Raw genomic sequence first — 144,179 nt, forward strand, 5'->3', positions numbered from 1 at the left:
AGAGAGTGGGCTGCAGTAAGATTCTGGTCTACATTTTGGTGCACGGAGTGCCAAAGCTCCTTACTTAGCTACTTGGAAAATCTTTCTCAGTATTTTATTAACCCATTTTAGCATGTATTTCCTCCATGCAGAGAGCTTCAACCCAAGAGGCAATTAGCCATATGCATTTTTGCCCAGTTTATCAAAAGAGCCATGACTGCCCTTTGGTACAAATGCCAAAAGCCACATGTAGACATGACTGCAGTTTCACCCCTCTCACCTTCCTAGACTACAGCAGTATAAAAATCTGGGGACAGCTTTCCATTTAGCATTACAGGGTTGCACCAGGAATTTTTGCAGATACTGCAGATGCAAACTATCTATTGCAGATGCCAGCTTCAAACTTCTGTTTGCAGTTTTAAGGTTGCCCAGGAGCCTGGCCACAAGTCTATGGTCGACAGCCCACGGCACATGTTATCCTTGGACACATTCTGCTGATGCTATGTCTTTCATGCTAAGTTATTGCTATTTAAAATCCAGCAGTTTGCCTTGCTCTTGTCCTTTTTTTCAGGAGGCACCAGTGAGGATTCATTTCACCTGGCTTTAACTATGTCATCAGCCAGAGTGACCTCAAGGTGAGACATTTCAGCTCCCCACGTGCTGGGCTGTTTTAGACATCCAGTTTGGGACAGAATGGGTCACTTTTTGGAGCTGCCTAGAGGAGGGACTCTTGGTGACTAAGTCTGACCAAATGCCTGTTTCCTGGTTAGCACAAGTCAACTGAGGTGAATCACAGAACAAAGAGCCTCCCGACACAAGAGGCAGAGCGCTCCTACACAGAGCTGCTTTTGTCTCTTCAGCTAAAGCATTTCGAAGGATTTGGGATGCTATTGTTAATTTTGCATAAGACCCAGGTCCATTCTGAGTTTGAGATTGCACAAGGTCTTTGGGAAGCCCATTCCAATGCTTGACTGCTCTAATTTTGAAGAATTCCTTCCTATTAACTAATTGGGATTTCTCCTGCTGCATCGTGGGACCAATGCCTCTCATTTGCTTTATTGCACCCTGGAGAAGAATCTGGTGGTAACTTCTCAATTACCTTCCGCCAGTTCTAGACAACAGCTAAGTCCCGCCTTAGCTCCTACTTCTCCAGGCTGAATGAACAAATGAGAGCCCTCAAAAAGCGATGACAGCGGAATTTCCAACATTTTTATGACTTTTAGGAAGAGATTTCCCCAAAGGCTCATTCCCTATTTTTTTTTAAATTTCAAGTTTTGACCAAATTGATGACTGATTCTCAAGCCCACAAAGGTACTCTCTAAGGCGACAAATTCTCACTGGATCATTGTAGGCGTATTGGAAGAGACAATGTTGTCCTCAAAGCTAGCTGCAGTGGCAAAGAAGGATCTCACAGGAGGAATGGCTATGGGGGATATATTCCTAAGTGAATATGGGATCAGGTTTTGCCCTGGCATTTGTCACTTTGCAGGAGTTTTGCAGAGGAACATGTTCATCTATAGATATGGAACTGATGTAGAATCAGAAAGAGCACCCAGGTTGCTTTGGTCCCCATCCAGCAACCAGGCATGGACTCACTTTGGTTTCACACAAACATAAAACTTTATTTAAAACCTCCTGGAGTTTCCCTTCTAGGGGAAGGGAAACTGGGGGTTTCACCAGCTTTGTTTACCTTATAAAAACATACATGTGGAAAGACTGTAAAAAGGTTAACTCCATCAACAGAGCGGTGGCAAAGGCGGTGCAATAAAAACTGAAAATACGGCCCGTTTCGGGGAAAGTTAAGACAAACCATCTCCTCACAGCAGTGGAAAACACGCCACGGTCGTTTTCCACTACTCTCCCATCGCACAGGCTATTTTATGACGAATTCCGGAGCTAAGCAGGAGTACGGTTTTCCCCTCGGTGCAGCGCTGTGGGGCGGACGAGCCGCTGTCCCTTTTGGGCTCGTGCCCCACAGACCCCGAGCCCCGTCCGCGCGGTCCCTTTAAGGGGGCCCTGCCGCGAGCGCTGCCATGGCAACGGCGTGACCGCCGTGACCGGAAGTGAGCGGGGTCAGAGGCCGCGGGAACATGGCGGCGGCCCTGGCGCCCGTGGGCGGTGGCGGCGGCGCGGCGGCTCCGTGAGCTCCTCCCGCCGCGGCGGCTCCCTGGGCTCCTCCCGCCGCGGCGGCTCCCTGGGCTCCTCCCGCCGCGGCGCTGCCCTGTCCCAGGTGAGGGAGGGGCGGACGGAGGGGAGGCCGGGCCGCGGTGCTGGCGGTGGCAGCGGCGCCGAGGCTCCGCAGCTCCCCAGCTCCCCTGGCCTCGCCGGGTGGTTCTCGCCCGCCGGGCTCTCTCTCAGCCGCCTCCCGTTTGTCCCCAGGCATGGTCGCCGCGCTGTAGGACGGCCGGGCGCCGCGGCGATGGAAGAGAGCGCTTGAGCTTGTCTGCGGAGGCGTTCCATGTGTGTGAGACGTGTACGGTACCCGAAACCTCGGTTTCAGTGCTGCTGCTTTTGTTGCACCTGGAGGAATAAATAACCGGAGGCCTGTTGTTATAATCTCATCTTTAGCGTCTTTCCTTTTAGCTTGTACATACACAGAAGCCAGTTAGGGTTTTTTCCAGCTGTAACTGAGTGGTTTTCCTTGGTTATTGGTGCCTGTTGTCACTTTTCCCGTTAGTATTGGCGTGTGTGCTGCCGCCTGGGTTGGATGTGCCCTCTGGCAAAGCTAAACTTTGACCTGAATGGTCTCTTGTGCAGTGAATGCAGGGTGAGTGCTGCAACAAGGCTCGTGGCTTTGCACAACCGGGCTGTTCAGCACATAGCTGTGGCTGCAAGAAGCTGCACGCTAAAAATAAACGCTGGAGTTTTAAACTGGGCGTCCAGCTTTACACTGGTGCTTGTGTGTATTCATTGCAATGCAGTTCTTGGTCACTGGGCTTCTTTAATCTCTACTTCTGTTAGTGTGTGGAGTGGGCTACACTAACGGGTAGTGTATTTTACTTACTGATTGAAAACATCACCATATCTCACTTACTTCATAGCAGCTGGGTGTTCTGTCCAACAGCCCAGCTACTGCTTTTGGACATTTCAGTTGTAGATAGTATTGTAACCTTCTAATGTTTCTCAAGCATGAGCTTATTCTAACACTGTAAACCAGAGATTAATAGATGGGTCCCCCTCCATCCTGCTTCTTACTTAACAAATGGGGAAACTAGGATTAAAAAAAAAGCCAAAATATGTCTTAAATTGAACACAGAAATCTAAAATGAGTTGGTTGACTTTGCAATCATGTTTTACAGTATTAGCTCATAGTCTGAATGCAGAGCTGTACCTCAGCACATCAAGGTAGCCTTTACCAGTGTGAATTCATAGTTTGGTCAGTGTGTGGGCTGCAGCTGAAGAGTGTGGTCTCACTCCTTTCCATGGCTGGCCATGGGTTCTTGTTACTCTCTTTGTAGTGGATTTAGTGGTTGGATGATTTCAGGGACAGCTGATCTAAGAGTTTTATGGGGATGGAAGTTATTCCAGTGAGTGCTTGCTCTGATATGAATGAAAGCTGTTTCTCCTTCTGCGCTAATGTAACCCAGCTGTGGGTCAACCATAATGTGAAACTGTACCTCGAGAAACCAAATCTCAAAGTGGTCATTCAGAAAATCAGAACTACACCTCAAACTTCTGAAAAGTTTCAGTTTTAAAAAAAGAAAAGTCAGTCATGCGTAGGGAATATATGGTAAAACTGAACAGAGTATAAGCCTGTGAAGGAACTTTCTCATCTTCCAAGGGTTTTTTCTCCATTCACTGCTTGCCAAAGTGTTTCTGTGCTGAAAGAGGGAAGTCACTTACAAACCTTTATTTAGACCTCACATGGTCCACCATGTGTACTCAGTGAGGCAGAATCTTGAAGGAAAGATAATTTTGTACCCTACTGTGAAAACCAGACTGAGATTGTGCAGGGAAACCTTGATTCTGGTATGGTCCAGCTCCTCAGTCTCAAGGAGTTTCGCCTTCTTGGCGTTGTCTACCTCTGCCCTCCCCACAAACGCAATCTGGAAGGAAGATTGGAAGTGGAATAAGGTGTCATCTTCACACCCACCTGGGGTTTTAGCAGTGTTAGGATTTGCTGGATCACATAACCCTTTCTCCTGTTGCTCATGTGGGAAACTCTCACGTGTTTCATCTGTTCCTGCAGACTATCTACTCCTTTAGCAGCTATTTTTAGTAAAGCCACATTTTTAATCCCTAGGTTCTTAATGTGAACTGCCATAGGTGCAAATCCTCTTGTCCTTCTGCTGGCTTTCTACCTGATTCTGTCTAAGAGTTTTCCCCATAGAGTTTATTTATCTTAATTTTTGTTTGGACAGTCTCATGTATGTCTTTTCTTTCTTGTCACTTGTCCCATCCTTCAGTGTGCTGCTACCCCTTACTCCTCCCAACTTTGTCTCAATTTATGCTTTCTTCCTACCTCATGATTATTTACAAATAATTGTGTTTTCCTCTGTCCTTCTTTCCTTATTTCATTCTCCTCTTCTCCACTTACAGTCTTGTTGAAGGCTGTCCCTTCCTTGTTCCCTTGTTTCTTCAGGTCCTGGTGCTGGGAGCACACAGACACGAGGCACTGAGCTCCACAGTCTGGTTCAATGTTTTCTTGGCACTGGCCTGAGGAGAGCTGGATTGTTTGTGTCGTGTGTATGGTGCTTGGTCAGCACTTAGGGCTAAGAGAGGGGGAGATGGAACCTTTGGACAGTTGAATTTTTGGAACGGGTCCCTGCTGACTGTGGGCAAAAGCTCACAGTTTGATTTTACTGTTTGTTGCCTTGGCCTAACAAGTAAATTGCTCCTGAAAGACAATTCTGCATTGTGAATTGTCCAATTTTTTGCTATAGCAGGGCACAGTGACATATGATAGAGCTATGATAGCAGAATTCTTCAAACATACCCAAAATGTCTCTTCATTTTCCTAATTTTTTTTTTCTCTTAGCTGAGCTAGTTTACTTGTGAACTTGCCCTTATTTTGATACAATAAATTTAATTTACCTAATTACATTTGTTTGTATTAGAGTTCTTGAATGCTTAGGGATTAAAAACTGGGAGAGTCTTTACTTGCCAATGCAAAATTAGTAGCTTTGCACGCTATCTTTTCATGAGTTTGAGGACATTAATTTGCCTTTAATCTGATAATAGGCTTAAGGTGGTTTTCCCTTAGGAACAGAACTGCTTTTTTTCACCCTGCTTTTCCAAGATTTTGCATGTGTGATCCTAAAACTCCCCTGACTCTTGAGGAGCTTGTTTCAGGCATCCTTTGGTGTAAAACCTGCTATTGATGTTATTTTAGGTATCAAGGGAGCAGGTATTGCTTTCATTCCAGTGTTTCTGAAAGATATTTCTTAATTTCGGGTGCTTTTTCATTGAGCTTACGATGGTTTCATTGTTTTTAAGGCATCCAGCATCTCTTACTGTTGAGAGAAATTGATCTCTATTTGCTCTTCTCCTTTGATGGCAGCTCCAGAGGTGCCATGAAGGCTAAATGAAGAGTTCCTCATGAGTCTGTATGAAGCAGTTATGTGGATCAACTCACACTGCTGGTAGAAAGAGAATTAATTTTTACTGAAAAGTTTCTCTGGTCCTTTATAAAATTACTCTTTGAATGATGGTGGTCCTGTGAACTGCTGTGTCCCCAGACATGCTCCTCACAGTTCCTGTGTGTTTTTACCTATAAATGACAGATTGTTTTGTACTCCTTTCACCAAATCAGTGAAACAACAGACTGGGCTGAAGTCAGAAGAGTCAAAAGATAACTGAACACTCAGGCTTTCAAAGGAGACCCAGAAATAGAAAACAACCAAGTCATTAATTTTTCTTCTTAAATCAAAGCCAGACTATAAAAGGCAGTGCAGGTACTGACAAGTACATGCCATCATGATTTTTAAACAAGAATGGGGTTACTTTGAATTTCTTACAATCCTGCTAATTGCATCAAACTGTTCATGATTGTTGCAGATCAAGATTTAACTTACTTTTCAAAGTAACTGGAATTTACAATGGTTATACATGAAATGGACAAATAGCTCTGGGGTGAGCATGTGGTTATGTTTAATTTTTATCTCCTTTTAACTTTTGCATGGTCAGGTATGATAATGATCCCATGAAGATATGAATGTTAATTTTTTGAAGTAACAGAACATATGTTCTATGACCCTTTGCATCTATTTGAAGACCCTCTCTGGTGTTTGAAGGTAAAAATGTTCCTGTCTTGCTACACATGAGAGCTTGGGTGAAATGCTTCCTGATGCAGTTTTAATGGGGATAAAATGGCTGAGGACCCTCTGTTCAGCTTGAGCAGCTCTTGGAGAGACAGAGGCAACAGAGAGAGATTCCTTTTTTTTTCTTTTCCTCAGAGAAAATTCTTGAAGTAATTAATTCCACATCATTTGGTAATTCTGCTCTAAGATTTCATTATGGTTACTCCTATCTAGTGTTGGTATTGATGTTTAACATTGATTTCCTCAGTCTTCACACAAACAGTCTGCATTTGTTCAGATGGAGTATTAGCATTGTGTTTGAATTCAGAAGATAATTGTATATCTTGCAAATTACCCGATGGCTGTTTCATATTGAAACATTTAGAAATCCATTTCAGTTTCTCATAATTATAATGTTTTAGTCAGACAGCCATCTAAACTTAGGACTGCACTTTGGCAGTGATATGCTTGTTTTTCTAAAATGAGCACAGTTTTTGTGGTTAAATTTTCCTTTCATTTAAGTATAGATTTTAATCAGTGTAGGCCAAACTTTTCCAACCATCTTTAAAATTAGCTCAAGCCATATTTTAAAAAGTATGTTCTCCTAATGGGATTTGACTTACATCAAAAAATATATGCAGAAATTAATGTTTTTAAGCTGATTAATGTTTTTGAACTGTTTTAAAACAGCCTCAAATAGGATACTAGTAGTCACTCTGTAATAAATACCACTGAGAGCACTTCACGCTGTATTTCTGAAATTTGAAAGGTAGCTGTTCAGAAAGAAACTGTAAATTCCATTCATCAAGCAGCTAAATTACAACATCAAAACACAGTAAAATGCCTCTGTTTTTCCAGACTTCTCTGCAAGCAGTGTGTGAAGTTTTGGAGATTACTGAAGTTTTCATTGGTTGTCTTGTGTGTCCTTGGGCAGGTTATAGTTAGCATTTTCAGTTGGTGAGTTAAAGCTGTAAACAGATGTCCAGCAAATGTACAGCTCTGGCTAGATGATATTCAGCATTTTATGTATTCCCACGCAGAAGTGGGAAGGAATTTGAATTGCATCTATCAGGTGACTATTACAACCTTCTGAGTTGCTGCTAAAGCTTTGCTTGTTTCAGTTTCTAGAAAAGTGCTAGAAAAACCCTCAAATAAAAAGACCCCAAGAACTGTTACCAATCTTGTATCACTGTTTTATACCCAAATGCAGAAAAAAAGGTCTTGGCTATACTGAGAGTTTTCCAGTTGGCAGAGTGTTCAGAGATCAAGGGAGTCAATCTGTCAGCAGACTTCTCTTCAGATAGACCATTTCTTCTGATCTACACAGGTAGAGTAAATTCCTTTCCCTAAGTGTGAGGAGAAATGTAAGAGAATGATGAGTCCTCTGGATTTCCATTTTGTGTTTTTATATGAGATGTGCTGGTTAACTTTGATAAACTCTCCAGTGAAAATAATGTCAAAAAATTCTGTCCTAGTTTGGACATGAAATTGTGACAAAGCTCATTTGGTTTTTTTAGACGCTTTATTTTATTATTCAGATGCTAGAAGGACTAGATCCTTCTGGTTTTTAATACCTGCAGTAATCAGACATTTGTTCAGCTGAACAATTCCCTTTGTTTTCAAGATCATGTTTGTGATCTGCTTGAGTGTAAAGAGCATTGGTTTTGAAAAAGCAGATAGTACTTTAGCAAGAATAAAACATAATAAATTTAATAATGACTGGTAAAGCTTGTTTTTTTTCTTCTAATATTTGCAGCTTGTGCTATTACCTTTAAGAAATTTCTATGATGAAGCACTTTTAATTTCAGTGAATGATTTTTTCTCATAAACTTGACTAACTCTTCACCAGAATTCTTGTGGTACAGTGGGAATTTCTTAAGCATTCTGTTCACTGAAAAGCAGTTACATGTTTTGTCCTCATTGAGAAACAACTTTTAACTCTTCTGGTATGATACGCCAGGAGACAGTGATGACTGCATGCTGATCCATGGAAGATATAACTGTTCAAAGTGAGCCAAGCTGCAGATGAGCTTTCAGGCTAGTCAGAACTTGGAGCTTGTTTCTGGTTCTGCTGGGTAAGTTTTTGAGATTGTGTATCAAGATGGGGGCCATGTGCTCCAGGAAGTCATTGCTTGGTTCTTTAACAAAGCCAAGGAGAACTGCAAAAGATTTCTCAAAGAGCAAAACAAGTAAAAGAAATTCTTACCTGTTAAGTCTCTGTTGGGAACCAGCTCATTTTTTTTTTTTTTAACACTTCACTCATGGAAATCCTCTTTGCTTGAAGAGCCCAACATTTTAGAAAGTGTGAGGTAATACACTCATGCCAAGGTTATGTAGACAACCTGTAGTCTGGTAAGGTAAGGCAAATAATTTCCTTTCAACCTCCTAAACAGACAGTAGCTTTCTTCTGGTCCTCCCTCTTCAGTGTGAAAACACCACTAATCTGTCAATTTACCTAGTGAATTCCTTTAAAAAGAAAACAGTTTTAGCAATTTCTTTTAGGATCTCTTGCCCAGGTCAATAGATTTGTCCTTGGGACAAGCAAAAAGGATGGGTTGCCAGTCAGCCATTTATGTGTAATTCATCATCAGATAGTGGAGTTCCCAGTTAATGCCCTGGGAATTGGCATGTACTTCACATTTGGAAAGGGGGTGTTTGGTTTGTTTGAATCTCTCTTAAATAATTACAGACTGTCTAGGAAGATGGAATGTAGTGTTCTGGTTATGTTTGATCTTTCTAAACTTCAGTGATAGACTGTTTGAGGGAAGGATTGGTTTTGCTGCATTTTGTGCTGCCTCCACGAGATGGATTTTGCACTAGAGTTTCCTTAAAAAAATACTCGTGTCTCAATATGATTTACAGTAAATGTTTTGCAGACTCATCTATTTCTAACCATTGGAAGTGACAAAGGGTGTGTCTCTCCCAAAATTATGGCTTTGCTCAGAGAAGTGTGTTCTTTTATTAGGAACATCAGGTTTAAATTTTCTCTTGAATACCAAGTTTGAAATGAAATCCTTATAGTTATCTGCTATTTTGAGCGCCTGCATGGGTCTACCATTCATTACAGAATGAATACTTCATTAATTTGTCATAAATTATTCTATCTTGAGATGCCAATTTCCACAATTTACTTACATTTTAATAGAAAATTTTAGAAATTATTATTTTATCTCATAGAGTATTTTTACTTATGTTGCAATAAAGGTAGGCATTGTATGTATTGTATCTCAGTCCTGCTATGAAGAAAGAATCTTGGTCATTTTGGTAAATATTGAGAAGCATTTAGTTTTGCACCTCTCCTGGATGCTGTGTTAGATGTTGAACAGTGTCAACTCCACTCAGCAATAAAAAACCCCACGCTTTCAAACAATACTTGAATTGAACAGCACATCTCATTTATACTATGACAGTGGGTAAAAAAGCTGCATGTTTATCTTGTCTGCCACCTTAATAGTTTTTGAAAGACAAATGCCTGCTAAGTTGTCCGAGGTCAAACAGCTATTTTTTTGTGTGTGTTCTAATTACAGCAGCCATCAAAGGACCTTGAGAGATGACTGACCTGCAAAATTGAGACAATGGCTCTGTAGTTATGGAAGTATGGAAATTAAGTTTAGGCAGAAGCAAATGTGCCTGAAGTGGTCACAACAGGGATATTGCTAAAATGATTCTTGATATCACAGGAATACATATTCTGTCTAAAGGGAAAAATAGCTGAAATGACGTGGGTTTTGTTGAGGTAATTGTGGTAGGCTGGTCTACTGAAGAACAAATATGATGTGTTACATAGCACTCCTGTACTTCTCTTTGAAAACATACTAATAGCAACTATTTTTAATTGGAATGAACCTTATGAAAAGCTTAGAGGATTTAGTAAAGTTTTCCTTTCAGTCACATGTTAGCTGGATTTTCTGATAGTCTGCCTTCTCTGTGTCTTTGCAGCTTGGCAGACTTTCACCTTCCTGCAACAGCACGGGGCCCCTGGAATGGCTGTAGGAAATCCTTCCCCTTTTTAAAGGGAAGCTGTCAGTTATTCCCATGTTCCTTCAGGTCCTTGTCCATTTTACATGTCGTCAGTGGCAAATAGAGGTGCCAAATACAGTTGTTCTTTCTTTTTTAACCCTATGGAAGGCATCCATAAAACTCTTTCAGGCAAACTGGCACTGCACGTATGTCCCAAGCTTTGTTATCATGGGCTCTGGGCATTCAGCTTGCCTTCAGAACTGAAGGTAGCATTGCTGTGAGCAGAAAGCTAAAATGAGTTTGCATACTAGAAAGAAAGATTATATTCCCAGTCTCCATGATCTCTCACTGTGTATTGAAGTACAAAAGTCGCTGGAAAAGGTATATTTAGGACAGGGTTTTGTAAAGTTTAGAAATACATAATATCTTCATAAATATAAAATAGGCAAGCCTTCAAATTTTGGGAAACTAACTGGTAGCTTTGGATTTCAGTGCAAGATATTTTCTATGAACACAGTATTAACACAGATGATAATGTTTACTAGAAGTCTCACAAAATGGCATGTTGGCTAAGAGATGCCCAAAAATGGAAAGTAGCAAAATATTACTGTAAATATAGTTCCACAGGCGGCAGAATATTTTAGAATAAAAATTTTTGGCTGTACAGAAAATTATTTGATCTGTTAGAAAAGTAATATTTTAATGAATGCTTATAGTGTAACAAGAGGAAAAAGAAATTATCAACAGGTATTTCTTTATCACCTAAAGACTGCTCTTACTGCTATTGCACTCCAGCCATTTAGCCAAAAGTTTACAACCTTTATAGGGAGTGTATATTACAAGCTGCAAACCCAATACATTTGGCCTGAGTATCCTGCAAAGATATTTCCTGCAAATTCCATTTCCCCACGATTTTTACTTGTGGAACCTTAGTTCTTCTGCATCCAGCTGATACAAGTCTCCCTCTTAAGAACTTGTGTTTTGTTGTTAATATGGAGGAGTGGCTCATCCTTAGGAGCCGCATCTACTTGTGTGAGACCTCAGTGTCTGTCCTCCGTCTGAGAAAGATTATGGTGTGCTTTTCTGCTGATTTCAGGGTTTTGATTGATTTTGGAGGGAAGTTATAAGAACTTTCCTCTCTGGTTTGGGAGGTATTTGTTACAGAATTACCAGTCGGTTGTTCTTGAAAACAGTCACCCAGTTAACATCTCTCTCCTAAGCTGAACCTTACTGAGATCTGTCAGATTTCACCAGACGTGGGACTGAGGAGTAGAACATAAAAGAGAAGTTAATGTTGGAGTGGGATCTGGGGAGAAGCAGTGTTATGGGCAAGTATTTTTTTTCCATTTTCCAACTGTTAAGCTTCAACCACGTTAATAATATTTCTACAAAAATATTACTCGGCTAATTTAAAGCAAAACTCTAGAACGCTTATATCCCACATGGCATGAAACATTCCTGTTTTTTTTTTCTTGGTGTATGAACTTCTTACACAGAAAGGAAATGAATTTTAGAAAGAATGTTATACATAAACCATTTGAGACATTCTCTGTTAAGGAAATACCATCTGTCAAGAAAGATGCAGCCAATGTTGAGTTATATTAAAAACATTGTAAAGGAAACATTTCTCAAGGAAAAGTGGTTTAATTAAAACATTTTAACTGGTTTTGTTCTGGAAAAAGCTTAGGAAATGTCTATATAAGCATTCTAAATGCAATCATAATAAAAGCTCAATTAATTTTTTCAGAAGGAAGTTAGCTTGGATAAGTTGTTCCTTAATGTAGAATAAAGAAATTTTCTGACTACAATGTAACTAGTAGGAAAAAAGAAAAAGAAAATACTTAGAATCATTACTTTATTACCTTCAAATTCTATAGTTTGATTGATGTAATTGATTTTTGTTGATGGGCAGAATTTATTTCAAGGGGAAAATAGGTTACATTTTAGGATTTTCATATTAATGTTTTTATTTGAAAATCAGTTCTTTTATGAGCATTTAATAGCACTAGAAGACATTGTTTTGCCTCTGTGGAGGAAAATAGTGAAGTACTCATAAAAAGCTACCTAGATTAGGCATAAGAAACATTAAATACGATAGGATTTGCTCTTTCTTTAACTCAGTTGAGTCTGCTGGTTTAAGCAATTGTACACTGACTATACAGATTTAAACTAATGGCTTGAAATAAAAGCTTTTGCTTTAATTAGCACTTTGCTCTTTCATCCATTAACTTGTTAGTAATACCAGACCTACCCTGAAACATAACAAATACAGAAACAGTTATGTCTGATCCTTTTCTAGCTTCAGTTGGTTTTTTTGGGGGTTTTTTTGGTTTTTTTTTGGTTTTTTTTTTTTTTAATTTAGTGAAAGAATTTGAAGGGAATGCTTGGAAGTTATGGGTTTTGGCCACCTTAAATGCTGAGGTTTTGATTTTTAGGAAAGCGTGCATATCGTACATGGGAATGTTGGGTCTTCCTCTGTTTAAGACATCCTACCTTGTCATTGGAGTATTTTCCTTTCCTTTGTTCCTTGGAAATAATAAAATGACATTTCTTAAGTTACACGATTGTTATTAGAGATGAGCAGCTGTTACTCTCCCAGATTCTCTTCACAGTAGGCTCATGATCTTAGACTTCATTAAAATACCAACAGAAACATAAGTGACAAGTGATATATGGGCTAAGTTTTTTAATATCACCCACATCTCCTTATTTGAATTGACAGGATGTACTTTCATTAACACGTTTTTTCCTCATTAAAAACTTGCTGTTTACCATGGCTTTTAGGAATGCCTTAGATTTAAAGAATGTGGTCTGTAGAACACATTTTACTTGTTGCATGTGCCTGATGTTGTATCCTGAACTGAATAAAGGATTGGAGATGATCATCTGAAGGTTTCTGTAGTTAAATGTCACTGAAGACCTGGATTTTACTTTTTGCTTAAGAAGCAACATATGTAACATTATTAACAGTAACCACTTGAGATCCTTGTATTTGAATAGTAAGGTTCCAAATTGGACATCTATAAAATAAAGAATGCAAAGCTTTCACAGCTGCAACTGAAGCTGATAACAACTGTGAATTGTGCTTGTGATGTACTGCACAGTGACAAATATTCTGAAAAAAAATTAGTCTGGAAACATTCCAGATTAAGCAGACACAATTCATATGCTGTGTGCTGAGTTATAATATAGGCCTTGAGTTATAAAAATAAAAATAGGATCTTTTTTGAAAATAAGTTGGTGAAATACAACACTTTCAGATAGCAGTATATTAAACTTAAGATGGAAGAAAAAGGAGAAAAAAGAGGGTTTTGCCCTAGAATTTTAATATCTAAGCACTCTACTATGGGAAGGGGAAAAAGAAATACAAAGTAATTTCTCCTTCTTCACCCTGCTGTCATGGCCTGTGCATTAGATAAGGTGGGGTTCCTGTGTGAAAAAGCAAACCAGCCAGGGAGCAACAGCTTTAAATCTGGTGCTTTATAATTTCTCTATGTTTCATTGTGCAGCTTCAGTATCCCAAATGTTTTTTTTGAGTGGTGCTGAATCCCCTGATCTCCACTGTGGATGTAGCAAACTGTACTTACACTGAGGATGACCCCTTGATTAATGTCATCTTCTCCCTCTTGTAAATTCCGATGTTGCTGTATCTGACCAAAACACTTTCTGGGCCAAAACTAATCATTATGTGTTAGATTTCCACAGCATCACTTCATCTGTAGTCTGAGACTATGATTTCCTGGCAGTCTGTTTTATTGTAAGCAAATGATAGATACCTGAGATCAATGCTGACTCCACAGAGATGTCACTGGAATGAGTTCCTGAATATAGGATCAAGAGCACCAGAAAAACAAAACTGTCAGTATTCCAAGTTATTTCTACAAAGCTATTTACAATCACAAATGGTCCTGTAGTTTGACTGAATTCTGCTTTATGCCTCTCAAATTCTGCTTTATGCCTTAAATCTTGCTTTGGTCCAGAGTGAAGCAGTTCCTTGTCTATTTACATATGCATCATTGAACACATAGGTTGTTGTTCCAAGAAGTAGGAGGAAAATAGCCTGGTCTAATTTCTCAACTCACATTCTGAAATTTTCCTCCCAGTAACTTGTGAAAATTGTATTGGCCATCCAGGACCACTTCTTCTAGTTTCAATCTGATAGCTCAGCAGACAAGGTGAAGGATGTTGATTGGGATGCCTTTCTCCCAAGGAGTTAATACTGAACCTCTGTGCTTTGACTTTTACTGTCTAATTGGTGATAGACAGCTTTCCCTAATCTTTGTTGGCTTTCACAGTGAATTTCAGCCTCCTAAAAATGTACTTGAAGTTACTTGATGTAAATATACCTTAGTTTTTATGATATTTAGAATGAGACAAAGCTGACTTGATGAACTGGCAGACATCTTTGCAGTTGATAACTTGGAGAGATTTGAATGAGGTGTGAAGCTTGGAGTTTTAGATTTATCATACTTTACCTTATTTGGTAATCAGTTCAGTCTTTTTCAGCTTTTGATGGAGGGAACAGTGGTTGCCTTTATTGGCACATCTGATAACAAATTACAATTAATGCCTTACCCTGCTAGTGGTAAAAAAAAATATATTCCTCTATGTACCAAGTAAACTTTGATGGCAAAAAGTGTTACCATTTCTGTTATGTGGTCTGCATAATAGGAAGTGACTAAATTATGCTATCAAAATGTGTAACAGCTTTACAGAAATTGCAGGTTTTAGATATTATTTTATAGGGTATCTTGCAGTTGACTTGGGGTGGTTTGTAATGTATAAACAAACCTACTTTCAGCTTAAAAGAGTCAGTTATGATATCTCTTAATGTAGTTTCCCATTTATATGCTTGATATCTCTATCTGACAGTATGGAAGCTAGAGGTAGAAAGTTATAAAGAGAAATTATTTGACTAGATAAAGTGTTATGGGAGAGTTCATATTGAGTCCCATTAGCTATGTTGTGTTGAACTGCAGCCAGACATTTTGAAATACTTTAAATCCCTAACGTTCCTGAACAGCTGGAGGAGAATCCTGTTCTAATATTCCTTCTAAAAGGGATTATTATTTATTTTTGTTGTAGTTTGGTCTAAGAATTTCAGTGAAGTATCAGGAAATTATTATATTTTTCCTTACTGACTCATGCAGTCAAACCTGATTTGAAGCTTGGAATCTGTTACCAGTAAAAAAGACTTATAAGTATGCTGTTAGAGGCTTTAGATCACTTTCAATTTTGTATTTTCCATAATATACATAAAATCCTATTTCTTGCTTGCTCTGTTGCCATTAATCTCTTTCTTCTTTACTGCAGTGTAAGTTATTAAAAATTCTGACATCCTAAGAAATGCTCATCACATAAACGTCTCATTTTCTTTGTCTGTTACATCCCTTTTTCATAGTGCAGATTACTGCAAACTGCTCTGGAAGCACTGTGAAAGAATAATGGCTTAATATAAATAAGTGTAAAGGAACTTGAAGTTTTTGCTCATGTCTTCTAGTCTGCCTAGGTATTTGGTCCTCTTACCAAAATGTGGAGGGAGAAAAGTTGGAAGATGGGTAAACTTTTTTTTTTTAATATATTTATGGTTTCCTAAAGTAATTTGAACTATTTTAATAGGTCATGCTGTGACACAGAGTTGCTATTTTTTTCTCTCAGCCTTGCAATATTTCACAACAACATTATCTGCTTTATTATTTGCTTCATGACGGTTAAACTGTTTGAAAGAAAGCTGAGGTCTGGTGAATTTTTAAGTGACTTTATAGTCTTCCTAATTTTGCAGCTAGGGAGATATTTTCAGACAGAATTTAGTTTCCTGAAAGCTGGCCTTAATTGTTCTGCTCTGAGTTAGGACCAGGACTGAAGCAATTATTGTAGTGGCTAAAGTAGAAACCCCCTCATGGTGAATTTGGAGGGCTCTGTGCCTTCTTGTAAAAACCTGTGCAGCAGCTTAGGTGAAACTTTTAACCCTTCAGGCTTAATTTCCCAGCTTATCAGAATACTCTATTACTTTCAGAAATGTTTAGGATTGATCCCCTGCACAGACACATACTGGATGTACAGGAGAGAGTTCAGCGAAGTGCCACAAAGATGGGGAGGGGACTTGGAGCATCTCTGACATGTGAGGAGGGGGCTGGGAGCTGGGCTGCTCAGCCTGGAGGAGAAAAGGTTTGGGGAGGGACGTGTTATCAGTGTGTGCAAGTGCCTGAAGGGAAGGTGCAGAGAGGATGGAACAAGGCCCTTCTCTGTGGTGCCCAGTGACAGGACCAGAGGCAATGGACACAAACACAGACATTGTCGTATTTATGAGGTGCCCCGTGGCAGGAAGGAATGATGAATGTGACTCCATGTTCTTAGAAGGCTAATTTATTATTTTAAGATACTATATTATATTAAAGAATACTAAACTATACTATAGAGTACAGAAAGAATACTTACAGAAGGCTAAAAGATACTAATGAAAACTCGTGACTCCTTCCAGAGTCCCAACACAGCCCGACCATGATTGGTCATTAAGTCAAAAACAATTCACAGCAGAAACCAATGAAACAACCACCTGTTGGTAAACAATCTCCAAACACATTCCAAAGCAACAAAACACAGGAGAAGCAAATCAGATAATTATTGTTTTCATTTTTCTCTGAGGCTTCTCAGCTTCCCAGGAGAAGAATCCTGGGCAAAGAGATTTGTCAGAAAGCATGAGAGTGACAAGACACATCAGAAAACACCTTTTTTGACTGGGAGGGTTAGTGAGCACCAGCACAGGTTGCCCAAGGTGGTTATGGAGTCTCCCTCAGATATTCATAAGCTCACTGGCTGCAGTTGGTCCTGCTTGAGCAGGATAGGACCAGAAGACCTCCAGAGATCCCTCCCAATCTCAGCCATTCTCTGTGGATCTGTTGTCTGTAGGGTACTGTGTCTGTATGGGTTTGAGATGACTCAGGGATGATTCTCTTTAAAAGAAAAAGATGTCTTATTAACTCCTGTAAAATTCTCACAGGAAATAACTACTTAACTTTAAGTAAGCTGCAGAATAAGGGGTGTTATTTGGAAAACAAATTTCCTTTCCACTTTTAAGTCCTGGGAATCATGGGAATTGAAAACAGAAGCTGTAGTTTTAGCTGCTGTTGGAGCAACTTAAATGTACGTTTTAACTAAGCCACCCTAGGAAAATAATTCTCTTTCCTGAGGAGGGGAAGGACAGAGACACTTGCTATGTAGTCTTGCTATAGGCTGTTTCTCCTCTTGTGTTAATGGTCTTGCCCTGTAAGAAAGGAAAGAAGCACTTTAAAACACAGGAAAATGTGGTTGTTGAGCCACAAAAAAATAAGTTTCAAGAGTGGTTTTGATGCTATTCACAATCTCTCTCATTCTTGATTTTTGCTTTGATTTTGATAGTGACAGTTTAAAGAAAATTATTTGAAAACCATGGTTTTCCTTAAGGTAATGGAAATCTGCTTGTCGTTTTTGTCATGCTTCCATTTTGAAAATGCTGGTTTATTTTCATAACTCTAAATTCAGTGACTTCAAAACGTGCCTGTACATTTTAATTGGCCTTCTTAACACATGCTTTGTTGTTAAATGAAACATTTTTATTGGCACAAAGATATTTGCCCCACCTATTTTCATTTGCTAGTGGTGGGAATGGTAACATTAAAGGCTGTTTAAAATATATGAAGGGAGTTCTGGGGTCATTCCCCACCTGTTGTTTATTTTGGTTTATGCAAGTACAGTCAAAAGTATTGGTGAAGCTCTTTCATTTAAGTAGTGCTTTTGGAGACTTGTAATTTACACATCAACAGGTTTGGCTTCTTCAAGCAAAACTTGGGACTTTTATGTTAGTGAACAGTGAATACTGGCAAGAAAGGTCATAGCTTTAAAGTAACCTGGAGTACATTGTACTGTTATGGAACAAAAGACAGTAAATACAGAAAGTCTTTGATTAACTTCTCCTGTTCAAAGTGTCTTGACCTTTATTGAGTTCCTCTAGCTGACATTTTTAGAAGATTTTTAGTATTCCTTTCATTATAAAGGGTTTATTTGTGTATTTGATCCCACATATTTCATTGTCATCTTCTCTGCCATTTGACTTTCTTTAGTTACAGTGGCATCTACATTTCATATCGGGATGGTTTCTGTAGTAGTGGAATGATGTAGTCCTTTTTTGTACAAAATTCTAGAAATGCATTTCTGTGACTAGATGGTATCTTGGTACACAAAAGAAATAGAAAGCAAAATTGAGTGAAAAACAAAAAAATTACCAAAGCTGAAAGCACCTCGGAAAACTTTTGAAAGACAGCATAATATATTCATGTTAGGAGTAAGTCCTATAGGATTCACATCACATATCTTTCTATTTTTAGTTTTAAAATTATTAGTTGCCATTTCTATTTAAAGATAATGACATATTTAGTCAGACTTAATGCAAGTGAATCATAGTATTGCATTATTATTGTATTAAACAGTGATTGTTGGTTGTGTTTCTTATACTCCTTATATTTTGGAGGGCAAAAATAACTTCTCAGTGCTCTGGAAGTTGCTCAGACATTTCAGTCTGGGGTGAATAAATTATACTCTAAATAAGGCAGGCAACAGGAATTCATATTTTTGTTTTCTTCAACCAGCCTTCTCCAGCTGGCCCCTTTCCTTCTCTTTACCCCCTGTGGTCTTAGCCATGTAGGCTGGATAAGATTACAGATACTTGTTTTACAAGGAGTCACTGCAGACTTGGTCTTTTTACATGACTGTTTGTGCTGGTTCTGCTGTCTGAGCTGGTGGCTCCCAGCTGTTCTTTAAAGGGTGTGCCAGGGCCGCTTTTTAGTATGGTTGTGTCCTTCCTTTGCCCAGTTCCACTCCTGGGCTTGCTGCAGGAGAATAAGAACTTCCTCCAACAGTTAAAGGTTGAATAATCTTAGTAGTTGGTGCCTTGGACAGCTGGCCTGCCCAACCAGACCTCCTGGCTTGGAGAGGCAGCTTCTCAAGAGCATCCCTTGCTCTGTAATAACTGAACAAATCCCAGATGTAAGATTTAATCTTCTCCTTACTACTTTCTTCCTCTGTAATACTGTGCTCCCTGAAGCCTTGAAGCTGTTTTACACACTCTGAACCAGCATTCACAGCTATCAATGCCTCCTAGTAAGATAGTCCATAAAATGGGAACTTTTCCTTAGAACAAGATACAGCATTTAGACTTTAAAATAAAGTCACAGGACTTTAGGTGTGGGGCTTCTGACTGATTATCTACTGCTAGTAGCTGAGGGAACCCGAGGGTGTGATTTGTACCTTTGTTGTTTGAATGGGCAGGTTGTCTGGCTGCTGTCAGTCCTTTTCCTTCATGAATTTGGATACTCAGCAAGAGTGAAGAAGGCTTAAAAATTGCTTGTAGAACAAAAGGATTAGGTCTTTTTATATAGAAGACAAGAACAGTCTGCTAATGAATGAGTAGTAGTGAGAAGAATGTAAGCCTGAGTATTTTATGGCATAAGATAAATGTTACCAGAGGCTAAGAATAAACTCACCATCTCTGTCTCTTGCAGGCTTTCTTCCTGCACTTTCTTATTGAGGTGTCTGACAAGACACTGTCAGACAGGACAACTAGCCAGCACTACTGCTGATTGTTTGGCAGTTTCTGTGTTTTTTCCACTGGTCATTTCTTTGAACTTCATACAAGATAACAAAGTTTCCTAGGTCAAGACACTGGAAATATTAATTCTCCATGAATGTTGTTCTGTTCAGCACAAGTCAGATCTGAGTTTATAGAATACTTTCTTTCTTCAGCCTCGGCAATTTTCCAGTTTTCTGAGGGCAAGCAGCCCAGCAAACACTCCTTCAGACAATTCCTCATCTTTCTCCTTTTTCCAGAATGAAAATCCAAAAATCTTGGCAATGGGGGCCAAAATAACAAAAGAAAAGTGGGTGTTGCCACTTCTTGCCAAGTTTTTTGTAAATGTTTCTCTCCTTCCCTGTCCCAGCATAACAGCAAAACTTCCCAAAAAATCCACAAAATAAACCAGACTCTTTTTCAACCTCTGCTCTAATTCAGAATAAATGCCATAAGGAAAATGCTAGAGAACAAGTACTGTAAAGGGTATATGGTTTATCTGACTGTTAATGTTTTATTCCTCATCAGTTAGGTTGCAGGAAACTCTAGGGCCACTGGTAGGTCCTTGATGATGCTCAGGTTTTATTCTTGTTTCTAGGATATCAGTTGGGTTGGTTCCAGTTGCTTTTCTTTTACTTGGTTGCAAGGAATCTTAACTGGGGCATGAGTGGATAGATCTGTAGCTTTGGGCAGGCAGGAGTGAAATACTGTTTTAAAGAAGTGGAAAACAAGGGGGTACAAGCTTCAGAGAGTGATTGTAGGCTAGGTGTTCTCTCTTGCTTGCTTGTTCCTCCTCCAGTGCCAGTGAAATGATTAGGAATAGTAGGGAGGGGGAGGGGGGCATGGCAGGCAGTGAGATCCAGGAATTAGTGTTAAGCAGACCAGAGGTGAGATTAGAAACCAAGGCTGTGCTGGCAGAATGAGTTCATACAACGGAGGGGGCAAAGAGCACTGCTGGATCAGAACCTAAGACCAAAGGGCAGCAAGAGGGACAGTAAGCAGGTTCTTAGAGCAATAATCAAGATGTTATCTGTAGCTACAGAATAAACCCTGTTTGGGTTTTTTCTGTACCAGGAGTGTGTGGCAGCCTCCGTTGGTGGAGTTCACAAGGTCAGCTCTTTGGCTCGTGTTATGCTGGTGGCTGGCTGCAGGTTTTGTCTTGAGTCACATGTGCTGCTTTTTCTACAGGTTGTTCTTATTTTAATTGAAATTCTTGCAGCTACAATGAATTCATTAGTAGGAGAATTTTAAGAAGTTTTTTCCCCCCAGAGATGTTTTTTATCAACTAACCATTGAACTTAAACGTGTTCATAAGTGCGATAAGAAAGAATAATTTTTTCACCAGTGGCTTTACTAGAAGAAATTCTGTTTGAATTTACACATTCAAACTGTTGAGATTGCTGCTTTTTTATGTGTCAGGTCTGCAAAATTGATTTGTATAATGAAATGGCTGTGTGTGAACTGTGCCATGACACATTCAAACAGCTAATAATTGATTCCTTGAAACTATCTATATGTGTGTGAGTCATGGTTGGACTTGTGACCTCCCTAAAATGTTGGGGTTTTTTTCAGGATCCTAATTGTGACCTTTCCCCAGGAGTTAAGTGTCTATAAAGTATTTCCAGGTCAATGACTGTCAAAGTAGAATTCCAAATCAAAGGGAACAGCCATCCAAATTGAGACATAGTCTGGAATCTGAGTACCATGTCTGTGTAGGAAAAGAGCTTCTCAATTCCTGTGCTTTTGCTTCTATTTTGATTGCTAATATAGTTTCTTTTATTTATTTTGGAAAGTGCTAAAGCTAGAAAATCTGATTCACTGAATCCAGGCAATGTCTCATTGGAAGACTCCTGGAAAACCACACTTGTTCAAGACAAACATGATGTCATTTCAGTAGCAGAATCCTTTTGTGAGCCTCCTGGAAACAAATGTTTTGCATGAGGGCTCAATTTTTCTTGTTCTGGATTAATTCAAACAAATTACCCTGCAGACTGTATTTGTGGTAAACTTTTTTTGAGAAAGCCTTTTCTTGGGCCACATTCAGAGACAAGACTGACTCTGAGTGATGTTTAGAAGCTGCAGAGGTTGTTAGCTTGTGAACAAGTAAATGTATCAAGCAGAGCAGTGTGCTTCAGTCTTCTGAGCAGCTGGGAAGATCAGTGTTCTTTAGAGCTTCCAGCAGGTGTTTCCATCTGCTCTACAAACTATTGTGCTCTCCATAAGCAAAGTATGTTGGCCTGGAACAGCAAGGCAGCTTGCTTTTCTTTCTTTAATTAGGTGATGGCTTAAGATATTTACAGAGGAAAGAAGATAATTTGCTTAAGTAAAGCCAATTTATAATAGGGATGTTGAGGACTCAGCTTTATCTCTTGGAATCTTTTTTCCCCTTCTATATCTGAACATTCCCAAGTTTCTGGTTTCTCTAGTGCAGGAGCAAAGACAGAAGGCTGCCTCTGAATGTCAGGGAGGGACTTAAGATATAAATCCAAATGACCTTATTGGGACTTTGACACATTTGCTTTCCAGCTGATTGAGAACATAGCCATGAGAAGAACGTGCTTGGGAATTTTCCACCTGCCCATTTGACGTAGGAGAAGAAAGAAACCATTCATTTCCTGACAGCATGTCTGAAAACTGGAGATGGAATGGTTATTTAATGTGTTTGGGTTTTGGCAATCTGATTCATAGTTTTTGAATGCTTGTAGTTGCCAGTTCTTGATGCAATGCATTTTTTTATTCCATGAATAAAAAGATGCAGCAGACAAATCTTCAGAGTGTCAGAGCACACTGTGGCCCGTTCTCTGTTTTGTTCTCCCTCTAATAGCAGGATAAATAAAAGTATTTTGAGGCCTGTCCTCTTCCATCAAGCTTCTGGGAAAGAAAAAAGAAAGGACGGGGGGGGAGAGGGGGAGGACAACAGCATGGAAAACTTTATGAAATTGCTTATGGGTTTCCTTTTCATGAGAAATTTCCCTGAAATTTTCCCCATGACTCATTTCCTCCTTATTCCTTTTTAAGTCTGTAGTTTGGGCTTTTTAATTTTTTTTCCTTTTCAAAGACAAGTTGGTAGCTTTTTCCGGCCCAGTGTGATGTTGATTTTGCAATGGTGTATATTTCACTTATGGGCATTGCAGTCTATTCTCCACGTGGGCAGTTTTCCTCTTGTCTCTAATTTCTCTGCACAGAGCAAAGACAGGAAGCAAGGAATACACTTCCACAGAAAACAGATGTAAATCATGTGTATTGTGTGAGGGAAAAAGTGGTGGGAAGTAGATTTTTTATTTTAGCAGATGTGTATTGATGCTTGCAAAGGTCCTGTGCTGAAAGAAGGTCAGTGAGAGAGTTTGTAATGATTTCATAGCTTCTGGCTTGCAGTTTTCCATTCATGCTGATGTACACTCCCTGCTGGGTATAGAATTTTCTAGAACTCATTCCCTGAAATGTGACCCACCATCTTCTGAGTAATAAAGGCAGCTCTTTTCTGGATTGAAAACTTATATAATTAACTCATTTTCCTTGTCCAGTGTGGGAGATGCAAAAGCTTGACAGAACGCCAGTCTTTAACCAAGACATAGTCATTGCTACTCAAAAATGGAACCCAAAAATACTTATATTTACTGTGAATCCATCTAGTCTGACCCAATTCTTGCATATGCTTGCAACACTACAAACTGACTTCTCTTGCAAGGGAAAAAAAATCAATACTCTCAGGGTTCTTGTTGTACTGCTAAGATAAGGCTTACTTCTTTTACGGAAATATACACAAAAATGTGTTCCTCTTGTGCAGCTAGTGTTTAGTAGAGCAATTCAATGCATCTGAAGAATTATAAACTCTTCAGGACCTTGGCAGTGTTTCTTGGAATATCTGATTCCATAGGAGCTTGTGTGATCAGATCACCAAACTATCTGAGTGCTCCTCACAGTGCATTAAGGCTACTCCTCTCCTTACCCTCATCCAGGGCTCAGATAGATCAGTGTGAGTATTTAAGAAAATCGTGTGATCCCTCTAGCGAAGCAAAAGTATTTAAATTCCCAGTCAATAATTTACTGGGAAATAAAGCATAAATACTATAAGTAAAACTCTCTGCAGAGATAAATTAGATTTTGATCTCTACATTGGTAGAGGTCAAAATGATGACATAATGATTTACATAAACACATACTACTTCTATCACTAACTGTTCCCTTTTTAAAACATAAGCAACCAAATGGAAAACCTTGAAAGAAAAATGTCACTTGCTCTTTAATTAGAAATACCTGCTCTCCTATTAAGCAGTACAGTCCTCCTAAATGTTGAAGATTTCATGGTTTAGCATCCTCATCCTTTATGAAAAAAAGAGCTTTTCTTTTAGAGAAATTGACTTCTTATCTAGGCCCTTTCTACATCATTAATAACATAATTTCTTCTAGTTGGACAAATTGCTACATCTGAAACAAGTTCAGGATACTCAAAAAGAGGTCTCAAGAACAAACTGGAAACTGAAATCCAAAATAAGATTAAAGTAAGTTTATGAAAGATATTAAACTACCCATGCATGCCTTCCTATCCCAATATAACTAGAAAAATACCCCCTGCATTAACTTACAGCTGTTACCTGGTAGGATCCTGCAAATACTAAGAGAAAGGGGCATTTTCCTGAGCTGTGGCAATGATGTCTTAGTTCCTCATTCTAAAATCAAGTGAATTTTCCATCCAGGAAAATTGCAACTCACTTTCAATTCTGTATTTCCATGTGTAAAGGGTGAATTCTTAGCTTGTTCTAGGATATCAACGCATCTAAACATTGATAGATGCTCTCTAATTGTTTGTTCAGCCAGATAGGAGCCCTGAGCAAAAGGTTTGCAATCCAGTTTTTATGTTCTTGTCTCTGAACGTACAAATAAATGTGAGGAGTACTTGTTGAAAGGCCAAGTTCTTCAAAATTGTTCAGAAAATCTCCTGTTCAGCTAGGAAAACTAAATTTTTGAGCTTGATCACTGTTTATTCTTTTGGATTATGAATAACTTGACTGGAGACTGGCTGAGCATGGTATATTATTACTTTTATCCAGTTTCTCTAAGTGAAGACTGAAGTTTTGTGGTTAGCTTGCAATTCACTTTATATATCAAAATTACTGAATGAAAATATGGGGAAACCTTTTTGCAGACCAACTGTTGTTGAATATTGTGGAATAGCATTCTATAAACATTTGATTAAGCAAACTAATGACATCTTCCAACCTTCAGCTTTGAGGAGGGCAAGTCCATGATAATTAAAATACCACCTCAATCTAACACAGTTTTTCCAAACTGGTGGCCTTGATTGAAGGATCTTCTGTATGTTCAAATCAAACTGAAGGAAAACCGAAGAGGGAGCTATTTTGTAGAAGCAATTAATTTTGCAAACAGGGATTTTTTTTTGTTACTGAAGTTTGTTATGATTCTGCACATTTAGTAATTTTTTATATGTGAAGAGGAGAATGGCAATTTTATTGTCACTTTTTATCCTTTACATATCTCAGTGAGTCTGATGATCTGGGTCTGGAACTGATCTCCAAACCAGCTTGAAAGGGCTAAATTTCATTACATTCTGAAATTCAGTTTAGAAATCCAAGATGTGTGGGTCTACAGAGATAAGCATGTTCTTGTAAAGAAACCTTTTATTCCTAACAGGAAGCTCTTCCATGGCAGCTTGTACCTTTTTCCTTCACCCTCTTTTCTCAGAGGAAAAACTTGAAAAATCTTTGCTCTCACAGTAATTTGCATTTGGAGGGTCCTAATGGCATTCCTGAGGTTGTGTCTCTTTAGCTTTTCCTACTGTGATTGCAAATTTTACCTAGGAGTTCTAAAATATTAACCCCCTGTAGATCAAGCCTTCATGAAAATAAGCTGTATGTATATTTGCTGCTTCACAGGGAGAGAAAGTGCAGTTTTCTTTTGTGAAATTAGATTATAGGATGAGCCTTCTGAATAGAGTGAGATGGGATGGGGAATGAGGGAGAGTAATTCCAGTGACCCAACTTAAGGTACTTATGTAAATGCCCAAAATGAAATGAAGGAAATCCTTCTTTGATGGATTGGTACTGGGCTTGGCAAATTCAAAATTGCATAAGGTAGTTTTGATCCAGGATTTTAAAAAGTCTGTACTACTTTGCTGGTAGGAAGCAGAAGGCAGCTAATTTCTTTTCAATTTAATCTTTTCTCAAAGATTTTTGAAAAATAAAAACAACCAAACCCTTACTCCAAAAACACAGTAATGTATGTATTATACATACAAAAGAGGTGAAAGCTGAGTTAGAAGACCATTCTTAAAAGTACATTAATATCTATTTAAACTAAAACACTTGAAGAAATGTGCTCCTTTACATAAGCAGGTCTGGCTGTGGAAGCTGCTTGTGGTTTAATGTTTCATCACAATAATGGCAGCTTATATGTGCTTGCCAAGAGACCATTACTGTTTCTTCTGCTGCTTAGGCTCTTCCAGTGAAATATCTTTAAGGTGAGAAAATGCATATTTAACAGAACCTGTCATCACTGCCTGTGCAGTGAGAGAGCTTTGTGTGAACTTCTTACCCCATTCCACCAAGCATAATTGCTGGTGTTTCTGTGGAGCAATGTTTAATTAAAAAAAATTAAAGGAAAAAAATGATAAAATAAAACCAAATAATAGAATTAAATGTTACTTACAAGGAGAGGTTTTAAAAGTGACTTATGTAAATATAAAACTTTTTGATTGTAAATACTGTAGTATTCTACAATAAGTGTTTTCCTTTCTGTAAGGAAATAATGGGTAATGTTCATCTGATGTTGTCAGAAAATGGATTGTTCTGTAATAAAATCTTGATGCTTTGAGTTTTTTATTTTTATCCCTTAATGATATTCCTTTCAAAGAACCAGCTGTACCTTTACCTCTACATCCTTTGCCTGATGGAAACAAATCAAAGAGCAGCACACACTGGGACTAATGAGGGCTGCCCATGTGCTGTTTGATCAGTCAGCCTCTTCCAAACAGAGTTCATATGGCTGTGTTACTTCACTGGGTTTGTATACTTTGGTTATGTATTTCTCTTTGAAAAGGGTGTTAAATTGTCATATCATTAAACTAGTAAAGGTGGGGGAAGGATCTAAAAATTCTGGGTTTGATTACTATTGCTAGCTTACCTTCTATAGCAGAAATCCTCAAAGGTGTCACTTTTTTTTATCTGTTCCCATTTCTCTATGGCAAAAACACCCAAACAAAATAAAACTTTGATTGCTTATTAAGTATGCTAACAATATCATTATTTAAAGCTGAATTTACTGTATGCATTGACCATAAAACTTTTTAAAATATTGATGAAGAGGATTGTTTGCATTTCTTAATATTCAGATCCAGGGCAGAGGGAAAGTAAAGACTCAAAGAATAGTTTCATGAGTTTCATTTGCCTTCAATTTATTTTCCTCAATACTCTGTTCTGAAGTTCTCATCAGTACATTGAAATTAATAATGGGATTTAAGTGCCCAGCGATCCTTGCCATCACTTAGTCTGATGATTGATTCCTCTTATGGGCATTGCTTTAATAATATATCTGTTTGATCCCAAAAGAGGAGAGCTTCATAAAGTTGTTGTGAAAGCTTCTTTTCTTACTGTAATGGTTCAATGAAATGTTCAGCTGTGGCTGAATTGGAAAGGAAACACATGCTGTTGTAGCTTGTATGTAGCTTGGAAAAAAATTTCAATACAATAAATCTTAGCTGTTGTTGAAAACTCTATGCTCAGCAGGAATCCATGTTTCCTCAAGTTGTTTTCAAATTTTCTCCTTATTGCATGTTCTAAATTCTAAGCATCTCTACCCCTCCTTCCATGAGTTAGACAAGGACTCTTGGGAAACACGGGCGGTGGAAAACTCAGGCTCATCTATGCCTGAGTCAGTACATTAATCTTCTGGCTTGTAATTGGTTTCAAATTGTCTTTGTTAGAAGGCATGTTGTATTGCCTTGCTTAACTGGAGTACAGGGCTTTCCAATGACTTTAGGCTTCCCCTTTGACACAGTGTGTTCCTTCATTCCCAACGCTGCATTGTTTTACTGCTTTCTGTCCTCTCTCCCTGTTTGTTCATCTGCAACAGCAGCAGGAGCAGGTGAAAATTATTTCAGCAGGCGTGAGCAGGTGTGAGAAGGAAGTTTTGAATGTTAAGCAACTTAATGTAAAATTAATATTTATATGTATTAGCCTTGAGAAATTATGGCCTTCTTTCTTTTAAGTTATTTGAGTTCGTCCAAGTATCTAACTATACTTTAACTGCCAGGGATTTTTCTCACAACATATTTGTAGAGACCAGTAGAAGTTGCAATTTATCTTCTATTTAAACTATGAAAAATGCATTATTTATCTTTAAATAAAACAATACAATGCTGTTTGCATTTCTAAAGAGAGCTTTTAAGGCCATCTACATATTAAGAGCTATCCTCATGGAAGCCTGTGCTCCTGTATAAATTCAGATCAAAGTATATTCAAGAGCTCATATTTAGTGTTAGGAGTGGAAGCTCTTAGAAGTGTCCACATATGTTCTCCCGTGGAAGTTGGAGAAATTAACAATCAAAGCTAACTTTTTCAGAGATGCTACTTCCTCAACCACTGTTCAAGGGGGGTCTGCTGAGGGGAGAAGTCAGAACTATGAAGAGCAAGGCCTTGCTTGTCACTGGGGCTCTTATTTCACTGCCATTCTGGAGAATTAGGTGTAAAACCCTACTTAGTAGGAATTAAGACACAGGAGTGAGTTATCTTCATTTGGAGCCTCCAGTAGAGCAGAAATTCCCATACTATTCATTCTTCCCATGAGAGTGGAAAGTGTTGTCTCTGTGTTGTCTTGGGTTTATGCCTTTGGGAAAGACAGCAAGTTGACCCAGCTGCCAGTTAATTAATTCATAACATTTTAGTAAAGTGTTGGAACAATTTTCCTGTACCTTGTTTGATGAAGATTATGTAACTACAGTTTCTCTAAATAGTTACCATGTACTTACTTATGTTACCATAAATTAATGGCTTTAAGAGACTCCAAATGATCTTGTGTAATTTTAGGTCTTTGATCTCTGTGTTGCGTCTTTTGCTATCACTACTCTTGCTCTTGTTTATCAAACTCTGATGGTCTTTCTGGCAACAAAAATATTTCAGAGGTGAACATCTCAGTGTAGGAGAATATAGTTGTTTCTTTGTTGCTCAGATGAAAAATGTCACTTAACTCTAGAACATAAGAATGTTTCATAGTCAATGCTCTTACTTTTAGTGCTGGCTTTTCTGTGTTTAACTTTGTACCTGTGTTTGTGATGTTTTTTCTTAACTTGAGCATGTCTTGCAGTCATACTTAAGGTGGAGTAATTTTCTTGAGGCTGTTGTGTTTGAATACAAAGTATCCCAGTAACTAAAAGCATACTGTCCTTTGATTATTTGAAACTACTCTGGGAGTTTCAGCATCGTGTTTACTTTCAGACAACACAGGGAGAGAAGCCTCAACCTGATGAGGAAGAGAGGGAAGTGGAATGTCATAAGCAACTATTTTTGAGAAGTCCATAATTTATAATTTCCCCAATAAAAACATCACTTTCTCAGTGCCCATTGCAGTGAACTCATTAAAAGCATTTCAAGAGCTGTGGTTACATTTGAGAATCCTTCTACAAATGCAACTAGAAATATGTGCTTGCTTTCTCACATATATCCTTAGTTAGTTGCCCAGTTACTAATGAAAATGTTTTATACCTTGAAGCTAAGTGCTAATCAGAAAGAGCAAATTCTTTCCAGGAATTCTGTGGTTTTGTATAATCTTTTTCCTGCAAGATCAGGGCCCTTGCTAAAAGGGAAAGTGCACACCAGGGTGTGTTCCCACTTGGAAATAACTGAGACAATACTAGGTCTTCTTGGAGGAGATTCTTGTAATAAAACAAAAAAGGGAAAAATCCTTTTAATGAATTGGTAGATCATTAAATCTTTCTGGCCCTAACGAATAGTGTGGATATGGCTGATGTTAAATGTGTTTCATGACTATAAGAACTGCTGTGAGAAGATTCTTGATTTAGGTATTTCTGGTAGCATGACCTGCACAGCCAGATTTGAACAGTATCTTCCTTTTCTGGATAAGATTTATCTAATGCAAAGATTGACTCACTGCGTTTCCTCTTAGATTCCTTTTTCATTGTCATTTATTTTAAGGGGGAGAGGGGATACCAATAAATAACCTTTCCTAGACTATTTTTACCTTGTCACCTGTTTCCTTTATCTTCCACATGATAGTTTTGGTGTAGGTCAGGGTATTATTTATCTTTTGGCCTCTCATTCTCTAGGTATGTGCTGTGGAGTTTTTCTGAATGATCCAAATGAATGTGTTTTTTTGCTTCAGTGGTCTTTTAAAAGTTGTTCTTTTTGTTTCTTTCCGCTATCACTTTTCAGCTTTTAAGGCACTTTTGTAGCAACATCAGTGGTACTGAGTCAGAGACTGGAAGGGGTTTTACTTGGTCTATAACAATGCCCCAGATGTTGTTGGGAGGCTCTTTATCTGTAGCTCTTGCAGGCTTTCCTTCTCCCCCGCTTTTTTCCTAATAGCTCTTGTTAAGCCAAAGCATTGCTCACGTGTGTAAAATCTAGTAGTCCCTGAGTAGCTGTAATAGGTTATTTCCCTGACTGGGTCACTTGCTGTTCCGTAATTATTTCATGGATACTTTGTTCTTGGATTGACTAGCATCTATGTGTCTGCCCCAGCATGTCTGTCTAAAGCATCTGCAACTGCCAAATGTGTTTGCAGCTGACTTGAAGCTCATTCTTACTGTACATTGGCTTGATCTTTGTGATGGGGAATGCAGCACCTATTAAACCACTTCTAATTATTTTTATAAGCTTCTTTCAGTTCTGGCAAACTTTATTAGAAACTGAGTTTCTGTTTCAAATGAGCTACTATTTTACATAATAAAAGGCTAAAAATCATGGTCTTAGATGTTGCTTTTTTTCCCCCTGTTTGTCTTCTGGCAGCTTAGTAAAGTATTGCATAAGCACTGGCAGATAAACTTCCCCTGTTGTCTCAGCATTGAATTGCTTTATTTAGATTCTTATGCTGGTAATTTTTTTTAGGCTAAAATGACCTTGATAAATTTTCATGGAAAACATTTTGTTACTCGTTTGTCAATAGTCCTGGATCCTTTGCATCTAAATGCCAAAAAATTTACAAGTAAGAATCAAATGGTCACTTATGTCTTTGTAGGTGTTTGAGGGACCAAAGCCATTCAGCTTTAACAAGGAACAACATGAGTTGCTTTATGGTACTGTACTGATGAGACATTTTCTGGCTTTGAGAGCATTTAAATCTGAAGAAGAATGTTTCATAGAATCAGATTCAGTATCCCTGGAAGCAGAGGCAGCATGTCGGCATCAGGCTGCTGCCATGAGTACCCCTGCTGAGCCATGGAGCTTTACTAGCAGAAGCACAGATGGACCAACTTAGTTGTGCTTCTTCCCAGGCACAGCCTGCATCCATGCACAGCACAATACCCATGGTTTACACCCTGAAATGCTCTCCTAGAAATGGCTTTGAAGACCTCAATCCACCTGAAGCCCTGGGGACATCCTTTTGGAGTCTTGTCAGGAGAGAAAAGCTTCCCGTTGTAGCTGATGGAAAGAGGAAATTCCAGAGCTGAAGATGGGGTTAAAGGTACCCTGCTTAGCAGTGGTTTGTAATGTAATCTTAGAAATAGCCAGGTATGATTGATCTTACTGGTGAGCTGCGCAAATGAGATGTGAGGGCTGTTCTCTAGAAGACTGAAAAGCACAGCAGATCTTCATCTCTGACTGTAAGGTCCTGAAGCAGAAATATTGTTAGTTAATAGTGGGATGGTAATTCGGCAACATGTGAGTTTTGACTATGCTTTGGATATTGATCTACATCAAAATATAGTAGATTGAAAACAGCATTTCATGTCCAGAAATGGAGAAAATGCAAATAAACTCTTTTCTGCTGCTTCTGATGGGAATGAAACATTTATAAATTTTCTGCAGAACTGCTGCATTTTTCTTCTTTTGCTTTGGAGCCTGCCAGGTAACCCATCTATTGTTTGTTCTATGCTTACCTTGGAAAGCAGCCAGCTTGTAAGCACAGCTCACTAGAAAACTACAATTTATGTGACTTTTAAAGTTGTTATAAAGTTGTGATACTTGCTGATGTGTAAGTATGCTTCAGAGTGCTGTGTACTCCTGACACAAAGGCAGCCCTGCAAAATTTCAAGTTCTCAAATGGAATTTCCAATTAAACAGCTAGGACATTTTTAACATTATTTGCAAATGGTTTTTTTCTTTGATATTTGTCTTGGAAATACATTTTTAAAAGCCTGAGGCGGTTGCAGAGACTCAGAGGCTTGGCAGAGTTATATTCCATTGATAATAACAATTTATCTTTATTATTATTGGAAAAAATAGTGGCATAACTTTGTCTGTAGGTGCTCTTCTCCATCTCTCATCTAAGTACTGTTGAGCCAGAATCACTTAATTGGTGGGCAAATGAAGATAAGTGTCTAGTCTTTCTCTTCAGTCATTTAATAATTTTGAGAGTAGATAAAATCCATAATCTGATCTTGCATCTGATTTTAGGTGGAAACTCACTGGCTTCAGTAAGTTTGCTGTTAGATTTTTAGCATAGGGCCTGCTGAACTTTTGCAGCATGTAATGTGCTATTGAAAACAAGAATAAAGTAGTTTAGCAATTGTTGCTGTACTGGTGATGACTGTCACAGGATAAAAGATGCTAAAAACCAACAAAGCTGCAGTGGATAAGAAAAACAAACCAGACTGCAGTATTACCCATCCAGAATCAAATTCATTTGCAGCATATATTATAGCTGGAAAAGGAGGAATTGTTTGGGTCAATATATTCTGTTATGAAACTGAGAGAGGTTTTTATAGAGGATGGTCACAAATACAGAGCTCTCAATGAAACTTTTTCCAAGCTGGGTACCTTGCTTAAGGCCTCTGGAAGTCTGCTTTTACATCCCCCCTCATTCTTTTCATAATTGCACTCTCTGAGTAATATGATTTAGCATAAGCTGTCATGCTGTTACTGTCCTGGTGATAGCCACTGGTTTTCCCAGGCTACATGAGTTTTCTTCATATGCCTTTCCTGTATTTCTTTAGTTGTTAACCTTAAGAGAAAATTCTGTCTAAATGAGGCCAAAAAAAGCCATTTGAAATTTCTTGGATGTCTCCTTCTCTGAGAGTGATTTTTAATTCAGTGCCAGTGGTAGAGATTTAAAGATACTCCTGTGAAAATTACTGGTTTTCCATTTGAGTAACTCTTCTTCAGCATGAAGTCCTTTATTTCTGTTTCCCCACTGAGGATTTTATTGTGAAATAGATACTTCTGAATTTATAAATGTCACCCCTTCCCACCAAGAATAGCTCTGAACTAAAGTGTTGGGGTGCTCTTTTGCAGGGGAAAAGAAATTGATTTATTGGTTTGTTTGTAACATCTCCAGTTACAAAGTGGAATATTTTATCTGTTTTTCATAATTTCCACGTGGATTTGTTATCCATCAATGTTGGTCAGCTTTTTGGTCTGTGGACTTTGAAAACCAAAGGACACAGATTTGCCAGCTGTTGACCACAAGTAACTTTTTTGAAAAACAGAGTGGGCCTCAAGCTGACTTGCAGGTTTTATATAAAGTACTTAATAAACCTGTAAAATTGACACTGCTCCATGTTTATTGCAAGGTTATGTTGGTTTTTTTGTTTGTTTCTTTTATTTAAAGAGGGGCTGGGAGGAATACAGCAGCTGTTTTTCATCTGCCAAACCTATTCTTGATGACTTGTCAGCCAGGGCACTCTATTTATATTGGTTGTTGTTTAATACAGGCTTGTGGGGCCCCAGCAGCTTGATGGATGGTGCAGAGCACAGCTCCATGCATAGAAAGCCATGAAAAAGGAATTCAGAATTATTAGTGTCTGTGCAATATGCATAACAAAAAAAAAAAAAAAAAGATGCAGCTTTTGGGAGTAAAAGCTCTTGTGCAGTTCTTCCTACAGCAAATTTGTCAATTCATCTAGATTTTCTGATTATAGTAAGGAATAAAAGCAAGCTACTTTTCCATAAATCATTCTTTCTTTTTTTTTTTTTTTTTTCAGGAAGCAGCTGTAGCTGTTGCATGATACCCTCTTACAAATGATTTCAAATACCTTTGCTCATGCTTTCATTCAAGCTTTATTGGTCTAATGGTTGTCTGGAGCAACAGTGGAAAGAGAACAGGTAAACGAGGGTGAAAAAGCATCAGACTGATTTGATGTCTATACCCTGACTGAATTACCTGCTCACAGTGTCTAAAGGCTGTACTGCAAAGAATCTCAGCCAGCATTTTTGCATTTGGGAAGACACAATTACTTGGAAGAGCAAATTCAATATTCTGTTAAATTTTTATTGAATTATAATAGTCAGATTAAGTCTTGGCAAATAAAAGAGATAATAAATTGTAGGATGCAGTAATAATCATATTTTATTTGTAATATTCACGGAAATTGCTCATTAAGTTTTGTATTTTTTGTATTTTATGTGTAAGCTAATTTCTGCTATACTGTCAGGGGTAGGGCTTGTGGTGATATTACCTTGTATTACCCTATCCTATATTGTTTTATGATGAATGTATCTCTTAAGTTTTTTAAATGCAAGAATTGTATAAAAAGGAAGTAATTTCAGTGGTCAAGTGCCTTTTTCTTTCTTTTTTTTTTTTTGTGATAGTGATCTGTGCCATATTTGTATGTTCCTTAAAATACTGAAGTGCTTAAGAGAAGGATCAGAAACAAAATACAGTTCATGAAGAGTTCTGTAGAGAATGATGGAGCTTCCTGCCTGTGTTGCGTGGACTTCTGATTAGCGTGGCTATTTCTGCAATTAATAATTCAGCTTCCTCCTGCCATTGCTTCCCCTAGAACATCTTCTATTTCTGCAGTTCTTTTAACTGAGGCACAAGTGAGAAGTTACATGATCAAAGAGACGGGGTGAGTTGTAGATCTGGAAATACAACTGAGTCAGTCTGCACAAACTTGCTGCAAGCAAGTTTCTTTTTAAATACGGTGCTACACAGAAAGTAGTTTCTTGCTCTGGGTGCAAGAATTGATAAAAATTTCCTTTGAAATGCAGTTAAGGAAAAAAACCGTAAAATGCTCAAATAGAAAAGCGTGGTGATTTTGTTGGGCTTGAAACCTTCTGCTAGGATGTGTTATTTCCACTGAACTTTTGTTTGCTTGGCTGATGTTCAGCACCTGCTCAGACCTCTCATTTGCATCACTAAAACTGGGAAGGGTTGTCAATCTGCCTGCTCTCTTGTCTCGATAATTTTGTTTAGTAACCTGAAAAAACAATAAACAAGTGAAAGTTTGGGTCATTCATTTGCTGGTTCATTTAATGGACACCTAAGTAGTTGGCAAACTTTGTTCCTCTCTTGCCCACCTCCTGGAACTTCAATTCAGTGCACCCAGATCAAAGGTTTTTAAAATTGTTGTGAAAATGGTATCTTCTGATTTGGAAATTATGTTTCCAAATGCAAAATTGAACATGGGATCTGGAATTTACAGGTCACCTGTTTAACTGCCCTGCTTGGAGGAAATGCAGAAGTTAAGTCAGTTTGGAGTTAAGTGCTGGCTTTCTTTGCAGAGCTGTTAGAGAAGAGGTGTCACTGGCTGTTTCTGCTTGATTTTAATTGAAGATGTTTACCTTTTCTACTGGTAATTGACTGGAAGAAGCATTAAATCCAGTGCCTAGTATTTCCCATTCAGGTTTGAAGGCTAATGAGCAGTTTTATTGCCCATGCTGATTGAATGGAAATGTGATGACCAGTAATCCGCCGTTGTTTTATTGGCACTGAAGAGCGTTTACTTTTTCAGTGGTGTAATAAAACCTGATTTGCTCACTTGGTAGAGCTAAGTGCTTGAAGATTTCTCTCGTTATCACGCAGCTGGCTCTGTTTGTCAGGTAGTACTGCTCAGTGCTATGCTGAGGCTAAAATCTTGTTTTACATGGAGCCTGGAAGATGAATTAACCTGTTTGTACAAGCACTTTGAATTTGCTGGGAGCTGTTAAGGAAGTTTGAATCATGGGGTGAGTTGACTATGCTGAGACTTTCATACGTTAAAGTTTTGAACTTTTCTGTTTCTTATCAGATAAACTTATTTTGCATCCTTTGTCCACTTACGAGCCACAAAAGCAGTTGTGAAGAAAAGTTTTGTTGTAGAGAACAGTCTGTTTAAAACCTTTTGAAATCACCATCACAACAAGCTGTGGTTTGTCTGTCATTTCAGTTGTACCTTCAATAAAAGTATTTAGATGTCAAACGAAACAAGCCAAAATCCAATCACAGGAAAATATCTTTGCTTTATGTTACTATGCAAACATTTTGTTTGCATAGTTTATCAAAATAATTTCATGTAAATATTCTAATAAAAATGAAGTTTACAAAAACTGTTTGGGAAAGTATTTTCTCCCCTTGTAGCCAAGAATTTTTCAAATTAACTGAAATAGAAAGCAAAAATTTTATTTAAAGAATTATTGTTTCCAGTTACCTGGAGACAGAGCATGTTTCCCTTCTGCTATGGCAACAAGAACATGTGAAGTACAGTACCCCAATAACTTGGAGTTCTGCCACGAAATAGATGAAGAACTACAAGCCCAGTATGAGGGTGCTGTCTTTATCAGCTTTCAGTCTGAATTGTAAAATAATTTTGACTGACTTCCCACAGCTCTGACCCCTAATGGAAAGTGGCTTTAAGATACATAAAGATCATCCTACACATTAAATTCAGTGTTGAGGGAGATTGCTACATTAGAAAGAGAATTGTCAGCAGCAGTAAGAGAATACTTCTGTACTTTGAAAATGCTTGCATCCTGTTCAGGCTTCCTGTTGAATCCTGTAATTCATTCCTTGGGTGTCTAATCTCTGACATGAGTCAGCTCCAATTTTCTTTGTTTTGAGATTTTTCACATTTGTTTTAGATCATTTTCCAAGTCCTCATTAAGAACTCCTTTCTTTGGCTGGTTTTTATCATGTTTTGAGGTTGCAGGCATGTATTTTGCATTGATTTGTAGCTGTTGCTTGTTGAATGCAGGTGTTAGATTTGGGATGGCTGACATATCTTAGAGAGAGTTTGTTTCTGAGGTAGGCATTTAAGGGCTGGGGAGTGCAAAAGGATGAAAATAGTCAGTTCCTTCCTGTCCTTGGTGGTGGGTGTGTGGAATGGTAAACTGGGTACAACAGCCTGGGTTTGCAGAGCCTGGCCTGGCCCAGCTGTGTGCCAGCCCTACATCCTTACCCTTACAAAATTGTGCACTGCACTCCCAGTTGGATCTGCTGAAACTTTCTCCCTTTCTCTCCTTCATTGTGGTGGAGGTAATTCAGAGACAAAGTCCAAGTCTATCTGTTACTCTAGATAAATGCATGTGTAAATATATATAATGTGTTAAATAGAAGCAATAAGCAAAATGGGGTATTTATCACACTAAAAATGTGGCTTTTAGAGTGATAAATAGCATTGATTGAAAACACACGTGGTATCTTTTGTGTCTTAGAAATAAACAGCGCAGCATTTAACCCACTGGAATGCACTGTAACTTATAATGTATAAAATGGAATGTAAAAGAAAGTTATGCTTGGTGCTGGTTGAAGAAGGGGAAATTCAGGACTTCCTCAGGTCTTTTCCATAGCTCAGATACTTTCATCTAAAAGAAACAAACAAAAAAGTGTTTATGTGGCAGTCTTTCACAGAAAAGACAAGATTTTTTTTTCCTTAAATCTTTGGTTGTGTTTAATAATTTGAGGGAAGGACCAGTATAAACTGTGAAAAAGACAGCCCCTAAATAAGTGACCCACATTGCTTTTCTAAGAGTCTAGAAGGATGACAGAGCAGTGTCTCCTCTCTTTAGCTCTGGGGGTACCTGTGTGCAGCAGTCAGGTATTTGGAACTGGAGCATGTCCTCAGTCCCTGTTGTCTGGCAGCCTTTTGGAGCCACAGTGTCTACCTGGCAAATGTCACTGCGTCTGACTGATGGCTCTGAGAGCCTCACAGAGGACCAGAGCAGCTGGCTAAAGCCTAACAAACTCCTGTTCTGTGTCTGGTAGCAGGTTTTACCTGTCTTAAAGCTGTTTCCAGTTGTTTAGATACATTTGTTCCTCAAAAAATGCCTGTTCAGATCAAGCACATTGAATTTTAATTCTGTCTGTTGCCTTTTGCAGTAGGTCTCAAATCTTGATGTCAAGAGAAGCTTTTTCTTCTGGTCCTGCTGCAACTAATAATTCCCCCCCCAGCCCCCCTTTCTGTTGGTTCCTGCTTTTTTCTGGGTTTTTTGTTTTGGTTTTTTTTGTCCTCTTCTGTCTTTATTGTGAACTTCCCCCACAGAGGTTTGCAATAACAAATAGAAAAAGTCCTAACAAAAAGAAAATTTCCTCCAGGGCCTTACTCTTCAAGGATCCCTTAATGTGTCAGAATTGATCCTACTTAGTGCATGCATATGTGCAGACGTGGTTATTTAGTTCCTGGTTTTGTACTCCAGATATAAATATTATGTATTTGTTTGAATTCAAATTTCATTTCCAATGCAGCAATCAGCAAACATTTGTATTTAGTGTTGCTTGTTTTACTATGCTGCAGAAGCAGAGTTAAATACAGCTTCCTATACCCTTCTTGCATTAAAAATTTGCATGGCCTCTTGTCTCAGCCTTTCTCCAAATACTATACAGTTTAGGCAATTGTTTAAACCTAAAAGTATCTCAAGAGTAGACCTTCTTTCTTGTTATTTGTCAAGATGAAGTAGCAGAAGCAAATTTCATCTGCTAGCAACCCTAGTGTTGCCATTTCTTGACTGTCAAATACTTTGCTGTGCAAACATCATTGCTATGGACATTGTACAAAACATGCTTGAGATAAATCATGTATGTTACAATACACAAGGCTTAATGGATTGCTTTTCCATTGCTCATTTTAAAATTAAACCCACCAGCTTCCTGTTTTTCTTGTCCTGAAGTCCTGTCTATCTGAGCTCTTAAAATTTCTAAAATAGCCTGTCAAAAAAAGGAATTCAGTAAAGTGACTAAAAAGTGACTTCTGCTTAACCTTTGGTTTTATAAACAATTGGCTGAGTCCTAAATAGATGAAAACAGTCTATTTTTAGGCCCTAATTTAGAGAATTGATATTTCCACATTTGCTTTGTCATAGCTGGTAGTAGTTGCTAAATTGTGAAAGCTTGTAGCTATTACAAATGCTTGGAGGATTGCTGAGTGTTCTGCCATAATGCACTAAGAAGCTCAGTGTACTGTACATTTCAATTTATAATAAGACAGTGTAGCTGATAGCGCAGACACTGAAATATTTCAAGTCTAGACTATGCCTTAAAAAACACAGGCTATTGGCTTTTTGGTGCAGCAAGTTGGAAAATAACTGATAAGGGCAGTTGAAGTACAGCAGACTTCAAAGAGTGATGAGTTCTCTAAGCCAGGATGGGTTGGGAGGGTTCAGCCACTGCTTGCCTGCCTTGTTGGGATGAAAAGGGAACTGGTGTTTGAAAGGGCTGGTCAGCCTTGCCAGGTTTCAGTGGTTTGTGAGGGAGGTCACACATAGATGGGGAAGAGAAGTTTCTGCAACGCTGTGTTTAGTAAGAAGAAATGGGATGGAGAACTAGAAGAGCAAAGTTTCCTCTCTTTAGAAAATGGTAATATTAGTATTTCACCACAGGCAAAGGAAATGGCCAAAAAGTTTAATGTCACTGGTGTTCTCTTAATAGCCCTTTTGTACCTTTGGATAATAAAAATAGCTTGCTGAAGGTTTTGAGTGGAGCTACATATTGTAGTAATGGGTGGAAATTATGATGTAGCTGATACTTTTATGGCCCCTTTAATATCCCAATTCACCTTACAAATCACTGTGTTTATAAAGTCCTTCTCTTACTGCTGCTGGGGAAGAAGAACATTTTAGTTGTGTTTACTGTTGTCCTGTGTTGTTAGCTTGTGGTGTTTCCTTGTGGAAAAAAGGAAGAATATTACCTCAGACCAAGCTTGTGGACTTGAAGAATTACATAATATCTTTCAGTTTGTCTGTGTCTAACGTAATGCCAACCGTGTTTTTCAGAGCCATGGTGTCATGGAAGGGGATGTACTTTGCACTTGCACTATTCTTGGGAAGTTTTTTTGGAAGTATATTCATGCTGGGCCCTTTTCTGCCTTTGATGTTCATCTCTCCAGCCTGGTACCGCTGGATCACCGACTGCATTGTGGCCACTTGGCTCACACTCCCTGTGGTAAGTGGCACATCATCCAGGTCTGGGCAACTCTCCATAATCCCACAATTTAGCTTGCTCACTAAGACTTTAGATTTTATTTTAGTGTTTTTAAAGCAATTTATGCGTCTATCTAAACAGGCCCTTACATACTTACTATCTGTGGAGACTTTGGTTTACAGTGTTGTAAACCGTGTGTCTATTTACTGTCCCCCTCTTCTTTCACAGTTTAATTTATAGATCAGCTAATGTTGTGTGTTCATTTTATGCTTGAAAAGGTATTTTTTTGACATCTTCATCCAGTGTCAGTCAGATGCAGAGAAGAGTAGGTGAAACTTTAATAAACAGAAGAAAGGTTTTTTTAAGTGTTAACTTCCTTAATGAGTTGTCTTGTTAACTCTTTCTTTGAACTGTGCTCCAAGTGTTGTATTAGGAAAATTATCCACTGTCTGGTATATTGCTGTCAACCTTCACCATTCTGTTCCTTAATCCTTGTAGAATTCAGCCCTTGTAATTGAATTAGAGATAAATGTTTTCAGGTGAACAAGAAGAGCTCCCCCTAGAAAGGATGTATTCCTCACGTATCATCAGCTTTACAGCTATATGAATCTGGAAATCAATAACAAAGCTCTTCCCTGAATTGTTCCAAAGGAAAGGCAATGTGAATGGGATCTGTCTCTTCTTCCGTTCTCTAAAAGCCAGGGAACGTTGTTCCTCTAGGCCATTAGAGATTTGTTTAACTTTTTCTGAAGTGAAATGCCATATTGGTATGCAGAAGTATGTGTCTTGTGGCATAAAGGAAGTTCTATCCTTATTGCAGATCAAACAGTCTCTGCTTTTGCTGTTTCTCCTTGTGTGTTTTAAAGGGGTCTCAGCTGTTTCTTATTCTAAAACTTTTGTAGATTTTATCATTACTAAATGCAGTGAAATTAGGAGGGCTGATGTAATCAACAGTAAAGGAAATAGATTGTTATTTCTTGTCATGATGAAATTTAACTGGGTACTGATACTGTCACAAAATAACCCTTTCTCTGTTTGTCTTCAAATTTTTTTATAATTTCAAAATCTCCAAAATCTAATACCAGTCTTTTCTATGATTAGTTGCCTGGGCTTTATAATTCTGGGTTATTAAAACAAGTTTGTGATAACTTCTTCAGTCTAGAAGTTTGATTTTTAGCCCACACTAGAGCTAGACAAAAATAATTTTAATGTCTTTGTGAAAAGGATTCTATCTTCTGAGAATTGTGGGAATTTAGATTCAGGAAAGGAGTCTCACAAAGATTTTGCATCCAACCATTTTGAGGCTCAGACCTTGTCTGCCTTAGGTTTCTATCCTTACACCCACTGCATTCTTAGTCAGGAGAAACAGGTTCTTGGTTTGTGTCTCCAAACAATAAAGTGTTCTTGTGCCAGTTGGACTCCAGCAGGGAAATTCTGACCCTGACCTCTGTGATGTAAGAAATTTTCACCTTCCTCACTCTGCTATCACATTTTACTTCCTTTCTAGGAGTCAGCAGGATGGGACAGTGAGGTGGGTCTGAACTGTTTCAGTTTAGTTTGGCTTCTATTAGGCACACACAGAGCTGGCAGAAATATGAACAGAAGTTGTTTTACTTTCTAGAGCTCTGTTTAAATCCCCAGTGTTTGCTCTTTTGTGGTTTTTTGGTTTTTGGTGGGTTTTTTGGTGTTTTTTTGTTTTCTTTTGGTTTTGATTTTTTTTTTTTTTTTGGAGAGAGAATGGGGAAGAGAGGGTAAGGAGGTAATTTGAAGGCCTTTTTCTTATGGTATTTTACTGGTTTCTTTTTCTGTGCTGTGTTAGACAGTGTGCTGCCAGTAACCCTGACCTTAGGGGCAATAGATGTTTGTGTGGCCAATCTCTATTTAGGTTACCTACCAAGTTATAATCCATACTGAGTCACTTATGTTCCTACAGGATAGTATTCCTGGAAAACCAGGGAAAGGTAAGTTTAATGTAGTGATGGGAATAGAGTGCTTTTTAAAAAGTGCTGCTTAATTGTTGCTTCCTTTTCCATTGAACAGCTATTACTGGAGAAAAGCTGTCTGTTTTATTAGAAAACAGAAATTTGTTTACAAGTTGTAATGTGAGCGAATAAGTGAAATTATGTAATTCAAATTAATTTTTATTGCTAATGGGGTGATGCTTTTCTTCTGGGAGTAAAGCCATAACACTGAGATTCTATTTCTAGGCCTTGCTGGAAATGGTGTGTGGTGCCAAGGTGGTTGTCACTGGAGATGGATTTGTTCCTGGAGAAAGGAGTGTCATTATCATGAACCATCGCACACGAATGGACTGGATGTTCCTGTGGAACTGCCTGCTGCGATACAGCTACCTCAGACTTGAGAAAATCTGTCTCAAATCCAGTCTCAAAAGCATTCCAGGATTTGGTATGTCACTAAACCCTTTAATTTGAAAGGAAAGTATGTTTAAATTATGTCCAGCACAGTTCATAACCTGCTAAATCACATAGGTTTAAATTCTGTTTCAGTAATTCAAGAAAAATCTGTGTAAAATATGTGGCATGTGGAGTGATTAAACCATAAATCTCCAGAGGACACCTGGACTACATGCCTAAGCATTTCTTTTTTAAGATACTACATGTGCTGCTGTTGCTTGTAGGTAAATATATTTCTGCTTTACATACCAAAAGTATTTCTCAGGATGATGAAAAATGATTTTCAGTTTTTTCAAAGTCTCTTTCAGCATTGTGGTTTGGGTGCTATTTCACCCCACATTGCAAATGCTCTCATCAAGCTTCTTTCTTCATTATCCAATGTAAACTATTGAGAAGATTAAAAAAAAAGCTCTGTAGGCATTGTAAAGTTAATGGTTCATTTTAATAACTAATTTTAAATTGAACTTGGCTATGCAAAATATTCTGTGCAGGATATGAAATCATCAGGATTTATAGTGATGTAGGCTGGAAAGAGATCTGAGTTGCACATATTCAGAGAAATTGTTTCAGATAGTCCAAAAATTGTTGCACAAATGGTTTCTGAATAAATAGGCAGACTTATCTGAAATAAAAGTATCTCTGCATTTTATTTATCTCTTAGATTTATTTGCTGTTTTATACAAAACTAGCTTGGGCAGGATATGCGTCAACTTTATGATGTCGAAAGAGTAACCTTATTTATGGTTGCCTTTTGTCAGGCCATTTATCTGAACAGATAATTTTGGCAGGATTCCATCCTGAGGAGCCCTCCTACTGTTGCACTGGATTGCATTCACTGTTGCATTGTGTTGCATTCAGTGCTCTTTAAGTAACAGCAGCAACAGGGTAATGTGCTTTTATTTCTCTAACAGTCACATATTAAGGTCAATTTTACTTGACAAAAGAAAAATCTCTTTTAATATGACAGGAAATGAGAAAATGCTTATTAGGTATCTTCATTATACAGCAGAAATGTTTTGAAATCTTGGAATCAGCTGTGTATGCAACTTTTTATAGCAGTGATGGAAGATGAAGTCAGGAGTGTCCTGGGGAAGATTGATAGATTTCTGTCTTCAAAAATAACATATGTCTTGTTATTAAAAAGACCATTTGTATTTGTGCTTATTAATGTGCTTGGTAAAATGTAGTTCCTGAAAGGATGATAGGAGTCATTTAGAGATTTTTTTTTTCTTTTTTAATTTTTAAAAAATTCAATTCTCAATTTTCTGCATAAACTCAGCGCATCTAATAGATTTGATCAGTGGACTCAGGCAGATGGATCTGTGTCAGGTCAATATTAGCAGACCATGATGCCATCTTTGTTCTGATATAACAGCTTAAGCCACTAACAAAATTCTGGGCTCGTCCTCCACTTTGTGATGTAGAGGTGACACATGCAGACATTTGGTCCTGTTGTTTCCATTACAGAATGACAATTTCTGGTGGTAGAGCTGACACTTGGGTCTGTAGTGTTATAAATAACTATTTTTATGCATGATCTCCAAGAATTCTCCACAATACACGGGCTTTGAGGACTTTGGTTGCAATTTTGTGAATTATAGCTTATTTTTCAGTAAACTGTTAATGTTGGGTTATTAGTCACAGAAGGAGTGTTCAACTAAACTGCATCCTTCACTGAAGCCATGATTTGATGTCCCAAAAGTCTGAAAGATAAACTTCTGTTTTATCTTAGTGTATCTAAAAAAGAGGCCTTAAAATGCATGTCTCTGTGTTCAGTCAGGCTGTGTTTTGGGTGGCATTTTCTTGCAAAAATAAAGTATTCTGTGTATCTATGTAATTAGGAGATTGTTAGAATGTGAGACTCTTGGATTAAATGAAGACTGATGGAAACAGATGAAGCTGTATGAAGTTTGTTGGGGCAGGATCACTGCAGAGAATGGTGTCTAAAGAGGAGAACCCTAAATCTCATCAGTGACAGCAGAATTTCTCCCACTTATTGCTCTCAGCCGTGCTGTGTTATGTGATAGACCTTAGTAAGTGTTTATTCAGGTTTTTGGCTTGTTTTTAAGTTGTGTCCTGTGGTTTTTAACTAAATGTTTTATTTTATGAGCTTGTAAAAGCCAGAAGATCACTTGGAAATCAACCAGACAATTTCAGTACACTGCATCTATAATTGATACTTTAGATGTTGGTCATTTAAGATATAATATTTGTGATAATTCAATGAGCTATTTTTATCATGTCTTTCAGATTTATCTTTTCATGTATTTATATGGATTAGTTGTACATAGTCAGATGTATAGGGTTAGGGAAGTTTGATACACTGGCTAAATGCATCTTCTAATAAATCTTAACCTAGTGGTAATCATGCTCTGAGTTTCAGAAATATTTAAGTGACTATACCATATTTCTTTCTGTGCAATTTTTTGTGATCTTTCAAAGGCTTTTTTTTTTTTAGCAAGCATTAAATTTAAAATTATGTTTAAGATAAGGTTTGTAATGCAAAACTTCCATATCCATGTTTCTGAAATCCTTGCTGTATTCAGCATAGCACTTCTGTTGTCATAAGTAATTTCCCATTTGGGTGTAAAAATAGGTCTGTAAGAGATTATGCTCTTTCCAGTGGCATATATGATAGGTGAAAGGCAAGGCTGGGAATGGAAATAGATCCAGAGTTCTTGTGGCCCCCTTTGTAGGTTAAAAGTGTAAAGGTATCAGATTTAATGAGTCTGTATTACAAGTAGGCTGTTATTTTCTAGTTGATTATAATTAAAATTAGAGGATTCACTATTTCAAGGAGACACATTGAGTCATTTATCTAGTTCTTAAGTTATTAATTCTTTGCATTCCAGTGTATGAAAAAAACTTTAAAATTGATTAAAGGTGAGCTTTAAAAAAAGAAGTCCAAAGAAAAACAGATGGTCCTTTCTTCCTGGAACTGTAGCTTTGGCTTGATGAATTGTGTGCAGTATTCAAAAAAGAGATATTACGTTTCAGTAATCTCAATTTCAGAAACATTCTTGCAGCATTTCAGTACATCTTGCCAAAGCTGGCGTCTCCAGGGAGCACTACTCTGCTCTTGGCTGTTGCTGCAGTTTCTCATCTGACATCATCAGAAGCTACTGACACATTCTGCAGTATCAATTTTCAAGGAGAATTTCTAATGGCATTGACAGTTTCCTGCATGGTCTGACATGATAGGACTTCTTTACAGTACTTGTAATAGATAGGAGCAATTAATATTCTCAACTATTCTCATTTAATTAGGACTAGTTTGGGAAGTGATACAGATTATGGTGCAGTCACGTTCAGAATGTCCTATGGAACACATACTGTTCCAGTAGGTACCAAGGAACATACAGGGTAGTGTGGGATGACCAGATAACGTCTAGGAGATGGTTTTAATTTTTTTCTGAGCATTTGTGGAATTTCCACATTCATTTGTGGAAGTCTTCTTGTGATAACCAGTAAGACTTCACTGGAAATAGGTATGTGTTTTAATGATGGACAATTTGATTGTGTTGGATGAGCTTACAGTAATATTTGAATTTTAATGGTTAAATGTGCCTCAATATGTATGTGAAAAATAAATTGAAATTTGGGGTTAATTTGAGTGCTGTCAGATAAATTTATGGAAAAGTGAGAGAGGGTAACCAGAAGGACTAATGTCAGAGCATGGCTGCCACATGAGATAATATTAATTCTAGTTTTGCTTAGTGCAGATGGAAAAGATAAATACCATCATAATTCAGGGTACAAATGTAAAGTATGCAGGTGTTGCAGGTACCATTAATGGACATATCTTCAAGACATCTCTGTTTTGAAAAGGCTCACTAAGGCTGCTAATGGAGGGAATTATAGTTGAAGCAGACTGGACAGGAACAGGTAAGGAAAGGACAAGATGACAAAGAAGAAAGAGGAGAATAAGCAAAGCTGACAAGCCTGGAGTAGTTAAGAACAGAGATAACTGAGTGACTCTGTCCAGATCTTCATCTCTGGATTCAAGTTATTCTGTGGCTAACATTAACATATAATTTAGAAGATTGCAAGATGTTGGAGCTTTTTAGTCATTTTTCACTCATCTGTTCACTCACATGTTGTAGCTCACAAAGGCTCAAGTTAAATGCCAGGGGGGGAAAAAAAAGGACGTTTGCTCTATTTCAGCACTGGGCTCAGCCCCACCAATCTTCTACTACACGTCAGTTGATCCATTATAGCTGTCCAAGTGTGCGAGCCTCGCCTGAAGCAAGCTCAAAGTAATTTGAGTCATCTTGTTTTTCAATGAAGCAGGGCAAAACAACTCAAATTATCCTGCCTTTGCCACAGGCTAAGAGCATACACACCGACAGCTATGATGGATCAGCTACCAAGAAGTAAAATATTGTTGTCACTAAGCCTAGAAAATTTTAACACTTAACTCAATTGGAGTATGGCTAAAGCAGTGCACTGTGGAGGATCTGTACACATTTGTATTGGCATGGAAATGTTTGTGCTGCCACAGCTGCTTCCATAGGTAGGGATGGAAATACTTCAGCATAAAGCTCCTTTGCTCTGGCAAAAGCAAATCTATAGCTGGATTTACGTTAAAATTCTTACCAATAGAGCATATTATTAAAAAAAATTAAAACTGTAACCTACTGAACTTCCTAGTATAGTTCCTGTGTCAAGTATCTTACATTAAAATAGGCTGAGAGTTTTGAGGAGCTGCAATGTTTTGTCTTCTAGCAATTCAATTATGAGCTGCCAGACTTAGTTACCATAGAGTTGTTAACCTATGTGATTTTGAGAGTAGAAGTAGAAAAGCATGCTCTCTGATGACAAGCACAATTGTTATTCTACCAGCTATTCCTGCTGAAGACTCTCTTGAAGAAGTTTTAAGTGTGAATGAAGGATTATTACTGTGCAGCAGAAATGCAGCTTAAGTTGGCTGTAACCTTATATGCTTTTTTCTTTTTCCTTTTGTAGGGAAGAAAAGCTTAGGGGCCTGTTTCCCAGCTTGTCTCATCCAGGAAAGGCATAATAGGTTTCTCCCACCCCTGTCAGGGAAAAAAAAAATCCCACAACCAAAGCCAACAAGCCTGTGTTCCATTAAACTTTCCTTATCCTTTCTATATAATAAGGACACCATTTGTTCTCTGCCCCTTTTCCTCTCCAAAATGCACATCAGAAGTGTGAGATCAGATGCTAACTTCTTTCACTCTCCCCATTTTACAAACAATAAGTGATGGAGGGAGGGGTTATTTTGTCCAAGCTCACAGAGCAAATCAGAGCAGAATTAGGTTGGCATGTTTTCCTGACTTGCATTCCTTTGCTGTTACCAGTGGGTTATGCAGCATCTGTACAGCTCAGCTCTTCAGGCTGCATTCCTTTCATGGTCCCCCATGGAGGAGATGAAGCATCTGAAGAGGATGCAGGCCTTTGGAAGATGTTTTTTGTTGTAGAATCTCCCAGCTCCTGACTGGCAGTTCAGATGACACATCTGTGGGAGAGTCTCACACTGTTTTGTAGAGCCTGCTTGTTCTTCCTCACAGTCTCACAAGTGGAGGTTGTTTTCTGCATGTCTTTGGAGATTTTGGAGTGACGTAGGGCTTTTATTCAGATTCATATTGGGCAAGACTCATCTTTTTTAACACTTAGGTTTTCATGTGTTGTTTCACTGTATTGATGTATTTTTAAAATGCAACAGAAAAAGCTACTTTCAAGCCATCCCAGAGCCTTTGCTTTAGTTTCCTTTGCTTTTGAGTATGTTATGTTCTGTTATTCTGATTTTCAACAGTGCACCAAATCAAATAAAATTCAAAATAAAATTTAAGATGCGTACTATAACCAAAGAGGTTTAATAGTCCGTAATGCCATTTATGGCATTTTGTAAGTAGCACTAATATAATGGTAGAGTTAATCATCTAATTGTCCATATTCTACAAAAATAGCATAATTTAGGAAATGAAATGAATTTTTGTATATGATGCATCCAATAATACCCTTCTGAACCACAATCAAGGCACTGAATATTGAAAGAAGATGGTATATCTCTGGGTGCTTTATATGCACACATATCTTGTTGCTCCTGTAATGAGTCTTTCCCACCTGCTTTCACATGCTCTGTGTGTGTTCCTTGGCTGAGAGATACCAATTCTTCAATGGAATATTCTTTCTAGAAGGTTTCACAGTTATATTTTCACAGGCCACTGTATCTATCTGACTAGCTTGTTGACAACATTGTTCTTGCCCTGACAAGGAAATCTTGTGCTGCAAACCTTGTTTGAAGAAGTTTTTATTCTTCCTCAAGAGAATGAAGCAGAGCAAAGGAAATTAAGAAAGCATTAAGACTTGAATATGATATAAATGAACATAAAATTTGGAATAATTTGTTACTGAAATAAATGCATGAGAACTATGGGGAAGTCAAAGATAAAACTAGCTAATCAGAGCAAGACCAGAATATTTTTGCTTTCTTTCAGTTACCTTGAAAATCTGTGTTTTTAACATTGCTGTTTGTTAATTGTTTTAGTAGGGAAAAAAAAAAATTGGTTAGGCTTCACATACGTTGAAGGACATGATATGAAATAGATAATCTGAACATAAACTGGACATGACCATAAAAATAATTTTTAAAGAGATGTAGATTAATGTTCAGAGTCTGTTAGTGCAAGGCAATAGCAAAAGCATGGTGGTTTTTAAATGAACACCTCACATATTGAATCAAATTAACAAATAGACTGAATCTGATGATTCACTATAAAACCAAGAGCACTACTGTGAATTTGTATTTGTGAATTTTATCTTAGTTTATCTTGTAATTTGCTTAAAGAATTCACCCAATAAGATAGTAATCATTCAATTCATTATACTCCTATTAACTAAATTATTGGAAATGAGCATGGTTAAAGAAAACTTGCCAGGAGCAGAGATTGTACTTCACAAGATTGTTTCAAGAAACATTTTTTTCTGTATTTTTCTAGTTTCTGCTCTCAAACCATTACATTAAATATAAAAAAAAAATTATTTGCTTTGGACTTTTAGACATAAAACTACCTAGGAACAGCAAAATGCCCAATTCTAATTGAATTTGCAGAAATGTGCTTATGAGTTTATACTGATTAAAACTCAATGCACAGTAACTTTACACCCTGGCTTCCTGTGTGATTTTCTGTGAGCCAGCATCTTTTCAGTACCACAGATCTCTGAAACAGGGGACATTCACAACTGCATACTTGTTGCCTTGTGGTAATTTTATGCAGCAAAACACTTGGAGTAACAAACTGTTAATGGGCCCAGTTATTTGTGTACAGTGGGATCATGAGCTCCCGAGTGATTTCCCTTATTAAGCCTGGATGTCTGGTTCCCTGATGCCTCAAAAGCCCTGATCAGGACCAGACTCCTGTTGAATACAGACACACTGAATAAGGCTTTTATTTTTGACCAAGATAGTGCTATGAAGAAACAGTGAGTAATCCAGTTGTAGAAAAGAGAGAGGATGAATGAATATAATAGCAAACCCCATACTTGGGCCTTTTACCTTCCTACTTTTTTCTGTAATTTTGAATCATTTATTGAATTTGTTTGCAGGGGTTTTAGTATTATTAGTTGTTCTGTTACATTGCTACAGGTAACATACTGAAGATACATTTTCTTGAGGGGGGTGTGTGTGTGTATGCTTGCTTTCAATATCAGCCATAATATCTGTTTTTGAGATGTGACATTTTGGGGGATATCTAATTTCTGAGGTTGTGTAGATAAAATTGTGATACAAAACCAAACAAGGGCTTTTTTTTGGCACAGCTCAGCTCTTTCTCGCTTTTGTTCATTGTCATGTCCATGTTTGGTATCTGCTTACTTCCAAATTACCTTTGCAATGAAAACACATAAAGGAAATTTCAGCTTTGAGTGTTGTTTTCTTCTAAAGGATTTTGGGGTTAGGAAAATAGAAGTGCAGGGTCTTGGAATTTAAAAAGCTTTAGACTTGGAGCTAGCATTTTTAATACAATGCTGCAAATTCTTGACCTGCATAAGCTGTAGTTTGCTTTATCCCCAAGGCACTAAGAAAATTCTGATGTACAGCACATCTCTCTATTTCAATAGCAGGCTTTTCTTTCTGTGCAAGCACTTTTTTTTTTCCTGCTCAGAATTGCATCCTAATAGGATACATATCATTACTGTGTCTGTGTTCCTAGAGATTTTAAGCTGCTTGTTTATTTTTTCAGCTCTGAAATGTTGATTTAAAGGTCATTGTGGCTAGCTATTCTCTCTGGTAGGTTTTTGCACTGTTGTTTGGCAATTTGGAACAAGAGCTGTGCAGTGTGATGCTTTTTGTGTGCCTTTGCAAGCAATGTTAGTCATCCAAAATGTCGGATCCGATAAGAAGATTATTTTAGCAAAGAAATGGATGTGCATTGTTATGGTTTCTTTAGCTTTACTGTTTCTCTGCTGTGTTTTTGTCATCAATGATTTCTTAAGAATCTGCAAATCCAAAGACAACCATTTTTCCCCAGTCAAGTAAATGCTGCCTTTGCTAGGAAAATTCCTGTTCTCCAGGAGCTTTTAGACAACCAGAAATGCTGTGCAAAGAAAGCAAAATATATTTAATTCAGTTGAACAATATCTTGACCCAAACTGAATAGCAAGTCTTACTGCAGGCTGCACATGAGAAGGGACTGCTGCTTTTTCATAAATATTACTGATTAGCAAAACCTTTCATTCTGCCCATTGATTTACTGAATTCCTCCTGTTTCCCCACACATTCCTGTTTGCCTACCACATCATGTCTTGGATTTGTAACATGGTGTTTCTGCTGCAGCACAATGCAGACACACTGGAATAGAAATCAAAGCAAAAGTTGCTTTTGCTTTGCACAAAGACAAGGAAAAGTGGGGTTTCCTTACCCACTTGACACTGGTGGGGTGGTGAGACACGAGAACAGCAGGCCCTGTCCCCACTGGTGCATGAACTAGGGTTTTATAGAAATCAAGAATTCACAGTTTTGTTGCCTGGAGGCCTTGAAGCATGAGAAAATGTGGAAATTTCTCCATGGTCATAGATGGTAAAATAGCTCGGCCCAGTGTGCCGTGCTGGGGAAAGTCAGGAGGAAACCTGGGTCCTTTACTCTTAGTCATCTATCTGTTAGATAATCTTTTCTTTTTTGAACAGTCAGGACTGTTTTATCTAATTAGATATACACTTAAAGACAGACACATTCTTCCAGAACACTGGATGTTATTTATTGGAAAGGTTAGAAAATCAAACCTGTTGTTTATCTTAAAAACTGGATGCCTCCCAACTCCTTTCCCACTCCTTCTCCCTGACATTGTACTGTCACTACATTACAGCTTCTGTTTAATTATTCATAGCCCATATATAACACCACCACTTAGAGCAGGAATGGGAAACTACTGCACTCTATCCTCTGTTTTATGCAGTTTAGTCAGGTAAAGTACAAGTCACCCAAGCAGCATCTTTTGTTGGTAGCTAAAGGTGTTTATAATTGGATGGTCACAGTGCTGTTGAAGAATGATAGCTAGAGTGAGTTTATGTGCAAGTTTTGATATAATTTAAAGCCTTGTGCTGCATGAAGAAGGGTAGGAGAGAGGATGGGATCTGGCAGCTTTCTCCATATTCCCTTTCTTATGGACCCAAATCACTCCTAAGGAGCTGCTGACCTGGGAAAGTATCAGCAGGCTTCCTTATAAGTGAGCATTTACTTTGCTTTTTGCTTCCATTCTTTCAGCCTACAGACTATGCTGCAATGAGAACACAAGGACTGAATAATTTAGGCCTGATGTGTGATACCACACAATAAAATGGCTTAGCACAGTACAGGTTTCCATATACTAATTTAGGTGTAGTGTCCTATGTACATAAAACATACAAAAGGTCTGGGCTGAGGGCTAAGAACAATTGGAAAACACAGCAGAACTTTCCTAATCTCTGTGTATTTTTCCACTCTGTCCCTTGGAGCATCTGCATTCTCAGAGTTATAAATGGTATGGTTCAAGGCATCTCAGTTTCTGCTCAGAGGAATTTTGTCCTTTGCACTGTCCATTTTTATGAATTTGATATCAGGTGAAGTATCACAGGATATCTCAAGTTGGAAGAGGCCCATAAGGGCCATCAAGTCCAACTCTCTGCTCCTCAGGGGACTGCCTAAACCCAAACCATGATAGGGAGCATCAGTCAGGTGCTCTTTGAACTCAGCCAAGTGAGATGCTGTGGTGACTGACCACCCTTTCAGTGAAGAAGCTTTTCCTGACATCCAATCTGAATTTCCCCTGATGCAGCTTTGTCAGTCTCCACCTATCTTCTAGAGGAACCAAGTGCTTGGGCACCATTTGGTATGAAAAAAAGTCCTCTTTATATAACACTAGTGTGGAAATGAAGCCCTGATTAATTCAATTTCAAATACTAGTGTGGCACCATTTTTTGCCATGTATGGTAACAGTAGAAGATAATTACATGCCAAAAGATAGCATAGTTAAATTGCATCAGTTATTTTAAAGTTACTGTAAAATGTACTTTTATTTTTTTCCTTCCTTCCATTGTTAAACTCAATAGCCTCTGTTAGTAAAGCTGTAATGACAGCTCTTGATACTGCAGATGTGGGAATGTGATAGGTGCATAAATGCACATAAAATGTTGTGGTCAAAGTTGAGCTTCCTTTACAAAGAATTTTTCACAAATATAGTATGCAAATATGAAAAGATTTGCTGAGACTGCATTCTGGGCATTTCTTTTCTTAAGTCATATAACCACTTCTAGTATTCAGTTATCTGAATATCACTGATGGTCTGGATATCTGAGATGCATTAGGTCCAGATTGCAGACAGCTTGTTAGTTATTCACGTTCCATTTGTTTAACTGATTTTTAAAGATAAGAAGTATTTACCTCCTGATATACGTCACAAATCTTTAACAATACAATTAATGTTTCTGGCCAATACAGAACAGATAATGCAGCAGGTTAATGTATTTTCCAGGCTGACTGACTTACAAAGTTGATGGAAAAATGAGTGACTTTAATAAGTAGTTTTCTAGCATGTGGTCCTTATGAGATACTGCTATGAACAGAATATAAAGGAATCCTGTGAAGAGGAGCTGTAATGAAGGGCAAGAATAACATGCTGTAAGTCACCAGCAAAGGAAAAACAGGCTTTGAGAATGGTGGTGAGCAAAGAGGAGAATGGGCAGCTGTGATGTTTTCTCTTTGATGTGCAGGATCTCTCTGCAGGTTTTCTGATGAGGTACAAGCTCACCACGTTTGGTGGCAAGGCAGTGTCATGCTCTTCTGAGCCCTGTTTAGGAAGGGAGCATCTCAGGCATGTGGTGGAGCTGGAGCCCTGATTTTTCATCCTGCTGTCTGAGCTAATGGACAGAACTTGTAATATTATGTGATATGCTGTACACTATATACTTGTGCCAAAAAGAGCCAAGAAGATACTGAAGATAGTGGGGTGGGACCCCTGAGCTACAGGCTGAGCAGCAGTTGCACTTACTTCACTGCCTTAAATTGTCAGTTTGATGGCAGGCTGCAAATCTTTGTGTGTATTAATACAAACAAATAGATAGATATATTTTTTTATTCCATAATCAAGTGTAAAGAAAAGCTGAAAGTATTTTCTTCTGTGAGTAATGAAAATTATAAGGAGGTATATGTAATAAAGCCCTCAAAGGAACAGGTACTTTCTGGTTTTAAATGTTTCACCTCAGAGAATCATGGCATTGCTCAGGCTGGAAAAGACCTTTAAGATTATCAAGTCTGAGCACATCCCTATGCGCTGCATCCCTAAGCAGCACAGCTACACAACTTTTAAATACTCCCAGGGATGGTGACTCAAGCACTCCTCTGGTAGCTTGTTCCTAGGGCTAGGTTGACAGCACTTTTGGTGAAGAATTTTTTCCTGGTATCCAATCTAAACCTGGTGCAACTTAAAACCATTTCCTCTTGTTCTGGTGCATGTTGCCTGGGAGAAGAGATCAACCCCCACCTTGCTACAACCTTGTTTCAGGACAGCATTTACCCAGTTCTTGGTCTGGTAACAAGTTCTGAGTTTTGAATGCGTTTACACTTTCTTTTTTTACCAATCCAAAACTCTTTCTACAAGGTAACCAAGTGCTCTTAATCAGAGTTGATGACAGGCGGGCAGCAGATTGGGTCTAACACAATTTATAAAGCTCTTTGGAATAACAGACACTGTGGAAGTATCAGAGTGAAATGTTGCTGAAGGTGTGTTTTTTTAAACTTCAGGCTGGGCGATGCAGGTTGCAGCCTTTGTTTTCGTTCAGAGGAAGTGGGAGGATGACAAGAGTCACTTCGAAAAAATGCTGGATTATTTCTGTGACATTCGTGAACCACTACAACTCCTCATCTTTCCAGAGGGAACTGATCTCACAGGTAGGCTGCACTTGTCATCTTCTCAGGGAATATTCAACATGGAAATTCTTTGTTGTTTATGGAAAGAGTTTAAGAAAGTCCAAGGCAGGATCAAGACTTGGTTCTCATGGGTAGTAGAAATGATAGTAAATGATCGAACATGTGCTGATTCGTGTGAGAGGCACAAACACAGTTCCACTGGGAGACTTTGCCAGTCTGCCTGAAATAACTTACATTGCAAAGCATCTACTGAGTGACACTGCTTTTTATTGGTCAGTGCTGTACATACACTGCATTAGCAAAAGCAGGTTTCAAGACCTGGAATATATCACTTGCATGCTCCTATTTCCTGAATTACTGTGACAAAATCATTTCATACCAATGAGGAATCAGTTTCAATCCCAAAGAGGGATTGAAAAGGACTAATGATTCTATTTGATTTCTTGCCCAATGTTTTAAGAGGGGAACATGGAGATACTTGTCCCTTAGGCCATGTAAGTACTGGAAGCAGTCTCTATCTGCCTCTGCAAGGGAAATATCTCTGTAAAACAAATGCTGAGGTTATCATAGGAGTAAATGTAATGAGTTTGGCCCTGTAGTATTAATTTTTAATCAAATATCTACCTTGATACAGGTATCTTATGGCATCATTAGGAAGCTGTTAATCAATGTTGAAGACAACTCAAGTGCCTATAAAAGAAAATATTGCATCAATGTTCTGTGGTGGTTTGTGCCTCCAGCATGATGCCTGATTTGATAAGTATTATCTTTAAATAGAAAATGAATTGCAATTAAGCTTCTAACTTTTGGCTTACTTTAAAGATTTTTGCTCTACTTTTCATTGCAGATATTCTCAAATCATATTTTATTGCAAAGCCATGTCAGTAAGTAGCAGACATGGTATAAAAATAACTAGCATATTGTGCTATTTTTCCTTCTATATTCCAAATGTCCTTAAAATGGGTATGTGTGTAGTATTCAGATGCTATCACACTGTAGGGAATTATCATCACTTGATCAGCCTTCCTTAAAGAAGGTAAATTCATTGAACTTCTTCATATGACATCTCTTGTTGAATTGGTTATCTTGTATCTAAAGATAGGAAGAAGGATGGAATTTTCTTCACTAAAAAAATTGTGAGGCACTTGGACAGGGTGCCCAGAGAAGCTGTGGATGCCCCATGCCTGGAAGTGTTCAAGGGCTGGATGGGGCTCTGAGTAACCTGCTCTAGTGGGAGGTGTCCCACCCTGCCCGTGGCCGGGGGTTGGAACAAGGTGATCTTTAAGGTCCCTTCCAATCCAAACCATTTCAAGATTCTATGAAATTATCTCACTTCAACTTTTTTTCTTGGAATTCATGAGGAACTGTTTCCTCCTAGTTCTAAATTATGAGGTACAATCTGTATCTTACTCACGGAGTCAGGAGACACCTCCTTGGAGCACTCACACTCTCTCAACAGGTGTCTCCATCTCAAGATGTCTGAAAGAATTGGATTGTTTAGAATTTATCCATAAATTTTGTATGCCTGCTAATCTCTAGAGGAATCTGGTATTCCTGAGAGATAACAGATTTTTAAAGAATTGAGGAAGCTTTGTATTGCAGGTTTAAAAAAGATTTGGCTGAGGACTGAGACAGCCAGAGTGTGTTAACATTTGTGCCGCAGTCCAAAAGACAGTGGTGAGGATGCTCCCACCTGAATATAAAGCTGCTTAAGGAAACACAGGGTTTTCTCTGTGCTGTAGTAACTGATTTAAATGACTTAGGCTAAACTTGGGTGTAAGCTGTTTATACCCTCCACTGAGAAACTCATGGGAACAAGTTTCATTATTTAATTAATTTAAAAATAAAAGCTAATTGAATTTCTGAACACAGGTTGTTGACAGATTTTTTTTTCCCTTTGGTAAGATAATTCTGTTGTTCTGATTTCCCCTTTTTATGCCTGTGTAACATGTTCTCATGAACTTCACAAAGCCCAATGGAGATGTACTAACTGTGCTGTTCTGCTGAGGCCACCACAGGTGCGTGTGAGCAGCCCAGGAGGAAGCAGAACGATGGGAATGATGGAGTGATGGATAGGGAAGACAATAGGGCACTGCTGTGCTGGCTTCTGACATGTTAAACTGTCCAGTGTTTGCCACTCTTAAATTGCCATCAAGTATTGAATGCCACTTGGATACTACATTTGTGCATAAAAGGATGAATAGAGATGGACAAAACCCTGTATTTTTTTCTCTGGAAGTAAATAGCTCTCCCTCTCTGATTGTCTTCACAGGAAATATTACTTAATATACATTTTAAAATACTGTAGGAGACAGAAAAAATTCTCTTGACAAGCTAATCCTGACCAAGCAGTAAATGTATGCCATATGAGAATGCTAGAACATAATGTATGTACCCTTTTGAAGAAATTATTTTCAGAAAACTGTTGCATTATTAACATATTAGGACCTGTTGCAACTTCATGTTCCATCCTTTAGAGTAAGAAATAAACTGTTTTTTTTTTTCTGACCAGTTGCTCAGAATTGTAGGGAACATTTTGCAAAAATAGAGGCAGTGACTCTTGTTTTCTGGCCAAATGGTAAAACTGCTAACTACTTCTGAAATCAAAATTCCTCTGGTGCTTAAAATGAAGAGTAACATTCTACATCACTGAATAGCAGAATTGCTGTGCAGCTCTGTGCTGCTGTCATTTCTTTATGGGCATGTGACAATGATAGATTTACTCCTCTTTATAATATTTGCAGGTATTCAAGAATGAGATTTCCAAGAAGTGTAAAATAAGACTGTATTTTTATATGGGCTACTGCCTGACTTTAAGGTGGTGAAGTACTTTGCTGTGGAAGATGCTACAGAAATAAATTTTAGAAATAGTAATGTCATGAATCCTGAACATTGTATTTGCAGACTGGATTGTATAGGGGCTGAGGTAATAATTACGTAATTGTATACTTATTTCTGATAGGTTGGCCATCTTTTCACTCTGGAGTACTTGAAGGTTAAAGCTCAAAGGTATTTTGTTGTAATTGCTTAAAAAGAAGCTCTCAGCAGGTAAACATGTAGCCAGACTTTCTGAAGCCTTGAGGAAAACAAAGCAACCATGAGTCTCATGCTGCTGGAAATCTGGAATACAACCCACCATATTGCCTGTTCTTTTGTTTTTCCTGGTGTTCCTTACAAGATTGTTTGTAGTAACTCTTCAGAAAGCAATAGCAAAAAAATAAAAAAAGTTGCTGTGTTGCTCTGTGCCTGGTGCAGCCTCATTTCCTCTGGATTTGTGTGTGCATCCCTGTACATGTTCCTTTCTTCACACCAGTGCTCCTTTTCCCCTGTGTTCCCTTCCGTGTGACGTTTCCTCCCCAAAGCTCCACTGCCGCCTGGGCTGTGCTGCCCCGGCCAGTCCTGGGGCACCCGAGGGGCTCTGCATGCTGTGCTGAGAGCCCTGGCACACCAGCAGCCATGCAGCCTGCCCTGCACTCTCCCTGACTCACATCTCTACTCACAGAAGCTTGCCTTTACCCAGGGTTTTCTAAAGCTTCTGCTGGGCTGGATTATCTTTGAATCTCTTGTCCCCGATAAACGGTGTTTGCAGGGGGCAATAGCTTCAAAAGTTAAGGGGAACAAACAGGTGGACAGAGTGTGATTGCACAGAGCTTTTTTCCTTGAGGAACAACTAAAAATCAAATAGGAAAGCTTGCTGAAGTTCAGATTTTGGCAGGAGTGATGTGATGTGGATGACAGAGGGTAATAAAGATCTGCAGTTGGATTCTTAACTTTGCTAGTAAATGTGATGTGATGTGCTTTGGTAGTGCAAAGAAAATATTGATCAGAAGCACTGAAAGGGGTAACTCTAATGTGGAATAGGTTGAAAGTGGCACAAGTAAGAAAAATTGCTTCATTTTTTCTCAAAGTGTTAACTGTGAGCCAATAAAGCTTTATCATTTCTATGCAAACCTCTAATAGGTAAATGAGGATTTTATTTTTTATCCAATTTGAGAGACTTTTGGAGTACTCATTTATTCTTTCACTGTCTGGTACTAATATAATTTGAGAGTACTTGAAGTCGTAGAAGAACATGCATGTTTTTATCAGTGCGTTTTTATCACAAGTGAAATTAAAGGAAAAGGTGCTACTTAATATCAAATTTCAGCTCACAAGCTAAAAATACCATTTTACTAAAAAAGTGAATTTGTTCGTTTTATGCACAGCTTTTCAGGAGCACTTCTTTAAAATCTGTAACTCAAAAATCAAGAAAATGTATTAGCAACATTTCTTCCTTCAGTTACTTTAAATGAAATTTTGAGGCGTGGTGCTTCTAGAAAATGTTGACTTTGAGCTTTTCCAGTAATTTTAGAGTGAGGCAAATGGGATTTAGAGAAAAATGGGAAAAATATAATCAAATTATTTACCAAAGGTGGCACAGGAGCACAAAAAAAATGAAGAAGTTTTGGCAAGAACTCTTAAATTCTTGTATTTTTGTGTAGTTTGATAGTTGCTCTGCAGATGAGTCTAAATACTCAAATTGCATGATTGCACCTGTCAACACCCCAAAGAACATGCTCTGAGAGCCTGCATGCATTTGCTGAAGGAGACAGGGGAGGAGAGGCAAGTTGGTGTGAGACCTGAGGAGACAGGGCATGAAGCAGCCCTGGAAATGTCCCACATCACCCTCAGTTGATAAACTGGTGCTTTCCATAAAAATAAGTTATTCTCCTTTTTTTTTTTTAATAGCAAATAGAACCAAAGGGTTAAAATACCCCTTATAGGAATGATGAGCAAAAACTTGGGGACTAAATTAGCTTTGACTTAAATACAGTGTAGGAAAGAAAATACTCGTTCCTAGAAAGCAACACTTGGTCAACTTTTCAGAGGGCTTGGTGATAGGGGACATTACCTTTAGTCAACCAAATAATGTGAATGGCCTTTTGAGACTGAGGTAAACTAAGTGCATTTCTAGGACCTGTTTCAAGAGCTACTTGAAGCTATTTGTGTTGGTAGTTTGAAGAAAAGAACATGTGTTTCCTCTTTTTGAGGAAGTTTTTAGGTTTTTAGGCATCTTTCACTTTTTTTTTTTATTATTCCACCTAAGACTGTTATAAACTTGCCTGTGGAACAATAAGACATCTGCATAAGTTTTGCTGCGCTGACAGTGTAGCCTGGTCTATTGATTATGGGATTTTAAAGAGGCATTGGTTGTGTGAATTCCCTCAAGCTGCTGAGGATATAAAAATGGGTTTCTAATTTCCTGGATCAGTTTTCTAAACTCTAGATTTCATAGAATGGGGAGCATTGCTTGTGCTGCCTTTTGTTGGCTCTGGTTCTGAGCAGCTGAATTTGTTCTGAATCTCCCCCAAAAAGTTTGGGCACTGGTGTCTGGCACAAGGATCCCAAACAGCAGTGGGCACCAAGGTCCTTGCACTGGATGAGATGGCAGTCAGAACATTTAATCATAAGTAATAAAAGAGCAAGAAACTGGGTTTTTTCCAATGCCATGATTACAGAAGGGGGAGGAAGGGCATCATTCCTACTTTTTTTGTAGTGTGGAGGCTTATGCTACCCTTGCTTTCAGTATATCATCAAAGCCCATTGACCTTCCTGACTTGCTGTAATAAATAATGTTTAATGCACAAAGACCTGTGGCTTTATAGTTGTTAGGAAGGGGAGAGGGAGATGATTTTTCCAGATGACAATGATCGTTGTGTTAGCTGGGAGCATTATTCTAGTTGTAAAATCCCATTACACTAGGGCCATGCAGAAAGGGAGGGGAGCAGTCTCTGTTATATAAAACTTACAGTCCAGAGGCAAGACAGGCATACAAATGTCAGGAAATAGCTGAATAGTGTTGGCCAGTGTGCTGATGTCCAGCTGTTCACACATTTCACAAAGGCAGTGTAGTAAAGGGAAATTTGGAAGATGTTTTGCAGATGTTTACAGTGAGTTCTTGCCAAGTACAGGGAGGTGCACTTAGAAGAAGTTTGATGATTACTTCAAGGTGATGAGCACTGGAGGTCCCAGATTTTTCTTGCGGCATCAGTTGGGTTTTACTCAGAGAACATAAGTGTCCTTTCACTCCTTGCTTATCTTTGGTGCAAGTAGGAGTGTTTTGCAAACACCAAGGAGCATTTTCATGCTGCCTCTGAAGCAAAGTGCTAGTGGAGAAGATACACAGAGATAGTTCTTCTGAGTGCTCATTAACTGTGTGCACTTTGAGGTGCTTAAAACTTAGAATTCTTGTTTTAGACTGCTTACCTTTTTGTAGATGTATATGGCACTTGTGTCTCAAAGCTCTGATTGACTTGATTTGCAGATTGCAAATTTTCTGAAGTGAAACCCAAACTTGGATATGCTGAAAATGAAGAATATGATACTTCTGTCCTTTGGAAACAACAGTACATTACCTTAAGAACTTTTGTGATAAATAAATTTAAAACATTTTACTTGAACCATTCCAGAATCTGGAAAGGAACTCTTGATTTTGGTATTTTTTTATAGGAACACACTTGGTCATCGGTGTCATTTCTTAGAAAATAGTTTTAGTTCTTGAGCTAATACTGGTGCACCTAAGAGGTAGAACCTGGTTTTTTTTTGGAGGAGCATTTAATAATTACCAGATTTCTGTTGCCTCTTCAGCCATTCCAAGTCTGGCTCATGGTTCCCTTTGCGAGTTTTGCCATGGCAGTGGGAGTCTGCAAGGCAAGTCCCCTTTGCTGATTCAGAATAGTCATTTGCAGTATTGAATGGAGTAGTAGTTGAGCAGACAAAAATAGATATTCTGACCATGTGGTTAAAGACATAATATATATGTCCAAGGGAAGATAAATTAAATTACCTAGCCAAGTGTAATTTTAGTATTTCACACATTCCATAATTTTAGCAATGCTTTTTGAAGTTGTAATATTTTTCAAGTATTTGTATGTTTTGGCAATTTGGCAAGAATTAAATCTTTAGATCCTCTTTGCTGAATCACTTGCTTGGCTACTGTGCAACAGCTTTCCTTTCCTCCAAATCACATGGTCAGGAGATCTGTGCAGTGAAGCTTTAAGCTTGCATGTATGAAAAGCAGCTCTCTCAGGCATGGCAACAGTAGGTCACAGGGAAAAGATACTTAGTATGGTAATATATTATAGCATTTATTAATTGACAAACTTTTAGGAAGGGCACCAGCATTTTTGAGAAATAAAGAGGTCATATAATTTAGGGACAAAAGAAAGATGGGGGAATGTTGCATTACAGCAAAAAGGAAATCTCTCACTGCTGTTGATTTGTTCACTTGTGCTATTGTACTTTTACAGGAAAAATTGGGAGGACTGTAAAAGGAAGGATTTATCTCTAAGTATCAGTTATGTTAAATGATTAAACAGTGATATGTTTTCCATTACTTTTATCTCCCATCTCTGTTAAGCTTAACTGTGGACCCTTAAAAAAGAATTTTCTGCTTTAAAAATAAAATAGATTGCTCCAACAGTGATTTTGTTCCATACATCTGTTGCTGGGATTTTGTCTTTTAAGCACCTGTAAAATTTCATAAATATGAGTTATTAAATAAGTTATTTGCTCAAATTGATTTTTGCCATGTTGCCAAGGGAACACTGCATATGTCCATTGCCTTTTGGCCCCAGGGGAGGCACAGCAGGGCCCACAGTAAAGAGCTGAGTGTAGCCAGCAAAGTCCATTTGGCTGTTGACTGAGGCTGCTTGGATGAGCCTCCTGCACATCACAGGAGAACAAATTGCCTCTTCTCCACCTGTCTCCAGAAGTTTTTGCTTTGGTGTCCTTGTCTTCCTTGCTTAGTGGGCTCTCTTAGTGGGCAACCAGCTCTGGAAGGCCTTTGGTTTTCTCATGAGTTTTTTTGATTAGCAGAGGTTTGAAACACGTTTGTCATGGGGTTTAGCCATGGTGCTTTCCAGCTGCCTTGCATGTACTCTGTGTACAGTGGCAGGCATCTCTTGTGGCTTTGAGGTGCTTGGTCAAAAAGTTAAAATGGGGAACTATGTGCAGCACAGGTTGATGAACAAAGCATGGCGAGTTCAGAATGAAGATGTAAAATACCATTTTAAGCTATTAGATTAACTGCTTTCCACTTTTTAATATTTTCTTTCTGAAATAGGTGTAATGTGGTTAAACACTGACTTCAAGGTATTTCTGTTCATAATATCGAACCTACATTACTATAATGTTGTGCCTTTTGAGTTGGAAAAAAGCCCCAAAACACAATTGAGCCACTTAATACATCTTACTGTAGAATGGGTATGGGAGTGTACAGAGAACTATTTAACAGACTATTAATTTATAAATTTCAGATTGCATTTGATAAAGTATGAAAGATTTGCTGATGATTTGCTAAAATGAAATGAGAGGGTAAAAAGGCTTTTCTTGCAATCCACATGGCTCTTCCTCATACCATGGTATGGCCAACTGAAAGCACACTTGTGTCTGCCTCCACATCCGTACTGTGTGAGCTGCTGTTGTGCCGTTCCTGTCGTGTTACCATTCCATTTAATCCATGGTCTGTGTGCCCAGTAACACCAAGTGCTGCTTCTCCTTCTCTCCTCAGACAATACCAAAGCCCGCAGTAATGAATTTGCTGAGAAGAACGGACTGAAAAAATACGAGTATGTGTTACACCCACGAACGACCGGATTCACCTTTGTGGTTGAGCGTCTAAGGGAAGGTAATCCTGCCCTGTCCTTGTTTTTCCTTTAAAATGATTGTAACATAGAGACATTTGAGACTTGGTAACAGACACTGACATCATCAGGAGGTACGCAGGGAATGCAAGTAACTTTTGTGTTGTTTAGTTTTAAATATTTTACCTTGTTTAGCAGTCTTACTTCAGAAAACCAGTGGAAAGACTCTCAAGGAAGTTCAGCCTGTACCGTCCTCAACCCTGAGTGGATGGTTGACACTGAACACACAGGCACATATGTCACTGCCCTCTCAGAAAAGGCTTCTGGGTTTAATTCTGAGAGCTGGGTAAATTAATTGTTATGTTAAATGGACAAGGGGAATGCACAGCAGCATGGAAATGCAGCAAGTCAGCTGCCCAGTGCTGCCAGATGTTTGGGGTGATGGTGACTCAGAGAAGCTGTGTGAAATACAAGTTGTGCTGCTTGGCAGGGTAGTGGCAAGAGAATGTGTGATACTTACTTTTTACTCAGAAGTGGTTTTCCATCCCAATATTATTCTAGGTGTTAGGGTTGAGTCCCTTTTACAGGAGAACAGAGTATGAAGATGTGATTGTTACACTGAGATGTCTGGGAGTTGTTTTGGGAATGGGCACTTTGAGGAGGTTGAGGCCATCGGGATGTAACTTTTAAATGGTAGAGATGTGGCAGGGATTCAAGTACAGATGAGTGAATATTTGCAGGATATATGGTTGAGGAAAATAAACATGTACAGTAGATATGAAGTGACTTTTTTATAGTCTGGTTCTTCAGGGAAAAGCAACTCTAGATCTTTAACACATGCTGGTTATTTTGACTGCCAGAAGAAGTTTGAGATTATTGAAAAGAATAGGGCCCTTCTGATAGGTTTTTTTTCTAGCTGGAATCTTTGCTTGGGTTTTCGAAGCAGACCTGGCTTGCATTTTACCTGCTTCCTTCTGAGCAGATACCCTAAAATCACTGCAAGCGCTTTGGAATTTTGTCCAGCTGGACAATCCCATTTATCTGTTTGACCCTATTAGTATTGCACATTCAGAGCTGGACACCTTTGATTTTCATCTCTCTTGAATGTTTATTACTCAATTTGCTGTAGTAAAAAAATTTGCTGCATACACAGTTTCAAAAGCTTCCTATACTTAAAACTTCACAGCATTAAGTTAACCTAGTGCATAACAGTATTTCAAACTGGAATAAATTTTCAGTTAAAAAAATGTTTTCCACTTGAAATATTAATAACTTTAAAAAAATTCTGTATTTGCTGCAGGAGCAAGCTTTGTGGTATACAGTAATTTTCTAATTTTATAAAAATGTTTTTCTCTTCCATTGCTCGATGAGCAATCTTTGCAAATTAGGCGGTTGGGTTATGAAAAGGAAAATATTTGAGGCTGATTAACTGATTTTATGCAGTAGAAAGCTGGGGAAAAAACAATAACGGTCCAGCCTTTGAAGTGGTTTTACATCTCCTTTTTATTTAAGGCAGGCAAATATTGTGTGAAATATTAATGTCCCTTTTGTGTTGAATTTACTAGATATTGGATACTTTGATAGGCGTTGTAGGCTATATATATTATAACTGTATGCTATTATGTAGTAAATTGTGTGGGAGAAAGTAGTTCAAGTAGCATTTTAAAGTACTTGGTTATTACTTCTTAATTTAAGAATTGGTTTTCAACTGCTTCCAAGTGTGCAAAATGGGGACCATTTGTGTTGAAAAGTTTTGGTTTTTTTTATATATGTGTATATATATATATAACCCGTCTGTAGTTGCTGCATTTTAAAATACTTCATTATATTTTATAGATGTGCAGATATATATCAATCTCTATCTTTTCATCTGTACAATATAGATATTCAAAGCTGATATTCAGATGCAGATGGCCCAATTGGTACTTGGTGTTATTGTGCATCTCTGGTTTGAGTTATAACTTAAACTGATAGAATGCTTTCTTATAATCCTAATTTCTGATGCTAGCAGTAGTAAATAAAACCAGAACTGTCAAGGGATATAGTGTTAACCTGAATCTCCCTTTCTGAATTGTCTTAATGCTACAATCATAGTAATAATCATAAAACCAGATTTATTTTCTTTTTTTACTCCTCATACCTGCAGGCACAAAGCAGTGTGTGTGACTTCAACATGCAGGAGGGAGTGGTGGAGATTTTAACATCATGTGTATGTCTTTGAAAGTATTTTTGTGCATAGATGACAACCTTACTGCCCTATAGCTCTCCTGTGAATACATTTTGGCTTGTGGCTGTTTTCCATTCCTGAGGCTCAGGTGTCTTTTCTTCAGGCCTATGTACATTATTTTGCTCCAAAAATAGGCTGATGAAAGAGAGGAAAAATGTAATTAGAAGTTTAACTGCTTTTCAAATGTTGAAGAAACTAATTTAATTTGGCAAGAAGCCTGATTAATATGCATCACAAGCTGTAGCATGAAAGAATTACCTATTATTATATAAAAATGACTATTAGTGACCCTTCTGAATAGGAAATGAAGAATCAGGTGAAAATAGCCTTCAATAAAATTTTGCCTGTATCTGTGCAAAGGAGTTTGTTCCTGGAGGAAGCACTGTCTGCGCCCTGCCAGCATAAACCGAGCAGTTACCTGTTCTTTGCTTTCCATAGGTGGCCAAAAGCGCTCAAACTCCTCTGGCTGGCTTCTCTTTCTTACAGGGTCATTATTTCAACTGTTTGGTTTCTTTGGCCCATATATGTTGTGGTGATGGTTTCTAAGTCACTGCTGAGATTATGGGAGCTAAGAAAAAAAAGATCTATATGATGTCCGCCAAAACCCAGTGAAAGTTGTTTAGGTAGTACATCTCCTTGGCTTTTGACTCATACCTTTTCTTTCCCCATTCTGGTTCATCTACGTGGTAGCTCTTCCCCCCTAAGCTGTCTCTTCTAAACAGAAACCCACATAGAAGCTGACTGGTTTTTCCTTTCATTATGCTCAAGTGCCAAAACAGTGAAAATAATTGTTTTATTTTTAAATTATCACATTGTTGTCTTCTTATTCATAGAAACCATAGAATCACCCAAGAGTAAACACGGACTATGAACATGCTTTAGATGTATAATTAATAATAGATATACTCAAGAGAACAAGGACTTCAGCTGTTGCTAGTTTTCAGGCAAGAGATACCTGGTTGGTTGACTACTGATGGAAAGCTAAGGAAATTAAAATAGGTGATTTGCTTTTTTCTAATTCTGTTCACTTGATCAAGTGAATCATTTGTCTTGTCTCAGCTGTAAGGAATCGTTTTTACCAGGATTCAATCTGGTAAAAAACTACTAGACATTTTTGCTGTATTTCTTTGGGGAACAAAGATATGAGCATTTTTTGAAAGAGAGAGGAAGAACATGTGAATGCACAACAGAAAGTGAACTCCAGGCTCCAAAATGAGGATTGATCATTACTTTTTTTAGTTAATCCCTCTCTTTAGCCATCTCCTAAAATCATATTTAATCCTTTTTTTTAAGCCTGAAATTTTGAGTAAATGTTATGTGTGGAGTAATTTTTGGCAGAACTTGGGTTAAGGTAAATCATCTCCTTTTACAAAATGTGGGACTTTGAAAAGGGCTGAAGGAATTTAAATAAGACTTTTATAAAATCATGCCATTAGCAATGTTAATTGAAAACATTTGTGGTTTATATAATGTTCTTGAAGATCCACTTTGTGAGATCCTTCTATAAGAGGAGGTTTCAGGAGGTTACTCAGAAATGATGTATAGGTTTTCAGACCTGTTTATATTTTGTAAAGTTTTTTCTGAAGTGCCAAATGACATTGAAAGTTCAGCTGACTTGAATGCTCAGTTTCAAAGAGATGGAAAATAATACTGGTTTGATTTGATTCAATATTGTCTGGATTCATTGAATTACATATATTATCTTGGCATAATATCTGTAATTGTGGCCATATAGTCTGTCAAGAGAAAATAGCTGTTTACAAATGTTTTCTTAAAATTGCTTCATGGCTTTTAAGCATTTTCTCAGGACTAAATAAACAGTAAGTGTTAAGACAGAGCTAACACTTTAAAGCATCATTAGAAGATTATTCATGCTTTTGTAGACAGTAATTTCTGCCAACATTAAATTTAAACTGACCTCTTTTTGACACTTCCTCTACAGCCATCAACAGTCTTTAATAGCTGGATACATTGGACTAGATGTTCCCATTGTGGGGTTTGTATTTTACTGGTTGTACAGTATAATGACTAGTCAGAATTGGTTGTCTTATTATAGTATTTCAGGTTTGAATTTATTTCTGGTTCATAATTAGCCAACTGAAAAAAATATTGCAGATAACATCTGCCAACTGCAGGATCCCAAAATAAACAAAGATACACATTTAACATGCTTGCCTTCATTGCACATTCTTACTGATGGAAAGAAACGGTGATTCTCACCCTTTTTCCATGATTGATTCAGAATTGATAGTTTTGCCCTAAAATTAATGTTTATACACACACAGTTGAAGCTAATCTGTATCTTCTGATGTTCATACCTGGATTTTACAGTTGCTCTAAGTAATTACATGCAGGTATTCAACCTGATTCATTGCTAGGGCAGGAAAGTTTTCTTTAGGTGTTCAGTCCAGGTTATCTCTATATAAAACTGTAAATGCTTTAATCCTGGGATGCTTAGTGACTATTATGTAGATTCAGTAGTAGTGTAGATTCAGATTTTCTGGGAATTAGAGTATCCAGATATGCATATTTATATACTGAACTCTTCATGGCATTTATTTGGGTTCTGGTGCAATTTGCTCACACGGCACTTTTGAGCTAATAACGTAGGGAGACAGTTTGTGATTTGCAGATCAATGTAGAAGGCAGTCAATAGGAGATGATGATTAACAGTTCCTGAAAGCTGAACAGTTTGGCTCCCCTTTGCTGAGGTGTGAAGTAGCCAGGGTTAGGCAGCAGGTCTTTGTGAGCAGTGCCTGGACATCTTGCTGTGCACCAAGAATATTTATTAATGAAACCCTTCAGATTGAAGTAGCCAGAGTTTATAAGCACTCAGAGGTTTTTCTTACTCTGACTTTGAAAGAGAGGCAGGGAGTTGCTTGTATGAGTTGATGAAATGTCTGTGAGAAATGCTACCAGGGGGCTTGTCTTCTGGTGTTGATGACACTTATGTCCAAAGCACCTACAGCTTACAAGGCAGGTGCCATTTGTTCTTTCAAACATAAATCAAAGTAATACCAATTTCTAAGTGTGTTAGATTTTTTAAAGAGAAAATTGATGTGAGTGTGAAAATCAGGTCTACTCATTGACTGAAATATTCAGGCTGTGGTAAGGGGTGTATGAATGAATAGATGTACATATTAAATAAACTGCTTTTTAGTTTGATTACATAGTTTCTTTCCTCTTCACATATATATTGGGTGAGGCATGTGGGTCTCAATCAGAGAAGTGTCTGCTGAATTACCTGCAGAGGTTTTATGTGCTCAGAGCTATGTAGCAGGACTGCAACAGTTTCCAGGTTTATGCATAATTTTTCTTGTGTGTAACAAAAGTATAGGACATAGAAAGGCCCCACATCAAATGACAGAAAAGGTTAGATTTGTTCTTTCAACAAAATTTTGCCTCCCTCTTTGTGACTAACAGATTTCTGACTCCTAGAATTATACATTGGACCACTGCCAAAATTTCTGTGGGTTTTGGCAAGGCCAGAGCTTGCACACTAACCAGCACTGCCATCTCTCAGAGCAGCTCTTGCCTGTTTGTGCTGGTTGCTCAGTTCTGTAAACTAAAACCAGTCTGTTTTTGAAATAGGAAAACATAAGTGTCCACATCAGCCTTAGCTTTGGGTCCTCAATCAACTAATTTCACCTGTACGTCCATCAGATTTGCAGAGATTAAACAGCAGCTCTAAACCATCATTCCTTAATGCAAGGAAATTCTTTCTTCAGGATTTCTTTTTCCTCTATGCATGTGTTCCTCCCAGAGTCATGTTACTAAGTAGATTGATACTCTGAAATTACTGAGCTATTGTGAAAGAGCTTTGAGCAAGTTTTTAGCTGAAAATGCAATATTAGAGCTTCACTGACTGCTGTAATTGATCTTCTGCTTTTATGAGAATTGGATCCTGTGCATTAAATAGCATAGCCTTTGATACAGAAATATCAGTACGTAAATTGAAGTTTGCATACTTTTTATGCCTTTTGTGTCTCAGTAAAAAATTCATAACATTAGTCATATAAAAAAAAAAGCAGAGACCTGGTTCAAAAGCATGCTTTTATCACTGGGCATGTCTGTGAAATTCAGCAAAGCAGAAAATCGGATGCAGGCTGTGGTGCTTTATTGCAAATGCTGACAGTTGTCTCTGTACTCTGGAACATGGGAAAGGGCAGCTCGACTTTTTCCAGAATCATGTTAACCGCTGATGATTACCATGTCTTGCAAACATCTGCGTGTGTTGGCTGTGATGTACTTCTCAGAATGAGCACCAGCTTTCTGTTAGATATTTTCTGGCCTTTGGTACACGTTGAAGTTTCTGTTTCTCTTCTTTCATGTCTTACTGGAGCAACATTCTACACTGCTTGCCCCACCTCTGTGGAAAACAGTCCATTGTTTCATTCCTCCTGGGAAGGATTTGCTTTTTCCGAACCACTCTTTTCTGTCAGCCCCCATCCTTTCCTCTTTCCACCCCCTACTGCTATTGAGAAGGGAGCAGAGCCTTTCACTGGAGGGTTTATGGTGAAAGAATCGCTGTCCCTTCAGTGTTTACAGGGTGACATGTTTGAGTCACCACACATCTGTGGTATTCATCGGAAATATTTCAGGTTTTACGTTCTCGAGCCTCTCAACATCCACCTACTGCAGTAATTCCCTTGCAGTCTCTCACGTGTGAGTCATGGCTTGTGACAAGCAGATACACCATGCAGTGGATCATGTTCCATTTACCTCCTCACAGGTTATTAATAGTTGCAGTGGTAACCATACTAAAAACTTACCATTTGCCAGCAGTTACCCCACAGTGGTATTAGAGGTTTCCACTGTTTTCCCTTGACTCAGAATACACAGTATCTGTGGTAACGATGTGGTAATGTTTGGCGAGTGTGGACTTTTTTAATTGCCTGAACTGGAGGCCTGGAACAATGCTAGCTCATCAGATTGCATATGTAAAAACTAAGCTTGGCCACCAATGAGTTCAGGAAAAATGATTTTTCAGGAAAACTAGAATTATTTTCTTCAGAATTATGAAAATGTTCCTGCTCTTTGATTTTATATTTATTTCCTCTTGAAGATATTTTTAAGAATAAGAATTTTTAAGAAAGGTTTTTCTAGTAGTTAATGTGCTTTGACTAGGTGGTGGACCAGGAGTGTGGGTAACAAGGTGTATTTGCTGGTCTAGACTGGGTCAGGATCTCTCTGGGTGTGTGTTTTGAAAGGTCATTCATTGATTTGAGTGTTTTGAGTACTGAGCTTTATGGTTGTTTTTAAAGACTTAGGACAGACAGTAGGTGAGCCTGAGGTAAAGTACAAGTTCATTAGTTACTGCTCTTTCTTGCCAGCCACTGATCCAGGAATTTGCAGATGATGTTAGTTGGATTGGTAGCATATTTAATTATTGCTGAAGTTGAAATTAATTCTTATAAACAGAGGAATAGTATTGGCATCTATTTGTTTCACATGCTATTACCAAATGCTTTGCACAGCTTACCCATTTCTCAGCTCGGTTTATTAGTAAGGCAGATAATTGCTTCAAGCAGTCTTGAGTAGAGAGGAACCTAAACATACTTTTTCCATAGTCTCTTTTTTCTTTTTTTGTTTTTTAACTGCTTTAGTTTCCGTTAAGAGATGATGTTTCCTGATGTGTTTTATTAGAAAAATAGCAGCATCTACGGGCTGAATAGACTAATCCCAAATCAAGAGTCCTATTGTACAGGAGATTCTCAGTCATTTTTTTGGATTCTCTGGTCTTCTACTTTTTGCAGATGCTAGCTGTTTTTATTTCCAGCTGCATTAAGGTTGCTGCAAATGTGTTTTGTGTATTCTTGATAACCACTTTTCTGTATGAGTAATTACTGGCAGGGGAGAAGGTCCATGGAGTATCCTTTCAGTCACTAGACATGTTAGAATCCTCAAACTGTTCAGATATAGCCTCCAAATCTGTAATAGAGGAATAAAGCTCTCAATCTCATCTACTTGCAAAATATGCTGCTTATGTATCATTAAACCTTAAGTAGTTTGTTTCTTTCATTCCTTTCTGCTGTTGCAGCTTCAGCTCTCCTTCCCTTTGCCCTCCTCCCAGTCCCCTGCCACTATTTTCAGGATATAAAAAATGAGCCCAGCATCAGACTTTTCCAAGCTGACTCAGATCCCTGAGTTTAGCAATCGTTTGCAAAGGCTCTGATCCAGAGATGTTTGAGCAGTGCCACAGCCATGAATCCTGGATGTTGCTATGGGACTGATACTGAAAAACGAAAAACATCAGGGGGCAGAGGAGCTTGGGAAAAATTGTAGTAAAGCATAAATGCTTTTTAAAATAGATTTTTATCAAAACATAAACTTCAGCATAAATTCAGCTCTACACCTCATTCATCACTTTATATGTAATCTGAAATATTCCTGTCTTTGAGACTTATTTTGTCAACCTTTTTCTGAACTGCAGGATTTTGGAGGGCAGGAAGCAAGGTCTTGGCTCTCTGTGTTCTCACTAAATGTTGGTGGGACAGAGGAAGGATTTCCCTTTACTGCCTGTGTGCCATGCCAGTAATTTGAAGTGCAACATGTAGTAAGTGTTATAATGAAGTATATTACAGCTATAGGATTTGAATATATTTTCCCATAAATTCATTTATTTGTAGAATGATTACCAATTAAGAGTTGGAGAACTGTTTTAATACACGTTTGAGTCAGTAGTGTCTCTCTCTAATTCTATTTCATACCATTAAAAACAAATAATATCTTAAAATAAGCATCTCTGAAATGCCTATCATCTATATTTAGACTAATGCAAAACTGTCATTTTGTTTGCATAGAAAGTCATTGTTGCCCTTGCAGTGCAGCAATAAAAATAAATGCTCTTGATGATTATTAAATCATTCCAGAAGCAGGGACCTGAGCAGGGCTTCTCCTGATCACTGGTCCTTCACTGCTCTGCTCTGAAAGGAGCCAGCCTGACCTGATGGATTCTGGCATGGCAGACAGTAAGGACATCTATTAGGAGAAAAGAAGAGCATGCACAATAAATAAAAAAGAGAGGCATTTTGAAAATGCTTCAGAGACATTGGAATTTGTGAGCAATGGCATGTTTGCGTTGCCTTGAAGTTGCTATGGGTACTGGCGTTTAAAAGCCAAACACAGAGGGCAGGCCTTAGGAACATAAGTCCCACTTAAGATCCTATAAGAATGAGTGTCCTTTTAAATTTGCTTGGATGCTTTTGAAAAATCATCCCTCAAAAGCATTCTTTGTCTAAGTGCTCTGCAGGTTCATCCTGTCAGCAGCACCATTGTGATTTTAACCAGTTGACTTCTGCCTTCACTTATCCAAAAAGCATTCCTTTCAACGGACCTGAAATCTCCCTGCCATCCTTTATCAGCCCTTTGCTTGCCTGCTTTTGTAGCTTGTATCAGAGAATTAAATTAAACATATGCTCAGCAGCTCTTTGGCTCCTTCTTTCCTCCCCATTGCTCACACCCCATCTGTGAGGCCTGTGCCTTTTTGTGGCAGGGATTTTGTTTTGTTGTGTCTGAAACACCCATCTCACTGGTGTAAAAGCTTTGTTGGAACAGGTAGCAGCTAAGCCACAGCTGTCTCAAACAGGGATGCCCACAGCATTGCAAATATATAATAAACCTGTTAATAATACATTCCAAACCATAGAGGCTGTGGAGATTCACCAGGATTTATGCTACCTGTTGTGCTGACAAATTCAGTTGACATTACATACTGAGACACACATGTAAGCATGCACTCAGTGTTCAAATATATACATAATTTCTGATTTATAATAGCAGTGTTGTACATTTGGATAGAACATTTTCAAAGGATTATTCTCCTCCTTGAAAGGATAAAGTCTCTTGACTTTCAGTCTTGTGCCTTTTTATTTTCTGGCACATGTAATCAAACAGCAGCATATTCTTTTTCATGTCTTCTTGTTTGAACAGCAGTGGACAGCACAGAATTCATTAAAACTGAACAGCCAAAATGCTGATAGAATATAATGTGCCCGTGACTTAAATGGTGGGGCTTTTTCTTGTAAGGTGTGGTACACTGTGTACATATACAACTGTGTGTATGTATATAGAGGAGTTTTAGTGGCAGATTTCCATCTTTCTTGGAAAATTGTCTAGGACAAGGATCATATTGTAAATATCCCGTTAACACAATTACAGAAAACAAATCTTACTTAGCCTTTGTGAATTTATGCATAAGGATGTATGCCCCATGATTGCTGCCTCTGAGCTGGGTGAGGGGAGGAACTCTATTAAGTAGGTTCACATTGCTTGGAAAGTGTTCAAGCATCTGCTGTCCTGGATGCCCTGTCCTGATCTACAAGTGAAACGGCTTCACAGGGCGCTGCTTCTTTTCAAAGTAACACTGGAGGAAAGTGTCAAGCATTCAGATTGTGTAACTAAATACTGAGAAATGGGAATTTCAGGAAGGAAGATTGAATGCAGCCCTCTTGTGGTGTTCGCTTTGGAACAGGAGAACAAATGTGTTTTGCCAGTTTGGTATTTTCTTTGCTTAGAATGACAAGCTTCTAATAATATATTTCATGCTTTTTCATTTCAAACTACAGTAAAAAAAAGTCAGAATGGAGAGCTTTTGCTGGCAGGACCTTGAAGCTGATCTGCTGTCTGAGAAGCTATGAAAGGATAAAGGAAATTCCATAGTCAGTAACATTGTCTGGAAGAGCCCAGGACCTGTGAACCTGAGGAAATGCAGTTTCATCCTAGGAGAGATGTGGAATTTAGGAGTACCTGGTCATAACTCCTGAAATGTTGCCTTCATTTTCAAATATTCTATAGTAACTCTTTTACAACTATTATTTCAGCGTTGTTTTCTCAAAATATTTTGCTATTCAGAAACACATTCCTAAGATATTTTCATTATTTTAGTAGAAGAGTTGTGGCAAATACAAAAGGATGGAAGTAGTGGAGATAGATGAAAGAAATGAGAGGCTTGAAGATTAATACTTTCACAGCAGTACATGCATCCACATGTAGATACAAAAATGGGGTTTATGCCCATGAGTAATTCAGACTACACGTTGGGAAATAGTGGTCTGTCAAAGAGATACTTGCACATGGTTACATAATAGGCATCTAGCTCTCAGATTTTGTTCTCTTAAGAAAAAAAAAAAAGAATAACCCCCCCCCCCCCAAAACAAAGAAATAAAAGACTACACAAAAGCTTTTCTAATATTCAAGTGATATATTTCTTTGTTAACTTTCATGACAAAATTTTACTTCTGCTTTATGGAGCAGAAATGTCACGTTGCTTTTTCTTCCCTGGAATTTGCTATGCATACCTGATGTGGAAAAAAATTCAAGAGCTGTCTTGAAAAGGAGCACCAGCATAGTTTTAATCCCAGAAGTATGACACTTCACAATAATCATTCTCTGAAAAATACTAAACACACTAAGAAACCAATTATAAACAAATAGGAACATGAACAGTATGCTGGTCAGGCTTTTGTCACAAAATAAACAAAGACTGTTGAGACCTGCATATAAAATATATTTTGTCTGCTACTTTGCACACACTGTAGCTAAAATGGAAAATTCTGTAGAGCCGAATGATAGCACTAAGTGAATTGGCATTTGCAATTAGTTTTCCAGTGGTTTGGCAGTATTAATAATGCAGCAGAAGGACAGGATATCCTTCAACTAAGTCAGTATGAAAAAAGGTTTTCATTAGCATTACAATGAACTCTGAGAACCAGGTATTCTTACTCATGGGAAATAAGGTTTGGGGAAACAAATTTTGTGTTTGAAAATGTTGGGTGAATTTTGAAGCATATCTAAATGTGACTATTATCAGAAAATGGTTTTAGAATAGTTTAAGGATAAAGTGCCTTTCTCAGGCTGTTATTGTAATTCATAAGATATTATTTTCGGCAGTGTTTATTATACAAAAGAATGTTCAGAACCAGATAAATACACAAGGGAGCCTGGTTAAATAGGAATAAACCAAAGGAGTTACTTAAAGTTACAAGAGAAACAAAATGCTGACATAGATGAGATAAATTATTCTTTCTGTTGTTTTTCTATAATACTCTACTTTGGTCAAAACCGAAGAGCATTAACTAATACATTTGCATATTTGTGGTTCAAATTTACATGAAGATCTCAAACATTCTGATTTATCAACCAAGGTAAAATGAGATTGAAGCAATCTAGTCCAGAGGAGCAGATTCTTATCAGCACAACCTTGGCACTGAAGTAGATCATTTGGAAGCCTTCTGATGCAAGTTGCTGACAAGGAAGGGGTAGAAGAGGAAGCAGAGTGCCTTCATGTAACTGATGTCACCACAGGCCACCTGTGTTTGTCACAATGGCCAAATTAGTCTAGCCTTAATACCATAGTGTGTAATTCTGCTAAAATTGAGCTGCCTTTCTAGCAGCCTACAGCAGCTTTGGAATTTGGTGCCTTTGCCAGTGTACCCCATCCTGAACAGCAGCATGCTTAGATTTTAGCCTTATGGCCAGCTACCTCTTTATCAGCCAGTAAGATCTTTCAGGTGAATTACAATGTGTGCTCTTACACAATAGCTCAGGGTCATCCAAATTCTTAATCTTTTCCACATACTTGGTTAGAACACTAGCAGGGTTTTTAGGAAGGTTCTCTTCCTACACTTCCCTGCTATAAACACTCCAAATACACTTCCATGTAATACTTTTAAGTCATTGTGGGTCTGTCCTCTGCATGTCCTGACGCCTCTCCCTCAGACAGGCCTGCAAGAGTGTCCTAAGTGGCATCACAGTTCTACAGAAGACCATTCATTCTTCAGTGTTCCTTCTCTCTTACAACACCCTTTTTTTTTTTTTTCATCTGAGAGCAAAGGGAGGAAACTCTCAAGTTCAAAAGAATTCAGAAATCTTAAACATTCCTGATTTTGGTTATTGGACATTTCTTCTTTCTGCTCTGTGCACCCAGCACCATGTTCTTGCTCTGAAACTAACTAGTGTACAATTAATTGCTGGTAATTTCTGTGTATTTTGTTCAGCTTGTTGTCTTGAAAGAAGCCGTATCTTGGATAGGCCCCTCTCTCAAATGCGAAAAACATGATGCTTTGCTAATTTTCTTCAAGAAAGTCACTCCAGATCAGGCATTTGTCAGAAGGACCCTTCTGTAGCCTCTGTGAGACTTCTGCTCTGCATACCTCCATCCAAGGCAGCCTGGTTGTGCTGGTGCCTCAAAGTTGCCCAGTACAACAATGTTTTAATCCAGCATACAATGGATAGAATTTCTTGCCACACAACAGACACTTGTGATAGTAAACTTCCAGCTCAACACTGCTGAGATGTAGTTGGTCTCTTTTTTTTGTTTGTTCGGTGTAAATAATGCACCCCATAGATGACATTCTGAGTGAAATTCAATGAGCTCTCTTTATGAACAGTCATGATCAGTAGAGTCCCCCAAACTCATGTTTTAGATGACAGCCAGCCAGCTGGTTAGTCTCAAAGGAATTGCTTCCAGGGGATGTTGTGCTTGAGGGATCTTATCCATCAGATTGGAAGGCAGATCCATGTTGAGAAAAGCTCCAGAGATGTGTGAGTAAAGCTGGGTGAGGGGCAGGAACATCTGTCTGTACCAGAAATTCAGTGATGCTCTGGGCAGGAGGCAGAGACTTGGGGGCAGGTGTCCAGCTGTAGCTTTGCCATGAATTTTTGACTAGCCTTAAAAATAAATGCCTGGAACACCAAATCTGGAAAGGAAGAAAGATTAAGCCTCTGCTAGCAAACAAACAGAATGTAGTCACCTTGGTAAGTGTAGGTGAAATTTGGTGCAAAGTGTCTAGCCCAGGAATAGCAGATGTGAGTGGAACCTAATCCCAGAACTGAAAACTGTTTTAGGTATCTTAAGAAGGAAGGAAATGGCAAAGTTGTTCGTGTCAAACCTGTGTCCTAGTTATTCCAATACCTTGATATTGCTCAGTCTTAGTGTATTGTCAAAATACAAACATTTTTAATGTTTTGGGGTTTGATTTTTTTTTTTTAATTTTCATAAAGCTCTGTCTTTTTTTAAATAAAGTTCTGTCTTATCTAGTCATTATCTAGAAATTCCTTTCCAAAAATTTCAGTGGCTTTTAGCATTAAGATAATTTTAGGTGTCTGTTTTGGCCACCACATCTTTGCAGAATCCCTCCCTTGGTGAAGTTAGTAGAAAATTTCATATTGACTGTACTAGAAAGGCAGTTGCATGTGTTCTTGTATGTGACAAAATATAGTGTATAATGTCTATATATAACAATCTTTAAAATCCCAGTGTGTCAAACAGGTATTGATGTATTTATTCTAAATTCCAGTGAGGCTTTCTCTGCATATCTTGTATGTCAGTATGTTGGGATAGGTAGAATGACTTTGAGAAGGGGCAGTACAAAGGAGGGGAGAGCTTTAGATGTGTGTTTGAACTCAGTTGAGTGGAACTGAAATACTCATCTCCTTTAAATGTAAAACATCAGAAAACAAAGAATCAAAACACACAGAAGAGGTGAAGATGAGGGGAAATTGCTACTCATCTATTGAATGGAAACTTGATGTTAAATAAGATCTTCTTATGTTTCACCGTTTGAAACACAGTAAGAGTTCCAGGAACTAATTACCTAGCAATGGATGATGACATGGAAATATATTAAATATACATAGATAGCTAACCATGAATACTTGATGCATGCAAAAGAAGAGTCTAGTTAATTTTTATGTAAATTAAGCAACTTTGAAAGTGGCAATATAATGAGCAACAACACTGTTTTGCATTTGAATAGAACAAAGCAGCAAATTCACACTTGAAATAGAGCCTGTCTTCCTAAACTGTCTTCTCCTGGGTAGATATCTTAATGTCTGCTTTATTCACAGTAAAAAACCCTGTGGTCCTCATAGGTAAAATTCTTGTCCAGAAACAGACAATTTAGACTTTTAAAAGCTAATTTAATTCTTTGGTGGGTTTCATGTCTGTGTTCTCTCTTATAATAATGGAAGGGGTTCGTGTTGAATCAGTGTGATAAGAAAGCACAGTTAATGCCAAGATTGTGTAAGGATTAGCTTATTTCCAAAACTTTGTGGAAGTCATGAAAAGGGGTGCTCCCTCCAAGGATGTGTGTTGTGAGACTGGTCTGGCAGAGGTGGAGATGCTCTGAGGGTGGGCTCAGGTGCACCACGCTGCTTCTTGAGGAACAGCTCCAGCACAAATTCAGCTCCAGCCTGTTACCTGAAAGAAAGAAAACTCACTTGTGTGGAGAATAAGAACTGAGGAGCATTGAGGAGGAGGAAAAAGTTCAAAAAGAGGGTGCATTTGTCTTCAGCCTTCTACTGCAGGTTGCTTGATAGATGGCAATGTTTACAATGACTTTATGCATGGTTTATTTATGGTCCTCATATTACTTCAGTTCAGAGTTGTCAGTGGATACACAAAAAGTTCAGATGTAGATGTATATACCTTTTAAAACTCTCTTGGAGCTGTTAGTCTTTGAGAGTCAGGGAGGAAGGTATTAAAGCCATTATTAAATGTATTTTTATTAATATGTACTGGTAAACAAACTTCAAGCCCTGTGAAAGAACAGCTGTCTTTGGCACATTTCACTGGTAAGCATATGGCTATTCAAGTTTGCAGTACAAATCCCAAGGCATTTAGATCAGTGACTGTCAAATAGTTTGTCATGACAGAGAGTTCAGCTTCGAGCTGCAAATTTGGTGCTATTCCTTCTTTCTAATCTACTGTAGAATTTGATTAGTTGAGCCACCACTCAGCTTCCTGTAAGACAGGAGTCCTTCATCAGCAAATAAACTGCCAGAGGCATGCAGGGCACAGTGTTTTACCTCTGTGTTATACAGTGCTGTCTATTACAAAGGTTTGAATAACTTTGGAAGGGCTGAGGAAAAGTGTTTGTATTAGGGATAGTTAATAAAATTAAAAGCATCATCTGAGTTCATGTTATGATGGCCAAAATAGAAATAGTCTCTTATTGCAAACTGCTTACATGTACAAAGTTTGCAGGTGAGGCTTAACAACTGAGCTGAAAATCAGAATGACAAAATTCTGATTTTTTTTCCTTAGCTTATTTCCAAATCTACAACTTTCACATGGATTTGAAGTCTAAAATAAATGAATAATTTTATTTATATATGTCTGAGAAACAGAATCAGAAAAATCATAGTGAATTAGCTTTATAGGTGCTAATGAACACTGGTTTTATGCATAGAAAGTGCTAAGAATTGATCATTGACATTATAAAATGTTGAGTCTTCCTGCACAGATAGATTTGGGCTTTGAATTTAAAAGCTGGTGCAAAACTGAGTATTTGAAGGTCTAACGTATTCTTTAGGACTGAGGCCAGATTTCTTTAACATGCTTCTGCATCCAATATCATCTTGCAAGTTTATTCTATTTCATTAGTTGCAGAACTGGTAATTTTAATTGGATGAAACCAACAATGAAAGCAAAATTAAAAAGAGAAGGAGAAAAAAAAGTACAGCCTTTGGAAAATTTGACACTCAGAAGTTGACAAACATCATAAAGCTATTTGTAGAATCTTAATTCGGCTTTCTTACATGTATATATGAGATTATTTGGTCTTTAGCTAAATGATTGCATGCCATTCTCTCCACACACACATCCTCTGCCTCATTGAGCACTCACTGAAGGAGCAACTTTTAAATATTTTGTTTTCCTCTCCTCTTCAGTGTGTGGCCCTGGGGCTTATGTGCTGCATTATTCAAGCTCTTCTCTGAAAACAGATTTCCTATGTAAGCATCACTGCTGCTTGCTGCTCTAGTGCTAGAGTGCTTCCTGATTTTGAAAGAATTTATTTTCTCAATGCCAGTATTTCTCATGTGTGTGGGAAATGGACGTGTGCAGCAAGACTAAGGTCAGGTCTGCTGTGTGGTTTCAGCCACCTGTGGGTTTGTTTTCCAGCCAGGTGCTTTCCATGTCCCGTGCAGCCCAGCCTGCTCAGCAGCGCTGCAAAACTGACCCCAGAAACATCCACTCAGCCCAGCCAGAAGATGAGAAATTCAAGTCTGTTTATGAAAAAGGCATAAATAGCATGCAGTTCTCTTGGGTTTTATTTAGCATGAAGAGTGGTTTGAGACTCAGCTGCCTAAAGTTGAACTTGTCCTTTTTGCTCCCCTCTCCCTCTGTTTTGTTTGTTGCAGACCTTTATGCAGTAGATGAAGCAGAGCTCCTACATTCAGCTGTTAGCCCTGATTCACTGGAGGTTCAGGTCCTGGGGCAAAGTAGTATATAATCACAGAACTAAAGATAATATCCATTATATAGGCAGAGGCAACCTCAGATCTGGCATTTCCCAAGATCTGAGAAATGAACTTTACAACCTAATGTTCTTCACTACTGATGTTTTCAAACACTAAATCAGCTGCCGATCACACAACAGATACTGCCACCATCCCTCCACAGGCTGGGTCTCTGCTTTGGCTGCCAAATTCCCTTCAAGAGTTGTTAAATAGCTGTCCCCTTTGTATTTGAATCAGATGGCTTCCTTCCCTGTGCTGCATGGGTGGTCACATGCAGGAGCCACAAGGAGATGGGGATATAGTGTCATCCTTTACTCGGGGAATTGTGCATGAATTAAGGACCAGAAGTTGAGAATACTCAGTAAGGACAGATTCTTTTTAAATTTCAGCTGTAAACTCTACAAAATGTTTGCTGAGCATGTGCAAAATTAAGATTCTTCAAAGGCTCGTAGTTGTTGGCCAAATTTGGGATGTTTTCTTGAAAGTTGGCAAAAGGCATATTACTGACACAAATACCATCTCCTGCCAAACTTCAAGTCCTGGCTCCAAGGCTTGGGGATGTTATTCCCTTCCAAAGAACAAACCATCTGAAATTCTTTGTGACTTTTTAAGTAACAAAACCATTTTTTCCATAGCCTCAGTCTTTGATATAGCTGAATTGCTTTAACTGAGATTGTGGTGCTCCTTCTTCCTTTCAAAAAAAAAATAAAAGAAAGAATCTCAGTCTGAAAGAGCCTGGAAATTTAAACCACTTCAGTCCGAGAGGTTTAAACTTGTTGTTACACATAGCAATTACAGTAGGTTCTTTTAATGAAAGACTTGGGAAATTGTAATGTGGAGGTACTAAGCCTGCTTTATAGTAAAAGAAATTGGCTGTTGTCATCTGAGTTGTTTCATACTAACATAAAATTTGTGTTCAGGAACTCTTCTTTTTAGATGATATAGCCCAATCTGGACTGGACAATCTGTCCTACTTTGATTTTTGCTTGGCTGGGAGAATGTGTGCTATGTTGGCATTGCCACTGTGCAAACCTGGTCCAGCCATCTAAGGCTGGTTTGTTAGGGTATCGTCTTGCAATAGGAAACATCTTTTTGTGACAAGAATGTGAAGAATTTTGTTACTAATAGCATCTTGTCCTTTATGGGTAAAGTTATTTTGCTGCCTTCCAAGTTGAATCCAGCTCTCACTGCTTTTCTGCCTTGTTGCAAGTCTGGGGTGAATTAGTTCAGCTCTCTTGAAATGCAGATGAATTTGTCACTGTACATCCAGTCAAGTATTTGCACTTCTTTTAGCTAGAATGTGTGGGTTTGCACTTGGAAGCTCAGGTTTTTATTTCCCAGCTAAACTTTAGTAAAGATAAACCAGGAAGCCATTTGTAAGTTGCTTTGGTTCTCAACACGTTACACAACTGGGGTGGAGGGGATGGGGGGATTATTAATCCACCCAAAAGCTTTGTAACCAACTGTGTAGTTTTATGTGCATGTAAACCAGTGACTGCCACTGGGGAAAAATACAGGAAAAGGATTGTTTTACAACAGGAGAATTTTTCTTATATGATTCACCATCTGGCCTGCAAATCCTGATGTCATAGCAGTGGTTGTAGGGGGAAGGAGCAAACCTACAATGCCACAGCCAGAGAGCAGGGGAGGTGGTCGAAGCTGTTTCATTTTGATGGCAGTGGAGAATGCCACCTCAAGTGCTGCAGCTTCATCTAAAACAGCAGGGCAATCAGACCAGCTGGCAAAAGAAATCATTGATTCTTTCATGCACCAATAGGCACATGACTCAGTTTGATACATCTGAAAAGACCACAGGGTATTGAACTGTTTTACTTTCGTGGGGGTGGGCACATGATGAGTCCAGATGTCTGCAAAATCTCCTCTTCACACTCATGTGTTTGCTGGACTATAGGATAAATAGGTGAATCTGGTACATTTGCCATTTTCTGGTATGCTGTTCTTCTCCAGTTGACTGTCATCTCATGAAATTTAGTATTTGCTGTCTCCTCTTGTATATGAGCTGAGAATTCAATGCTTTATTAACATGGATCAAGGAAAAAACACAAATTCATTTGAAATCAGCTTGATATTAGGTCTTGACATTGCTGGTTTTAAATTTCTCATGTCTTGTGGATACAGATGAATCAAAAACATAACCCACAGCTATTAGCAAGTGTAAATGCCTTCTGATACTCTCTGGTCAATCTGTTATTATCTCAAGCTCTTCAAGCTCCTTGTTGAGTTGCAAAATACAACGAATCTCAGACACATAGAAAGGTTTGGGTTGGAAGGGACCTTAAAAATCATCTTGTTCCATTCCCTCCTATGGGCAGGGCCACTTTCCACTAGACCAGCTTGCTCAAAGCCCCATCCAACCTGCCAAAGCAATTCATTACAAATATTTAACAAGAAACAGTTAAACATTTTTCTTTTCTAGAATATCTTTTGGGTTGTGGGATTCTTTGATTTTTTTTTTAAGCTTAAAAAAACCACTGTGCTTGGTATAAAATAATTTGGTAAAATACTGGTAGTCTCTATATTCAGATTAGTCTCTCTTTGAAAATGAATGTGTTAGAAATACCAAAATATAAAAGATATTTACTGGAATTTATAGAGCTTCATCACTCGTTTTTGTATGCTTTTTCTTATACAAATACTACAGGTATTGTTTGATTTAATTCCTGTTTTGCTTTTTAAACAACAGGAGTCAATGAAAGAAGCTAAATGTTCCACTAAATGTGGCTATTATCCTGTATTTAAAGCTAAATAACTTGAAATTATAAGCCAGCAGTGGCTTGTGTGTTGTAATGATCCTAATAAAGAAATGGTTTAGATAAAATCATGACATGGCCTGCTCTACTTCATATGAGATAGGATCATTCTAAAATCAGCAAATATCCTCCTCACTCCAGACAAACAAACAAAAACCCTTAGACAGAAACAAAACAACTTTTTGTACTTCATGAGGTTGTTTGGTAGCCTTACCAGCAGTTGCAATTTTAGTGGTTTTGCAAGAGATTGCATAATTTAAGTTTAACTCGTGAGTACTTCAAAAGGAGCTGTAAAAGCTGAACCTCTGGGTGCAGCCAACTTTAGGGTAACAATGGGGACAACCTATCTTCAGGCACAGCCTTAGGAGCAAATACCTTTCTTCCTGATCATCCTAAGAGTTTAAACGAAGCAGGAGTATTTTCAGAAGATTGTTTTAGAGATTTGAAGAGTAATTACATGTATCTAATGCAAAATCTGTCACCTCTGGTGACAGTTGTTCTGGCAATTTAAGAAATCGTTCATTTTGTGCTGACTGCTGTAGCTTCTCTGGGAACATCTGATGAATGGATACTCCTAAGGAAATATGCAGTCAGTTGTAATAAGTGAATATAAAAACAAATGTGTTTTTTGAAGGACACCAAAATATAGGCTAAGTCATGCTTGTAAAACAGTGATAACCTATTTTCTCCTCTGAATTTCCAAGAATAAGAGACACTTTATTGTTTTTCTTTCTTGGCTAGAGCTTGAAATTCAAAGCCTCAGCTACAGAAGGGTTTCCTAAAAACATTGTCTTTAAATGTCCATTAATCTATCAGTGGTTTTGATATAGTTTCTTACATGAAGATTTGTTTGGGAACCTGACTTTTTGCCAGTTTCAGTTCTATTTAGCCTTCTGTCCTCTTTTCTCTCTCTTGTTTTCCTGAAAAGGGAACATGTAAGTGTTGGTTGAGTTAAAGCTTCCATTTAGTGGTTTCTTGAATTAGGCCTTGCTTCCACTGCCCTCCCACTCCACCCAGCATTTTCTTCATGACTCACACTAATTTGTAGGTATTAAAAGTATTGGAAGCTACAGATTGTCCCTTTTCTACTACTGATTTTCTTCCAGGAATTATTTTAAACTGTAATGGAGCATATCTGTGAGGCCCTCTGCAAACTGTGCCTGAATCTCCACCTCTTAGTAACTCACATGAAGTCTGGCTTGTTTGGGGCACATTGCTCTGTTTTGTTCTTTTTTTTTTTTTTTTTTTTTTTAAATAGATAATTCTTTCTTCATTCCTCTATAGTTTAAAATGCTGAACCAAGGAATTCACAGTCAAAATAAAAAGAATATCAGGCAGAACACTGTGAAGGGGTGGTGTAGCAGCAAGTCTCCCATGCTCCCTTTGAAGACTTCAGGAAATAGAACCCTGTCCACTGAAATTGTGGTTGAAAGGACGGGGTTTAATAAAGCATTGTAGTGCGGTGGCAAAGGTCTTTTAAAAGAAAAATTAAGAAAATCGTATCCAAACTCCTTCAGCAGCTGCTTTGGGAAGAGATACAAGAAACAAAGAAATTGTGTAATAACCAGCCTATCTAGGAATCGCTCAGAGATGTGAATGCTCTGAGTCTACCACCTAGATCATTGCTGGTTTACTACAGAGAGAAACATGGGTTTGTACCTGCTATAAATCTGTGTCTAGCAAAATTTATTTTTGTGAGCTGTGGCAGTGGGCAGGCAGACTGAAGGGGACCCATTCTGCAGCTCTGTAGTGTCATGTACAAGGTGTGTGAGGAAATGGCTGAGCTTAAAAATTGGGGTTTTCAGTAAAAGAGGTGCAGAATATCTTATCAGATGCTAGCAAAACCCATAAAGAGATTCGGCTCCTTCAAGTATGGGAGCCTTCTGAAATGTTGGTTCTTCCATCACTAATTACAACCCTGTAAGTGACATATCTGGTTTTTTTTGTGTGTGTGTGTCTGTAGTTATTACCCTATTGTTTTGTAACTTTAAATGGGACTTAAGTTTTCGTGTATTGTCTGTTTTTATTCAGTCTTAATTCCTTTGAGTTTAGTTTTTTGGAGAGTTCCAGTTATTGATGCATTGAAGACTGTCATGGACAGAGGTTACCAAAAAAGGGTGTGACTTGGGAGTGAAGTAAATTTAGCACATCCACATTTTATTAAATTTATGACTCATAAAATGCTCAATATTTCACAGAATAGCCAACTGACCCTCATTTTGCTTGTGCTGATGGATGTCCTGAAGTTTTGCCAAATAGTTTTGGAATTATATCCTCCAGAAAATGTTATTGCCTATTAAAAGCTTGAATGTGACCTTTTCTCCTTTCTCTTTTCTCTGACCTCTTTCTCTGGACAGATCCCATATTGAGATTCTTTTTTTTCCTCTGTCCATTTGGCAGAAGGATTCCATCTCCTGCACACCCTCTGTTGTGTTTTAGTAGATGTGAAAGTGGACATTTTTGCATGCAGCATCATCTTCAGAGTTACGTCTGTTTTCATACATTATCTTTGTTTCTGCATCTGGACAATCTGATACTTTTAGACAGGATATTTGTAATAAGCTTCAGCTCTTCAGTGAAAAACTGCTTAATTGTTAAGAGGGTTTTTTTTTGTTTAATCTTGTTATGAAATGTTCCTTTTTGTTTTCTGGGTGGTTTTTTCCATACAGCTGTTGATACTGTAAACTGCACATTTGCAGGGACACATGTGTCTGCAGCCTATGAAGCTGTTGGCTTCTTAGCAGTTTTTCCTGTTTATGGACTGGAGGACATTTCAGATGGAGAGGAGCAGCTGGAGGGAGAGCAATGTCAGCATACCCTACTGGGATTTTGATCACACTAAATTCTGTTAATAAAATTCAGGGTCTATATATCAACATAGAATAACTTGGAAATGTTATATAAACATTTTCCAGTGAGGACTAAGGGTCTGTGAGATGCAACTTAAAAGGTATTATCTTTCTTTAAATCTTTTCAATTCAGAACTGTAAAAAAGCCAAGGTTTTCCTAGCTTCACTGGCAGATTTTTAAAAACAAAGGTTTAGGAGTCCTTTTCGGTAAATGTTAGAGGTAATACTTTTAATCATGAGCTAAGTCAAATCTATGAAAATAACCTTTAGTGCTGGTTTTAAAAATTACAGCACTAAAGATAGGTGGGCTTACAGCAAACTCTGTAGGTTGGGATATGCAGATGTACTTTCCAGAATGGCAGTGTGCACTCACCTGACCTGTGTCCTGTTAGAGCAGCTGCTTGTGCAAACAGAGAGAGACCTGGGGTCTGTGTTCCTCCTTTTAAACTGTATGTCTGAGAAAATACATCAAATAATGTATGTGAGGAGAGAATAACACGTTATATAATGCTCTGCTTCTCTTACTCACTGCCTGAGCAGGCTCATTTGGCCGCTTCATGGCTTCCCCTGCCTGCACGAATGTGGTTTGTGGATTGCAGGAAATAAGGAGAAGTGAAAGAGCTGGCACAGGGAAAATTAATAAGCGTACGCAGAGCGCTTGTAAACTGTTCAAGGCACTGGTGGCCATGCATATGAATAAACAGGTACAAGAGGTGAAAGGGGCTTCTTTAAATTTTAGATCCTAATCTAGCAGGGACTGCACAGATACACAGGGCAAGTTATGCACATGTGATTTCAGGACTGTCAGTGCATTAGGTTTCTGAAAATAAAAATAAAGCAATTTATATGAAACTCAAACAGCGCTCCTTATGTAATTCATCTTCTGCAGGCATCTTCTTTCTTTCAACAAACATGTTGAAACACAATATATTTTTATTAGTTACCCTGTCTAAAAAACTAAAAAAAACAGGCCTGATTTCTATTTTATTGTGTTTTTCCTCCAAATGTATTTTGCACATTTTGTTAAATGCTGTCAGTAGTCACTTTCTGTCCAATTTGAATAATTTTTTACTCTAAAACCACAGGAATAAAAACCTTCAACTTGCTTTTTAAGACATTTAGATAAACAGATACAGCTGCATATATATATTTTTTTTTCCTATATGTAGTTTTCCAGATGAGCAGTTGATATTTTTAATAGTAAATTTTAAAAACTCTACTTGCATTCCTTTTTAGGCTAGTTTAGTAAGGTTAGGTATATGAAAATATATTTACAGAATGCTAAAGTAGGTTACAGTTGTCTTTGCATTTCTCTCAAAACCAAAATTGGCCATCTTTTTGTGTAGTACCTAGCTTGGGGTCTTTTTCCCACACAGGATATCAGTGCTATAATGTGGTTGAGGAATGCAGATTTTTGTCTCAACAAATGCAATGCAATCATCCTCAATTCAGAATGGCTGCATAATTTTTTCCAAATAGCCTGTCTCCTTTCTGTTTTGGAGTGGAATATAAAAATATCTTTTCTGAAACCTTGGTTGATCTCCTCTCCGAATGGATGAGGTTAGCATTTAATTGCAATTCTGTGCATGAAGCAAGAAGTGAACATAGCATTTAGTTGTGTGATCTTGTTTCCACTTGAGAAAGGGAAAAGTACAAACTCAAGTTCTGTTTGAGTGAGGCATCCTTAAACTGTCAAGTATTTCAGTTAAGCAACAGGAGAAAGTCAATCTACTGCACTTAGGAGCTAATTTTCAGAAACAGGCAGTGAAACATCATAGAAACCATTTAAAAACCTGAACCAAGCTTTTCAGCAACCAGTCTGGGTAATTTTAAATATAAATTATGTGTTCTGTCCTAGTAAGAGCCTCCCCGGGACCCACAGGATTGTTTTGAAATTCATCCATAAAGCTGAAAGTAGTAGTAATGAATTGCATTTTAATAATCTTCTGCAGGTTCCAACCAGGACCCAAAGGTTTGATTCATATCTGCCAAGCACAGAGAACACATGATAAACAGACAAAAAGATACTGATCCTCCCTGGAAGAAAATTGTTTCCATGCAGAACTTTGGTCATTTTGCACATGGTCGGAGCATTCCCAAAAAGCAGCATGAAGCATCTTTGAACTTTAACACTTTGGAGATCACTTTTTGGTGGGTGGGAGAGCAGGGACTGAGGTAATCCATGTGCAGGGGTGCCAGTAATGTGCCTGCCATGCAGTTTTTGGCAGATTACCTATACATGGGTGAGTCACATCATTTGCAATAAAGAATCCTAGGTGTAATTGAGGATGGAAATTCTAGATGCGTTTCATAAAGGCAGAAAATAAACTTAGACAGGTTTAAGCATGCATGTTTCTCGTACACATTGTGTGTGGAAAAAATACTCCTGTCTCCTAAAGCATTGTAAATTCCAAGTGTTAGGCGCACAGACTACAATCTGGTTTTGAGAAAATGCATTAACCATCATTTTATAGCTACTTTTTCATACCTGTAACACAAGTCACAGTGGAGAATGCCTGTGTCTTGTTCAGGCTTGTCTTTTCCGTGCCAGTTTGATGGCAAATCTCTTTTTCTTTGTCTGAACCAGGATTTTTGCAGCCTTTTACTCAGATTTTTATTACTGTATAGGTGTGTTTAGGCCTCACATGGTTTCTTATAAACAGCTCTAGATGGGATTTGGTTACTGTTTCTGTCTCTGCAGTTAATTTTTTGGTCAAGCACTTTGCCATTTGGAAAGCAGTATAAACTCAAGTAAGCAAGACTGAAGGACTAGGCAAAGCAGGGCTTGTTTTCTTTCTTTTCTTTTTTTTTAAACATGGTTACTCATTTTCAATAGTGCTTTCTGTAGCAGAAGTAATTATGTTGCATCAAGCATTAGCACTGTTTGATCTGTCAGTTTGCAAGTGTATGTATTAAGCCTTCAGTAGGAATTCTTAACGTTGAAACTGAAAAGCACTGAAAGGCAGAAATGCACTGTTTACTAAGACAATATCAGCTCAATATGTCATAGAGGGAGCTTTAAGCATCTTGCAGTGTAATAAGGAATATATGTGTCTTGTCAGTTCCTCATCAGTTAAGATCAAGAGCTGGGTGACTGATGGAAGGCAGGAAGCATCTTGTAAACATTGCTGTATTGAAACACAGGACCTCAGTTTGGAAAAGAAAGGAAACAACCCCCAAACCTAAAATTATAAATTGAATTCAGTCCTGACTTTTTTTTCTGCTGGTGGAGGAGAAGAAAAAAAAAACCAAACAAACCCTAAGAAACTATTCCACTTGTTTTTCTGTTTGCACTTTAATTTTGCTTTTAAGATGGAATCTGTTACATTCCAACATCCAAGAGTTCAGGGCAATGCATCTGGAGGCAGTGGCATAGCCCAGTCTTCATTGTGCTCTTCTCGTGAGGCACTGCTGTTTTGAGTATCTACTATTGACAACAGGAACCTTTTTATTGGTGTGAAGGCGTCAGAGCTGATCACTGCCTGATGTCACAGGGTGATATTTTAATATGGATTTCTTCCTCCCTTGAAAGTTTTTACTTCAGGAATATGTGGTCACTTTTGCTCTTCTAGATAAATGAATGCATAAGGATACTGTGGGAGGGATTAAAAAGTGCTAAATGCCACAGTTTCTTGACAACTTGAGTCCATCATTGCTGTTTTCTTCTCACCTAGTTTGGGGATGTTTGTGACAAAGCACATGAGGCAGGTAGGTACCTGTTCTGTAATGCAATTTCTCTTGTGTTTTGTCAGTGGTGAAGGGATTGGGTTCTGAGCAGCAGCAACGAGCGTGTTTGTCTGCAGGGATGGAGTGAGTGCCTACACCTCTGGAGGGAGGAGGGAGGGTGTGCCCCTCACTTCTGATGGAGTTTGTAGCTCAGAGGTCCTCTTGGGCCCTTCAGCATTTCAGAAAAGGAACAGCTGTGGTTCCATGCCTTTGTTTTTCCATCTGTTGCTAGCCAGGAATTTGTGAACATCCTTCTCGGATGTGGATCTTGCTGAGGTTATTCATGTCTTTGTCACCTCCCAGGCTGAAATACTGCAATCCATACTTGGAGTAAAAGTTCCTAAGTCTCCCCAGCATTCAGTGTGGTGTGTACAAAGCAGTGGCATACTTCCCAATGGGTTTAATCAGCATGGGCTTGATTTTTTCAGATAGCTTTGAGCCCTTTAGCTCTGTGATGAATTTGCTGAAAGCTGCAGGTGTGTTGTATCTCTGAAAATCAGGTCTTGGTAACACACTGAGCTCATGTCTGTTACTCTCCTCTGGCTACCTAACTTGTTCCAGATGCTCCTTCTAGGCAATAGCAGCTAATAGAGGAAAATGCTACTCTAGGCAGTGGGAAAATAATGAAGAAAAAATGTCCCAACCCTTGGCCCAGAATTCATATGAATTGCAGGAGGACGCTGTGTTCTGTGTAATCTTGTTTTTGCATCTTACCAACACAACAGATGTCAGCTGCAGGTTGGGTCTTCTGCTGTGAGAAGACAAGCCTGGACCCACATCTTAGATGGGTGGGGGAAACAGCACTTACCCTCTTTGGTGGATGAAGGAAGGGGTTTCTAATAAGAAAACAAACTGTTCCTATAGCATCCAGCCTGATGAACTTACCTGGCTCCTCAGGCTAGCAGTAGGAATACCTGTAGCCCACTTCTATCCATAGTCAGGGGTTCAGATTCCTCAGCAGCCCCAGTACAGCTCTTCAGCAGGTCTGGCTTCTGCTGACTCGCGTGCTGAAAGGACTCATTGCAGGATCTGGTGAAGCAAAGGGAGCATCCAGTGTGGGGCAGGAGACAGCAAGATTGTTCCTTTCAGAGTTGGGATATTACTGGATTGGTTATCACCTGCATCCCAAGAATAAAAGTGGCTTAAAACCTTCTTTTGGAGGGAGAGGTGTTTGCTGTCAGACTGAACAGGCTACACTTCTGGTTTGGTAGCATATTGAGCACTCATGTTCTTCTCTAGCCCTCAGTCCAGGACAGTTGTCTCAACAATTAAAGGAGTGCAAGCAGCAGATCAGAAGATCCATATTCAAGGTGTCCCCAGGGGGCAGAGAGCAGTCCTGGGCTCAGATGTGTTTATTTGCCTGTGAGAATGTGTCACTGTGCTGATGATGCACGAGCATCCCCCATGCATGTCCGCCAGCTGTACCTCCTGCTCCAGCAGTCCCTTTCCCTTTCCTGTTGCAGGGCATGGAGCACATTCCATGAAGTTCTTCCAAACAGTCTCTCTGTGCCTCATACCCAGTAAAATCCCAGAATCACAGAGTGGTTTGGTTTTGAAGGGACCTTAAAGATCATCTTGTTCCAGCCCCCTGCCAGGGACAGGGACACCTCCCACTAGAGCAGGTTGCTCAGAGCCCCATCCAGCCTGGCCCTGAACACTTCCAGGGATGGGGCAGCCACAGCTTCTCTGGGCAACCTGTGCCAGTGCCTCACCAGCCTCACAGTAAAGAATTTCTTCTTAGTACCTAATTTAAACCTACCCTCTTCAATTTAAAACATTATTCCTTGTGTCACTACATGACTTTATAGAAAGGCCCTCACCAGCTTTCTTGGAGATCTCAAGATCTCAAACAGGAAGAAATTTCTGGGAATTTCTGCCTTCACAGGCAGGAAGATTGTTTGGGCATGCTGTGTAGGGGTTAGCTGTAGCTTAGCCATGGTATGACTCTTACATTACCAGTGGGGCCATTTTTTAAACCTAGTTTCAGAGTCCTTAAATGTAATCCATGTGCAACAGTCCTTGTTCCCATGGGGAAGAGGGGAAAAGAAGAAAAATAAAAAGGAAAAAAAATTAGGAATGTAAATATACATATTGTATCCAGAGATGCCTCTTGCCTGGAAAGCTGATGTCTATAAAAGGCTTACAGGCAGTCTGTAAAAGTAGTAAATATTAGTGGTCTCATCTTACAGAGAAACAAGGGGCTTTCCTGTGAGGTTTTAAATTTTAAAAAGAGCAAGGAGCTGTTGATGGGCTACCTTTATTCTTGCTATGAGCCTAAAACTATGTATGTTGTAATGGGCAAAATAGAGAATATCTAAAATAAATCCCCTCATAGCTCTTCTTCAGCTCTTGATCACAGAGAAGAGCTGAGTTGGAAGGCAAGTCAATTTATTGTCTGTTTCTCCAGCCCTGCTCCAGTCTCTGCTGCTGATCAATTATAACAGCAGTAGCAGATTGCATGTCAGGACATCTTTGGAAGTGAGAAATTAGAACTGTTGAAGACTACTTCACAGATACGTCAACCCAGGAATTAAGTGAGAATTAGACCTAAATAATATGTGTGGTCTTAAGAACTGGCTTTGGGTTAGGTTTTTTATTAATTTTTTGATATGGTGTCAAGGGGTTAAAAGTGAAACAGTACTAAACTATTCACAGGATTTCACAGAAATTGTGAGGGTATGTCCCCAGCAAAATGATTTTCTTGTTCTCTAGGTAGAGATAGGGTATTTAAAGCAAAACCAGTGTCATTTAATTCCTCTAATAAAAAATAATGAAAAATATTTATACACATCTATTCACTCTGGATAGTGAACACAGAAAATGAAACACAGTGCTCTCAGTGGCATTTAGGAACATGGAATTTATGATGTGCTACAGTTCCTTGTATATTGTGTTTATTGTGTTTCACAATATATGGTGGTCTCACATTTCCATCAGTGTGCCTTAATGCCTGACATGCCTCTGGTGCCAAAACATCTCACTGTGGGTTACCCACAGGCTATGCTGGATTTACAATTTCCTATTTCACCTTTGTAAGCAGAATGTTTTCTGTGCCTGGATAGATAAACGAGCACATCTTGCAGTAAAAATTTTATATGGGAATTCCTGGAGCAACCAGCACAAAAGCTGCGGCATGCTATACAATTAATGATAACACTTGGGCTTTCCATTTGTGTTGAATTGTGAAAGGGAGACTGAAATCCCTTTTCTTAACATAAAATATTTAAAATCAAGCATTTATTATGCCTAGATTTGATAAGGCTACTTACCAGCCTAGACATGTTTGCACACAGCAGTATCTTCTCATTTAAATTCAATCACAGTCACAAAACAAGGCTGGCTTAGACTAGCTGAAGATATAAACTTCATTTTCATCTCATTAGGCCACCTGGAAGCAACAATCAGTGAGTAGTCCTGACGTCAATGGTCTCTCTACTTCATTAAAATGTTAATTTCATGGCTTTAATTCCCTTTGTAAAACGTGCTGCTGCAGGACACTATATGCAGATTTATTCTGAAGCAGACAAATCTGCATGCCATATTCCTTTTTAGTGCCTTAGGTTCTTTTGGATTTTTATTTTTAGCCATCCCTATTTTTATAAACTACTGTGAAAAGATGATCACCATAACAACCAAAAAGTAAATATTTTCTTAAAACAGCCCTTTGAGAATGTATACTTAAGAGTCAGGAATTCAGGGCATCATGCATTTACTGATATTTTGCTCTGCTGTTCCCTTTTTCAGTCTTTAAAAATGAGACAGGTATTGTTACTGGCTAACATTTTCAGACCATGGATCATGAAGGGAAAGCATGTGTGGTAAATCAGAAACAGCTACATAGATCAGCTATAGCATCAACATTTTTAGTTGAGGTTCTGCTTAATGACAGAACAAAATGCTGGTCTTCTCAATTTTGGAACCCTTCTTTGATAATAAGTATTTCCTCAGCATTTAGTCATCTTCATCTTGCTTTAGGGGATGAATTTCTGGTTGTGTACTTCAAGTTTGTACATCATAGTTTGACTTCAACTGTTGGCAGTAGAATTCTGTCTCCAGTGCAGGAAACAAGAGAAGGTAATTGTCCATCTGGTCTTTCCCCTTTTATTGCATGCAGTTCTTTTTAAGAGTACAAGCACTCTTAGGTATTTTTTGAAGTGCTGTGTAAATGATTGTTGTGTGTTAGTGTGCCTGTGGCACCTCTAGATGGATGAGCTGTTTGCTCCTGCTGCAGATGGTCAATCCAAACCTCAGGGCCTGGGCTTCTCAGCACCCATGGCTGGTGGAGCTGCCTGGCTCAGGAGTGCCCTGCTCAGCCGCTGATGGCACACTTGGGGCTGGGCTGGTGGCAACACTCAGCAGCACAGTCCTCCTGCTCTCCCCTGGCTGATCCTGTCACTTTAGGCGATGTACAAATCCCACTGAGGCCCCGCTGGCATGTGGTGCCAGGGCCCTTCTGTGCAGGACCTTGGGCAATGTAGAGGGTCTGCCTGGAGTTAACCTGGCTGGAGAGGACAAAGACCACCAGGTCCCAACACAGCAAATTAGGAAGGGTATCTTTGCTAACCACTGGACACGTCAGAAGTTTTCCCTCTGAGAGTCTCTATGGGATTTCCCTGCTGCTTGCCCCAGGAGGGTGTTCCTGGTAAGTAACTAGGAACAGGTAGGTAATTTGGCCTCCTGCCTGCCCTGAGACTGCCAGGAGAGCAGTGGAGATGTAGCTTTATCAGTCTACTACTGTGTACATCTCTGCTGCTTCTCTGAAGATGTGTAGCACAGGGAGCAATATAGAAATGTACCCTGAGTTGTAACTGAGAAGCAGCCATAATAGCTTCAAAGGTGTGAATAAAGGTGAATAAAGTTAATGTTCCAGACTTCTATAAGTTTCCTTTTTCAGATTAAGTAAGATAATTTACCAGCAAGTCTAAAAACATGTTGGTACCTAATTTTTCACTCTTAGTGTCAAGGGAGAAGTTTTTTGAAAGTCAGTGAAGACAAATGGACAGTAGCCAATTCATTTCCATCTTGGGTCTCTTGCCTACAATATTATTTCATCACAGGCAGTGCCATAACTCAATGTACTAGTCAATTTAAAATGCCAAAATGTGCCAGGGTTTTACTCTATGGATAGAATTATTCATTCATGTCTGAAGTTGGTGAGTGGAGTGATACTATGACAACTTCCTGGATCACAGACTGATCTAGAAAAATATTCCATTTGTAACCTGAGACATTAGCTGTTACTGCAGCAGTGTACTCACTCTTCTAACACTGTGTTTTGATTTGACCTACAAAATCTCTTATAAGCTAATAAAAAAATTAATCACTTTGGTGTGCAGGCCACTTAAACATGAGTTACCACAGGTACCTGGACAGTTGTCATCAGATGGTCAAATGAATTTTGTTGTAGCTTAGATATTTGAAAGGCCATTTCTATGAAAGAGCAACACAGTTAATGTTGCTGTCATCACTTTAAGAATTCATGACTGTGGATTGACATGGCATTGGGAGACTAAAAATAAGAGGTCTTACTGTTTGGTTTGTATTTCTTTTGTCTCAGACACTAAGTGTGTGTAGTTCCAGAGATATTCATGCAATAATTGCTTATTGTTTGGTGTGTTTATTTGTTTTAGTGCTCCTGGAAGCAGGGCAGATGGAAGAGTTGGTGGGAGGTAGTTTGTGTCACCATTGCTTGGGCAGCAAATATACTGGGTGGTGGACTGTAGGCTTCAGCATTCCATGTTTCAAAAAGTATATCAAAGGTACTTAAGTTCACCTTGCTTGTGTTTGCCCAAAGAGAGAAAGATTTTGACCAAGATTACCTCTTAGAGCTAAACTATCTTTGCTCAGCCAAGCTACACTGAATTTTTCATCACCCACCCCATTGTTTATTTTTGGAAGACTAACTGGCAGTTCATCATTCACCAGCTCTTGAAAAGCCTGACTCTTCCTCAGAAGAGAGATTATGCTCTTCAGATAAGCTTCAACTCTCTCACCACCTTTGTTGACTTGCCCTGTGACCCAATGGCAACTTCTTTGTTCTGTTTGGAAGGACAGCCTTCCCTTCCCCATTTGCACCTGGCTGACGAGGACATCATGCTGTACCACAGCAGAGCCTTCCTGCAGGCAGTTGAGAGTTTTACATCAGCCCAGGGCTGGGTCTCTCCGTTGGCTCTCATTCCTCCAGAGCAGAGATGTTGGTGTGTTCAGTGGTGTTCAGGAGATCTCTTGTCCTTTCCCTCCTGCCTGAAGCCCTCCACAGCTGTTTGTGTCTGTAGGCCAAATATGAGTGGGAATAGCAATCTTCCCCTGAAGGCTGTGCAGATGGTGTGCAGCTTGTCCATGGGCACTGAGGCAGAATTTAGCAAGGCTAAATGTTGTTTGCAGTGAACAGGGTTATGTTCAGGAGCACTTGAGGGAAAATAGCAACGTTCTGCTGAGGAACATGGAGTTTTCGGGGGTGTCCTCCCGGTGTGAGTGTTTCCCATCTGTTTGCTGTTCCTGAACACCTTGGGATCTCCCAGTGGAGGAAGCTGTGGAATGAAGATTTTTGTGATGCTTTTTGTGCTTTCAGTGGTAAGCCTTAGGGGAGCAACATGCAGATAGAATGATTGGTCGGGTGGTTTTGAGGGAAAGTGTTTCTGAACTCAGATGTGTTAGGTGTAGCAAAGGGTATTAGTGGAAAACATTGCTCAGAAGGAAGGATTTTCTGTTGTGACACATAGTTTCTCCCTTTAATTAAGCATTGTCCTCTCCATGCACTGTGTGAAATTTAGGGGGCTACATTTTTCCTTGAGTTAAAATATTTAAGGAAAACAATTGTATACTGACAACAATGGGCTTTTTAAATTGCAGGCCATTTGTTTCTGTAATTCCTATGAAATAAATTCAACTGCCTAAATTGATTCTATTCATTGTGGTTTAGTTATGTACATACTCATATTTGTGTTAAAAAGCAATGTTAAAAACATCAGTGATGAGTGCTTTCAGAGCTTTCTAGCATGCAGTGCCAATGGAGTTAAATGTTCCACTGGAGTTCAGAAATGGAAGTTTATAGCAGATGTTTTTAGGAAACCAATTTTAGACTTCTGTTCAAAGATGACTCTACAAGAAGGATTTACAACATTTCTCATCTGTGACTTCAGCTGGCAGCATGGGTTTGCCTTCTGATCAGTATAAAAACCAGCAGACCACTACTGTACACATCTTTAATACAAAGGTACAAAGCACAGAGGATGACCCTACACCTGGTTGTCTTTGCCTTAGCAGAGAAGCACATTGGTTCAGTGTTGGGCCATTGCATACTGGGATAAATGGCCTCTCTCAGTCTTGTTCTTGTGACACTGAGACCAGATCTGAAGATGAACCAATAGCCTGTATCTGATTCTTTCACTGTCCTTGCAGAAGGAATTCAGTTTTTACTTCTCTGGCTGGCAGACTGACAGCACCACCCATGTGGAAGTACAAGATGGGTGCCCAAAATTCCCCCCTTCCGTCTCAGCACAGGAATGACTATCCAGGCACTCCCAGCAGTCTTTGTTCATTTTCATTCAAGGAATTGACTTTAGTGTAATTCCTCTAAGCATCTCTATGAATTGCAGTAGCTGGGAAAAAACATTAGCAAATCGTTTTATCACTGGAGACAGATATTTTTGTTGCTGTGCATTTAAAATCGCTGCAATTCCTCATGCATCTGTAAGGCCATGCTGTACTGTGTTTCCACACATCCTATGGTATGGAGCATCCCTTTCTCTTTTCTGTGGCATTGTCATGACAGCTCCTGTTGGTACAGACATTCTCACATCACCATAACTGAGCTGGAGCTGAGAAAATTGTTCAGTGCTTCCAGCAGTCACTGTCAGAGGAAGCTCATTTGCTCCTGGACCTCCCTGTGTCTGTTTTCTGCAGGGCATTGCTGGGTAGAGGAGCACTTCCTTCAGTTTTCCTACCTTTTAACCATGAAGGGAAGAAACACTGTTTGCTCTGACACTCTAGAAATGTGCTGCAAAGTAAACAGCTCATGTCCTTCACCTTGTCTTGAGTGAAGGGAGGAGTAGCAACTAGCCCAGTGTTGTCTGGGGACCACCTCGCCAGTGCCACCAGGATGCCATCAGGAGGGTGTTTGGTTTTGCAAGAAGAGTGGATTGGGCAGCTTTTTATTTTTTATTTAGGAAAAAAAGAAAATACGAGACAATCAGTTATGTGCCATGGGTACCTCTAGGGCCATCCCTTCTTAAAGAAGTGCATCCTGATCAGGAACAGTCAGTCCTGCAGTCAGTTCCTACAGGTAGGAAGGACTGTAAGGGTCTGCACTGGTTTTCTTTTCTCCTTCCACAGTGGCTGGGAGGGTGCTTGTGTTATGTGAGGCTTCTCTGCATGAGGAGGATCCAAAGGCCATTAGACCCTTCAATGTTATGGCTCATTTCCATCAGAGGAGCTGCACCAAGTAGCTGCAATGGGGTTTGGGTCTGATCCTGTGTCATTAGGGAGGAAAGAAACTATATAATCATTATCCTTTTTAGAAAGTTTAATCACAGCCTGCGGAGGGATGGCAGTGTTTTATCTGACAAATATGTCACTGTCTTTCATCAGTTGATTATAATCATCTTGGAAGTTCCAGTGTGTCTGTTTTTCCCTCTTCTTTTTTGCTATTGTGTTTTGTTTAACTTTCCCTAATGAGCCCAGTGAAAAGCAATTGTTCTAAATAAATCATGTGCGCTACAAAGCAGTATATCACAATTAGGTTTCCATTATACTTTAATTAGGCATTCCATTATTAAATTGATGTCTTTGGCTTCTTCCAGGTCTCAGACTAATCCTGAAACAAATTCCTCTTTATGTATAAATATTAGTCAGTCGTAATTAAAGAGTATTAATTGGCGTTGTGGCTTTTCATTAAATCCCTTTCTGATTAAGATGGCTCCCCCAAGTACTGGGCTGATTAAACTTAACAAGATTTGTTCACTTGTGTGTATCATGGTCTGGTGGAAACTGTTTTAGCACCAGGGGATTGTGAACTATAAGTCCATATCTTGGTGCAGGCAGCCATGGGTCTAAATGCCTGTTTTGTGCTGTGCTGTATACTCTTGTTTCAGGGGGCTCTATGGTTTGTGTGGTCAGCCAGCAGTGGAAAAAAAACAGGGAAATTGAATTAGCAGTGTTAGAGTTGAATTTCAAAGGGCCAAGTTACATCTAGAGGGTTACAATAAAGAAGGGAAGATTAAAGTATGTTAGAGGCTCTGTTTTCTTGACTCTTTCATGACTAGGGCTTTGCTGCTGAGTTGAAACCTGAGTGCTTTTCTACCCCAAATCCTTTTCTCTCTCTGAGATGTATAGATGAGCTCATTTCTATGTAAATATGCCTCAGCTTAAAATTCAGATAATAAAACAGATGCTCCTGACAGAAGTTCTGCTAACAGCAGAGAATGAAATGTTTTCAGAGCAAAATCCTTGTCCTGGGTTTCAAAATCAAGGTTAAACTGAAGCGTTGCTATGGCTTTAGTGCATCTATCAATTGGAGAGAGCTTATAAGCATCACTATTTTCTGTGTGCCGAAATTATGTCTTCTCGTGGGGCTGCTGGTGCTGTTCTGCATTCCTCCTGCTTTGTACACAGAAATGAAAACAAACCACTGTGACCAAGAATGGCAATAGCACAAATCGGTGAGGCGTGCAAGAGATCGGCTCAGGACATCTGCAGAAGCACTCCATCCAAATATTTGAGGTGGCAGCTAGCAGGTGTTTTTTTCAATATCCAGTTCATACTCTATTTTTGGTTCAGGGTACGTTTTCATTTAGTGTTTTGCTTTGGGATGGGCCATATTTGTAATATCAAATATCTCAAAATGCGTTTTCAGTTTCGTGTATCCCAAAAGCAGAGGTACTGGGTATATCATCTAGCCAGTCTGTCATATTGCATGGAACCAGAGTCGCCCCCTGATTCCTGAGTGCTCTTGCTGGGGCTGCTGAAGGCTGAGAGTGATGCCTGGTTCGGTCTGAAGGGGCAGGGCTGGAGGCGGTGTCGGGTCAGTGCACAGCTGAAGAGTTCTCTCTAGCGGTTGGTTGTGGGTAGTGAGGACAGACAGCAAAGTGCCCTGAATTAAGGAAAGGGTACTCATCTGTAGCGACTGGAAAAAGGGAGCAACACAGAGTAAGGTGAGGAAAGGAAGCTGACCTTTATATCTGAATTATAAAAAAGAATAGTTGTAATGTACTAGAAGCCAAGAATAAAATGTCTTTTCTCTAACAGTCATCATTTATTTTCTTATTGCTGCTGTTGCAGTACAGCAGTGCATGGTGTTATGCTATTCATAGCACCATCCTTCCACTGGCCTGAAGTGAGGGCTGATGGACAGCAAGAATCCATGGCATTTCCGAGGAGATGGGGTGCACTTTGATCTGTTGATTACCAAGCAAGAATTGCCACAGCTGCTTCCTTTTGAGTATCTGTGGTGAATTAGTTTCCTCTACTCACAGTGACTCACACTGATTTTGTAGTGACTTTACCAAAGACAAGACTCAGAATAAGTTGCATGCTCAGTCTGCAGCTTTGGCAAAATGTTTATTTAAGGCAATGATTAAAAATGACGAGAAAATGATGAGAAAATTCCTACTTTGCGTGCTAACAAATCCTAGAAGCATAGAAAAGAGATAGAATCATTTGAAAAGAGTATGAGCAAGGGTTTTGGAAGAATTGAGGGAATTAAATAACATCTAATAAGAAGACCAGGGAGATTGGGAAGTATAACCTCTTTAACCCTTCTATTTTAATTGGAAGCCCAAAAGCCTTTGTATGCTGTTGCACTACAGCATGGCAGTTTATACATACTGCTACTGCTTGCATCTTTAAAAATGTACCACTTTTCTTCTCCAAAAATTCCAGGGTTTAAGCCAGCTCCACTGTTTACCTAGCAGTAACATCCTGCAATGTTGAGCATCATTGGTATGACAGTTGTGTATGTAAACTGTTCCAGAGTGTTTTGCTTTACTGTTAACTCAGTGAGGCCAGTCAGAAGTGGCAGTGGAAATTGCAGATGCAACAGCTGGATTCTGGTAGAACTGGATTACCTCAAATAGGAATGTGTTTTCTGTTGTAGAGATTGATGCTTAATGTCATCTGCATTGGAGAGAGATTGTTCATTCAAGTAGACAGCAAAGAAATGTACATTCACACAGGGATGGATTATTTCTTTCCCAGATTCCCAGGGATTTGAAATGCCCAACAAGTAACAGAAAAAATTAGGTGAATAGTCTGTTATTTTATAGATAAGAATAAGCTCTGTATGTCTGTGTATGATTTATTTTAAGGGTATCTGGTGTCTTATTTTTGCTTAATTGTAATGATACTTAGCTTGCCAGAAATACCTGGATGTCTAGTTTAGCATTTTTTAAAAATAAAAATAACTCAGCCATTTAGGTACATTTGCCTGCCTAGCAAGACATCTTATTGTAACATGGTAGAGTACACATGATGTTTTTTGAAAATATTTCACTGAAGTGTAGCAAATTATCTTCATTTCAAGCAGAATTGTGATTCTCATCTGAGCTGGTTGGCTGTTTGCCAGGAAATGCATGTTTGAGCTCAGAGGAGTTGGAAAGTTGCATACCAGTGTGTCAGTGTCTCTCTGTTACATAAAACATCATTTTTCTCTTTGAAAAACCAGTGGTGTCCTATAAGCCTAGAAACAGCAATGTCTTCTTCTACCTAACTTGTAACATACCAATAAAAACCAAATCCCATATGTGTGTGTCAAGAAGACTGTAGCAGGGGAGGTTGGAAGAGCAGATACGCAGTCAAGGGAATAAACATGGCATTTTTGTTATCTGGATTTGATAAATATAGTTTGGGAATGATAGAGTAAAGAGTGGTGAGTCAGTTTTGCCTGGTCATCTCCAGTGACTGAAAATAACTTGTTATTCCAACCCTTTTATCCCTTCATTCCTTTCTCTCCACATATTTTTGTGTTTTATTTATAGCTCGACCAGCTTTTCCTTTGCAATTTGTAAAATAACCCTTCAGAGTCAGGGAGGGAAGACTGAGGAGCAGCAGCTCCTGGGCAGTGTTGTGGATAGAGCCAGTGGATCATTCCCTGTTGCTGTGGCTGGATCCCCCATTTTCTGTGCACATCCTTCCTTCATCTGTACAGGGATTCATTCCTCTTTTAGCAGGGAGCCTTGGTTCCTGAAGTCCTTCATGGGTTTGTGTTGACAGGAGCCACATGAGATGTTTCAAACCAGCTGGCTGTGACTTTGACAGCAGCAGGATCAGAGGCCTCAAGTCTGGAGAGGTGGGAAGGCTGAGTTTTATCAGTGAAACCTTAGTGGAGGCTGTAAGCTGTCCTGAAACACATGAAATCCACTAGCACGACCCATACTTGCATGAATCCTGAAAAGCACAGCTGTGTAAACAATGCTTGCAATAATTCTGAGCTAAATCTTCTGTGTTTTGCTTCAATACCCATGCCCAGAATTTTTGTCCAGTTTAATCCACAAACTAAGGGTCACTTTAGCACTTGATACATCTTAACTTGCAGATCAGGATTAAAATACTTCTTGACCTGCTCTTAAGTCTTCCACAGTACTGACTTCTTATAGCATAACTGAAGAGTTCCATATTAAACCATCTGATTTGGTCTGGAGAGGAGGAAGGGAGCTGGCAGGCTTAGCTGCAGTCCTCCTTATTAATTTGTCCGTGGAGAGGGCAAGGGGAGAGATGTGTTCGAGCAATAAATGTGAATCATAAAATAAATAAATAAAATCATAGAATGGTTTGGGTTGGAAGGGACCTTAAAGATCATTGGGTTCTAAGCTCTCTGCCATGGGCAGGGACACCTTCCACTAGATCAGGTTTCTCCAATCCCCATCCAGCCTGGCCTTGAACACTTCAAGTGATAGGGCATCCACAGCTTCTTTGGGCCAGTGTGAGCCAGTGCTTTACCACCCCACAGTAAGGAATTTCTCCATAGTACCTAATCTAACCCCACTCTCCTTCACTTTAAAGCTTTAAAGCCATTCCTATTTGTCCTGTTACTACATGCCTTGTAAAAAGTGCCTCTCCAGCTCTCCTGTAGCCCCCCTCAGCTACTGGAAGGGGCTCTAAGGTCTTCACAGGGCTCTTCTCCAGGCTGAACAACCCCAACTCTTTCAGCCTATCTGTAGCAGAGATACTCCAGCACTCTGAGCATCTTCATGGCCTCTGCTGGCCTTATTCCAACAGGCCCATGTCTTTCCAATGCTGGGGATCCCAGAGCTGGATGCAGCACTCCAGGTGGGGTCTCACTAGAGTGGAGCAGAGAGAGAGAATCCCCTCCCTGGACCTGCTGGCCACACTGCTTGGGATGCAGCCCAGGATGCAGTTGGTGGAGCCAATTAGCAGACGCCAGCCTGGGGTGTGAGAATCTCAGGCTCTGTCACAGGTAAGAGTGGAAAAACAAGAAGCAAGTAGGAATGTTAGTACTAGATGCCTGTGTATGGACTTAATGAGGCCATTTGGAAAACTGTACTGGTTCCAGCACCCATGCTTTGAAAAAAGAAGAGATATTAGAAGAGATTCAGGGAGCTACTAAAGGGGTTTGAGCTTTAAAAGCCATGTTTCATATTGAGATCTCAGCAAATAAATAGGTTTAGTTTGTTCAGGAGCAACTTCCGAGGTTGACAGATCATACCACCACTTACCTCTGTGAGCAGACAGGTCTCTAATTTAGCCAAGTTACGTGGTCAGGAAGTAGAAGAACAAAAATAATGCACGAAGACCCATGCACGCCCCCCTGATTAATTAGGGAAGCTGTTTGTCTCGTGGTAAAAGCCTTAGGGCAGTGCGGGCTGTCTGTCTCACCACATCCATGGCAGAACTCAAAGCATTCTGCATAAGCTCCTGTGTCATTCAGGAGATCAGATTAGATGATGATAACATTCCAGTCTGGTCTTAGAATAATTAAATGAGGTATTTACAGAGATTTCAAAGTCAAATTGGATCTCCTTCCCCACCACCACCCTCTGAGCAGCTTCAGTTAGTGGTATTGTTTACATATTAATGAGATGTAGCATCAGGCTGCAAAACCATGTGATTTAAATGTATTTAGCAACAGAATTAAGCACATGTAATGGTTGCTGATAGCCGTGAGGATGTCCTTACATCTCTTGATCTTTGTATATCTCAGCTGGAGGTACCTGGTATGGGATCCCAGTAGTCCTCTACTCCTGTATGCAGCAGCCAGAGCACATTTCCTTCCTACTGGGCAGCAGAAAGCAGACAGAGCTGTCCTTTCCCCTGGCTCCCACCCTCAGGGACCAGAGGTGCAGTGTCCTTAACTCTTTAGTGTCAGCAGGTGGAAGGGCTCCCTCTCTCCTTGTATCACAATGCCAGTGGAAAATCAGATAGGTATAGAAAGAATTGGTATGCAGGACCATTCTTCTCTGTTAATCAAAGCAGCATTATCATTCTGTCTTTTTTTGTTTGCTTATTTGATTGCTACACTTACCTAAAAAAGATTTCCAATAACTACTGAGTTGAAAGTGATTTAGATTAACCCCAGCTGACACCACTGCTTTAAAGAGGGCTGCCTGAAGTTTTAAATCCTCACAAGCATGATACTTCCCAGGAGGAGCTGTAAATCCTTGAAGCTGCTCCCTCCTGATACTGTATTCTCAAGGAAAAATCACTCAAATCTTGTGAGCCAAGACAGTAATATTTCCCAGTAAGCAGTTTTAGATGGCTTTTGTTTTAATGTCCAAAAGTGTATCATCTGTGTTTAAGGCTAACATAAAATACTCAAATATTGTATAACCTGACAAGTTTTCTTCTACTCCTTTCCATCTTTTCTTTCATTATCTTGCTGATCAGTTTATTTACAGAAGTGCCAAGCCTCCTCCTGTTGGGTTTCCTAAGGAAATGTGAATAGGGTGGAGGATATTAAGGCATAGGTGGGTGAGCAACAGCCAGTGTTTAATGGAAACCTGGAAATGTATGAAATACCTGGAGCTGTGCAATGAAGGGACAGGTATGTCACTTTGCAGCAAAGTTATATAAATATAACTTATAAAAGTTATATTGGGCTGGGAGGTAGGATGAACAAGGACCTCACATATAGGTCCCACTTTCAACAGAGCAGTTTAATTTAAGAATGGATATTCTGTTGTGGGAGAATCTGCGTGTGCCTCTCCCCGTGGTGGCTCAGCAGCTCATCAGCTGCTGTTCTGTGATGTACCCTGGTTAAGAATAGCATCTTCTCTGCTGGATCAGAGCAGGGAAAGAGCCAGTATAATCCTTGTGAGGTGCAAAGGAATGTCAGTGATAACCAAAGTAGGACAAATTAGGGCTGCTGAGATCCTTGGTAGGGATGGAGAGGGGTAATAGCCACCCCTATTAATGCCAAGGAGACTTGAATGCACCTTTGAGGCTGCTGAGAGTCTGAGCAGTTCATTGCATGGATTTGCCTTGGGGCCACCCTCTTTTTCAGCTCAGTGGTGATCATTTTGGCTTTCAGAGCTCCTGTTCTTAGTCACTATTTTGGCCCTGTTTTGTACAGATCCCTTTGTCTCACAGTGAGCTTGCTCAGCATCGCTGGGTAGGAGCAAGGACGTGTCCTTGTGGTTGGTGTGAGTCAGAACTGAGGAACAGACTGTGCTTGAGCTCCCAAACAAAGCTTTAGCACAGGGAATGGGTCCATCCATCCATCCATCCATCCCTCCATCCATCCATCCATCCATCCATCCAGGAGCAGCGGCTGGGTCCATCCCCCTTGCTTGGGATGGTGCTGTAGGGCTGAGCTTCACCTCTGGTAGTTGTCTCCAATTGTAGCTGCACTGCAATATTCTCTTTGTGAATGTGTTTGAAGGAAGCTGAATATAATTTAATCCTGCCTTCTACATTCAGGCTGTGTTTTTTCTCCTGGAATTAAAATACTGTGCTGGCATGGTATTATTGAACACACAATTAAAAGTAATTTTCAGTTTGCCTGTAATATCTTTATTTTGAACCTAGTAAGAGGCTCTTGGTAGTAAAGTTTTATGATAAGCAATGAGATAAATATGCTGGCTGGCTGTGCCAGTGTATAGTGCACTTGTGTTGTGTGTGAGCACACTGGGGATGTGTGCTCGGGTTTGCTGGGGCAGGGGGTTGCAGAAACTGAGCTGCATGGGGCTATCAGATGCTGCAGGATAAAAATTCTGATTGAACAACTCGTGTAGTGAAAGAAAACATCCTCATTTTTCCTTGGAAGTGTTTTTTTAAAAAAAAGTCTCTTTCTCTGATGCTGTTTTGGTCCTGAGCCTGGTCAAGTTCTCCCCGTGCCACCTGAGTCCAGTGCCCAAAGCAACCAGCTGTGCATTGTAACTGCCTGAAGTAATGTCGTGTATCATGGAGCTGGAATATAAATAACTTTGATTGGGCACAGAAAGTTCAGTAAGTTAAAGAATAGTGCTTTTGAGGCATTTTGTCATCCCAAAATGGAGACTGCCACATGGATTAATCATCGTCTGCATGTTGTGCAGTTTACAGCCGGTTAACAATAGTTAGAAATAAACTTTATATTCACTCCTGAGCACTGCAGTAAGCTTTCCTTTTCTGAGGTGCTCTTACAAAGCATAGGACAAAATACTATTCTTGGGTGCAAAGGATACATAATTCCACTACTGCAGGAAGAAAGTCATGGAACTGTAAAGCTACTGGAATTGGTGTTTTTATTTGTCCTGAGGAGCTGGGCTACCTGCCTGATGTTTTAGCCTAAATAGCAGTTTCTTAGCTTAATTAGATTTCAGATGCAGATCTCTGAACATTATTTGATTTCCTTTGTCCTTCATTCCTCCCTCAAGGAGTCATGGATACTCACAGGATAAAGACAATCCCTCAGATGTCACTGAAAATATTGCAAGAAGTGTTTTGTCCTCCTCAGCTTCTCTGAGCTGTATGTTTGCTTACTTCTTTTTTGACCCACCAGAGACATAGAATGATGTGGTTTCCCATGGGAAAATTTTTCTTCAAAACTAGCAGAAACAGGTTGTTCAAGCAGGTCTTTAAATTCAGGTGGAAAAAACATCCTTAAGTCAGTGACTGCCCTATGTCTTCACTTCTGATCACTTGATTTTCTGGTTGATTGGCACTTTGCTATGGATCTGAAACACATGTTGTTAGATATCTCCAGATTGCAGAGGCAACAGCCTAACTTCACAGGGAAAGAGACAGTAAAGATGCTCAAAGGATGCAGGTTCAGAGCTGCCTGATTAAACCTAGCCTAAGGGAATTCCCTTTCTCATGAATGGTCTACCTTTGTCTGCTGTGGTGACTTTTCTTCCTTTTAGCAGATTGTCTTGTAGCTTGCCTTGCCAGGGAATTAAAGCTTCAGGCTGCCATTTGTGTGGAGCTATTAAATATGGATGACCCAGGCAAGGGGCCTCTTGCATATGAAACCTGGTATTCTGGTCTTCTCTCTTTCTGATATTTCTGTTCTTTCAGATATGCTAAATATACCTTTGAAGTTTCTTTTCTTCTTGTATAAAATACACTTTCATAGGTGAATCTTGCAGCTGGAATTAGGAGATACTGGTTCCAGCTGGACACACAGAGCAGGCCATGTAATCGTTGTTTGCCTCAATTTCCCCGTGTGTAATGTTGAAACAGTAACAACCTCCCTCCTCTGTGCAGCTCTTTGAGCTTTCTTCTGGGTGACTAAGGCCATAAAAGCCAAAAAAATGTGCAGTCTGGTGGGAAGCCCTGCTGGAAGGTATCTTGTCTGGGGAGGCTATGGATCCATAGGCAAGGAGCAGAGGCTTTCCTGTTTCTGATCAGGAATTCATGGGGAGAAATATACCTGCATGCTAAAGACATTGGACTAGCTATGTGAGGGCAGGGACTCCTGCCAGTCCTGCTTGCACAGAGTCAGAAAATCTGTGTCTTAAGCAGATCTGATGATTTATGACCTGTGCTCTGTATGCCAGTGGCCCTTAAGTGTCAAGCCTTGATTTTTCAAGTAGTTCATGTAGTTGGCAGACTGATAGTTTAGCTGCCCAGGCATGAATGACTGCAACATGTGCAAGAAACTCATCTGGCTAAAAACTCATTTCATAAAAGTCTTTTTTGATGCAAGGATATCAGGAAGGCTGGACTTTTCTGGCCTCCCTATTGGGGTAAAGTGTGTAGGCTTTATGTTCCACTAGACCTGGGGAGCTATGGAGGATCAGGAGGAAGGAGATTGTAAGAGATGGAAATTTCTTGGAGGTTTATGTAGCAGCCCTTCTCCTGGTTGGGCCAGGAAGTAAGGGATGGAAGTCTGTGCTGAAGGATGACTGTAAATCTGATGGTAGAAATATTTGGAATAGGGGAGTTAAAATGCAAGCTGCTCTCAAAACTAAAATGTTTTGTGCCAAGGTGCAACAGGCTGGCAGTTATTTCCCTTTGTAAGGGCTGAGTTTCTAAGACATGATCAATTTTGGTATCTCTTGGAAAGAGATCTGATAGGTTTTACCTGTGCAGAACACAGGGATTGTCTGCTCAGTTCAGAGGTGATCCCAGAGCTAGACAAAAGATGGAATATTGAGATTTGCTGTGATAGACCTCCAAGGAGCCATATAAATCTCTTTAAAACCCCAACTAACCTACCACAAAACTGTCCAAGAGAGATTGCTTCAAGACAGCACAGTTATAAAATATCTGAAAGGCTGAATAGGGTTTTTCCCCCTCTTGTGATATTTGGAGTTGAACTTTAGATACATCATTTTGAACATGGCCTTTTAAAGTAACTTTCTATTCTGGCCCTGTCATTTTTAGGGCTGTAAAGAAGAACCAAAATGCCAGGGAAGGAGAGGAAATGAAAATGAAGAGTGGGGCTAAAGAGTAGGTTTTGATCATCTTTGCAAGAAGTGGCATCATCTGTGAGAACAAAAGTCTTCAATTGCTGCAACTGGAGACAGCTTTTAGTCTCCAATTCTATTTTGCCCTGAGCCAGCCAGCCAAATAAAAACAGCAACATAAATCACTGCTGGCAGAACTTAGCAGTTATGCAACGTCCAGTGCACCACATGCCTATTTTTAGATCAGTTTTACACTAGCAGAATTTACTTTATGAAATCTAAAAAGAATGTCTGTTCAGAGGCTGGGGGATAAAGATGATATTTAGAAAGTGCAAAATGTAAAAACACTTAAAACAAGGATGCTCTAGCAAGCCCTGCTTTGGCAAGACTGATATCCTTTCAAAAATGTTGGCTCAATCAGGCATGCTAATGAAGACTAGGGGGGTTTTTCATCAATAGCCCCTTGAATTTCTAATGTGCAGTTGCTGTTTGAATGGTTAGCTGTGCTCCCTTTACCCAAACAGCTGAACATCAGACTCACATACAGCGCTCGTTATCCAAGACCAGATGTGCCTCTTCTCTCCTTTACATTTGACTTAATTCTCTTACTGTTGTAATTCTGCATTAGTTTGTACAGTGTGTAATCTTGTTCCCAAAGCTTTTTGTTCAGATTCAGAACAGGCAGTGATTGGGAAAAGTTTGACCTTTCAGCCTTTAGATACTCTAGCAGATGAAACACAGTCTGCATAGTTAATGTATCTCTGGGATTTCTGGGATTTCTGCCATGATTTTGACAGTTTTCAATCATGTCTTGAAGGAGATTAGTATTCTGACTGTTGCATGATCTGTATTGGTATTTTTTCCCCCAAACCTTTCTTCTAGGTGACAACCTCGATGCTATCCATGACATAACTGTGGCGTACCCCCAAAACATTCCTCAGACAGAGAAGCACCTTCTGAAAGGAAACTTCCCGAAGGAGATTCACTTCCACGTCCAGAGATACCCCATCGAGACAGTGCCCACTTCCAAGGAGGAGCTGCAGCTTTGGTGCCGGCAGCGCTGGGAGGAGAAAGAGGAGAGACTGAGGCGTTTCTACGAGGGTGGAAGATGCTTCAGTGCAGCTGGGCAGGGCATTGTCCCACCCTGCAAATCCGAGCTCAGGGTCCTGGCTGTGAAGTGCGCCTCGCTCCTCTACTGGACGGCGTTCCCGCTGGGAATGCTGGCGCTGCTCTACCTGTACAGCTTTGCACAGTGGTACTTTGCGGCCATGATCGTCTTTTTCGTTGTGCAGCAGAAGATATTTGGTGGGCTGGAACTCATTGAACTCGCTTGCCATCAGTATTTTAAAAAGCAACAGAAATTTCACGACACGAAAGTAAAAATCAATTAGTTCCGGGGTAGAGGAAGGGTGGTTTTCAGATGCCCTGCAAATTTTATGCACAGGGAACAATTTTTGCATGAGAAGTGTCTTTTACTATCGCCATTGTTAGACATTTGCACATGATTCTGTGAAAAGAAAGAAAAATGTTAGTTACTGCTCCACATGAAAATGGTAGTTTTTAATCTCTGAATGTAATTTTGAAATTGCTCTCACAAGCAGCTAGCAACTGCGTTCTGCTGTCATTAAGAAACAAATTGCTGGATTACTGAACAATCATAAGGACATTAATAAATGTGATGTGCACTGAAGTTTCATGTAGAAACCCAAACAGTTCAGCAAAGAGAGGCAGATGTATGATTTCTTTAGAGTCACGTTGGTGTGAAGTAAGCACCGAATTTGGAAAACTGGTAAGTTTGGATGGTAGATGAAAGTTGAAGGAGAAATTGTTCGGTTTCTTTTTTCTATTTCAAATACTCAAAATTATTTTGTAGTAATATTTTTGCATAAGCTTTTCCAAACACTACTGAACCTACCAACTATTCAACTATTCTGGCTTGGTCACTCAGGAGGATTTTCAAGCCTTGCAGTCTTTTGTCATACCACAGAAAGCAGTACAGTGCTCACTCTGCCTACATTTAAGTGTTTGCTGATTATTTAATAGACCTGTGCAGCTCAGTTTTTATCTCTCACTGTTTCATCCTGTTCTTGTCTCCCTGTTAGCTGTGGGAGACTTGTTCCTACTGTAGTATGCAGAGCTGCAGGATAGGGGAGCTTGGTTTTTATTGGCTTATTGGTATTTTTTTTCTCACAGAGGCAAAAATAGCTGTTTGTCTCTGAGTAACTGGAAAATGTTTTAAAAAAAGGCTTCCTTGTATCCTTGTAGACCTTCTTTGGTTGAAAACATTTTATTTAGTTTTCAGAGTAGGCAAGATACCTTTTTTTTTCTTTTTTAAAATTTTTGTAGTATTAATTTTGGTTTTCACATTGCTTCCTTTGGCATTTCACGTGTCCATGTACATAAGCAGGAAGAGTCCTTGTTCCTTGCATGTCAGACAGACCTGTTGAAATGCAACAGTTCTCTCCATGGTGGTACAAGAGATGGGTCTGAGTTTTGGACTTAGCACAGGGAAGAGCTGCATCTTCCCTTTACATACTGGCTTTGTTTCCTGATGACATCATTACTTTTTCAACCTCCTTCACAACTTTTGGTACTTTACCTTATTTTCATGACATTCACAAAACCTGAGGGCTTAAATTCAGACAAGGCATTTTGAAGTGTATCCCTTGTCATATATAATAAAAGTAATGTTCATGCTCATGTAGACAAAGACAAAAACGTTGCCAGCACTTCAGAGATACTTCAGGTCTTCAGGTTAAATTTTTTTTCCAACCTCCAAAATTTTAGACAACTTGAACAATCGTATTGCTGCAAAACCTTCCTGACTTACTAAATATTTGGTTTTTATTGCATGAGGGCTTGTTTGAGCTGGACCCAGATGGCCTGGCTCCATTTGTTGAGTGGCATTGCCGTGAAATGTGAAAGTCCAGAGTGCAAAATGTACCTCATACTTTGCTGAGTCTCTCAAGTGTTGGGCCAGCATGGTGGACACACCTGTTTGCTTCTAAATTACAACACTAAGCATGTTGTCTAATGTGTTTGTTTTAAAGACCAGTTTTGGACAAATCACCAGCCTCTACTCAACTGTTCCTTGCAAGGTGACAAGTCTTTTTTAATCTGTGCTTATAATAACTAATTGTTTATTATGCGGAAAGTACTTGAAGCCATCTGGTTTACTCCAAATTTTTTAATCCCTTTTTTCTTAAAAATAAATAAAAGTAGGTTTATATTTAGGCTTATATTGCTTAATGATTTTTTCCATGTTTGTATTGTGTACCTGACAACTGGTGTTGCATTGTCATGAGTGGAAGGAGGTCTTTTTTTAAAGCAGTTCTGTGATATCACAGGTGTGGTTGCAGCTTAAACTTCCATAGCCTGTCTCCTCTTCAGCCAATACCCTGCACATTCAGGTAACCCACTGCAAGGGAAAACCTAAAAACCTCATTTGTGGTTAATGCAGAGGAGACCTAAAAGGCTTCTTCAAGTCTGTCCTGAGCCACGGCTGTGCTTTCATACCAGGAGTAACCATAGCCAGCCTACTCCAATAGCCTTAACATCATCTTCAGGAATGACTTCAGAGGACAGGTTCCATGTGTGGGCGACATAAAATACCAGCTACGCTTTTCTCAGTTGTTCAGAGAACTTTGTGGTGTCATCAGATGTACCAGGAGCACCAGTGTGAGTCTTGGTCATGGCATGGTTCAGGATTTATGTCTCTGTGTAATTAAAGTTGGGCTCTGAAAATGAAGTCAATGCAATCCATCGTTGACCCTTACAAGGGATTTCCTCCCAGGTGGAGCTAAACATGTAACCTACTGTAATGTGGTAAAAACATCCTGCAAAATCTGTAATTCATCCTCCTCCCTGATGTGTTTGGATCAAAGAGAAAGAATAATTTGCTTTTCAGCTGGTAATGTCACGTTTGCAATGCCCAACTCCATGGTGCAGAGTGAGTGGTAAGTGAAGAATCCTCCTCCATGTGTTGATGTAGATGTTTAGATTATGTGCCTCATTTTTCAGGTCAATTAGAAATGCAAGATGGGAAAAATATTGATTAAAAACTGAAAGTTTTGTGGATGGAGAAGCTTCTTTGTTTAAAAAGTGATTAAGAAAGTGGGGGAAGATTTTTCTGTAAATGTTTTTTCCCCCTCTGGTGAAAATGTAGCTGTTTAATGAAAAGGTTCTGATACACAGATTTCTTGGAGAATACTTTGTTCCTACCCTGTCTCCCTTTTCAAAGATCACAAAGCTGGCATTTAAGGATGTGCTTTAGTGGTGGACTTGGCAGTACTGGTTCAGTGATCTTTTCTCACCTAAATCATTCTGTGATTCTGTGCTGGGTGAATCCCTTGGAAATTTTTTCAGTGCTGTTGGGATAAGGGTGCTAGTACTCCAGGAATCCCACAGCCCTCTCCATGGGACATGGATTGGCGCTGGGTCTCATCTCACTCAGTAGCAGGTTTGTCCCAGTTCACCTTCTCTTGCAGTCCCAGCAGCTGCCCCTCTGAGCTCTGTCTGCAGGGCCTGCAGGTCTTGCTGGGTCTTGCACACATGGTTTGGGATCAGTGCTGTGCTTTAAGGATGCTGCTCCCCTTTGCTCAATCAAACGTTTCCTCATCAGCATCAGGGGGTTTCTTTCTCTCTGCTCAGAACAGAAGGTTGAAATCCTGCCATCTCTGTGTGTCATCAGGCTCATCTGGGTCGCAGGATGTCAGACCAAGACATTTTTCTCTTGACTTCAAAGCTGCAAGGCCCAAAGCTGGTCTGTAAGGTGTTGTCTTGATCATAGGAGATGTAGTTCCTAGTTTTGTGCGTTGCATCAATCGGTGTTGTTTAAAAAAGCTCTGTGTTTTGATAACTTGATTTTATATGTGCACTGTGTGAAAGGAAACACCAGGACACTACAAACCTACAGAAAGCCTTAGTTTTCAGATTTCACTGATGATATTATTAGAATGTTTTAACCATGTACCAGTTACTCTACAGCAACAATAAAGACCTGAAGCATTGCATGTGTTTAATTTTGCTGTTTTCTTTTTACTGCACCTGTAAGGAACAAACCTTGTCTCCAATGATATGGCTGGCTGGCTCAGCCAGACTGGTGTCTGTTTCCATGCTTGACTCATGGATTGTGGAAGGAGAGCACCCCATCTCTCCATGGGAGGCTGGAAAGGGGTGTCTGGCTCTACCCTCCCTTCCAGCTTCTTCATGTAAAGAAGGCACAGAAACCTTTGAGTGTGCAAGAACTGCAGCTCAGCTTTACCCTTGCTGTGCTGCTTAACCAGGATTGCTGAAGAATAACCTGTCTTAGGACAGGTGGGTAAGTGCTCTATTTTAGCTGTATTCTGTTACCTCCCATGTACTTACTGACACAAGAAACCATCTATGGCAAGGTTCACATTCTTAGAGGGTCTTTCTTTAATGTAACTTCAGGTTACAGGGCCCTTGATTTCTCTCTCCATTGCTTGAGTGCTGATCTGGTGTGGAGGCACAAGGGCTGTGTTTCTCAGCTCATGATTACCCAGTGAGAATATCCTGGCTGTGCTGGCCCTAGGGAAGTACCCACATCTCCAGCAGGTATCCTGTGGCATAAAGAAGAAACAGAGACCCTGGCAGCAGTTTCTGCAGCTGGAAATGATAATTGGCCATGTCTGTATACACTCAGAGCATTCAAATCCTTTCCTCAAAGTCAAAATGAGTGGCTTGTCACTCTGGAAAGGTGGTTGTCTCTTCCTCTTGGTTTCCTCACAAATATGCAATGAAAAAATGTATTTCTCTGTCTTACCTGTCCATACAGAAAACATTAGTAATGGAGGCCAAAGATTTTTTCACCCTCCAGCTGCCCCAAACCCCTCCTTTGCAGCTCCATATAATGGGGGAAAATGGTCTTATTTCCTGAGGAAATAGGAACTTTGAATCACACTGCAGGCGATCTCAACCAGACAGTGCTCCTGGGAGCAGGGAGCACAGGCTGTGCTTATAGCATGGCTGGGTTACTGCCAGCCTGGGGGTTTTGGGCTGAGGCATGTGAGGGAGAGAGAGTTTGCCTCTGTCCTTGCTGGTTTTATCAGGAGCTGATACCAGGCCCCGAGTTTTTAAGTAGATGTCTTTGTTCTGTTACAGCAGGGCCTCCAGGTGGTTTGTCATCCCCTTTTCTGGAGGTCTTTTCCTGGGAGCACTGTTTCTCAGGTGGGCATTGCTGCTCTCAGTAGAAGATGGGAGAGTGTTTGCTGCATCTGAGATGCTTCATGCATGAGAGAGGCAGATATGCAGGTAAGTGTAATGGTTTTGGTGGTCAGCAGCCTCTTCCCTGCATTTCTCTCTCCATCTTGCTTGTCTGGGGGAGGAGGTGAGAACCCACAGCCTCAGGGTTCTATGCCCACAGCTTCAGGGAGCAGAGAAGCACCTCCAGCATTACCAGAGAGAAGAGCTAAAGGGACTCAGGCCTCAGCATTGCTTCTGCATCCCCAGGACAGGTAGCAGAGGAGGATGAGCTGCTGCATGGAGTGAGAGCACGAGGAGATGCTGTGGGAGGAGCAGGAGGCACGGCTTTCTGCGGAGCCCTAACCTGGCCCCCACATTGCTGCTGGGTCTTGCCCTCTGCCCCCCTGCACTATTTCTTCCCCTTCTTTCAAGGCTTGCTCTGCTCTTTGAACAGCTGGGTGTCCAGTCAGCCAGGGGAATGGATGTGGATTAACACTGAACCCAAAGAGGAGGGAAATGTTAGGGATAACAGGATAGAGGTGCTGGGGAAGGTGTTGGCTCCTGCCAGTGCTGGGTGCAGCTGTTGGGAGCATGTCATCCTGTTTTAGGGAAAGGTCTGTGTTAAAATACTTCTTTACTTAGATGTCTTTCAAGAAAGTGAGAAGAGAAAGAACATCCAGCATAGGGTGGTTCCCAGCAGGACCATTGGACTGCCCCAGGAGTCCCTCTGTTCTTACCTGACAGGCTGCCCACCAATGCTGGCATTGCCTGTGTGTCCCTGTAGCTACTCAGGGTGCTGTCTCCTCTCTGTGCTCACATTTCTCACTTGATGTCTTGTGTTTAAAGATATGCAAATGGCTCCTCCTGCTTCTTTTCCTGGCAATTGTGCAAGACCCTGAGTTCTTTAAGGATAGAATAATCCCTCACTGTCAGTAAGATGCCCACTGGCAGGCTGGGAAGCTACCCACCTTTCCAGGGAATCTTGCAAAATCACTTGTAACAGCACTGCCTTATGCAATCCATGTTTTGCCTGGCAGCCAGGTGCTTCCTCACCTTCCTGGCAAGGAGCTGCCTCATCATCCCCCTCCCCACTGGCACAGTTAGTTTCCCTCCCCTATTATCCACAGAAATTATTCAAGTGGAGTTGTTCTGCCTGCTGGTAGGTCCTGAGGTTTGCTTCCTACAGCTTTGCACCCCCTGCCAGTGCTGCTCAAAGAGCTCTCTGAAACTCAGCACTGAACCCACTTCATTCAAGTGCCCTTTTTATAGCTACCTAAGCCAAGGTCCCCACTTTCCCAGGGCTTTTCTTGGTGCTTTGTGATGGGTACAAATGAACAGTCAGTGGGTTGGTCTCAGGGTCACAGCGGGGAAACCTTCCAGCACTTGATGATCAGACAATCATTCACAGTCCTGGACATGGGCAGGTCAGGATCTGAAATTGTGCTTCTTCTCACACACCTTAACACCAATCCCTGCAGGAGCAAAACCAGCATTTAAAGGAAATGAGCTAAACCTCTCTTGGCAGCAAACAAAAATTTTGTTATTCCTTTCTTGCTCTGTGCCTTCCTTCTCCTCTCTCCCTCCCAGGAGTAAGAGATGAGAAGGTTTTGGGACACCCTCTGTTGCTTGAAGCAGGAGAATAATGATCCTGGAGCCACTACATGGATAAATAGTCCTGCATGGATCAGGCTGTGCTGGCCAAGTTCACAAAGCAGGAGTTGAGGACTGCTTGACACTGCAGGCTCCTTGCACTTGTCTGTCCCTGGAGAGCCACACAAGGAGAGAGAAACTGGGCCCAGTTCCTTACTGGGCTCTGGTGTGGGCACGGCCTGCTCGTTCATCTGCACAAAGAATGTGAGATCCTCATGGCCAACACAAGGACAAAGGGACATGGAGCATCATCCCACAGGATCCCAGGGCTTCAGCCAGCAGCTGGGAAGCCAGAGAGGAGCACCTGGGAAAGGATCTGCTGACCAGCAGCCTTCAGGTGGCCTTGGTGCTCTTATCAGAGACGCTGTGAGTGATGTGTGCCAAGGGTAGGGACAGAGCACAGGCACCCTCAGTGCAAGCCAGGGCTGTGTCTGGCATCGGGCTCTAGCACTCACCTGTGGGTTTGGTGCTGCATGTCCGTCTGGGACAGGTGTTATTCCTGGCCCCCGAGGCCTTGGCTGGGACAAGGGCAGGACAGTGCAGGATGCAGCAGGACAATGGCAGCAAATGCCACACTGCCAGCAGCAGTGAGGGCTGGCACAGATATTCCAGCTCCAGCAACCCAGGGGCCTGCCTGGGCCTGTCCCTGCCATGTGCCCAGCACACCCACCCCCCAGGAGTTCATCCTGCTGATTTGGTGGGGTTTGTCTGACACAGCTGATGGGAGCCAGTGTTCCGCTGTGATCTCTGCTCTCCCACAGCTCCTGCTCCTGCACTATCTGAGGGATGTTGTGTGGTTTCAGAACATGGGGTGCCTCATGCCCAGCCTGGCTTTAAATGAAGGTGTTGAAGCTCTCAGAATAGTCTGTCCTCCTTCTCTACTCCTGCACTGGGATGAGTGACCAGGGGCAGGGCAGCTGGCTCAGGCCTCCCTGGTCCATCACAGGGCACTTGGAGCAGGGCAAGGGCAAGCCTGATCCTGTGCTCACTCTGTGGCCAAGTGTCACATCCAGTGGACATCTCCAGCCTCTCTCTCTGTGCTCCTCTAGAGGTTTTGCTTTCTGCCTGCACTAGGGAAAGGGAGATTCTTTTCCAGGAGCCCCTGCGAGGCAGCACAAGGAGATGTTTTATGCAAGATCACAGCAAGGTGTTCAGGTCTGCCTCCTCACAACATGTGAAGGTTAAAGGCAGGCTCTCAGCTTTCCACTGCTAATGACAGAAAGTGCTTTGTGAGTGAGAGAGAGCATAATTAGGGATTAATGAGAAAGGAGCCTGTGGTTTTATTACCCGTTGGACACCAGTCCCGTGGATGAACAAGAGAGGTTGCATTAGCTGCTTCCTGCTGAGTCCTTAGCAGACTTTCTGCATCATTTAAGGACAGGAGGTAGAGGAGGGCACCGCAGGCAAGGAGTGCTGGGGCTTGGTGTCCTCTGCTGCAGGCTGGGACAGGCCCCAGATCTGTGGCCCCACAGAGGGACTGTGGACCTTGGGGCAAAGACCTTGGGCTCTACTGTTGGCTCTGCCACTGCCCAGTGGCACGTGTCACACACCTCCTGCATCCCAGCTGGGTCAGCAGGACTGAGACACCTCCTCAGGTGGTGCCCAGTGACAGCCACAGCTCTCCCAGGAGAGGCACAGTGCGGGTGCAAAACAGAGCTATTTGCTTGTGTGAAGGTCAGAGCACATCCCACCACTCTGGGATGAGCCTTCTGCCCTGCTTCAGCCTGAATCCAACAGTGAGGGAAGCTGGAAGAAACCAGATAAAGACAGGAATAAAACCAGGGAGGTTAAACACCTGATTTTGAATTAGCTTCATCATTCCTAGCCATTGCATAAAAGCTATTAAAGTTATTACAGGACATGCTGGATGCTGGCACAGCAGGAACAACAAATCTAAGTAGAGTGGTCCTTGTCATAAATATCACTCAAGGCTGTCTTGACAGCCCTCTGCCAGCCTGGCTGAGCAGTGCCAAACCATGGCTGCAGCTGATGGGAACAGCTCCTTCTCTCTCTAAATGATACAAGACTTGCATTCTCAAGGAAAGAAACCTCTTGCTGTGGGGCAGACCTGCTTTCCCTGGGTCCTTTCCACAGGGATCTTGCTGCAAGTGCCACAAGGAACTGGAGGCCAGGATTTGCAAACCATGGCACAAAAAGAAATCATCCCACTTGTGCATGCATTTGTCAAGTCTGTTAATAATGTGCTTCACACTGTACTTCGAATGCTCTTTTTAATGACTACTCTGCATTTTGCCACTCAGCCATTGCAGTCACATCTAAGTCCTAAAATTATCAGACATTCATCTCGTAAAATCACAGCCTGACTCCCCTGATATCTCACTCCATGATACCAAGGCATCTCTATTGCCAAGCACACGGACTTTTCAAGCCTGAGACAGCACACAGGTAGGTGTTTTTGCTGCTCTGTTAGCTGAGCCAGGTGCCTTTTCCAGTGACAGACCATGGCATCCCCTCGGTATAAAATCCTCTGGTTACCCCTCTGGTCTGCCAAATGCTCTGACACATCCAGTTAGGAGACAAAGCCAACTTTTAGCTCAGTGTCTCCAAATCCTAATCCTCCCACTCTACCACGTCTCCCGAGCAGAGGGGAGAATTAGAAAGGGGTGCCTTGCCCCCCACACCAGCAGTGATGGGCAGAGCAGAGAGGTCGCCCTGAACCTGGACTGCTTCCAGGGCCATCGACCCTCCCTGAGTCAGTCGTTAAGAGGATGCAGCAGGAAGTCATTGAAAACAGAAGACAATGGGAATGAAATGAAGAGCGAGGCATCCATTCACACCCTTGGCAGAGGCATTCCTGCTCCCCGCCTGCCCGCAGGGAGGACGGGTGCTGCTTATTAGACAGGTTATGTAATTGAAGTGGTCTATATTTATCAGGAGAGCATGGCGTGCACACCTCGAGGGTCAGAAAGCCCAGCAGTTTGGAGAGCATTAGCTCCCCTAATGAATCAGCAGGGAGAAGGACCTAAAAATATGACTCGGCTGCAAAGGACATCATCGGGTGGCTGGGGGAGCCAAGGTCAGGAGGGCCTGATGTGCCTTTCCAGCTCTGGCTGGAGTGGTGATGCTGTGCTCAGATGGTCATTGCCTCAGAAAAGGCAAAATCCATTTGTGCTAAACTCCTTTCAAGCTTTGGCTGTGGTGTTGGATGTTGAGCTGTGCCTAAAGGAGAAGGGAGATCCCCCCACCCAGTCCATGCCATAACTCCTGTATTGTAAAGTCAGCCTCCTTTTTGCATCATTTTCCCTCTGAGCCTGAAACCTCAACACTTGTGGGATCTATCCTCCTTTTTAGGGCATAGAACCACTAAAAATGGTTGGTTTCCTTCAGGGTCAGGGTAGTCCTTGGCTGGTCCCAGCCGTGGAGGCTGGTTTGTGCTCCCTGTGCTGAGCCCTGCTATGGGGGCTGGTCAGACATGAGCTTTGTGCCGGCTCCTGAGCACTGGGGAAACTTGGGGCAGGTTCTTCTTCATCATGCTCAGTGCCCTCAGCCTTCAGGAGCAGCTGTGCCACCCCACAGCCCCCCAGCTGTCACCACAGTGGGGAAGCTGCAGCACATCAGCAGTGGCCCACAGTCACCCTGTGTCAGAGTGGAGACACTGAGGTGAGCCAGCAGCTGGAGGGGTGTTCCTGCTCCTTTGCATGGATGGAGATGTTAGTGAGAGCTATTTTTAGGGAACTGGAGAGCATGGAAGGAAATAACAGATAGCCTTTGTTTTCTTGGTTTCTGCTATTTTAAGTGAATTTGTTTGCCTGTGGTGCCAGGGAGCTCAGCTCAGTGCCCTGGTTTACTCAGGGCGTAGGCAAACAGTGGCCATTGCCCCATGCTGTGTTTGTGTAGTGTCAACACTGTCATTTGCCTTTATAAGATCCTGAATGCTGTGCCCTGGACCAAATTCTGCCTTCTTGTAGACAGGTTGGTAGACCTGCCTGCCCAGGGCAGAGAGCAGAGCCTGGACACTCGTCTGTCCCCTGAGACTGGCCGTGGCCACAATGGCTGTGCTTTCCTGCCACATCCCCAGCAATGTTTTGGTCCTTGGCTTCACATGATTCAGATGAGCTCTGAGCCCTGCCTACCACTTGGCAGACACTAAAACTACAGAGGGGTAGATTTACCCCTCTCCATAATTTATATCATTAGATTGATTTATCAAAGCTGCTTGGTGACCCATCACAGCCAGGGCTGATGTCCCTCTCAGTGGGGTTTGCAGAGCAATGGTACTTGATTCAAATGCTGCACTCCCACAGGCTCCCTCTCATCCACCTGGAACCTCCATGCTTTGTTGTTGTTTAGAAAAGTTTGGTCAGAAAATCCTTTCTTGTTGGTATTTTTGTGTGAGTCTGAAGAACTCTCCCAGCTCTCCCCCCATGGAAGTCAAGGTGGAGGTTACCTACAGGAGCAGTACAGCTCCCCAACTCCAGCTGGTATAAACCAAGCCCTGAGAAGAGGATCCTGCTGAGCTCTGAGAGGCAGCAGTGCCTTGGGAGCAGTACAGGAAGGGGTCAGAGAGAAGAGCTCAGGGGATGGAGGAATGCAGGTGGGTGCTGTCGCTGTGTCAGTGCTCCATGTGGAGCTCTGCAGTCAGGCACAAGCTGGGATCCTGTTCCCTACACCTGCAGATGCTGGCAGCCCTGATGGCAAGCACAGGCCCCTGGAGAAGGACCAGGAGGTGAACACCAGTGGTCACATCTGTGCTGTGGGCCCAGGGCACTGGTAAGGCATTCATCTGTGTTGTGCATAGTCTCAGTCCTTCCTTCAGTGTAAAACTTTGGTGTGTTTAACATAAACCACAGGAGGATGTTCTCCCATCACACTCTTACTTCTTGTCTCTGGGGTCTCTGTGGTCACTGCAAATCCACCCATGCCACTGGATCAGTCCTTCTGGGCTCTCACTTGGTCAAGCACCTGGGTGCCACCTCCTCTCTGTTCCCAGCAATGCCACTGGCTGAGGCTCAGAGACCCAACCCACCACCAGCGCTGGCCAGCATCCCTGGCCTCTCTGGGATCAGGCTCTGTCCTACAGCAAACAAGGAAGAGGACTGATTCAAACATAGCCATGGGGCTGGTCTGCCCCATGCATATTTCCTGAGCAAGGTAATTTACTTGAAAGAGTTGCTCTTGGCAGAGGTGTTTGATTACATTTCTCTGCTCCTGTCCATCCTCTCTGCTGATAACTCAGCTGCCACAGCAGCTCCTCCTCCCCTGGCCCCACATCTCCTCGACAGGCTCACAAGGCACATCCTGCTCCTGCAGTGGCTGCTGAAATTGCTTTTTATTTTTAAACCCTGGGACACAAAAGCCCTACCTTTATCATTTGCCTGAGGTCCCAGCAGCTCCACATATCCTCATTAAATAACCACTGATCATCAAGGCACTGATCATCACTGACAGACCCCAAAAGCAAGGGATGTCTGGTGTGCCCACAGCTGGTCCCAGCTCCCTGTGGCTGTGAAATATGGGGGTTCTTCTCCCTGTGGGGTGGGGAGAAGGGCTGTCAGGAGCCCAAAGGAATGGTGAGCTTGTGCCTTTCACTGCAATGTCGGGGCAGGTGGCTGCAAGGACTGAGTTTATCCCAGCCCCACCAGAATTTATACAAACAATAATAATGGTTCTTCACAGAAGGTTATTGAGATGGAAAAGTGGCAAACTGGATTATGGCCTGTGCAATTTCATGTTCCTCTTCTGAGACACAATTCAAATAATCCTTTTTCATAATTTATTTTTAATCTCTGTAGCACAGACCCTGAGGGAGGATGTTGCCAGAGCAGGAGGACTACCAGCCATTGGTCAGCTGAGTGTGAGGAGGTGGGTGTCCATGGGGCAATCTGGGTGCCAACCTGACCCAGAGAAAGAGAAGATTTGAAGGGAGGGATGGATCATGCAGGGATATGGATGCAGCTCTCTGTCCAGGGCAAACCTCAGTCTGATCTGTCCTTAAATGCCCAAATTTCAGAAGTGTTTGGACTCAATGTGTGAAGCTTGTGTCTTGGTTGGGATTAACTCCCAGCTGGTTTTTCCAGCCACCAGCCTTCCTGCAGTGTCTCCAGGGGAAGGGCCACGCTGCATTTTGGGAGAGATCATGCAAAGATTTGTACATGCACAGAGGGAGTCCCAGTGTGAAACATTCCAATGGACTCAGTGATGGGAAATGAGGGATCACCTGAGAGAGGTGACAGGAGAAAATGTGGTCACTGGTGGCTGTTTAGGGCCAGGAGTCTGCTTTCTGGAACAGGCTACAGCTGGGCCTGCAGCAAATTTACAGCTTGACAAGGATGCTCAGGAGTCCCTGCTGGGATTCACTTCACCCTGAGACAGGCACCAGCTGACACATAAACGAACTGGGTTTTCCCCCCAGCTTTCACAAAGGCTGGTGCTGGGCTCTGTAATTGCACAAAGTTTTAGTACAGCTCCTGTCTCGACTAAATATCTTCAGGCATCACTAATTAAACTGAATTTACTGGGATGACAAGTGTCTCTCTCTTCTCAGCCACAGATGTTGTAACTGCAGCTCAGGCTCCCGCACAGCCTGTTTGGACCTGCTGCAGGACCCTCAGGCTTCTCTGGCTCAGGGGTACTGCCTGGGTGCCTCTCCCAGTGTGAAAACCAAGGGCCAGACTGGGCATCAGCCCAGCATGGTTTTTATTTCTGCAAATAACTCAGATGCCCACAGGTCTGGCTGTAGATCCTTTGTCCTCCTCTCTGTGCCCGGTGGGGAGAGTTAATAATAGATGTTGGATGCTGCAGGAAGATGCAGAATTTAAATGAATTCCCTTTCCTTCTCAGTAATAAAAATGTTTCTCCCCTAAGAGCCCCTTGATTAATTGATCCGGCAATTGACAAATCAAGGATGGGAAGGCATAAAATCCAATAGAAAGGGATGAAAATAGCATTATGTACCATCTGATGCAGTCAGCGATGTCACGCTACCAAATGACGGCAGAAAACTGGGGCCTTGGGCTGGAGGAGCCTTCATTAAGATGTGGAGTGGGTATTATTAAGTAAAAGAACATTGATTTTGTTTGAAAGATTTGGCCATCCATATTAAATATAATCTCTGTAATGTAATCTTGGGAGTTGCTTTAAATGTCAGCGTCACTTGGCTACATCTGCTCGTTGGGGCTGCTGCTCCAAAATGAAGATGGAAACTTCATTCTCCATCACCCATTGTGCCCCCTTAGCAGCTTGATAGGCTGTGCCCAGGCAGGGGAACATCAGCATATGGGCTCCCCACAGGGAATAAGGGTGTGCCAGAAAGGCCCGTGCATCTAAAGCATATGTGACTGTAACAAAACAAGTCATTTGCTGAGGCAGAAGCAGCCAATACATAGGATATTTCAAAGCAAAAAATCGCTTTAAACTCTGGGCTTTCATGTGAGACTTGAACACCTGGCTAAATTCTCGGCAGCAATTAACCCATGTAGCTCTAATCAAAGTCCTTGGAAGCTCAATCCCCTATCCCAAGTCTAATCTGACATATTCTGATAAAGATTTTTTTTCCTGTCACACAGATGTCCAGATCCAGCAGCAGCAATGCCCTTTCAGGGGTTTGCATGGGCTCACTGGAAAGAGGCGGCACTTGCTGATGTCCCCATAGCTCATCAGAGAAGCAGATGCCTCAAGACTGGGGAAAAGCACCATGGAACTCACAGCCCTGCAGCACAGGTGATACCAGGGTCCTCACCCAGGTGAGTGTTTCCACAGAAAAATGGAGCACGGTACCACTGGTCTCGGCTGGGAGCATGGGCACAGTCCCAAAGAATGAATCTCACATCTCCCAAACCTCAGAGGAGTTGGGGATGTCCCAGCTGTCCCTGGGCCACAGTGTGGGAAGGAGGTGAGGAGGAGGAGGATCTCTGATGGGGCCATGAAGCCAAAACCCACAATGGTTGGTAGGAGTGCTCTTTGCTGGCTGCCAGGGGCATCTGCAGTCAGAATCCAGCCCAGCACCTTCAGAAGACTCTCACTGTCAGAGACAGAGGAGATTCTGTGATGGGAGGGACCATGGGCTTGAAAACACCTGGGAAAGCATTAGTAGGACCAAGGGAAGATTGGAGACTTTGGATGCAGTTATTCCTGCCTCCCACAGGTCCAGTGGGCACAGAGAAGGCAGTGGTGTGAAGAGCAGGCGCCTGAGCATATGGGCTGCATGGCTCTGCTAAAGGAGCTCGACAAAAGGCATCAAAACAATTTCCTTGAGAATCAGAAGTGTCCAGACACAGCTGAAGGCACTGAGCCACTTGACTGTAATTTTCTCCTTCAAAGTGCAGCATATAAACCTTTTCATAGCCATGCACCAGCAGAGCTATTTTTATTCCCTGCCAGCTGTTGAATGCCATTTCTGTGGCTCCCTCTCCATGCCCCTGCCCACCATCCCACACTCACCATTTCATTGCCTGCTTGAGCACTTGGGACCTGAATGACAAAGAAACAGAAGGTTATCACTTCCACTCTGGCACTGCTTTGGAGCCAGGAAGGAATTCTGTATGAGTGGGGGCTGGCCGGAGATGGGGAGGGCAGCAGTGGCAGCAGTCACATGTGGCAGGGCTCTCCACATGTCCCTCCATCAGGAGATCTGCTCTGTGCATCACTTGTGGTTGTGGGGTCACAGAAACAGAGAGTTGGGCCTTTGAAAAAAAAAGCAGGGTCCAAGGGAAAAGCAGGCACACTGACAGAAGAAGACCCTTTGGAGGCCCAGAAAATGTCTCTGGTGCCGAGCTCCTCAATGCCATCCTGCTGGAGATTGTAGGGTTTCTGAGTAAGAACCTTTGTGGTTCTGCCCTGATTTTATTCTTCTCCCAAGAGCCCCTTTTCAGGTAATGGGCTGTGCAAATCTTGCTCTGATCAGCTTCTACCTGGCCTGGTGTGGGAGCAAAACAAACCTTCCCATAGGTCCATTGACTATTTTCCCATCTCTGTTGTGACTGTGCAACAAGAAATGAGATAGAATCACTCTCAAGATCACCCTGGGCAAGCCCATGTTGTCCTAAGGTAACTCTGAACTAACTGTGAGGCTTGAAACAAAAGGAGCTTTCCCCCATGTCTTTTGTCACAGTAGCTGCAAAGAGGGAACAGCATTACCTTTCCCTAGGAAAAGGACAGGGTCACCTGCCTGTGACCTATGTCACCACAGCTGTGACTCTGTGGATCAAGTGTAGAGCTCAATATTTGGGGCAGAGATGAGGCACAAACTCTTGCTTCCCCTCTCAATCAGTCCCATGGGGTGTCTGAAGGAAATACAAGCACCTCTTTGATATCCAATCTTTGGAAAAAAAAAAAAAGGAGGAGGAGAAGAAGAAGAAGAAGAAGAAGGAGAAGATGGAAAGAAAATAGATTTATGTTGGAGAAGAAGAAGAAGGAGAAGATGGAAAGAAAATAGATTTATGTTGGTTGGGTGAATCCAGTCATTTTGAAAAGCTGCAGAGCACAAAGGTGAAAACATACATGGAAAGCAAAATACAGGAGCTTTTGTGTGCTGCCAGCAATTTTCCTTCCCTTCACTGAGAAAGGAGCTGCCTGGATGTGTGGTGGTACAATCTGCTCTTTCAAATGGCTGAGTCAAATACCAGCTAAATTACAAAGAGTTGTACAGAAACATGAAGGACACATAATGACAATATTTTGTCATTCCTCCCTCAGATGGATGTGGAAAATGGGAAAGAGAAAAAATAATTACATTAGGGTTCAGATAGGACTTTGATAGCAGTTATTAAATGAAATGTAAAGGTTATTTTCAAACCCAGACCCTGGATGCTTCTCCAAGCATGAACAGACTGGCAAATGATCTGAATTTTTCCATTTTCTTGGTATTGTTCCTATGGATGTGTTTATCACATAGTCTGGCATTGCAAACCTAAATTTAAAAAAAAGGAAAGGAACAAGCATTTTGCTGGGTACCCAGGCAAAACACATACTGGCAGAGCAAGGGCTGGATTTGATATTTCATTGCCAGGACACCTTGCTCTGGGGTAAGAGTAGCAATGAGCAGGATTGGGATTCAGACTATATGAAACTGAGTATTCTGTTTCTGCACTCAGCGCTTAAGTTCTTCAACCCTGAGTACAACCTGCAGCAGATACTTGGTACTCAGAGAAGGAAATGTGTCTGGTATTGTCCAAACCTGGCTGAAAAGCCTGAGTATTTGATGCCTGTTGACTTTGATGAGTTGGTCTTGGGCACAGGGAGCCAGAGCAGGTAGGAGGCTGGCAGGGCTTCTGGAGGCATCCAGGCAGCCTTCACACATGAATCCATAGGAAGCTCCTGCATGTACTGTTTCTGGTTTTTAATCTGGCCAAGTTTACACTGGATTCAGCTGTGCTTAAGTTTTGTCTGAGAAAAGGAAAAAAGCTCAAACCAGAAAAGTCAGTCTTGAAATCGTCCACCTGCCCTAGTGATGCGACCAACATTGCAGAGAGGAACCATCAACCTAACCACATCAGGGCTGACCTGCTCCCTTGTATCCCAGAGTGCAGGGAGCACTTCCTACAGTGTTCAATACCAGGTGCCCCTTCTTCCATCACTGGGCTGCAATCTTACTTTTGGACAGCTCCTCAGAGTGACTTGTTTCGGATCCTCCTCTCCAGCTGTGTCTTCATCTTCTCCCTCCCTGCCATTATGTTTTATCTGTCAGGGCTGGTCCCATGTCACCTCTGAATAACTCACCTCAGCTTGAGGTCATCTGTCATTTCATCTGCCTGGTAGTCAAAAACCAGTTGTGATCCCTCCAGTGTTTTTGGGGCCGCAACTGACTATTGTACCTGCCTGGCAAGATTTTCCTTTCTAAAACCTTTCCATAATCTGCAGTGCTGGGAGCACGGGCAGCTGATGCTGGTTTTCACAAATGAGCAGTGGTTCCCGTGGCAGAATTTGAGAGTGGAGCAGGGCAGTAAAGGTGGTTGATGCCCACAGTGGTTATTTTCCATAGTGTTCAGTACCATCCCTTTCCTCTTGCTGCAATGTGCTTGTTGGTGTTGGCTTTTGCTGACCTGTGGTCTCAGTACTGAAGCCTGATTAACAATGTGCCTGCTTTCCTGCCGCAGACATCTTTTTGTAAAAATCTTTTCTTAGAATTTTTTCTCTTCTGAGAAGCTGAGGCCTCAGAAACAAAATGTAAACAATGGTTATCTGCTGCTGTGGAATGCAACAGGTGGATCTGTGATTGGTCACCTGTGGATGTTTGGATTTACTGACCACTCATGGCAGAGCTGGCTCTCGCGCTCTGTCCGAGCCAGCTGCTTTTGTTATCATTCTTTTCTATTCTATTCTTATCTAGCCTTCTGAGAGATTAAACCTTTCCTTCTATTTCTTTTTAGTATAGTTATAATATAATATAATATATATATATATCATAAAATAATAAATCAAGCCTTCTGAACATGGAGTCAACATTCTTGTCTCTTGCCTCATCCAAGAACCCCTGTGAACACTGTCACACTTGCCTTTTCTTCTCTTCAAAGCCTTTTCTTCTCTTCTCTTAAATCATTTCTGAGGAGCTCAACACTGCAGGATCATAGAATCATGGAATGTTTGGGGTTGGAAGTGTCCTTAAAGATCCTGAGCTGTATCTAGACAGTGACACCAAGCTGAGGTTACCGATAACGCTCCTGCTTGCTTATCCTTCCTGGGTAAATGAGGTATCCTGTGGCATTCCAGTTATCTTTAACATTGTCACCATATTATTTTTGGTGTTATTCACCATGAGCATCAAGCACAGCTGTAGTCACACTATGGCTGAGAGAGCCTGGGAAGCAGCATGTGCTGTCAGTGACACACCAGCAGCTCCCTCCCTTCCCAGATGGGGTATTTAGGTATTTACCCTCCCTTACGAGCTTCCCCTGGCTGCTGCCATTCCCTGGCAAGTGGTGAGGGAAGAAGGATGCTGCCACCTCCTGTAGAGTGGGTTGCCCATCTGCATGCTGTGCGTGGCTGCCACAGATATCAGACATGGCATCATCTGAGAAACGCCAGAGGAAAACGCTGAACCACAAAGTATTAAGAGGAAAAGGTTAAAGACCTCTCCCAGCAGCCCTGCGTGCCTCGCCCGAGTGAGAGACTGAGTGCAGCACCCCCCGCCCACCGCGCTGCCGAGCTCCCGCCCGATCCCACATTTTCCTGTCCCGGAATGTGCGCAGGGAGGACTGGCTGCACTCCTCGGGGCTGTGCACTGAATGATGATGAAGGGGCATCGTCATGGCAACACGTGCAGATCTCCTGGTCGCCTAGCAACCTGATGCAGGCTGATGTAAGCGGTGTGCTGGCTTCCTCTGCTGGCTGCACTCCTCCGATGTGTCTGGGAGATTTGTGGCGGCCTCAGATGGGGTTTGTCATCAGCTGGACGTGCCGTGACATCAGAACGATGAGGATGTTTTTCTGTGTGTGCACAGAGGGGAAGGGATGGAGATTTTCTGCTCTGAGAGCCCTCATACCGGGCTCTGTCTTGCTCGGGGGCACTAATGTGCTCAGTTTGCTTTTAGAGGCTTGAGAGTACTTAATTTTGTACTTACTGTAACTGCTTTGTGTAATACAGACTTGAGGAGACACAAAGTTGCCTTTAAGTGATTTTGTCTCAAGCTATCCCTCTTGATTTTTGCATTAGTCTTTTCAAAGGTATGAAGCAGCTGTAAACAGGTCTGATTTTTTCACAGTATGACAGCACATCAGAGCTGTAAGGGAAAGTTGTAGGCCTGATTTTTGTGCACACCAGGTACCTGCAGAGCTGACTGACCTATTAGTTGTTCACAGGTCATCTGCAGTACAGCAAGACTAAATCCTTGTCCACAGTCACACTAAATCTCTGTACACAACCTGAAATGGCAAAAGCCTGCAACATCCTTCTGGCTTAAGGGCGTGTTTCTTTATATGGAGCAGAAAAATATCTTTACAGTGATGGGTGGGGCTTCAGTCTCTGCTGACAGCCAAATCAGGATCGGCAGGTGCCAGAGGCGTCTGCCAAATGAGTCTCAGTTCAGTGACAGTGAGGAGCCAGGTAAGATGCAAGAGGTAGCTCATTAAAAGCTCATGTTGCATCAGTCGCCTCCTCGCTTCGGAAAATCACTTTGGAAAATCTGGTCCTCAGCCTCCGGAAGTAAATTAGCACTTTGATAGCCAGTGGCCTTAGTGGAAGGTGTTAATTCAATTAGCACAAAGTGCTTGGACTTTTGGACAGCTCTGCTCTGCTGCGGATCACAGGGAGGCAGCTCCTGTGAGCCACAGCACAAAGAAATGAGGGAAATGTGCTGGGAGAGGAGTGTCCAAGGGCCCTACTGCAGTCAGCACGTGTGCAAAATAGGCAGAACAGGTCTTGTAGGAACAGCAAAGCTCCTCAGACTCCTCCATTGTCCTGGTAAAGGTAAGAAAGAATCCCAGGCTGATAGGGGAGCTTTGACTCTGGCATCTCTCCTAAGCTTATGGTGGGCTCTCAATCGTGCGGACCCCTGTGGTGAACACCACCTGCAATCTCAATCTCAATATTCCCAAATTTATTTGGGAATAAAGAGCAACAGTACAAAGCAGGGGAGGCTGAATTAGAGCTGGGGAATCACCATCATTCAGCAAGTCCTTCCAGATCTACTGGACTATCCATTTCTGGCTGCTTAGACCTTTGTTTGTCCTACACAGATCAGTGGGAATGATGAAATACTTCTGGTGATGCTCCATATGGCCCAAGGAGAGAAGCAATGAGAGAGAGCCTGAAAGAGGGAAGGGGAAGCAAGACTTTAATGGGCCAGAATCTGCATTACCACTCTAACAGAGAGGGAGGGCAGAACTGGGGGAGGCCAGGACCACCTCAGTCAGCCACTCGCCCTTGCTGAGAGAAGCCCTCCTGCTTACAGACCCATACTTGTATCTTCTTGTGCTCTATGGGCTAAGAAGTGCTCTATGGGCACTCAGCAAATTGTGTCATCCATGCCATCATTCATGAGCAGACAATGCCCTCAGTGGTTTGGGAGAGGTGGAGTGTAAAGGAAAAAGTCCCCTGGCTCAGGCAGGAAATCCATGCATGTCCCAATAATTCCAAAATATAAGAAGGGCCAATCATGATAAATAAATAAGTAAATAGCATAATAAACAATATATTAAAAATATTGCTGTCAGGTTTTATCAATAGGGCACTGCCAATTCTGCAATGGATTTGTTTCTCAGGTTTCTCATCATCAGGACCAGAAGATGCAGATGAAGAAATCTGTAAGGAGACTGAGCTGAAGGCTTTTATCATCCCAAAGACAGATGGAATGGCTGTACAGAACACTTCTCAAACATGCAGGGTGTTTTTTAGAGACAACAGTCTCCAAACAGCTCTTCCACATGATTGATGGCAGTAAAAAGGAATCCGCACTGTTTGGCTTCAGGCTTTCCACTCAAAACCATGTTTCATTCTGTGTTTGCTCACAGAAGGAGAAACATTACTTCAACAAAGACTTTCTTTAATTGCCAGTAAATTGTAGAGAACCTGAAAAATGAGCATACCAAATTGGTGGTGCTTTTCCCCAGGTCGCTCGGACATGATTTCCCCAGGGCTGATGCCAGACAGGCAGTCAGCCCCAGTGGTCAAACAGGTAACTCTTACCCTGAAGCAGCCCCTTCTGGAATCTGCTTTTTTGATATCTTTCAGGGTTTATCATCACACAGAAATTTCCTGCTGTGAAGCCTGTGTTTCTGGAGCAAAAATCAGAGGAGCCTTTCAAGATGCCTGCTTGTCAGGTGCTGTGGAAGTGCCAAACTAAACAAAATTAGTGTTGTCTTTTAAGACCTGTGCCTAGGAGAGGCTGTGGAAGGCTTTAAAAAAGCCTCTTCATGTCATAGATTTTGATACCACAGTTCTTCCTCCCCTCATCCCTTACCCATCACCTCTCTTGCTAACAACTCCTAAATGGAGAATCTTTTTCTCACTTTTTAAAATTTTTTAATTTGTTCTTTTTTCCTTTTGAATGTTGAAAACACTGCATTTATTATTTCTTCCCCATCCGGTCTTGTCCTATTTGGTCAAGTAATTTCTTTGAAGGGATACACCTGGAGCAGTATCTCCAGCTTCACTCACATGGCTGCCCCAGGCCCAAGGAAAGTGCTCACATGGGAGCATTTTCTCCCCACTGCAACATTTTTGGCTGAAAACTGACTTCTTTGCTGCCAAAGAGGTGACATTTCTGTGAGAAAGGCAGCTTTTCCATCAAAACTCTGAAACACCTGGAAACAAAACAATGTGGTAGAGAACATGATGGATTTGTTATCCCTTGGGAAGTTGTACCAATGCTTATGAACCCCCTGGAGATGCCTGAATGGCATCTCTGGCCAAACCTGCATCTCTCTGGCAGTGTGGTGTCTATCCTTGCAGCCTTCCTTGCTTCCATGCAGCCTTGGCCACCAGCAGGGCTCCAACGTGAGGCCACCAGGAAGGGCTTGGGTCCTGCCAGGGTCCCCCTTGACTTCTCCTCTGCCTCCCACCACGGGCCTGCTGCAGCCACAGTGTTTGGGGAACATTTGTGAACATTTGAACAGGGATGAAGGTCGGTTTTACCAGAGCCATCATAAGGAAGAGCTTACCATCTGTCTTAACAGTGCCAAGGTAGTGCAGGCTTTGCACCAGCAAGGACTGGAAGCATAAATTGGGTTGCAAACTGGCTTGATGCCAGCCACTAGTATTGGACCAATTCTTGCAGGCTACAAGCACAAAAACTCTGTATGAAGCTTGGAGAATTTTAGTTTTTTTAATATTCTGCACACACACACGACTCCTTAGGTGGGCAAATACCACCTCATCCTCAGGCTTCTTACCAGGCATAAAACCTGTCCTGGGGGGTGTATCACAAAAGTGCTCAAAACTGCAAGGAGGTAAGAAATCTTGACTTGTTTACAGCCCCTCTTCTTCTGGCTGTTGTGTTTGGGTGAATGGTTTATTATCTTCTGCCTAATTGCTTTGCTTCCCAGCCCATTCACAGAAAATCTGGGAGCAGCAGCAGTCTGCCTCCCTCCCAGAGTGGAAATATCAGTGCTGGCAGATGACTTTTGCAGGGGTTTTTTGAGGGAAGGGAAAAATCATTCCTTTCATTTTTTGTTTATGAAAGACTGTGAAAAGCCTCTCTGTTTGCAGATTGATCTGTTTGCTTTAGTTTTGTCCCATTTGATTGATTTCCTGGAAATCAGACACAGCTAGCTTTGTGGATGAGCTTCCATGCTCTCAGCATCAAGCTTGTTCAAGAAAAAAGGGAATGCAATCTGGGATAATGGCAGGCAGAGGCTGTTCTTACCTCTGCACTGCCAGGCCACCAGCCCTCACCATCTGTGCTGGGCATGGCATTGCCCATGGGGGTGACAACAGCTTCTCATTTCCCTCTTGGGAAGGTCAACACATCCTAGAGACAGCCCTGCAGATGTCTGACTCCTTCACACAGTGGCTGAGCTGAGGGCATGAAGGGTATCTGTGTCTCTTTCCAGCTACCTCACAGTTTGGGGTTGAAGAAGACATTTGAATTCTTCATTTTTATTTCTTTTTTTCTCTCTCATAAATACAACATGGGGATTATTCTGGAACTTGGAAGGGAGGCACTGCCATTGCTGTTGCTGTTATTATTGATATTGGTATTGCTGCTTGAACACCTCCAGGGATGGGGCATACACAGCTTCTGTGGGCAGCCTGTTGCAGTGCTTCACCTCCCTCAGAATGAAGAATTTCTTCCTAATATCTAACCTAAACCTACCCTCTTTCAGCTGAAAGACATTCCTCCTTGTCCTGTCACTACATACCCTTGTAAAAGAATCCCTCTCCAGCTTTCTTGTAGGTCCCTTTGGCAACTTATTTCTGGATCTTCCTGTCCTGGGAGACTCTGGCCTGCAAAACTCATCTCTGTCCTGGGCCTGTGGGGGCAGGAGAGGGTAGCAAAAGTGTTGTCCTGATCTGCTCAGCCCAAGGTCTGCCTGAAGAGCTGGATTCAAGGCTCAGAGGCTCTTTCTATCTGTCCTGGAGGAGAAGGAAAAGGCAGATTTCAGTTACTACTGATAAAGTAATGCAGGATTTCTGCTTTGCACCCAAGCCTTGCACTTCCTTCTCCTTCCCCTGGAGCAGCCATGAGTGCAGCCACTCAACTCTGCATCTGGAATTTTTCTGAGCAGTCCTGTTTTTCACCAGCAGGCTTAGATTTTCAGTCCCACCTGTGAAACACAAGCAGGGGTAACCATAGGATGGGAGCCTTTTCCAGAGGTGGCCCCAGGTGTTTCCTTGCTGCTTTCCCCACAGAATGTTGGTGTGAGCTGGGGCTGGCTGAGGGGCAGAGTGGGTCAAAGAGCCCCTCCAGCCCTTGGAGCTGGCTCCTGTGGAGGAGCAAACCAAAGACAAGCACCGATGAAGCCACTGAAGCAGAGCAGGTCCACGGGAGCTGCAGCCTCCAGGTAAAACACAGCTGGAGCTGGGAAAACAGGAGATGATGGAAACAGCTAAAGGCACTTGGCAGCCTTTTGACTCCCAGCAGAAATGTTCTGCAATGTTCATAGTGAAAGAAATTATGCAGAAATAGGGAAGTAGGGAAATGGTCTGGGCCGCTGCTGAGCAGTGAGTCTGTCAGGGGGAATGACTGCCTGTGCCTTTCTGGACAGGTATTGCTGAATTGGTTCCTAAGGGTGGCCTGGGATGGGTGTTGGCAAGGTCTCCAGGCATTCCTTACTGTTGGAAAGACCTGCTCACTGTCCAACATTTCATTACTGTTGGAAAGACCTTTCCATTATTCAACCCAATCATTTCTCCCTTCTTTAACCCACACAGCACTGGTTCAATCCATTTTTCCTCTCAGGTAATTTTGTTAACACCGGTGGTGTCTGTCACTGTGGATGCTGGCAGCTGTCCCCTGGACTCCCCTCTGTCCTCTTGATGCAGGGACTTGCTCTGAGGAGGCTTTGTGGCAGCTGTCAAGGCTGGACCACGCTGGAGGGGAGAAGACAAAGCAAGAAAAAGAAATCAAAGCCAAAAAGCAAGAGTGAGGACAAGTGGTAGCAATTTCCCTCCCGAGTTGCTCATTCCAAGCATACTTGAACAGTGCTTTTGCATAATGTGTAGGGCTATATTTGTCCATGAGACAGAAAGGCAGAGAGAGAAAATATTTTTACATTGAGGTCATTCTTGCTCACTTTTTCCTCTAAGAAAATCAGTCCTCTCCAGTCTTTTCAACTCCCTTTCCCTCCACCCTGCAGAGTGAGTTTTGATTCACATGGAAACAGCAGTTTCCTGATGTCAGTTTGCAAGAGGTGCTTGGCACTGCCAGGGCAGCCCAGGTTGTAGGTGGTGGTGATATGCAGAAAGACTCTAAAGTTCAAAGTGAGTGATAAAGAAGGCATGTACTTTCAGCCAGATGCATGTGGGATACCTCCACAAAGCCATGCATATCTACCTGCTCCCAGCATTCTTTTTTATCCTCTAAAATGTTACATATTCATTAGGGTTTGCAATACATTTATGGATATTCATTTCCTGCCTCTACCTTGTCCTGCTTCGTATGCTAATTAACTTATCAGTCCCTTGTTCCTGTGTACTTGTCTCTGGTGGTCCTCAAGGGGGTCACAGGGGGATGAAATGAGTAGTCTTCATCAGAGGTGACCTTCTCACCCCATCTTCTTGTCCATGATTACTGATCTCCCTTGGTCACAGTCCAAACCACGAGGTTGGTTTGATCTGCTTCAGGGGTCCAGAGAAGCCTTGTGATCTTGGTAGCCTTTGTCCTGTTTTGATGAACTTCATCACCATCCTTCCCTTATCACACATCCTTTCATTCTTTCATGTTGCTCTCACATGTATACCCTGTGCTCCCCCACACATACCCTGTCTTCCCTTTACAGGCAGTTAGCACAGTAAAATGCAGCAAATATTAAACAATATTTCATCTAAATATCTATTTCTAATCAATGCCCCTTTAATTCCTAACCCCATGTCTCAGTCCCCCCTTTTTTATAAGGCAGTAAATTCTTTTACTTGGTACAGAAATTCTTTTTCCCAATCTCTACGATGTGTGTCTCTCAATGCTGTGCCATGTACTCTGGATAAAGAGGTTAATATTGCTACTTGTTGCAGCATCTTCCAATTTCGGATAAATATCACAAGAGACTAAGGCTAAATTTATACCAACTAATACCAATAAAACAATAATGGGGTGACATCATGTATTTAGAATCCCAGTTGCAGTCGGAGACCATCCAAAAAAAGTGAATCCCACCAGCTGTGACTCATGTCTTGATTGACCCTTTTCAGGACCTTGTTTATTTCTTTTGTGTGATTAAAGTTTTCTTCCCAGCTTCTTGAATATCTTTTAGAATTTTGACAAGGTCTTGATCCTTAATCAATTGTCTCACTGAGGTGAGGTTCATTCCAGTAGGTGTAGGTAACAACTTGTGATACATTGTGTGGTTAGACCTAATTAGCTGGTGGGATACAACTGGTACTAAATACAGAATGTCACATCCAACAATCTTAACAAAATTACCAATACAAAAGTTAGAATTATTATTAATAAGTTACATTATCTTTGTCTATTTCTACAAAAGCACACAAAGTCCTCAAACATACACAGCCCTGACCAAAATGTACAAGTATGGTTCTTTGACTAGTAGTATCTGGGTGAATCTCAAAGTGACAAACACTTTCTCAGTATCAAGATATATGCCTTGAGCATCAATTGTGTTGCTTTCACAAATAAACCCTTGTTGTTCCCAGGTAACACAGGATTCTAGATTCACAGTTTGCCATTTCTCATCCACTCTCTATGCCCATGTTCTGTATTCCAAAGGACAGAGCACTGATCTCTCATGATTTCATCCTAATGCTATAATGGGGTGAATAACATAAACTGTGGCATTGCATATAGTGAGTACAAAGGCAGAAGCTGTGATAGCAATAGGACCATAAGTAAAATTTACCAAAGTCCACCAAGATTGAAATTTCTTTTCAAAATCAATAGCATTGTCCCAGACAGCTTTTTAAATTTCAATTGGAAAGTCTCCTTCACTTCCTTCTCTTATAATTAAGGCAGCTGTTGATTGCAACCATAATTGTGCCTGTATACAGCTAAAATCCAGAGACATATTACTCTGAGCCATAGCAAGTGCATCTACAATTAACCTATGGTCTTGGTCCTCCACTTTTTCCCAACTTAGTAACACTTTTCAAACCTGCTACTGACTGGTTCCCAATGCCAACAAAGATGATTTTAAGGCTTGTTTTGTTAGATCACTTGTTGAAGTGGCCAATTTATTCAGTAATATTTCTGAATCCATTCCATTTAGAACTCACGGCCCTGTTCCTAATATTCTAGTCAGATCCCTTTGCATTCTGCCCCTGGTATGTTCTTGCCTTTGCAACCATGTTTTCCAATCCTCAAAGGATGGCTTTAGGAAAGAAGAGCAGGCTGGTTGGACTTCAGAGATGTCAGTTTGCACTAGTAAATCAACACGCTCCAGAGACCATTCTGGACTAAACAACAATTGCTGTTGGCCTGTGTTCCTTATTACATATGGGCCAATTTCATAAATTTTGGGTTCAGACCTAGGTGGTGTGATTTGGGTTTGGGCTGGAGTGCTGGCATAGGTTGTAACAGGCTCAGTTGTGGCATTTATTTTGAATTTGAATAAGAGCCCTATAGTATCATAGGTCCAAAGAAAAACCACCTCAGTGGTCTGTACTAAGGTAAAGTTATACCAACAGTCTAATTCACTTGAAAGACTAGAAACCTCCTGGTGTTTGTCTGTGGGACTGGTTGAAACACTAGTTTGGATTGCTTTCTTATAAGCAGTTCCATTAATCATCTGACATCCTATTCTAATTTCCTCTCCTATAGTCCCTTGAAGTGAGCACAACCTTTGTTTTTGCCATTCTTGCCTTTCATATACTTGGTTTATGAGCATGACTGCAGTTGATAAGTTTAAATCTTTTATACTAGAATATTATCCCATGGATCCAGTGTACTGAATAAAAGCCTTGGGACCAAGGCCGCTCAGCATTGTCCTGGCTAGAGGTATTTTCTAATATTTGGATTGCAGTTCTGATTACAAACAAAAAAAAAATTCTTGACTAAATTCCTGCAATCTAGATTATTAAACATTCCCAACAGAAATGTACTCATTTTGTTCAAGTGATTTTTAGTTTCAGTTTGTTATCACCCGGTGTTGCCATTCAAGGGGTCTCTGGAGCTTTCTTCACTCAAGAGTGGTGAATCCAGGCATTCTGTTCCTTGATCTTAATTGCAGTGGAAGTGGTGAGAAGTACTTGGAACGGTCCTTCCCACTGTGGCTCTAAGGTCTTCTCTGCAGAAGACACATAATCTCCAGGCTGTATGTCATGCACTGGCCCGTCTCACCCTCTGCTCTGAGTTCCAGCCACATGTTTTTCAATTTTTATGAGTTGTTTACCTATGGCCATCATATAGGCAGTCCTCCCATATAGCCTTTCCTTCCCAGTTTGGGTGGATATCCCTTTTTGCACAACATGGGGTCTCCCATAAAGCATTTCAAAGGGGCTCAGCTTTTCTTTAGTTCTGGGTTTAGTCTGAATTCGCAGCAGTGCTAACAGGAGAGACTTGGGCCAAGGCAAATTAACCTCTTGCCCTAGTCTCACAATTTGTTGCTTGATCAAATAATTCATTTTCTCAACTTGGCCCTTTCCAATTTGGCCAAGTTTTGGTTTAGGGGGGTCACTAGTGCTTGCGCGTTTTGGTGAAAAAAGGCATGATTCAGTTTTGCTTGTTTAAAAATGTTTGGCAAAGTGTTTGAAATAACTATTGTCAGTTTGTCTGCTCTCACGGTTTTTTTTACTAAAAATTTTGGAAGCGAAGAATAAGCCTTGATATGAGAAAAAAATATGGATTAGTTTTATATTGCAAAGTTGTATAAAGACACGAAAGCTAATGGTATAAAGTGTCATTGCTAACATCCTTTAAAACTGACCCTTCTAATCTCTTAACTACATTAGCAACATAAGCAGAATCTGTGATTAAATAAAGAGGTTGTGGAAAGAGCTGAAAAGTTTGAACTACAGCAGCAAGCTCAATAATTTGAGGAGATTTTTCTACTATTTGAATGTCTGACTTTTAAGCATTAGTTTTTCGGTTCAACTAAGTTACAACTGATTTGTGACTTTTGCTAGAGCTATTAGTGAAGAGAGTTATTGTGTTTAAAGGTTTTTTACTTAACTCAGGTTTTTCTTTAATTTAATTTTGCTTGCAATAATTTGTGAGCTGGGTAATTAACAGAACAAACACTTGGGAAGTTCAACAATGCATACTGTAAATCATCAGAATTTTGCATTGCTCAATTAAGGTAATATTTTTTTAATGGTAAATAGATAATTGCAAATTCTTGACTTGCTAAACTTAACAATCTGGTTTTGGCTTTAATTACAATTTGTGTTATCTCTAAAACTGTGAAAATAGTTTTTGGAAACTTGTAGGGAAGAAAAATTTATTCTATTATTAACAAAGGATTTGTTTCAGAAGGGTTTCACTGAAAAATGAGACTATAAAGTTGCATTTTTTCTTTTAAAATTTCAAAAGAGAAAGGCTTTTTTGGAATACAGCGATTTGTTGTCTTTGGAGAGCTTCTATGACTTTGTTAAGGGCTGCACAAGTTTTAGGTGTTAAGGTTTTTGGAGAGTTGATGTTGCAGCTTCTTTTTAGTAAATTGAAAAGTGGAGCCAGTTCAACATTGGTGATTCTTAAAACAGGTCTGACTTAATTGATTTCTCTTAGAAGCTGTTGTAAGTTTTGCAGATTGTTGACACTGGTTTGGAGTTGTATCTTCTACGGTGTTATTGTTTTTTCAGTCATCTTCTATTTCAGATACTTTTAGAGTGGAACTTCTTGGATTTTTGTTGCAGAAATTTTAAGTCTAACATTTTGGATTTTAGTAACAACACTAGTACGGGTTTGCTCAATTTTTGTTTGTGTTGGAGCTGCAATGAGCAAATCATCCATGTAGTGTCGAATCATGGATTTTGGACACTTCTGGCGAACTGGAGACAAAGCTTGTGCAAAAAATACTGGCAAATTATGGGTGAATTCTTTATTCTTTTGGGCAATGATTTCAAGTGATATCTTTGCACGCGTTCTTTTCAATTAATGACAGGAACTGAAAAGGCAAATTTTGAAGCATCATCGGGATGAAGTGGAATGTGGAAAAAACAGTCCTTTAAATCAATGACAGCGAGAGGTCAGTGTTTTGGGATTATTGATAAAGAAGGGAGTTTAGGTTGAAAGGGTCTTATGTTTTCAATTTCAATCCTCACACAAAGCACCATTTGTTGCTAGCTGGGGGCTATGTACAAATTACAAATGGGACGGGGCTGCTGTGGAACGTGCTTTGAGCTGTTTTATTTTTTTAGCATCAGTCTCATTACATGATTATGACAATGGAAAGATGCTAGCAGCTCACATCTCAGGCAGCAGATTAAGAACTTAATATTACAACTTATAAAGTAAGTTTTTTGACCAATCAGACAAGCAAAAGCATATTGACAGTAGTGCTATCCAATCACTATAAGCACACGTACCTTTGGTTAAAACAATGCTTGCTTATTTCGAATAAAATACTTACTTGTAAGCCTTAAAACACAATGCACAGAGCTCCATTATTAAGCTTCAACCTTCCTAATATCTTGTTAGATAAACTTTTCTGTAGCTTAGAGAGCTATTCTAGACAAGCATTAATACACAGATCATTGTTCTATTTGTCCTTGCTTTTCTACAATTTAAATAATTTTTCTGCTGACCTATCTCGTCGCTGCTGCTTAGCTCTAATCACAGTTCTACTGCCTCTAGAGCCTGCCTTTTGCAACTTTCCCCAAACCCTCTAATTTTGTAGATTCCCACATAGGGGTATTCTTGTTATTAGTCTGGAGGCAAAGTTCCCACTGCCAGGCCACTTGAGTGAGAGTGGCATATAAGTTCCTGGCAGTGATCTTTCCAATCAAATAATTGTACAATGTGTCAAATTCCCCAGTGTGTTTTCTGATGTTCCTCTCTTACTAATGGCCGTAGTAAATGGGAGGGGATAATCAGTTTTCCCTCTTCAGTAACAGGTCATTCCTCCTGGTTATACATTCCCTTTTGATCCTAAATTAGCCTTCTGTCCTTTTTATTGTACACTGGCTTACCTTCTAGGGAGATTTGGCCATCAGGAATCAAGGCTCCTTCTACTCTCACCTCACCTTTTGCTGCTTCTTTTGCCTCTCTGTCCACCAGCTCATTTCCCTCCTACAATTCTGAGCTCACTTTCTGATATGCCTTAATGTGCATGATTGCTGCCTTCTCAGGCAGTTGAACTGCTTCCAGCCATTGTATTATTTCTCATGCATGTTTAGTGTTCTTCCCTTATGAGTTTAACAGTCCTCTTTCTTTCCAGATTTCTCTACGAGCATGCACCATCCCAAATGTATATCTTGAATCTGTGTAGATGTTTACTCTCTTCCCTTTTGATAACTCTGAGGCAGGGGTTAGGGCAATTTTTTCCTGCCTTTTGTGCAGAAGTACTTGCTGGTAAAGGTCCTCTTTCAATTAGGTCTCTGGATGTGGTAACCACATTCCCAGCATGTCATTTTCCATTGATGATGTAGCTGCTTCCATCTGTGAACCAGGTTTCTGCATCATCCAAAGGAGCATCCTTCAAGTCCAGGTGGCTGGAGTAAGTGGCTTCAATGGTTTCCAGGCAGGTGTGATGTACCAGCTCTCCTTGTTTTCCACTAAGGAAAGAAGCTGGGTTGACAATGTTAGTTACCACTATCTCTACATCATCTTCCTCTACCATGATACCTTGGTATTTCAGGAACAATTGTGGGGAAAGCCAACGGCCTCCCATTGGCCTTTCCAGTACTGCAGATTCTGTATGAGACACTAGCATGGTTGTGTTCTGGCCCAGGGTGAACTTGAGTGTTTCTTGAATGTTCAGTACAACAGCAGCAACTGCTCTGAGGCAACCTGGCCATCCTTTCGCTGCTGCATCCAGCTGCTTAGAGACATAAGCAACTGCCCTTCTATATGGGCCCAGGTCCTGTGCTAGTATCCCCAGGGCCATTCCCTGTTTCTCATGGAAGAAGGGAAAGAATGGTTTACTCACATCTGGAAGCCCTAGAGCTGCAGCTGACATAAGGGCCGTTCTCAGTTGATCAAAGGCCTGTGTGGCTTCTTTTGTCCACTGGAGGTCTCTGTTCCCATTTGCAAGGAGCAAATGCCGAAGTTCCACAAGTAATCCATAATGAGTCCATAATCTGCACCAACCAGGCATTCCTAAAAAGTTCCTTAGTTCTATTATGGTCTGGGGTTTGGCATGTTGATTCTATGTGCTCTTTCCCCATTGTCCAGCGCTGACCTTGTAACTCAGGCAGATCACCTTCTGCTTTACCACTTGAGCCTTTTGCTCAGATACTCTGTAGCCCTGAAGCCCCAAAAAGTTTAAAAGGCTTACTGTCCAAACCCCACACCCTTCTTCTGTCAGGGTAGCTATTAGGATATCATCCACATACTGCAACAGTTTTCCTTCTCCTGGTGGAGTTTTCCAGGATTCCAAATCCTTTGCAAGTTGTTCTCCAAACAGCATGGGCGAGTTTTTGAAGCCGTGTGAGCCGAGTTTTGTGTCAGCTTTTCGGATTTTCCCATTCAAATGCAAAAATGTTCTGGCTGGCTTTATGGAGAGGGAGGCAAAAGAAGGCATCCTTCAAATCTAGAATGGTAAACCAATTTAGCTCTGGTGTTAACAAGGTGTACGGGTTAGCCACCATGGGGTAGAGATCCTCAGTTATCTTATTAACAGCTCGTAAATCCTGTACGACTTGGTATGACCTATCAGGTTTGCAGACAGGCAGGATAGGAGTGTTGACATCAGATTGGCACTCCTTCAATAACCCCAGCTGTAAGAATTTTCAATTATTGGACTAATTCCATCTCTATATTCCTTTCTCAAAGGAGACTGTTTAATTCTAACTGGTTGTTTTCCTTCCTTAAGCTTAATTTGTATTGGGGGCACATTTTTCACCCTTCCTGTTACATTGGAAGCCCATACTATGAGAAACACTTGGTTCAGCATCTCCTCACTAATTTCCTCTTTAACCTCCAAGCTGTTAATATTAAACCAAACACTTCTACATACTTTTGCTTATTCATCTCCAGAGTAACTTCCCCATTTTTAAACAAAATAGTTACCCATAATTTCTCCAGTAAGTCTCTCCCTAGAAGTGACTCCAGAGAGTTGGGCATATACAGAAACATATGGATGCCCCATTGTTTTCCATATTTATATTTCAGTGGTTTGCAAAAATATGCTATTTCAGATTGGCCAGTTACCCCCTTTACTCTAACATGATTGTTGCCCACTGGTATCAAATCTTCATTTAAAGCTGAAAATTTTGCTCCCATGTCCACCATGAATTCTACCTTCTTCCCCAGTTCCATTTCTATAACCAGTGGATCTCCTGGGGTAAGAGCCCCTAGTCCCCCTCAGTCATTTTCTGCATCAGCAACCACCACCTCCCTTTCCCATTTCTTCCCTCTTCAGAGCATTCATTCTTCCAGTGTCCAAATTTTCTGCAAACTGCACACTGATTCTTGTCCAATCAGAGTGGTCCCTGCCTAGATGGTTCCCATCCACATTTTCCTTTCCCTTCTCCTTTTACTACTGCTACTTACTTTCTCATCCCTTGCTTGTATCCTTCTTCTCAAGTGCTAAAAACCCTCCATGCTTCATCTAACAAGGCCTCTAAATTCCTTCCTTCTGGTTCCCGGAGCTTCTGAAGTTTTCTTCTGATGTCTCCTGTAGACTGCCCTAAAAATAAACTTACTAGCCATATCCCTATCTCGGATCCAGTATCTAATGGTGTATGGCAGTGCATTGCATGTCTTAGGCAATCTAAAAACTCAGAAGGAGTTTCAGAAGAGGTCTGCTTAATTGCATAAAAGCTGACTAGTTTATAGTTTTGGGGATGGCTTGTTCCATCCCCTTTGCTAGCTATTCTCAATAGTTTTGTTTTTTTACCAACTGCCCAGGTTCATTTGGATTCCAATTTGGATCCTGAATAGGGAAAATAGCCTCAACATCTTCTTGTGTTGTTCTGCAAATGTTCTCTGCTAAGTCCCCTGCTGTTTTCAGAACTAACTGTTTTTCGGTCTCCGTTAACGCCTCCAACAATAACTGCAGGTCAGACCAATCCGGGTTGTGTTGCTTTATCATACATCTTAACATTTTGGCTCTTCCTATCAGATCACTTCTATAGTTCTTGGCAGTTCTTTCCCAGCCCTCTAAGTCAATTGTAGAAAAAGGAATTTTGTCTAATA

At 40.5% G+C, this 144,179-nt stretch overlaps 1 protein-coding gene across 5 annotated transcripts; it reads left to right on the plus strand.

The window, feature by feature from the left end:
• Positions 1 to 2,086: 2,086 nt before the first annotated feature.
• On the plus strand, positions 2,087 to 114,044 carry LCLAT1 (lysocardiolipin acyltransferase 1). 5 transcript variants are annotated; one of them, XM_066546315.1, is made up of 8 exons: positions 2,087 to 2,209; positions 2,359 to 2,452; positions 33,893 to 34,013; positions 39,876 to 40,044; positions 42,231 to 42,429; positions 54,676 to 54,822; positions 63,353 to 63,469; positions 109,906 to 114,044. In XM_066546315.1, the coding sequence occupies exons 3-8, from the start codon at positions 33,952 to 33,954 to the stop codon at positions 110,412 to 110,414; spliced, it is 1,203 nt and encodes a 400-aa protein (XP_066402412.1). In that variant the 5' UTR covers positions 2,087 to 2,209; positions 2,359 to 2,452; positions 33,893 to 33,951; the 3' UTR covers positions 110,415 to 114,044. The 5 variants fall into 5 exon arrangements, with proteins under 5 accessions (XP_066402412.1, XP_066402415.1, XP_066402416.1 ...); XM_066546318.1 differs by lacking the exon at positions 33,893 to 34,013; XM_066546319.1 differs by lacking the exon at positions 33,893 to 34,013 and having other exon boundaries at positions 2,359 to 2,439.
• The last annotated feature ends 30,135 nt before the right edge of the window (positions 114,045 to 144,179 follow it).

Source organism: Molothrus aeneus, chromosome 3 (genome assembly GCF_037042795.1).
Source record: "Molothrus aeneus isolate 106 chromosome 3, BPBGC_Maene_1.0, whole genome shotgun sequence".
Taxonomy (NCBI): Eukaryota; Metazoa; Chordata; class Aves; order Passeriformes; family Icteridae; genus Molothrus; species Molothrus aeneus.

Bases quoted from the DNA above. Each gene is read 5' to 3' on its own strand.
- LCLAT1 (XM_066546315.1), top strand. From the start codon at position 33,952: ATGCTTTCATTCAAGCTTTATTGGTCTAATGGTTGTCTGGAGCAACAG. The intron at 34,014-39,875 runs GTAAACGAGGGT...CGTGTTTTTCAG, and splicing joins CAACAGTGGAAAGAGAACAG to AGCCATGGTGTCATGGAAGG. The intron at 42,430-54,675 runs GTATGTCACTAA...TTTAAACTTCAG, and splicing joins CAAAAGCATTCCAGGATTTG to GCTGGGCGATGCAGGTTGCA.